This window comes from Chaetodon trifascialis, chromosome 3 (assembly GCF_039877785.1).
Source record: "Chaetodon trifascialis isolate fChaTrf1 chromosome 3, fChaTrf1.hap1, whole genome shotgun sequence".
In the NCBI taxonomy this organism is placed as follows: domain Eukaryota; kingdom Metazoa; phylum Chordata; class Actinopteri; order Chaetodontiformes; family Chaetodontidae; genus Chaetodon; species Chaetodon trifascialis.
Window position 1 is genome coordinate 13376779 of NC_092058.1, and position 144179 is coordinate 13520957.

Genomic DNA, 144179 nt, shown 5'->3' on the forward strand with positions numbered 1-144179 from the left:
AACTGCATCTTAAGTTTCCGTGAAAAAGCGGCAGTCTGTATGCATACTCGATCTTTGGAAAAACATCTTGAAACTACATTTGCAAGGTGATGCATTGGTGCACGTATTGCAGCATTTCCTGTTGTACAAAACAATTGTGCACATTGATTTTTGTTTGCTTAGTAAGACAGATAGCATGTAGTGTGGAACCGGGACATAAAAACTAGCTCTGACATACCAAAGTTTCAGAAGTCGGTTTTGGAGTATGGTCTTCTTCTCTGCTTCTGCATGTATAGGAAAAAACTTATCACTCAATTAGAGGTTGGCTTAAATTATCAAAATGCAGCCCTAATCACACCGCATTTATTTACAGGAAGTAAAAAATAAATCTGCACACCGTGTACAAATACTAGTTCCATTTTATTTTCAATTTAAAATTTCATACAAGATAAAAGTAGATAATTCAATCTGCCTGAACATTGTTGGTATATGACTGAAATAAAGCCAGTAAAATACTTGATATATAATGTACTGACAAAACATTTGACAGGCATAAATGGCCATATTCTAACAGATTACAAAATGAAAGTGGGTGTTTTGAAAGGATATGAACACACTGATGATTTGACACAAAATAAAAGGACTTTCTGAACAGGAGCTACAAACACTTTGTAATCTACACATGGCAAAGCTCTCAAACTGTAGAGAATGATACATACAGTACAAGATACCTTCTGTAATTCACATACTGAACCAAAAAATGCCATCTATGATCATGTGTCGACAAACACGCTTGTGGCTTGCTTGATATTTCAGTGATAACGGCTGCGTATGTCGGGGTATCCACTTATCTGGAGAAATTCATCGTAAACTTGATCAAAAACGATCAACCCCTCTTAAACTGCAGCAGTTCCTACAATATAGCTTCTCATCATTGGGCTCTGACATATAATTGAAGGGCCTACAAACAGAAAAATTTATTTTTAAGCAAATTGCTTCAATGTTTGCACTGAATGATCTACAGAGTTACTCTGAGGTGGAGAGCAGGAGCAACGCTACTCCATTATTATTTTTTTTTTATTGATGCTCCACAACTGAAACGAGAATCATTTTATGACAGATCAAAGGGAAATTATAGTGATGTTTAATGGTTCAAGAATCAATCATACATTGGGCCTTTAATAATGTGTCAATGTTGGACGAAAAAACAAGAAAATCAATCTACCATACCAAATCTCTAAAAACCAAGGAAATGGGTGGGCACCCAAAACATCTGCATGCAAACACACCTCACATATCTGCAATATCCAGAAAAGTATTACCAGTTGTCCTGTTTGTTCTTGGATATTCTGTGCGACAAACCAAGAGACAGCATTTCCCTGTGTTTATACGTGCTCCCTGCAAAGTAGGGACTGAGACGTCTGGGTCAGTAACAAGGTATAAATAAGACAGATGCTGAGTTGGGAGGCTGGGGACTCGTATGACTAGTTATGAGTCTAGGTGGGCACAGTGATACTGCGGGCTAGTAGTGCCAGCAGAGCTAGCTCCACAACCCCATGGGCTCTTTCCAGTGCCTCTGCAGCCTCCATCGCAGAAAACCCTGCTGCCTGGATTCTCTGGATGTGCTCAGCTGGAAATTGTTCTATAAAGGGATGCGGAGAAGGGAGAGGAGGAGCTGGAGATGTAAGCTGGGGAGCCTGAGCAAGGGGAGGAGAAGAGGGGGACGAGCTGCTCGAGACTTCCTCGGGTGAGCCCACGGCCATGGACAGAGGGCTGAGAAAAGTGTGCTCAGTCTGAAGGCCAACAGTGTCTGGGGTGTTGGTGCCGGAGGCTCGTCCATCTGCAACCCCTCTCCCCTGCTGCCCCTCAGGAGGCTCCCTGAACTCCAGGTCCCCTACAGGATCAGGAGAAACCTCTGGCTCAGGCTGACAAATGCTGATGTTATTGGCTTCATCTTGCCCTCGGCTATCTGCCCTCCTCTCCCTGGAGTCATCTGGATGCTGTGGTGGTCCTTGTCCCTCCACAGTCTCTGCTATGTCTCCGCCCAGATGCTCATCCTGGCCAGAGAGGTCAGGCACAAGACACTTAGATGGTCCCTCATCAGACACAGCAGCAGCATGGTTGGCTTTGGCATCGCTTGATTCTGCACTGGCTGTGATGGCAGTAGAGGGGATACGCTGGGTGTTTTCTGGTGTCGGTGTGCATGGCTCGAGGGCCACTTCGTCTGTTTCCTGTTTAAATGGATGTGAGGGGGAGCAGGAGGTGCTGCGGTTTTGGGACTGGGCCCGGTTGTTGGACACCAGCAGCTCGTGAAGCTCCATCAGAGCGGCCGCCAGCGAGGGGATGCTCTCGGAGCTGGAGCAGTGCTCTCCTTCAGGCTGGTCCCTCTCAGAGGACGCCGCGCCTTGGGAGGCAGTGGGGGACTCCATTTCAACCGAGTCGCATGGGCTAGGATCACTGGGACAGGCTTCTGTGGCATTAGCTGCGTCAGACTCAGTCGCCTCCTGCTCCATGGGTTGAATGGGGGAAAGTTCCTCTGGGTGGGGGAGCACGGAGCTTTTCATCACCTCGTCTGACTCAGCAACCCCCTCTGTGGCTCCAGGCTGTACTTCACCCCCCTGTGATACTGTCGTTGCGTCTGCAGGAGGGGTGCATGTACGGAGGATGTCTGTTGAAGTACTAGATACAGGGGGCACTTCGGAGTTGCTTTGAACAGGCAGAGGGTCGACCTGATGAGGTGTAAAACCAGAATCCTCTACTGGGGATGACGGTAGAGGAGGCTCCTGGAGGCCAGGTAGGTCCTGGCACAGCCCTGGTGTTGAGGTCTGCTCCATGGCGGCCGGGGCAGACTGAGAGCGATCCAGGGCCTGGGGCTGGCCAGAGGAAGGGCTTTGGGAAGGGGAGGTGGATGAGGACATTTGGTGTAAGGTTCTGGGTAATGTAAATGGTGGGGGCTGCCGTGAGGTAGTTTGTCCATCTGCAGTGTCTATTGTAAGAGAAAATATAACTGTGAATTAAACAGCTGGAATTTGCGTGGACCCAGTCTGGAAGCTTTATGCTTTTTAATAACACCTGAGAAAACAACCCAGAACACAAATTTCCTCACTGAAACTTGCTGAATACCCGCTGCACATAATTCATTACTTGTGCTACTTTCCCCTCTTTTCAACACTTATATGTATTCAGAATAAATACATGAATAAGTACAAACAAAAGTACAACATCAATTAACCAATCCAGCAGCAAAAGAACAGCAAAATAAAAGACATAAATAGCAATGGACTTAGCACTGGCAATGGACTTGTGAATTTGCAGTACCTGGTTGGTAGGGCCCTCTCCAGCTGTCTCCAAATGCATCAGTGCTGTCCTGCTCAGGGGTTAGGGCACACACCACACACATCATGCAAAGGGACGGAGAAAGTTAGCAGTCACACACAGAGCATGCACCAACTTATCTGCCTTTTCACACGCACAGATGTGAAAAGTGTCATCCAAAAACAACTTGAACCTATGTGCTGACAGAGAGGTCACAGCATAATCACACACCCTGCCACTGAACGTCAGAAAGCTCAATTGTGGTCACATCAGCAGAACATTCGATAACATCAGTTGACCAAAATTATTTGATTGATGCCTCCTGTAGTGGAGGATTGCCTTATTCCACAACGAGGCTGCTGCGCCGCAACATGAGCCTGAATTCATTGCAACGTTTTGTTCCATTAGCAATGTGCAGCCCTCACTAGACGTGACCGGCCAATGGAAGCAATAACAAAGACTAAATGCATCAATGGCTATAACACGAATGTCAATGTGAGCCTTGAAAAGCATTAAAGGGAAACACTTACATGATTATGGTTCGACGATCACAATGTGGATAATGTAACCAGACAAGAAAGTCTGTGACGTATTAATCCAGTAAATTAAATGCCTGCTTAACTTCATCACGTGGACGCTAACATCATCTAAAAATCCAATCTCGCCATAAAGCAGTCATGCCCATTTACCTGCAGCATTGACCACGACTGGCCAAATACACTCAGAGAAAAGGTGGGATGTAAGGCGTAGCTATATAAACACAATGACTGAATAGCTGACAGATTTGTATTACCTCACTCTATATATCATCATAATACCAAAACACTGATATGACATGACACCATCCAGCTACAATCAACCACAATTAGCAGTTCACCCATGCTAACATTTCTGTCGGAGCAAGCAGTTTGAATGAAAACTGTACAATTCATGATCAAGAGAAAACCCTCGTAATTAAGAGGCTGTCATCCCATAATCATTAGAAAACTATCTCACAAATCAGAGGGAAGAAAATGTGACTATAACAGTGGTGGCCATTTGACTGACATCATCATGCTCACGCTTGCCAATCTATCCTTAACTATTTGGTTTGACACGCTAGAAGTTGTTAATAGTGTTGTTTTCGTAAATGAAAATTATGACTAAATATCGTCGTCAACGAACCTTTATCACGCGACGAAAATGAGACGAGACGCAATGTAAATGCTGGTCATGTGACGATAACTACAATTAAATAAATAATGCAATATTGTTGACGAATAAAAACGAGACTAAATGTGGTTTATAAAATAGAAACTCTGCTAAAATGTCTCTTCATTTTCATTGACTAAAATGTGACGAGACGAAATGTTCTAGCTTGGTAAAATAAATATGTCGTGAATTCAAATCAGAGCGTCTTCGTGTCTGGAATGGATGTATTCTTGAGTCTATAAGGTAACTATATAACAATAAGACCACCTTGTTTGAATTGTGAAATGGGTTTGGCTAAAAGAAAACGTTGGTTTCGTCTTTACTATGAGGTACTTATACTATATTGACTGGGTTAAATAGAATTGCATTACTAAAAAGAGACTAAAATATGATTTCATTGACTAAAACTAGACTAAAGTAGTCAAGGATAATTCTGACTGAAATAAGACTAAAATGCTCAGACTTTTAGTCAACTGAAACTTGACTAGACTAAAAAGAGTATGAACGTAACTAAAACTAATAAAAACACAAAGACTAGACTAAGACTAAAGCTAAAACAGGCCGCCAAAAACAACACTAGTTGTTAAGCTCGTTTAGCCATGGTGATGGTTTTGTTATTAGTATGTGAACACTGTGGAGACATTTTTAGTCATTGTTCAAGTGTGCACATGAAAAGCATGCCATGTCTGAAGTAAAGCTTGGACCCAAGCAGTTTTCTGTCAATACATTAATCCCGTTAAAACAGTGTGTTAATCACCAAAGCATTTCCTCTCATCATTTTCTCATCCATTTGAGATCTTCTGTTTCACAATTACAGGGTGTTTTAATCATGACAACAAGACTCGGGTTCTCTTTGAGAGATGCAACACATTTCTGTAGTGCTGCTCTGATACCTCACTGACTTTTTTTTAAAATTTCATTGTCTGTGTGAGATCCTCTTGCTCAAAAAAATAACCACCTACGTTTCTATTAGCACAACACGTCCCTTCATGGCTTCAAGTGCTGTTCTCACACTCCTTCAGTGATCCATCTGCACTGTAGTCCAACACACAATCTGGAAATGTTTAACAGCCCGTGCTGAACTCACTGCAATAAGACACGATTAGCGCTGGTGGCTCCATTTAGAGCTAATGGAATTTAGTGCCTTTCAGACTCTACATACAGAAAACAAAAAGTGAATCATGTGTGTTTCCTTTTAAGCCTAAAAAGCTTGATCTCAGCCAAAGTCTCAATTATATTCTTTTCTTCTACATATACGTTTATATTCACCTGGCAGACATCTCTCAATTTCCTGACCTCATCTTACTCTAAAGCACAGTAATTTGCTGAGGTGATGACATGAAGGGATCATGTGGCTGAAAATTCAGATGACTGCATAAATGGGGTTGAGTAAGAAGCTTTAAGTAGCACATGCAAATGTGGTTCTACCTGAGCTGAAAAAAGCCCAATCAAAAACAGGCTGGAGCGCAGAGATGGGAGACTGTTACTTACCACTTTCCTGTATGGACCTCTGAAGTGCCTCTGCCAGTTCTCTGTCAGCTATCTCATCTGGACGGGCATCTTCACGGCCCTCTGCTCCGTATGCCAGTCGGGCGCACTCTGGCAGCTCTGCTTCAGACAGGAAGCGGGTTTCAGTGCCGGTGGTGCCTATTAGAAGCACACTCTTCTTCAGGTCGATCGAACACTAGAAGAAAAACGGGACAAGTAATGCTCCCAGATATTCTTCAACTTTCCTGTGCGTTCAGTATACAGAGAACAGAAAATGGAAACCCCTGTATTATCTTATTAATTGCAATCCAATACTGTACTGCACACTATGATCAGATAAAAGGAGCTCACACCTGGTGTCTCTTCAGCATATCCAGGCCAAGCAGCATGTCCATCGGCTGGTCCTCCAAGATGGAGAAAGAACATGGAAGGAAATCCCCCTCTATCTGGACCTGAGCTACATGAGCACAGCAGACAACAGGCAACTCGCTCAGCTAGTTTGTGGATATCAGCAGGAAGCTCGGAGACTTCATTTCTGCCACTAGCATTGATGAGGTTTCTTGCAAAGCCACACGTCCAGGCAAATTCAAATTCTTATTTTGCAGTACTTATTTTAAAGCCAAAATACAGTTCTGCTCTCAGAAAAGTCTTGAAAAAACGCGACACCCACCCAAATGAACTCTGCCGATGATCTTCTGTGTGCCCACTCCCTTGGCGATCCCGGCCCAGCGACGGTCCACCAGCCGCATGATGTTACAGCGCTCAGCACATGCTTGGCTCATGATGGTCATCTGGGCTCCTAAAAAACAAAGAACATTGGGCTCTACAAAACGCTTAATCCCAACCAAAAATCTGTAACGGCCTGTGTAATGACGATAGGAACACAATGCTGTGTAAATCCAAGTGGGGGGACTACAACGTTAGTGGTCACTGAACTGAATTCAATGTCATGACTGACACCACATTCAAGACCTGCAACGCAGTGTTTGAAGCCATAACTGTGACAGGAAAAGTGGAAAAGATAACCTCCACCCTCAGACCTTGAAAAAATCGGAATATCTTATTTCTAACACTGAATGTGTTCCTTCATTGCCTCGTTTTCTGAACACCACAGGATGGTGACTGTAACACACAAGCGACAACAAGCACACTTCCCCTCGAAATTACTGTTATTTTGTATCACATCAGCCATCATCTCACATCCCGTTCCCTGTTAAACTCACCAATTCAGGCTTCAGCCGACAAAACACAACACCCTGTAATTTGTCCCTGAAAATCTTGATAGTGATTCAGGGACAATGGCATGGCTGGAGAGCTGGCTGGTCGTGATGTTAAACATACTGTCAAAATATATACTCTTTATCAACAGTAAGCAATGCTATTGACTTTGAATCTTGCTAGCATAATTTTAGCTTTCTGGCTCATATCTGAGCCAAAGCGTTCTATGAGCTGAGGGGACTAGAGGTACCTCCTGCTGTCAGATCTAAGCTTCCTCTGATTTACTGCAGGATTTAATGATGTTTCCATTGCATAAGAACCTCGTGGGATGGTAGTAATTGTTCCAGGTATCAGTCAAACCCACAGATGTTACCAAGGAAACTGAGTTATGCCTTGTGAAAAACTTCAGATTAAAAGCGGGATAAGCCCTTCAAGGTGTGGACACCTCACTGGGCGTTATCCCTCACATATTTCTGTGCTCCAGGAAGATGTTCCTGTTCCAGATCTTGGCTGATACATACTGGTGTAAAGATCACAAGTACAAGTCTTGGCTCACCCTCAGCGGCAGGGTGAGGAGCTCAGATGTCCGGAAAGAGCTCAGGTTATTGAGGCAGGTCAAGTATCTGATTAGGATGCTTAGCTTTTGACTAGTATGCAGTTTTTTGTAACTGACTTATGGGAAAAAAATGCTAGAGACATGCTCCTCCTTTAGTGTGTGTGAACTCAAGCCAACATAAATATGCTTTTTCATGTCAACTGGTGGATAGAAAAAACAAAGTTTGCAATGAGGAAATTTAAAAAGTAAAAGCATGTTGCGGTGCAATAAACGTCAATGTTTCCTGACCACACGGAAATGAGTGATTAATAATGATGGTTTAAGTCTGAGGCAAAATAATCAAGACTATGATCTTGCAGTTGGTCAGTGATCGTTGTTGGCTATTTTCTGTAAGAATATGCAATCAAGAGACCGCTCAGCTTTCCAACGTGTGTTTTATTGAGTTTCTCGGTACTCTGTAGGTAATCTGTTTCGTAATATCTCACTACAACTGACCTAGTCCTTCAGTGAGTAGCATCCTCCTGTCAGTCCCACACAAAACAAATCCATACACTGACTGCCTACACACAGTGCAAGAGGAGGGGGAGAGAGACCCCGGCACTGCTGGCAGAACAGCAACTGCTGTACCAGTTGCTATAACAAAACAAGAAAAAACAACCGGGCTCGGCCAATATGTAGCACATTTTAGCAGCATTCCCGTTCATGACCAGAAAACTGTAACTACGACAAATGGGATCAGGATTTAATGCTCATTACCTGAGTCAACAAAAGCTTTCACAGGGTGCCCATTGACTTTGCAGTTAATGTACAGCATAACCACCTGTCCAAAGCTTTCTGGGGCCTCCTCCATTGCAATGGTCATGTTTTCTTCCACATTGTGCTGCCTGTAATATGCACAAATCCAAAGGTAAGTGACAAAGAAACGAAAAGATGCTACCTAAGTTTGATGAACTAGTTGCTTAGCCTTGAGGCAGTTCTACTTAGTAAAGTCATGAAAATTACAAATATCATTATGTTAACATCATTCCACCGCAATATCTTCATACCTAATGTCCTCCTCAATCTTTGCTTGAGCTTCTAAATCAAAAGGATCAGCAGTCAGAAGTCTAATCCTCTCTTGCTCTCTCTTGGCTCGATCCTGCTGTTGTTCCAGCAGCACTTTAGTGAAACGCTCTGAGGAAAAACAGAACGTTACACAAACATGACCGATTCATATCTGGTTAACAATAAAAGACCATGAACGCAAATGGTGGCATGTGGAATCATTGGCTCCTTTTTTTTGTTTACCCAAGTCTCCGCTCAGTAGGGCCTCAGCAAGTGGTGGGTTTCGCTCCTTGAGCAGTGAAAGCTCATGTGGATTGGATAATAGCATCTGCTGGAGTAAGGCAGGGTCATCCAGCCCCTGAGGAGAGGAGCCGCGAAAGGCCACCGGCGTGGAAGTTTGTGCGGCACGCGGATGTTGCTGCTGTGGCTGATGCTGTGGCTGCTGACGCTGCGGTGACTGTTGAGCCTGTTGCTGCGGCCTTACGGCACCACGTTGACTGGTTGAAGAAGAGGTGCCAGGGACTGTGATGGAACGAAAATCAATATGGGGCAGACCTAAGGAGCACAAAGGGAAAAGCGTGAACGGTTAGCATTTTGCATGTACAGAAACTTTGCTTAGTAAATACAGTACATGATGCATCCATCTGCAAACTACATCCACTGTTCTCTTCCTGTAAACTGCACGTACTTCCCTCATACTTCTGATGACTCATCTGGTTTTGTCGCAACCAGCCAGCCCCTCCCATGACTTGCTAACTGGGAACCGGTAATACTAGCAATAGTAATAGGTTGAATGAATGATGTAGAACAATGCTGTTAATATAAGCAACAGTCATGAAATAAGCAGTAACTGTTACCTATCAGTGTCCCTTTCATCGTTTTTGTCTTGAGCTCTCAATTCTAGCCTGTTTCAAGTCAAGTCCCAACCCATCACCTTTCTTCTTGTGGAAACACATCAAAACACACAAGAATATTGTGCCCTCAACGCAATTTCCAGGGGCATCTTAACTTGAACTTGGCAACAGATTCGGATCAACAGCTTTCATCAAGCACCTGCGTTACCTGGGAAGGCTGGCTGAGTTGGTGGTGGCCTTCTGTCAGCTTGCCTAAGAACCACCACATCTCCATCCTTAACACCGTAGGTCCCCAAGGCACGAGTGGGGTCTTTTAGGTGCTGTTCTACATAGGTGATCTGTTTACAGAAAACATACACATTTTATACCATCATGCAGAAGATTTGCAGATTCTCGCTTCCTTTGAATGTGATGATGATATTAACATTACAGAAACCACATGACTGGATAAACTGAGCATGCTTAACACAGAGATGGTTTTTCATTAGACCACAAAACGCCACAGTCATTAGGTGGCACTGGCTTTTGCAAACTCTACTAATGTATAGTTTATATATAGTATAGTATACAGTTTCACTAACAAGCTAATTCAGTGATCTACCTGACTGGAGCAGCAAGATCTACAAAGTTATATTACTGCTTACCACTTGGCTGGTGTCATGGTGGCAGGGTAATTTATCACACTCACTTTCTGTTTCTGTACCCACGAACATATTTCATAGCACACAGACCAAACTGTATTAATTATGAATGGAAGGTGAGGGATATTGGAAGCTATTTTTTAATGCGATTGTGATGGACTGCACTGTAGATAAGATGAGATAAGACTTTACTGATCCCACACCAGGAAATTAAGTCATTACAGCCAGCGAGTATTACAAAAAGCAGAAACAGTGGCACAGAAGGGTCAAGATATTGTACATGTACAAACAAAAGCATCAAATCAAAAAAGAGTTTACAAGGTGAAATTAAAGCGCTTTAGCACTTTTTGCTAGAAAAGTGGACAATATGTAAATATTTGACAATTAATTTCCGGTCAATTGACTGATCCTTTCAGCCACTGGCATGCTATTTTGCCCCAATCCAACCTAAACTACTGCCCTTACAGCTAATAGATTCAAATAGAATTGAATGTAAATCTGTCTGTCATACCCCCAATGAAACCCTAATCAGAGGCTCTGCGAGGGCAGTATTTACTGCATGACCGTATTGAATGCATTCAGGTTATTGCGTAACGTACCCGTATTTTTAGACTATAAATCTGATAGCTCGACGATTCTCCAATAAGTTTAAAAACACTTCTCTGTCGTTAACGGTACAGTTATGCTATTCATACACCACGTCATCCATAACAATGCAAACTGTGCAGTTTGTTGAGTTAGCTGAACATGTTTAGTGAAGATTTAATCTCTGTCAAGACACAACGTTTCCCCCCATATCTCCATTTAACATTAGAAATTTGGCTAAATAAAGAGGCAAGTATTTATGGCAACTTTATTAAGTTACTGGGTAAAATGTCATGTACCCGTTAGCCTCAACAATCGCGCTGGCTCGGATAACTAGTGAGCAGTTAGCTTCATTAGTTTTCCATTAGGTTGACTTTCGGTCAGGCTACAGCCACCCACAGATAAAACCGACCTTTTGAAAGCGTTAGTCGTCGTTGGGGGCACAGGTCTACAAATGTGTCTGTTGTTGATATCCGAAGTTTCGCAACACCCCGTCCATCAAAACAGCAAAAGTCCGATTCATGCTAGCAAGTCAGCTAGCTAGCTGGCTATTAGCTACGTTAGCTCTACAGCTAGCCTGATTCTCACCTGAATTTCCCCGGCTGGGATTCCTGATTCCAGTTCGCAAAGTGCTACAAAGTCTCTCAGCTCCAGCTCCGGGGACACATCGAGGGCAAATGTGGTTTCTGGACGATCCCTCGGCGCGCAGAAAACGGTGACCAGCATCGCTTTTTTGGGGCAGAATCACTAGACAAACCCGCTGCAACAGGAATGCGGTTAGTGTATTTAGTTCCTTGTGTTACAGAAGAAAACCAGATTATTCTGTGGATTTTTCCAAGTTTAAAGACGTGTTTCAGCAGGAAAGCGTCAAAGGGGAAACACGGAAAGAGAGTGACTGCTTTGCACTTACTGGGTAAAATCCCGATGTGACAGTTTCTCTTTTATCAACAACTAAACAACATCAAGCAGTGCTCAGTGGTGCCGCATTTCATCCAGCTTGTTTTTCGACATGTCGCATTACAGCATTTGCGTCGTGAATAGTTTCTTCTTCTATTTTTAAAAACACTTCAAGCAAGTGTTCTACTACCGCCACCTACTGGATACCTTGAAAATTACACACGCTCAAGATGAGGCGTAATGAAACTTATGACATTTAGTATACAGACCATCATTTTTAAAAACCTCCAACACTGGCCTTTGAAGAGCAGCTTGCTAAAAGCTGTGTAGCCTGTTCTGGATATAAAACATCATTCTATAAGTTTATATATTTGTATATTTTAAAACAGTTGTTGCTGTAACCTTGAGTTTGCATTTTATCTCACTGACAGCTCATTAAATCAACAAATCAGCAAAACAAGTTTATTAGTGTAGCACATTTATGAAAAATGATTTCCCTAATACACTGAAATAGAAAATATGACATTAAACAACATTAATCATTTAATTCTAGTTGAGAAGGATTGAAACAAATAAAACATCTAAAAAATATTAGCAGTAGGCTGATGACTCTAATGTTTTTTGAATTACACCCCCTTCAATCACCACCATTGTCTCTACTGTGCCGTCTGGGTCCTTGGATTTTTTTCTGTTTTAATTTCTCTTCTGTACTCACACAAAGAAACTGCTGTAAAGCACTACGTTGACTGAAAAACTCCACAAATGGTTGTTGTTCAATACTACAATAATACTTCTTAACAGTATCTAAAGAAAGTGAGATTTAAAAATCAGCGGCACTGAGATTTTCTGTACGAAGCGTGACGTATGAATTCGTTTTTCAGTCACTAGTGCGCAGTTCAGATATGTTTCAGTTCATCGGAACTGAGTGTAAGCCACCATACTTGCAGTATCCATTTATTTGTGCATATTTATCGGAACACCAACCCTGATAGGTAACTCTGCACCAATTACTTTCTATCTGAGGGTTTTTTTCATCTGCACTGCATCTATATTTTACTCACAATGCTGAAACAGAAAATGTTCAGTTTTCATTTCTGTGTTACCTTAGCCTGGGTGTAGTCCCATTATCTACAGGGTTTCAGGCTCATGTAGTACCGTCCATCTGAATTGTTTCTTCAGTAAAAAATTTTAAAATTCAAAGACACAAGATAAAACTCATCATGCATGTGTGTATTTGCTGAGCAGTAAAAAGGAATAAATGATAAAAATACTAATTGTTTTTCATGTGACTGTCACGTCATGCCCTGTCATGTCACGTCATGTCACGTCATGCCACGTCCTGTCACGTCATGCCATGTCCTGTCACGTCATGCCATGTCCTGTCACGTCATGCCGTGTCATGGTCTTGACTTCAGTACTTTTAGGTGTACAAAGTGGTGGACTCAAGCTGTCTGAGGGGCAGAGGCAAAAGATAAAAAGGGCACCAGCTTGATGCACTGCATCACGTTTTCTCCACTGGAAGGACACCCTGGAGGACACTGCATTGTGTTTTCTCTATTTTAAGAGCATCCATTATTGCGCTTTATCACATTTTCTCCATTTGAAGGACACAATAGAGGACACTGCATTGTGTTTCTCCTTTTTAAGTGCATCAATTAGTTCACTTTATCATATATTTTCACTGGAAGAGCATCCTACGGGGCTGCACGGTGGCGCAGCAGGTAGTACGTGTGCCTCACAGCAAGAAGGTTGCCGGTTCGATCCCCGGGTCAGGCGGGGGTCAGGCGTGTGAAGCTTGCATGTTCTTCTCGTGCATGCGTGGGTTCTCTCCGGGTACTCCGGCTTCCTCCCACAGATCAAAAACATGCTCATTAGGTTAATTGATGACTCTAAATTGTCCGTAGGTGTGAATGTGTGTTTGTCCTTACATGTGGCCCTGCAATCGGCTGGCGACCGGTTCAGGGTGTACCCCGCCTCTCGCCCATTGTAACTGGGATAGGCTCCAGCCCCCCGCAACCCCGAAATAGGCGGTATAGATAATGGATGGATGGAGCATCCTACGCCATCATGTTTTTTCTACTGGAAGGGCACTAAAGAGGACATTTTATCACATTTTCTCCACTAGAGGGTGAATGGCAGAAATATGAGATCTTATATGAACTTCTGCTACAATGGAAGTTTTGTTGTGACACTATAAGAACAATATTTGAAGCTCTACTTTCCTGACATGCGGTGAAACTTGTCTCTGAGTCTGTTTGCTTTTGAAGCTTTGTCTCCGGAGCAAATTTTCCTTCCTGCACACTGTTTTTAGTGACACTTTGGTGAAAAAATAAATAAATAAATAAAATCTAATGCAATTAGAAATAGTCGCCTGATTAAAATCTTCTGTGATGTCAGAAAGAGACAAACAATGTTCTTCTCCATTGATAAACATCTTGGCACATTAAGAAATTGTCTTTTTGAGCCCCCTCTTTCAGCTTACTGAATTGGTTCATGTTAATATTGTAGACAGGACTAAAAGCAGTCCCTTGAATTTAAACTTACTAAGAATTTGGTGATTTTTTCTGAATTTCACTGAATGGCATAAGTTGGGCAGGGGCGTTTCAACATCCGTTCAAGGAACAAGCTCTCATGTGTGTGGTTGTATCTTGCAGACTAATCAAGAGCATGTCATTTTTTCTGTCTGTTTTCGGTCTCTTCGAGTCCAAAGGTAAAAGACCACGTTCTTACCAGCAAAACAATACAAAACCCCACAGTTTCCAAAAGCTAACCACAGACTTCTTACCTACTTTTCTATTAGTCCTGAAAGAATAACAATAATAATAATAATAATAATAATAATAATAACAAAAGCCCAGATGAAGGTTGCTAAACATGCTATAGCACAAAAGCTGTATTTCTTTATAGATGATAACATTCTGTTTCCTAAGCTTTTTAATAATAGCTGCTGGACAGATGAAAAATTGTTATCGTTTTCAACAGTTTTGATGTTTGTTTACATAATAAATAAAATGCATCTTAATATAGATACAAAATGTAGATTATTTATTTCATATCATTTAAATGAACTCATGTATTCAATCATTTGCTATAAAGTACCATCATCAAAACCTACATTTTAGTTAAAAGTTGAGTCAGATATATAAAGGTGGTTTGAAGAACTGGATCACCATATAATTAATTAGTGGAGTGTTTAACAGGTGCCTGGTAGAAAGACACATCTTCCCTCCTTCATCATGAACCCCAGTCTGCTCATCATGATGAGATTTTCTTTGTGAGAGGCTTCTTATCTGTTGCATAAAATTGGTATTTTTTTTTTACTTCAAGATCATTTTACAGAGACAAAAACAAGTTTGCAATTTATCGTTTAAAACACTATGGAAAAGAAAACTTAAAAAAAAAAAAATCACAACATAACAGAGATGAATTAAAAATGTTGAATGTGAAAGTTGTTTCTTGACCTTTGGAACAGTAGCAAGAGGAAAAAAAACTGAACTCAAGGTCCCGTTTCTTGCTTTTTTGAAAGGTTTGGAATAACTAAGTAGAGATTTTCTGTTCATTGAAAAAATCCCTTCAAATCCTAAAACAGATAACACATAGAGGGAATAATGTAAGAGTCTTAACACTTATTATCAGCCTCATTATTTTCCTCATATTCCTGTTTTTTCATTGCCTTTGGAAGTATCACAAGTAAGACATGATACGTTTGAACACCTCATATGTAAAAGAAAAAGGAGAAAAATGGGTGATGAGCCACTGTCTTCTCAAGGCGTGGGTTCTCCTTTGTAAAGGTGAATCCCTCACAGTCTGCGGTGTCTCACTCTCCCTCTGCTGTGACAGACTGTAGGAAGCAGCACTGGTCTCCACTCAAGAACTGAACATGGTTCTGCTCAAGCTGCTTCTATTCACTTTAACTTTTTATGGATTCGCTGTTCATTTGGATGCCATCATTTGCCCAAAAGGTAAAGTAAGAGTTTCTTGTACTGCGCTACAGTTTTCCTCCTCGTTCTTTATCGCGGCCTGTATGTAACATAAGGTACTTCCGTCTCTGGCTGTACTGCTTCCTCATGTTCTTCACGTGCGTTGTGTATGCTCTTGAGATTAAAGTGCATTGTTTTTGTTGACACTGAATTAATTGAAGGTCAAAAAGTAAATCGTTATGGCAGTGGCTGTGAGGACTGCCGCAGAGGATCTTACCAGCCTGTAGAAAATGACTCCAAGCAGTGCATGGTATGCAGAAAGTGTGATGCAGGTAAGTGTTGAAGTTACACAAAAAATGCAGGTGCAAAACCAATACATTCCACTCATTTCCTAACATGTTTGACTTTAAAGAGAGCACATGATCTGTTGTAAATGTCTACTAACTTCCACTCTTCTGTCGTTCATTTCTTCTTGCGGTTGTCTCATTTCTCAGCGGCTTAACTGCATCGCGCGTTTTGTCAGGATGCGTTACCTGTGCGCTCCCGGCGCATGCAGGCCGCGCGTAATGCCATCGTTTCCTCTTCTCACAGCAGTAGATTTTATGCAGTTTTTACACATTCACCCCCATCTTGGTGAATATCGTAGTGTCCCCGTGCGCGTTTGTCCACGTATGATGTGCTGTGATGTGCGGTCAGGTGAGCCGTCGTGTGCGTCAACCCGGTCAAGCCATCCGCCGCTTGGATTCTGGAGCGTGGTTATCATTGCTGTTAGGTTACCGGAGCTGAGAGCGTGCACAAGAGGACGAAACCACCATTTATCACATTTTATATACCAAATAAACACATTATAAAACACACGATTTATTAAATAGCTCTCAAACGTCGCCACAACTCCACATTTGATGAAACTGTTTCCATGATACCTTTGCCGAGAATTGCAATGAATCTCTGCTCCATTAATCCCATTTTAAGTAGTATCACTGAACTTTGCTGTACATGAAATATTTGAACTTTCATCCACATTTTCTCTTAAAAGGTTTGCTGAAATTTCCAATGTAATTTCATGATCACCCACACTAAAACCACGTGGAGTTATTTTAATGTGCAGCGTTTGCGAAAATTCAAGGAAAAGGCAGCTCAAATCACATTCTCACACTCATCAGTTCTGAATATTTGAACGGTCACCAAATATATTTCTTAAGAAGTTTAAAACTTTCAGTGGATTCCTGTTCAGGATGCCACTGGCCATGACCGTGTCACATTTGGAGCTATTGTAATGGGCTAAAATTAACAGTAAAGTCAGCTCTTATGACGTTATAACATTTGGAATTTTCTCACATATGAACAGTCACAGAACCAGATCTTAACACGATTCTCTCGACCAACCAAAGGTGTGACTTCATCATTCACATTTTCACATTTATAGTGCTGACCCTCCCTGCTTTGCTAGCCATAAAAGCAGAAATAGCTGATGAGCCCAGGCCTACATGTTACTCTCAGGCTACATACTTCATTAAATTGGTTCATAAAGCATGTGTTTCAATTTGTCCTGAAGAAGAAAGCTTCTTTTTTTCCTAACAAACTGGTTGGTTTTCAAGTCTCAATCTGTCGTTAACGCGGAGATTTATTTATTTATTTTTGTTACAGGATCAGGAAGTGTTGTTAAAGAGAAGTGCACGAAGGAGTCAGACACTAAATGTGAGTGCCGTGGAAGATTTGTTCCAAGCGACAGTGATTTCTCCACTTGCAAATGTGCCATTGGATTTGGACTAACATTGGGAGGTACTGAGATGGATCACACAGCTGCAAGAAATATGTCAAAGCTAAAAACAACCAAAAAAAAAAAGTCTTTTTAATCATTCATTCTTTTTCCTCTCCAGAATCTCCAGAATGTTCAGAATGTCTCGATGGATATTTCAGCGCGTCCATCGACTCGCCCTGTCAGAAATGGAAAGAGTATGTCCAATGTTTTATTGCATTTTTCAAAATATGCATTAGATTAAAAATGCAATCTCAACAATGTCATAAAAAAATATTTGTTATTCACAGCTTAACCTTGTATCCTTCATTCTAGATGCAAATCAGCAGGGGTGCGTGTCAATGGGACCAAGACCTCAGATGTCATCTGTAATGAGGAGTCGAAGAGTAACGCTCATGTCACTACACCCACCACATCAAACAAAGTTGTGTCTCTCATCACACGCTTGATATCCCACCGTCCACATGAGGGGGCCCAAACTCAGAAGATGCACACTACTACCACCACCACGTCTGCTCCAGGACCCACCGTCACCCCAAAAGACAAAGGACAGCCTTTCTACACTTCAAACGCAGGCAACCACATTGGTAAAACATTTGCTGCTTCTGGTGGCACAACCTGAGATTCAAAAGGAATATTAAATAACCTGTAGCTTGCTTGTCTTGTTCAGGTATGGTCCTCCTCATATTTGGAATCGTTGGACTGCTTGTACTGACCGCTGTGACCTGCAGGCTGCACGTGGCTCCCTACATGGAGAGGACACCAGCAGTACCACGTATGTTGCAGGGACTCCAGGACTCAATGCTCCCGGCCAGAATTGGTCTGACACATGTTAAACAAACAAGACCATAACACGTTAATTTGTGAACTTTAGAGGTGCTGGTAGGCTCATTGTATTACCTTTGAACAGAGAGAGGCTAGCTGTCTGTTTCCCATCTTTGGGTGACGCCAAGCTAACCGGCTGCTGGCTGCAGCTTCATATTTCCTGAAAGATATTGCAGCTGCAAATAACCACTTTCTGTGTAACCTTAATACTTATTACAATGATCTTCTAATTTATCTAAATCTCAGCAAGAAAGCAAATAATGCCTTCAGTTAATCCCTTTGACCATTAAACTCCTTCCACATACTAAATTTAAAGGCATTTTTCTTGCATATGAATGTTTTTTTGTTATTTTTTTGGTCTTATTTTTCAGTGGTTCATATGAAATCGCCCTCCTGTGCTCCTTCCCTCTAGGGTCTGTACCAGATGTGCCCAGAAATCAAGGAATATGCATGGTAATTGTGGAGTGTTGTGCATATTCATTTTTCATTAATTATCCTTAAATGTTTGTTTTCAGAAAATGAGTCACTGTGTCGGAGGCCGGTAGAAGAAAGCGGTAATGGTAGTCTGTCCCCTCTCAAGCCGAATCCAGGGGAGCCCTGAGATGAAACTGTCAAGTCTGTCAACTGTGAATTTTTGTATCAGGTAATCATCATATGAATATTTCACTCTGATCAATTACAGTGTTCTTATATTGTTGGTTTTACATTAGAAAATACATCAGACAAAACTATTTACTCTATCTGTGTTATAGCAGGTGTATTCGCAGTCCGCATGTGGTTAATATTTGACGTTTGTTTGTTCTGTTGTGTTGGAATTTTTGGTGAATTATATGAAAGATTTGTGAGTCTCATACTTTTTGTCATCAAGCAGTGAAACGTAGCTTTTACTACTTAAACTGTTCTGCCTTTTTAGTATGATAATGTAATAAATAATTCACTTTCTGTGTAACTTTAATATTTATTACGTATTTGGATATGCAAATTTTTGTATAACAACCTCAGAGGCCACTAAACGCCTTATAGTATTTTCAATACTTATCCTTGTCACTCCTGCTAAAATGCACATATATGCATATTTTTTGTTGCTTTTTAAGCCTTACAATGTTATATACTGTGAAATGGTTTAATGAGGCAAGTGACACCTTTCTGAGAAATATGCAGTATGAACAGTATTGTAGTAATGACAATGACAAACAATACTGTTAATAATAATGATGATAATACAAACTATTGTGAACTACTGGAGAGCCTTAGAAAAACATCCCTTATCACTTTCTTCATGCAGTCTTTCTGTCGCTATTTTTGTCATATGTTGTTTATTCCACTTTGTTCCACTGGTAGCAGGTCTGTTAAACTGAGAACAGTAAAAAAAACAAGCTTTCAGTGGTATGTGGGGTTGGGGGAGGTCCCCACTTGTGGAGTTAAATGTGTCTCATTTTTTTTTCTTCCCACTGAGAGATGTTTCCTCTCATGTTTTCATATCCGCCACTGGAAAGATTAATATTGTAAATGTGAAGACTTTCATGTTGTTTATACCTCATTGGAGACTTTCCCCTGATCAGTACGGTGAGAGGAGTTATGAAAGCGTGCCCTCGTTATTTTATTTTCATGTATGTTTTGCTAATAAATGTGATACACAAGCTGTCAGATCACAGGTGGTTGTATGTGTACCTGGCTGGCACTGCGTGACTAGGAAAAAACTGCTCTTTTGTTCCAGCTGCCGCTGTTATGTTGACAGTGCCCTCAGTAATTTTGACAGTTGGAATACAGAGCGAGAAAAGAAATGACAGGGGAGAAACAGGGGTGGATGAAGTATTTATATCCTTTACTTAAGTAAAAGTACCAGTACAACAATGTAAGAATACTCTGCTAAAAAGAGTTAAGGTCAAGCATTTGACTTGAAAAAAGTACAGGAAGTATTACAATGTACTTAAAGTATCAGCAGTAAAAGTACTTGTTCTGCAGAAAAATGGACAACACAGTATATATATATATATACATATATATACACACACACACACACACACTCACATATATATATATATATATATACACACACACACACACACACACACACACACACACACACACACACACACACACACACATATATACACACACACACATATACATATACATATACACACACACACACACACACACACACACACACACACACACACACACACACACACACACACACATATATATATATATATATATATAGTTAATACTGATGCATCTGTGTGTTATGTGTTGTTTAGTATTTTACTGTTATAGCTGCTCGGAGTGGAGCTAGTTTTTACAGAGGAAATGTGTCTTTGTTGGAACTGCTAATGACTCATAGATATCTGAAATGTGACACTGAGCCCCAAGAAGACACTGCTTTGATGTTAGAGGTCAGAAAAGAAAAAGGTTGGAAACCGCTGGTTTTGACCATTGTATATTTTCATGTAATATATTAATCTGAGAAATATCAGCAACTAGAGTATATCTACAAAAGTAGTAAAAGTTCCAAGTTCCTCAAAATTGTACTTATATATACTATTTGAGTAAATGTACTTTGTCACTTTCCACAACTGTTAGTCACAGCAAACAAACTGTTGTCTGTTTTCAAAGTGCACCTTGATGGCCTGAGAGTATGTGAATAAAGGCTTTCTCAATAAACTCGTCTTTTTGTGCGGCTGAAGTGAGTACGAGCACCTGTTACAGAGCGTGCACATACACTGCAAGCTGTTCCTGCAGATACTTTCAGTAAATGTCGGTGATCCAGGAAGTTAGTGTGTGTGTGGTTTCAAAGAAACATACAAGACATGAACCAAACCCAAAATATCTTCCTTGTAAAGTACAGCAACCTAACTTGTTGAACGACATGAATAAATGCCACTGGCTGATAATAGCTGCGACCTCACTTGATGCAGTTTACTAGATTTCAGGCACCTCCCCCTCCCCGGTGCACCTCAAACCTGTAAGCAGACCGTGATGTATAAAATCAATGGAGTTCCCCTTTCAGCCAAAACATGGCTTCCAAGTAGGCTAAACTCTTTTTATGTGTAATTTGTGTACAAAGCTGTGCTTGGTCTATGGCTGTCACGTTTCACATCAGAGAAAGATCTCTGGACTTCTCATACTTCTGCATTCAGTGCCCTCAAATGTCACAGCTTAACCTTTCGTAAAGTTTTATATTATCATGTTGAAGGATCACCTATAGAGAGACAGAACATGTCTTTCACCCACCCTCATCACAGAGCGCACAGTGTGGGTGGCACTTGCAGTGCATTTCTAAAAGGTAATCCAGCTTTCTGCAGTGTCTGTATTGCCCTTTGTGGCTATACGATGACGTATACACCGACTACTGTGGAGGACTACGTGTGAGTACATCTTTGGTTACGTCACATCCTGAGGGAGGTTTCAAACATGCGACCGTGTGGTTGTGCGTGAGTGTGAGTAACAGAGAGAAGTAAACGTCTGTGACACTCTTGGCGCTACGGTTCTTGAGGGGTGTGAATTCAGCTGCCGGCTGCCCCTGAAACTTTTACCAAAACACATGATTTTGCGTTACTGTGCACTGGGCTGTAGTGTAACGTGGGCACTCACGCAATGCAAATGAGGATGACGCCAAACATGAGCCTCTACTGTCAAAAATTTACAGGACCACAAGCCATGCATCAATATTAATCACTTACTGAAGGCAAGCTATCAGGTTGAGTCAGATGTGAGCTCATCAGCAGAGTTTAAGCCCACAACACCTTTCTAAAGCTTAGCGACAACAGCAGAACCACAATACTTGATTGTTTTTATTATAGAATTCCCTGTTGATTATTTTATGATTATTTAATTAATAGTTTGGTATATAAAATGTCTGAGAATCAACCAACTGTATAAAACCCACAGATATTCAATTCATAATGATGATAAAAAGAGAAAAACTCCTCAAACTGGACAAGTTAGAACCAGCAGTTTACACTGATATTCAGATTTGCTGTTCATTCAGTTTCCACCTATTTCATTAACAAATCATTTCAGCACCACTTAACAGTTTGCTGCCATTCCAAGGAAAGTCCCCAACTCATTCACCAAAATGTCAACAAACCCAGTCACACTTTATCTTCAGTAAGATTACAGCAGTCATACCAGTGGTAGAACAAGGACTCTCCTGCTTTCAAAATCTTGCTTAAGTAAAGATACAAAATTTGCATTAGCATCAAAATATACTTGAAGTACCAAAAGTAGAAGTGCAGAATAGCCAAGTTCTGAATAATATAATACACACTGTGTATTATATTACTGGATTATAATGATAATGCTGCATTAATGTGTTCATTAATGCTACAGCTGGTAAAGGTGGAGCTCATTTTAATTACTCTATATGCTGCTAAGTATCTTAATTTATAAGAATACAGCATAATTGACTAGCTGATTTATATTTTGTATTTATAATCTGTGTCTGCAAAGTAACTAGTAGCTGAAGTCATCAATTAAATGCAGTGGAGTGCAATATAAAGTAGTACGATTACAGTATCACAGCATCATGCATTTCTAACTAGTATTGCTGCATCACATGAGTTACTGTACATGATCTGAAAAACAAACCAGTGCCAGCTTAACCACATGTCACACTTTACATTACTGTAAACGAGGGCTTTCAGTCAGCTCAAGGTAAAAACTCACACTTAAAAAGCTGGAGGCCAGGGTTAACACATTTGTGATACTTACATCACACGACTCTTTAAGATCTCATATGATGATCAATACTTTTCTTTGTTTATAACACTTATTTAAACCAGTGATCTTAGCCCTGTAGTTTTTGGGGTTGCAGGTGAAAAGCTGAGGAAAACTCCATGCAGTGGGCTTTAGTAAGATAACGGGTGGTGTAAAGTTAGAATTTACTGCTTTACTGCTTAGTTGCTTTAGATGAAATTCTGTTGCTTTTATTGCATCTTCACCCTGCATGCTGTGGGTTTTTCCGTTGAGTCATATGCTGAAGATGGTAATTGCTTCAGTTTATTGCCTTCTTATGATATGGGATTTACCAGTTATTGCTGTTCACTGTGTCATTTGAATTAATTTATAGTGTCAAATTTTGCATTATGCTTATGAAGTTTATATACAAAAAGCCCTGAAAAACAGGATCACAGCTCATCTGATGTCTTGTGCAACAAACCACTCCTTAATCATGGTAGCACACCACACTTAGGTATGAGCTGAGCTTATTTTAGTAGAAATGAATAGCAAAAATGATAAAAAAGGACTAAACACTGGGGGAGCATTTGGCAGCACTAAGTCTGTTACTTCAGGTCATCTTCAAGTGGTGTGTTATTTACACATGCATACAAAGGAAACCCACAGTCGAACCCAACCCAGGCACAGTGCTTCTTCAGCATAGCACTCTTGATAGCTTCCTCCTGTCAGGTGTCCGTCAAGCTAAACCTTCGAGAGATTTTCAGGAGTCAGATTACATAGATGTAAAACCTCCAGATTCACTCCTATTTTCAGTCTTGCACTCATGATGAGTTGTTATTTTTGTTGGCTGTCTAGGAAAGGAGCCCTCACAGGCAAAAGGTGGCCAACCCTGGAAATCAGAGACAAGCAGACCATGCATCAATATGTGACCAAACCTGAAACCTGGAAATTATTCTTGTTCCAAAAACAAGAGAGAAGAAAGCATCCTGTATCTTTATCATGTGTATGATCATAAAAACTGCCACTAATCATGGTTTTAAGGGTTTGGTTATGTTTCTGTAGAGCACCATGTGCGTGCAGATGGTGGTTTAACTTCGTCTGCTTTGTCATCACTTTCTGCAGAAGCATCAAAAGCTAAGCCTTTGACAAAACCTGAAACAACACCTCCAACACCAACACACCCTTTATAAGAAATCCACCAGAAGGCAGACCCAGAATAGTGACCACCAGTTGATGCCTCAGTTTTGTCTTTATAAGTCTGTGCCACTTGTTCGCACCGCCTGTGCTCTCTGCTTGGATGCACACACACCTGGCTCCCCTCCTAAAGCCAAGCTGAAAATCCCCTCTTTAGATATATAAGATAAAATATTACAATAAAATAAAGTCACAGGGGACATCTAGTAAATCCATATCTGTAAAAAAGAAAGAAACGAAAAACTAAATACTATGTCAGTCAGTTCAGAGGCTACATGCTGTTAAATCACCAGCTGTTTCCAAAAGTCGAAAGTGGTCTTTCACTTCCTGAACTATTGCACATGCCTCACACAATGTTTCGAGCTAACCACACTCACATCTGACGCTGACGTCAGCAAGCAGACAGGATAAAAGTCTGAAGGCACAAGCAGAGCACTGGTCACAATGATTCCTCAGAGCCTTTCCCTGGCACTTACATGTGCATTGAATATTTGGATTATAGAATACGCTGCAGGCTGTGGCGCTCGACAGACGGACATCAATGGCCGATGCTGTGACCTGTGTCCCCCAGGTAAAACTCATAATTCTTCCTTAAAATTTTAAGATAAAATATGCTTATATAAAATGGTAACATCTTATATCTAATCCTTATTTTGTCTTAATTGCAAATTCGTCTTATGCAAATTCTTAAGAAACTGATTTCTGATTTTGAAGGTACATATATGAAGGAGTTCTGCTCAGATCACCAGCAATCTGTCTGTCACCCCTGTAAGGCAGGAACCTATTTGAATCAATATAGCATCTTTGACAGATGTAAGGAATGCCGATCATGCCATCAAGGTAAGACTGAAAATAAAGAAGAGGGGTTTGATTTAGAAAATATCTCTCTGAGGATCTCGAGTGAAACACCTGGCAGTTATGCTGACACTGCATTTTGGATCAGAGATAAAACACTGTTATCACGTGAAAGTCCTGTGGTTTGATTTCTTGTCTCTCTGCAGTATATGCAGAGAAATGTACACTGACCGCAGATGCTAAGTGTTCGTGCCGCTCTGGTTTCCTGTGCTCCAACAATGTGTGTTCACGCTGTGAGGAAAACAAATGCGTCATAGGGGAGAAACCGAAGAGGACAGGTGAGGATGGGCAATTTTTTTGTAGATGAAAGAAATGCGTTGTGGCAGCGGTGTGTTTCAAAATGAATTGCTGCTTGCACAATATACAGTTTTCCATGGGTATTTGTGGGTGCCATGCCTGTAAATAAATGTGGCTCAGACAGAGCCATGTGCTGGAAATGTAGGTTGGATTAACGTTCCCAAACAGCTTTTTTCATTGAGGCAACAGCACTTTATTTATAATGGACGCAAATAAAAAAAGCTGATGTTTGAAAATGCATGTAAGAATTTGAAATGTCTTCATATCTCAGCTCACACACACAAGGGGTCACATAATCATTCAAATGCTAATGCTTTAAATGAGTAAAAAGAGAGTGGCTCATAACAATGTCAAGGAAGCTCAGCGACAAAAAGTTTTCCAAAGTGTTTGCCAAGTTTTTCATTTCTTAGGCAATGCAAGGAGTGATGACTACCATGTGTTTCCGTTCCGTGATTGGAGACGAAACTCAACAATGATCTTTGGGTGTATTTGATAAGAGGAAGACAAAACATGCTTAACATCACGAGACTGTTAGACTGGAGCCGTGCAGAGAGCAAGCTGTGGTTTGACATGAACAGGACTAAAGGTCTTCAGCCTTCAGCTGCGCTTTGAGTTGAACGTTAATGCTAACATACTAACATGCTCTATCTATCTATCTATCTATCTATCTATCTATCTATCTATCTATCTATCTATCTATCTATCTATCTATCTATCTATCTATCTATCTATCTATCTATCTATCTATCTATCTATCTTGCAGAAAAAACCATGGGTAAAGACTTGATAGAATATTCTTATGAGTGTGAGCCCGCATGCCCCGATACTGCGTATTTTGATGTGAATGAGGATATCTGCAGGCCACGAATACAGTAAGACCCTAAAACTCGAGCCACAATAATAATCCCCCATAAAAGGATGTTAAATGACTGTAACATAAATAAATTCTGGTCAACAGGTGCAGAATGCTTGGACTTGTTGAGCGGTTTCCAGGGAACAAAACCCACAATGCAGTTTGTGATAGAGATGGTATGTAACCATAACTGCAGCATCGTCTGTTTTTGATGGCATTTTGTGGGTGGAAAATAAATGTTTTTGCCAAACTGTACACATACATAACGACAATACAGCTGAACTGTAACTAACTTGACTGTGATTTGATGTTTCACCAGAGACGCCCGGACCTGCTGGAGACTTCATTCAGGTGTTCCTTGGCATTGGCTTTGTTCTGCTTTCTCTCACCCTCCTTGTGCTTCTGTCTCATGCCTGTATAAGGAAACTAATGAAACACAAATCATGTAAGTGAGCAGGTACTAAGATCTGATCTGAGCAGATCTGGAAATAAAGATAAACTGTTTTTCACTTGTGCAGAGCCTTGAAAAAAGTTTTCACCCGGCCCGGCCGAAGTTTTCATGTTTTATTGTTTCACAACTTGGGAAATCAAAGTGGATTTAATCACTCATGTATTGTGCTCATGAGTGAACAGCGTCTTTCATGTCAAGCCACAAAGTCCTAATTGGATTGAGATCTGGACCAACTCTCTACTCAGATTCAGTGTTTTAAGACAATAAAACAAAAGCTTCCAAGGGAAGATGGATACTTTCTGTAAGCGCTGTATTTCACAGTATGTATGCATGGCTGCACATTGTTGTCCTTTCTGATACAAGAAGATTCAAGCTTAGTGTTGGTAAATGAGATTGTTTTCTCTGATCAGATAAATGTGTTTCCAGATAGAAAGTGGAGAGAGAAATGGGTAGAAAACAACATGGTTACTGTGGCTCAGAGTCTCTGAAAGTCTATTTTTGCATCTGCTTTCACTTGGATTTGTGCACTATTTGTTCTTTTGCTACAATATTTAATCATTTTTTAATACAAAATACAAGTAAACTTTCATAGATTAGTTAAGATTAAGTAAGATAACAACAAACACCAAAGGCCTACAGTAAGAATTTACTCATTATACGCACATTTATAACAAGCAGCATGCAGATGAGATACATCAATGGAGAGCAATCAAGAATATGAAGCCTGTGACATGACCACAGTGGGCTTTTCATGACGATGCTGATTTTAAAATACCTGTTTTGTATTCATTCCCTCTGCTTCAGATGATAATCCCACGGGAATGTTAGCAGTCGCTGCCAACACGAGCGACTTTCACCTGTCAAAGGAGGAGAGTGGCTTCCAGCTCATCATCCAGGATGAGTCCAAGGACAGCGACAGTTTGGGCCAAGCGCAGATGGAAAAAGTCGACACTTTCTGACAACAAGTCTGGAACAACGCCACAAGCTCAAGCACTAGAAAAATATGAATGGTCCAAAGAATCAGTAAATGCACACGTTTGAATATTGAGAAGCCTGATAAGCTAAAAGATGTGGGCTTGGGGATGGTTCGATCTCTAGCAGGATAGATCTAGTCATTACCACTATTGAGGTGCCCCTGAGCAAGGCACTTAACCCTCATCTGCTCCAGTGAAGCTGCTCAGTGTTTAGCAGATTTGATGTCCAGGTCTGTGAGTGTAACTCTGAGTGTGAAGCAGAAGTAGAAACAGGAAATAGTAATGTCAAAATAGCCTCCACTCTTAGTTGTTTCTTACAGATGCCCCAGTCAGGGCTGAGGCGTGACTGAAAGGATTGTTTTTGTAAATAAAAAAATGAATAAATGTTTTCAATTTTCAAAAGATTTCCGCTGCTCTTTTTCATCGTCTCACAGTGATTGTTAGGGCCGGCGGCCTGGCTCCTCCTGCCACACACAAAAAACACTGATCCACTTTGGACACCTGCCACATGTAATCCAATACTAGCCGATTAGCGTGTCCAGATTATATTACATATGTCTGTCCTGGAGTGTGATCTGAGTGACCCATCCAGGCATTTAGTGCTTATTATAATGTGTTATCCGGTGGTGACATTATTTTTTTGGGAAAAAAAAGGAGGGAAGAAAGAAAGGAAGATGAAAGATAGACATTGGCTGTAATTTGGATTACTGAATTAGGATGGGCACATATTTATGTATTTATTTAAAAAAATCAATGTTTAAATTAACTTTCAGATCAGAAATGGTCCATTTGATTAATTCGCAGATGTTTTAAGTTTTTTTTTCACATTTTGGAAACTTTAACTTTTAAGCATTTGGAACTTTAAAAACATCCCACCTCTATCTGTTCAAATGTTTCTGTTTATGAGCTCCATAAGAAAAAACTTTTTATGCAGCTTATGTTTGTATTTGTAATGACTTTTTAAAAGTTGCCCTCTTCTCTTTTCACTCCATGACTGTAACAGGAAAAGCTACCCTTCACCCGAGCCTGACACGACCGTGAGAACGGATCTGCTCAGTTTATCTTTCACTATCAATTTCTATAATTGTGGTTATAGCATCACAACAGCTTGCTTTAGTGTTTTCTCTTGAACTTTCTTGGGATTTCTTTTCATCATAATATCATATGAATATCACTGTGATGGGATACCAACAAGTTATGATGAGAAAATTTTGAAAACACGATCAGAAATATGTCATTATCAGGGCCACAACCAGAGATTTCTGAAATATCAGCTTAATGAGTTCTACTTTTTTGGATGATAATTTTTTCTTATTTTTTGCCTGATTTTGTTAAAAAAAACAAACAAAAAAAACATAAAAAATAAAGATGGTTATAGTTACAGTAATGCTATTGATCAATTCTAGACATATTTCTTTAAAAGTGAATGTAAATATTGTAAAATAAGATATGGCAAGATAAGAAGAGATAAGACTTTATTCATTGCGCGCCAGGGAAATTCATTTGTTACAGCAGAAGACCAAAAAAGGACAGGAAGAAAAACATGTATAAAATCGCTAAACCTCTTTGAGGCTCTTTAAAGGATATTTCTAACTCTCTTCTTTCAATGATGACATCGCTGTTCAAACACATTTTTAAGTTGCACAGATGTAATAGATATTAGCATGTGATGCATCTTTCCACCCAAGAACAAAGAAAGAGACAAATGTAGTTATATGTGACCATGTATACCACAGGGCATGACATACTGGACCCCAACCTGTGGTTTGGCCACAGATTATTGTCCTGGCAGGCTGCTTTAAAAGTTATTAACCACCACATTACCCAAAATACTGAGGGCAGGACCTCAGTGTCTTTACTGGAACAGGTAACACTGGTCCCAGTACAATATTCAATGCAGCATTTTTTTAAGTAAAATTTGTTATTCTTCAGTATTTGATTTTTTTTTTTTTTTTTTGTAATCCCCGAAGTTTTAATGTGGTTTTTGAACATGGATGCATTTCCTCCATGCGCCGGTGGGGGCGCTGTGGGGCGCGCCTTGGCCGACTGATCATATGACACCTGACTGCGTCCCACTTCCCTTCCCCGCTGGAAAACGCCACATCTGACAGGGAGGGAGACACAGCTACAACAACAGAGGAGTTTGGACAGCGACCTCAAGATGCTGGCACTAATAAACCGGCTTTTGGACTGGTTCAAGTCTCTGTTTTGGAAGGAGGAGATGGAGCTGACGCTGGTCGGCCTCCAGTACTCGGGAAAAACAACATTTGTAAACGTGATCGCTGTAAGTGTTCAGCTGCTAGCCACCTTGCTAGGGTTGTGCTAATACCATTAGCCGTAATAATGGGATAACAGTTACCAAGCTAGGTCTGTGCTACACTGTCAGGAATTTGGGTCCAAAAACGATGTCCACAAAAACAGACCTGAGACTGACTCAGGTAGCTGCTCCTGAGTCAACAAGTCAGCTGAGCTAACTAGTTTGCAGCTAGTGGATCCAAGCTAGTTGCTTGAGTTAATGTGTAAGGATTGTTTAGCACGCCAAACCCAAACGCAGCATACATACTGCGTTACTTAGTTGTGACTTGAAACTGTGGGGATCGTTTTATACTGAGTTCAGAGCTGTCAGCGTTTTTCAGACACTAGGAAGTTAACTCAAAGACATGTTGACCATTAAGACAAGTCAACATTACAACACAGTGGGTCACTTCAGTCTGCTTCCCTGCAACAAACTGACCTTCAGTCCATAGCAGAAATGTCAAATTACAAAGAGATCAAACTGGAGCTGAGAGAAGAGACACTGGATCAGTAATCTCTAAACTTTTTTTATTTTTAATAATTATTTAGAACAATATTTGCCTCTTAGTTATTGTTGGTGTTGATGCCTGAATGCAGGTGGCCAGTGACCACAAAGTGTCCGATCCCTTCAATGCACCATCAGAAAGTGACTGGATTCGTAGTTTCTAAGCATTGTTCAGTTAAATGTGTAACTTAAACAGCAGTCAGTGCCTTCTGTATCTGGCAGAACATGCAAATTGTGCTGAAGGTACACAGGCACTGTCTTTCGCTGTGACTGAGGCTGGCAGCCGTTTCTCTTGTGCAACTTTTGCAGGGGTTTCTCAAAGCTGTTGTTTCTGGTGGAGCAATTTATCATTGGCTAATTGCTAGACAGCAGCAGAGTTTGTAGCAGCACATTGTGAAAAGTATGCAAAGTTTCATGGCACACATGCCTTTCACTCAGTCAGCGCTCCCTGTTGACCCATCGGGTTTTAATAACAACAACAATAATAAGTTTACTTATACAGTACCTTTCAAGAGCAGACGTCACAAAGTGCTTCACAAGAAAACACATAAGGGACATCATAATCAGACAACCAGCTAAAAATGAGGCAGGAACAAAACTAAATGAATTGAATAAAAGCATCATCCTGTGGCGTGCAGTGGAGAACAAAAATCCTACTTTAAACTTAGTTTTATCAGGGTCTGCAGAGAATGAATGATGTTAGAGGAAGAGATATGAAGGAAATGTTTGCCCCCAAGATATCCATCAAATGTTTCTAGTCCCTCCGTCAAAGCTTTTGAGACTTTGGCAGTCTGCTGTCTGTCCTCTTTCATCCTCTTATTGCCATTGATTTCAACTGGATTTGGAGTTTTAGGTTTGATTATAACCCAGATTTCAAAAACTGTGTGAAACGTACATAATGCGGTCATTTGCAAGCAAACTGACAACAGTTTTACAAAGTGTTTCTCCTTCATGCAGTCATGTGTGGTGAACCTCACTCCATCCTTGCTTGTGAGCGACTGAGCCTTTCCAGGATGCCCCTTTCATACCCAATCATGATACTCTCACCTGTTGCCAATGAACCTGTTTACCTGTGGAATGATCCAAACAGGTGTTTTTGGACTTTCCCAGTCTTTAGTTGCTCTTGTCCCAACTTGTTTGAAACGTGTTTCTGGCATTAAATTCAGAATAAGCGGATATTTATTGATGAGGCCAAACATTAAATATATTGTTTTTGTACTGTTTTCAATTTAGTTTATGTCAGAAAAGATTAGCAAATGATCACATTCTGTTTTATTTATGTTTTACATGGTGTCCCAGCCTTATTGGATTCAGAGTTATAGATATCAGTGGCAACACATCACTGGAGCTGAAACTGTTGATGAGTCAATTGATAGGAAGAATAATTACTGCAAGTATTTTAATTACTTAATTGTGCAATTTCTGTTTTCCTGAATGCAAAAGCTCCCAGAGGATTTAATGCTTTTCTGTGCTTTATGGAGACTGAATGAATGTCTTTATGCTTTGATGTCATCTGGTGTTTTAGGAAACTGTGACAGACATTTTTCACAATTTTTAGACATTTAATAGACCAACACACTAATCAATTAATCAAGAAAATAAGTGATTGAGTAATTAATGAAATACAAAACTCCAGTGGGAATTTGAACACAGCATTAACTATTACTCCCATTGTTGATGTGGAAAGTGTGTTCAGGAGAAATCAAACAACCTGTGCAAATTTTATTCTGCATTTAACGACAGCGTCCACACAGAAAACTTCACAGTTTGTCAGTTTGGACTGTAGTGCACTCTGGGCACCAGCACTGTTGGCTGACATACCAGGGCTGGTGTATGAGGAGGAAGTTGGGTTTGGGGTTGGAGCATAACCCCGATCCTTCCTCCACACTGTAGAGATGAAACATGCCCGACCAGCCTGTGGCACAAAAGAGCGAGTGAATGGGTGCAGTGGGGGTGGTTCCTCCTCCCTCGGTCATAAGACCGCTGCACTCATTTCCACTTAGCTTCATCAGGTGACTCCAGCAAGTCATGTGCTGTGAAATGGGTGTACAGAAGACAGTGCATGCTTGCAGGAAGGCGGGTAGAAGGAATACAAACAGCTTGTGGGTTTTGAAGTTAAAGGGGAATGCCGCTGACTCTGCATGCTGAAGTGCATTTTTCTTTCCACTTCACTTTGCAAAAATGAGAATTCACAGAAGCCTGAACATGTGGAAATGCAATATTCAGCTTGTTTGTCAGTTTGGTGAAAAGTGATGTATTCTGTGGTACAGCCCCAATTCCACAAAATAGTTGTGACACCGTGTGAAACATAAATAAAACAGAATGGGATAATTTGCGAATCCATTTTGACATGTACTCAATTGAAGACAGTGAGAAGACAATACTTTAAGTTTTTGCCTCATCATCATTTATTTTTGTAAATATATTCTGAATTTGATGCACAAACATGTTTCAAACAAGTTGGGACAGGAGCAGCTAAAGACTGGGAAAGATGTGGAATGCTCCAGAGACACCTGTTTGGCTCATTCCACAGGTAAACAGGTTCATTGGTAACAGGTGAAAGTGTCATGATTGGGTATGAAAGGGGCATCCTGGGAAGGCTAACTCTACGTTTATACGTAGCAGGGTATTTTGGAAAATGGATATTTTGGCTCCTCCGTTTTCAAAAATAACATCGTGCACACAACATCGTTTTCAAAAGTGTTGTCGTTAACATGAACCCGGATAAATCCGCCGTCGAGCGCATCATAACTATGCCAAACCTATGGGTGTGAGTAAACATAGGTCGCTCACATGACGTTAAGTATTCAGTCGCATGTTGTGACGTTTCGGAACCTAAAACGCCGTTTTAGTTTTTAAAAATGATTGTTTTCCGTGGAAAAAAAAAAACTGTTTGCGTGTAAACGAGAGGCCAAACCGCATGAAAACATATGCGTTTTCCCTAAGTGTAAACGGGGTCTCAGTCAATCACAAGCGAGGATGGAGCGAGGTTCACCACTTTTTGAACACGTGAGTGTCTAAAGGATATTAATACATGGAGTCAGGAACACTTTGTATTATTTATTTTACTCAGCGTCCCAACTTGTAATGAGAGTTGTTCACTTGTTTTAATTTTGAGAGAACATGTTTGCTTTTCTCACATATCAGTCCCTGTCTTTTCCCTGGTTTGGATATAGTTACACACGAACTTGATTGTCATATTTGCAGCATATTGTTTTTAATGACTAATTTTGACTGTTTAAACCTAAATGACCACTATTAGACTTTGTCTGAAGCAGCTGCACAGCCACTTCATGTGTCAATAAAAGTACGCAAAAGTGTAAAACAGATCTGGTGGAGCATCAAGTACACTGTCACATTTGGCTCTCCGTCCTCTTACCAGCCTGGAACATATGTGTGAGTGAAGTGGCGATACGTTAGTCTCCTTAATTAATTGATGATGTGCATGTGGATGGATGCCCATCTCACCCCACATATACTCTCTGCAGTAAATTGCAGTGGTATTATCAATCAAAGTCACATTAGACGTGACCTACATTTGTGTCTTTCCTTTCAGTCTGGCCATTTCAGTGAAGACATGATCCCTACAGTCGGGTTCAATATGAGGAAGGTCACCAAAGGAAATGTCACCATCAAGGTATTTTTACTTTAACTCATAGTTGGTGAAATGAAAAACGCTCAGTGGTTGTACAAGGAGGACATAATTGCAATTGACATCTTGAAATGTGATGATGTGCCCTTAATTGTGTAGATCTGGGATATAGGAGGGCAGCCACGCTTCAGGAGTATGTGGGAACGCTACTGTCGGGGAGTTAATGCAATCGTGTGAGTATTATTATTTTCAAATTGAATGACAGGAAATTGAACCAGTGCTTGGGGTTGAACTGGACGTGACATATATGTTACGTCAAACACATTTTTCTCATCGTTTCCATGCTGCTCATTTTTAGGTACATGGTTGATGCAGCAGATCGAGAAAAGGTTGAGGCATCCAGAAACGAGCTTCATAATTTATTAGACAAACCTCAGTTGCAAGGAATTCCTGTAAGTGTTTTCGTGAAACCAGTTTTAAGATTTGTATGATTTGTGCACCCGTCATTCAACGCTTTTTTAAAAAATGTGGTTTCTCTCAGTGCTTGCAGCAGTTGCAGATTTCCATTGTAATATGTTTTTTAGGTTTTGGTACTCGGTAACAAAAGGGATCTCCCCACTGCTTTAGATGAAAAGCAGCTCATTGAGAAAATGTAAGTGTGAAAAATGATACAGAAACCTTAATGTATTTAATCTGATAACTGAATGCCTGGATCTGTCATTTTTAGTCATGAGTAACACATTGATGATGTTTCCTGTGAAAATAGCTCTGTTTAATCTTGTTTAGATTTTACTGGTAGAAAATTTGGGGATTTAATATTAGATTATGTTGATATCAGTTTGGTCTCTATATTGAAACCTGCTACTTATTTCTACTTTTACTTATCCTGTTACGCTAATGATAGAAAAATCAGGGTAATTTCCTCTTTCTTTTTTTTTTTTTTTCATTTTGTAAAAACTGGTGCGTGTTAAGATTTGGTTGACTGTAAAGAACTGGCTCCCCCTGCTGGCAAGTTAGAAACGTGCTGAGAGTTGAGCTGAGACCTTAGAGTGTGTCCCACAAGATACAGATCAGTGAGATTGATGATCAGTCATATATATGTAATTATCTGTTCATGCACCTTTGTCCCTTCAAAGGAATCTTGCGGCTATTCAGGACAGAGAGATATGCTGCTACTCGATTTCCTGCAAAGAGAAAGACAACATTGGTGAGTTTCAGCTTGTGGGGTATGATTTTTGTGTTCGCTCCAGATTCGCGTGGGGGATTTTTCAAAAGAAACTGATACTCCGACTGTGTTTCTTTGATTCCAGATATCACGCTTCAGTGGCTCATCCAGCACTCAAAATCCAGGAGGAGCTGAAACTGCAGGAGTTGTTCTCCAGCTTTGTTTGCCATGTTACATTTATGCCACACCCCCATCACTCTGCAATGATGTACAGTCTCTAACTCACATGCTGCACTGTTACGCTCATGTCACCCTTTTCCCCCCTTTTACCTTGTTATTCTTTCACAAACCCTGAGAATGCACTACTAAAAATGCGATCCTGATACCAAATTTAAGGAATGCAGTTGGCATTATACATCATGTAAAGCTGTTTCCTTTAACTTGGAGTGAGAACCTTTTTTCTGATCTGCCTTTCTTCCATTCAGGCATTGCCCAGTTGATCATACCCAGTGGTTTATAACACTAGTCGTGGGTAAACAGCGACACAGATCTTGAAGGAGGGTTGATTCTGTCAAACGGGCCTCTCATAATGAAAAGGTCTTTCTCACACAGTCAGATATAATGCCAGGAGATGGCTGATGTGGACATGCAGGTTTTTCCATTTCTGTCGAGCTCTACTCGGTAAATGTCTTTGACGATCGTCGCTTGATCAGGTTCTCTTCTTTCAAGGAACACGTCTGTCGTTTTAGAGTATTGTGCATTTAAGCGAGTCAATTGAAGCAGGTCTGTACAAATATCAAGCTTTGATTTTTACTGATGTGAGATGTGCGTGTATGAATATATGATTCTATTTAAAGTCTGAATGTACTAAAAGTAAAGCTGTAGGGGATCGTGTGGCTCACATTGGCCTCCGTTTGGAAGCAGCCTCGGTGAAATGATGTCCTTTGTGCTGCCTCGAGGCTGAGACACTGGCAGAATTTAAAGTGCCTTGTGCAATGTCTCTCACCTCTGAAGCAAAGCAGCATGCAAGGTGTGCCTACCTGGGTAGAGTTTAAAAAAACACCACTTCAATATATTCAAGAAATAAAAAGGCATGCTTTTTAATTTACACATCGTCCTGTGATTTGTACTGTTTGAATAGACTGCTCAGTATGGAAATACCACTAGTAGCTAAACCACAATGTAAAAACAAGGACCTCTGCTCAATCTGAAGTTGGTTGGTGCTTTGCAGCCTATTCTTTGACCACAGCTCCATGTGATAACAACAGGTCCAACAAAACTTTTAGGAGAGTCAATCAAGAACACCCACACAGTCCTGATAAGAGGTCTAATCAGGCAAAGTGAAAACAACTGTGCAGGTTACGCCACAAGTATTAAAATACAACATTAAAATCCCTCACATTAATGCAGACGACCATTAAATTGGCCTGATTAGATTAAACATGCACCAACTACTCAATTGACTCCTCTAAGTTATATTTAAATTGAGTTTTGATGGCCCCGTGTGATGCGTTGGCTGTTTCTCACAGTCATGTGTCAGGGCAGGAAAAGCACAGGCTTAATTGATAACATTCGAAACACCTGTGCTCCAGTTAGGCGGCATAATTCCACAGTCCTGGTGTTATCCATGCCGGCTCACTGTCATAGTTCACTGATGGAGCTGAGCCATCTTTAACGACATCATTTGCATCACCTGGTCTTTTCCTGCTATTACAAGTCAAAATGGCTATATTGTTATCTTAGCTGGTAGCCCAGTTCATGACCTATTTAAAGAGCAGATTATGGTCCCAAACAAGAGTCACAGCAATTTGTTAGACTGCAGTTTAATGTTTTCTTTTTATAAAAGTGTGCTCATTTTTGTAGTGCAGCCGTTGTACTCTTTTGACTGATCTAGTAAGTGATTTGTTAGCAATTACCAAAGCAAGCATGTGCAATCTTATCAGAAAAATCTTCCAATATTTATGATTATGCAGCTTAAAAATCTACTGTAGCATGTGTCTAGCTTCTATTTTATTTACATTTGCATTTATTCGACAGCCTTTGTATCTTTTGGGATGCAAGCCTGACCAAATCATGTTTTAAGTTTCAGTGACAACCTGAGCGTTTCACTCTTGTGGCTGTTTTCTATTGGCGCAAGAGTGAAATTTTGACACGTCAGGAATGCCACAAAACGCGACCCAGAGATTGAGAGCTATGCGGCCAATCACCGGTCGAACCCGTTTTGTGACGACACGAAGGAAGACCCAATCACAATGCAGGATCTTGGAGGGGCTGGTCTGTTGACAGGAAGAGTGTCAGGCGGAATAACCACAACCCGTCTGTGCCCGTAGTTTAGCCTTACAAACAGGATTTCACATTCCTTCACCGCTCCGGGGTGTGTGGACTTAAATTATGCGTTTTAAGATCGACCCGGATCAAAGATGCAATGGAGGTCAATAGTAGTTGGTCTGGTCGTACTGAGACTCTCCCTCAGCTGTGTGCTGTGGCTAGCCTTCGGGCTCGGACCTAACGTTAGCTGGGGGTTCAACTTCCCTCTCAGTTTCGGTTTGCACAAATTGGACCTGTTATTCAGGGACGAGAAGGGTACCGACCCGAGGGGCTACTCGTGGTCTCAGCGAATACCCGAGCAGAAATATGAAGAGACGGCGAGCACCTGTGCAAAGGTCGGAGAGGAGTCACTCAAGAGGTCCTACCTGAGCTTCTTCGATGGCAACAAGGACGAGTACGTGCGGAGATACAGCTCCTTCCCGGACAAACTGAAGGCAAAAATGAAGGCCATGGCCAAAGAAATGTTCTATTTCGGATATGACAATTACATGAAATATGCTTTTCCCGAGGACGAGCTGAATCCCATTGACTGTGAGGGGAGGGGCCCCGACGTGCTGAACCCGTGAGTCACTCAAAGCTGTCCTGGCTGTCTGAAGTGGACGGACAGGTCATTTACATCTTAACTGTCCTCTGCAGGCTGCGCTATTTGCATTTCGTGTATGGTCGTAAAAGCTAGCAGCAAGCTAGCTGCAATCCTGCTGCTGATCTCAGTGCTGCCCACTGCTGCTCAGTAACAAGCAGGCTGGGCTTCAGGGACCTCCAAAACTGGCATGCAGGTGTCTCAATGGGCCTCAAACTGGGTGCCACTAGGGCAATTTTGATCTAATGGATGGAGAGAAAAACAATGTTAGGATTGCAGTTAACTGCTGATTTTATTTAATCAGATCTCTGTTTGGTTTATGAAATGCCAGTAAATAGTAGAAAATGCTCATCACATTTTCCCACATCCCTCTGTGACATCTTCACATTGCTTGTTTGGTCCAACCAAAAGTCTAAAAGAAAGACCAAGAAAACCAGCAAGTATTCAAATATGACAACCTGGAGCTAGTAAATATTTGGTATTTTTGTTAAAAAAAAAAAAGCCTAAGAAGTGTTTGTGTACCCAAATCAATCAGGATGTTTTCCTGATTCTAGTCTTTCAGTTTTTTGGGGATGTTTCAACCTCTTTCAGTTTGTAAAAGTTGTAAAAGTGCTGAACACTGAAAATAAAAGACTAGAATATAATAGAATATTAAAATTTAACAAGTCATCCAAAAGCAGGTGTGTATATTCCATATTGGTATCTAGCCATGCATGTAGCTTTGCTTTTTTTGAGCCAAGGTCTTGAGATATCTGCCTCTGTGATCTCTGAGGCCACCCAAATGCAATGGGGGTGACTGGATTTCCTTTGTGGCGCTTAAAGCATTAAAAAAATGACACTGGAAGAGCTTTCTATTCCAGGAAGTGACGCCACATGATGAAACATGCCGTTCCCACTTAAGGCAGGTTATTGTAAAGGTAAAACCGTGTCTCATATAGTAGTCAACATCGTTATCCGTCAACACTCCTTTCAGTCACATGACACAAATAGAGCTTTTCAATAATGATTCATTAATTATTAAAGTCAGTTTTCAATCAAAGACATCAAATGTTAGTTGCACTGGGTGCCTGATAGTGACTATGTAATAAGAGAGAACGATATTATTGGACGATGAAAATGTTTCTGCACTCATGTCTGCTTTGTTTCTGATTTTAAATTTTGCTCCCGGTTTTTGCTGATCATTTCTCCCTCTTTTGCACCAACACCACTCAGTCCATCTCACTGCTTTTATTTCAGGTCGAACATCAACATAAATGACGTCCTGGGGAACTATTCCCTTACACTGATTGACACCTTGGACACCCTGCTGGTAAGTTACGTTCAGTTATCAGTTCAGATGAGATCAGAAAGCAGCTTAATCCATTTCATGAGGTAGAAAATGCGAGGTTTTTTTTTTTTTTTTGTTACGTGGTCTCACTTTTGACCTACATTCAGTAGCACAGTAGCGTTGTGGTTAGCACTTCCTGACTGTGCTGTAAATTGTGCTTTCTGTCACAACTCAAACTTCCCCTCACACGGAGTCAGCTGGATCAGAGGCTCTACTGCCTGCATGACTGTCACTGTGAAAGCCTTAAAATTGACAGTGCAGGGTGTCTCCTTCGCCCCGTGCTTAGCTTAAAACAAATTAGGCACCAAAGTAATTTCTTTGACAGTTACTGGGACTAGAATAGAATTTAAGCAAAATACCCAGAATTCACTGAGTAGTTATGCGACCAAACGAGCTTGTTGATGTAGTATACTGTGGTTATATAATGTGGTGTCTCTCTGCAGGTGCTTGGCAATGTGACAGAGTTCCAGAGAGCTGTCAAGCTGGTTATAGATACTGTGTCGTTTGACAAGGACTCAACTGTGCAGGTTTTTGAGGCAAACATCAGGTACAAATGTTGTTACTATACACAAGAATAAACTGTCTCATCTTGATTGTCGTTGTCATGGTTTCTTCTGTAGCCCTAATGACCTAACTGGAAACAGTGATTTACTATATGTATTCAAATATCATGATAACGATCAGAAAAAAGCATATTGTAATGAGAATCTGTTTCTGTGTGGAACCCTGTTGTCCCTCTTTTCCCTGAAGGATCTTGGGAAGCCTCATCTCATCTCACATCCTGCTGACAGACCCAAAACATCCTTTTGGCAAGGTGGGCTTTGAGGGTTACGACAACGAGCTGCTTCACTTGGCTCATGACTTGGCTGTCCGCTTGCTGCCGGCCTTTGAGAACACCAGCACAGGCATTCCTTACCCCAGGGTGAGCGAGACAGTGGACGAACGTTTCACAAGACACCTGCTGTTATACACTTTATGCTTAAAAGATTGAAATCAGCCTCTTTGCACCTTTTATTGACTTTTATCTTAAATGCAGGTGAACCTGAAGACGGGAGTTCCTCCTGATAGCATCAATGAGACCTGCACTGCTGGAGCTGGGTCCCTGCTGGTGGAGTTTGGGATTTTGAGCCGCTTGATTGGAGACTCCACGTTTGAGTGGGTCGCCAGACGAGCTGTGAGAGCTCTGTGGAGCCTGAGGAGTAACGAGACCGGTCTGTTAGGTAAGTCCAGCTTTTAAATTGAGCCACCACCCAGTTCAGTTAAGGCTACAACATATGCTATGAATATGGAATTACAATGAAATTTAAAGCAACTTTCTCTCTGTAATTTTTTTAGGGAATGTAGTCAATATCCAAACAGGCCAGTGGGTTGGCAGGCAGAGCGGTCTGGGAGCTGGTATGGACTCCTTTTATGAGTATTTGCTCAAATCATACATCCTTTTTGGTGAGAAAGAGGACTACGGGATGTTTCAAGCTGCTTACGAGAGCATTCAGAACCACATGAGGAGAGGGTGAGTCCCACACTGAAGGAATGTGACACTGCAGCTTGTGTGAAAGTAGCTGGGCGTGCTCTCGACATGAGCGAGCTTCACATGAGGTTGCACCTGAAACGGTTGCAGCTACAGTATGTAAATGAGTGTCTGTCTGGGAATGGCCAAAGAGGAAATGAAACTTCTTACGGTTTCCAGTCTTCTTTTTCTCACTGAAGGATGTGGAAAGTTGAATTGTGAGACTTGAGGCTGCCATGAGATGTCTGACATCTGCATGCAGACAGAGTCGCACAGTGATGCTTTCCTCCTCCTCAGACACCAGTGATAACAACGAGGGACAAACCAACACGGTCTGATGGACTGAATGGTGTGACATATTGTGAAACCCACTCTGCCTCTGTGTTTTTCCAGGAGGGAGTCATGTAATGAAGGAGAGGGTGACCCTCCTCTCTATGTTAATGTGAATATGTTCAGCGGTGAGATCATGAACACCTGGATTGACTCCCTTCAGGCCTTCTTTCCTGGACTACAGGTTAGGTTATACACTTGCCGCTTTGACAGATGAGGTGAAATATGTGTTCAACTAAAGAGAGGTGTTTCCACTCTGTGCACCAGGTGCTGAATGGTGATGTAGATAATGCCATTTGCCTGCATGCCTTTTACTATGCCATCTGGAAGCGCTTCGGGGCTTTGCCAGAGAGATACAACTGGCAGCTGCAGGCCCCTGATGTGCTCTTCTACCCATTAAGGCCAGAGCTGGTGGAGTCGACCTATCTGCTGTACCAGGTAGCAGATCTGACCTCACGTAATGCAGCATTGCGTTGGTGGTTTGTTGTGTGTCATGGTTTATATTTGACTCTCTTCACTTCCCCACAGGCGACCAAAAATCCTTTCTATTTGCACGTTGGAATGGATATTCTTCAGAGCCTTGAGAAAAATGCCAAAGTCAGGTGTGGATCATGCAATATTCACCGTTTTTTGGGAGTTTGCTCTGATATGTCTACCTGAAGCCGAGCTGTGTCATTTTGCAGATGTGGGTACGCCACTCTCCACCACGTCGTGGACAAATCCAAAGAGGATCGCATGGAGAGCTTCTTCCTCAGTGAGACATGCAAATACCTTTACCTTGTAAGTTATAGCTTAAGTATGTCAGAGCTAGAGCTATGTTACAGTATATATGATTATGAGAGCATAATATGATATTGGATATGTATTGATCAACGTAATACAATAGATTAAATGTTGTTTTCCTGGAGATGAAGACTGGAGTGCAGTTAAATCCTTATATTTTAAATTGTTGTTGCAATGTGAACAAAGAAATGTCTCTTTTCTGCTGCAGCTGTTTGATGAGGACAACCCCCTTCACAAATCCGATAACAAGTACATCTTCACCACAGAGGGCCATGTTGTGCCTATAGACAAGCGTTTCAGGGAGAAACAGTGGAATGACTTGTTTCCATGTGAAGAGGGAGTGCTGGCAGAAAGAGAGCCAAACAACCGGCCACAGCTTAGCAACATCAGCAACGTAAGGCCCAGCCCATCTCACCATTTTCAGTGTCATATGCAACTAGAACCTTTCTTAAAACCCATGACGTGATGATTGTTTGTCCCTTTTTCTATCATTCTGCAGTGCAACAGAATCCCAGAGGAGCGACGCTACGCTCTGCCGTTGAAGAGTGTCTACATGAGGCAGATCGATCACATGGTGGGACTTTTCTGAGCAGGATGGATGGATGTGGTGACGCTGGCACTAACAGACCTTCAGCACACCCCCTCAGGTGCAGGTGCGGTGAGATTAAAAAGGATCCACGGTTGGTCAAAGTCCTCGTCCCGTCTGCTCTGCGTCCCAGGATCCAGACACTAAAGCAAACCTGAGAAAGCAGCTGGATCACTTGCTGTATTAAGTAAAAGGTGAACAACGTCTCTCATGGAAAATGAGAAGACTGTGCAAGTGATTTTCAACTTTGTGGAGCAAAAAAAAAAAAATGTGTGAGGTTTTGGTTCAGGTGTGAGTGTGTTACATTGTGTGTGTGTATGTGTATGAGTGTGTATTTGAAATTACAGCTGAGCTGTGAATCACAATATCATGTGTATGGGAACAGTGCCATCTAGCCACACATACGTAAAATGCATAGCCTATAAAAACACTCACCTCTAAAAGTATCTTTGAACATGATGATTAGTGCCTCTGCGGTGAAATCACTTGACTACATCAGTGCTTTTATGTAAGGGCTGCACATTAATAGATGACAACAGTGGGAGTGGTTTAGTCAACTCTTGCTGTTTTAAAGTGCCTTCAGTTTTTCGTGGTCTTTCTGGATGCTGTACAGTGCATATTAGTTGTGCACAACACTGTCAAGTGCATCTGGAGGCCACTGTCGATATTGCACAATAGCTGTCATTCCATGTGTGTACAGCTTTACACCGATTATGACGTCAGTGTAAAGCTGCTTTTTTAGACGTGACGAAACAAGCCATAAAGTGTATTTTTTAAGGTTAACGAGTGAAAACGTGTTTGTTCGCCATCATTTTTCTGTCACACGTACACAAAGTTTATTCGTGTTTAGAGTAGATGAAAGTTGTCATTTGCTGTTTCTGTTTCTCTTAATTGCACATCATCATACCTTAATTGTCATGCAGTGAGAACTCAGGGTTTAAAGGACAAACAAAAATCAATGAATGCTTACATAAGAAATAGTGCTCTTGAAATGTTATCGCCTACAATGTCGTAGGATAGTCTTAGGTATTTATATTGCAAATCTTGGTTATCTGAGGTCAAAGAATAACTGCACTGAACTGAAGTACAGTTGTACTGTGAATATTCATCGTTGTTCCACGCAGACAGAACAAGTGTATGGTGTCTCCTTAACTGATGTTGAGATATATTTTCCGGGCTGGTTCATCTCTTACCAGACATCACGAGTATGTAAAGCTCAGCAGAGCTGCAGGCTGCATGGCTCGATTACTTCACAGCATCGGCATCGTCTTCGGCCTTGGGAGACAGCTGTTCATTTCTCAAGTGTTATCTAAACTGCTCCAGGCCATGGGAATGATATTTATGAGTTTTTCAATTGGCTGACATCACCCCAGTCCACTCAGATTATCTTTAAAGGAATAGTTTGACATTTTGGGAAATAGACTTATTCATTTTCCTGCTGAAATGTAGATGGAAAAAATTAATACCACTTGATCCCACTGTGGGGCCTGTTTCACTGACAGTGATTTGTGAGTACAGCTATGCCAATTGTAGATAACTTTCCAAGTCCTGCCGGACTCTCACATGCTCATGCTGGGTCAGAAGTATGATGTTAGCTTTGATTAGTAGTAATTGATTAGAGCTTATCGAAATAAATTGTATAGGAATTCATCTCATTGTGTAAGTTTGATGAAAGGGGCCTCTGTGTGTTAAATATGACGCTACCACCAGCAGCTGGTTAGCGTAGGTAAGCACAAAGAAATGGTTGGTAGGCTCTGTCCAAAGGTAACAAAATCCACCTACCAGCACATCTAAAGCCCATTAACACTTTATAAATTAACAAGATATAACATGTTTATTACTGAACTTAAAAGGCGCTTGTAAGATGATTTTGGTATTTGGACAGATCTGGGCTAGCTGTTTACCCCTGTTACCAGCCTTTGTGCTAAGCTAAGCTACAGCTGTAACCGGCTGCTGGCAGTAGCTTGAAGTGTACAAGCGAACAAGTGTATTTCCCAAAAAAATGTCAAACGGTTCTTTTAATCTGGTTGAAATTAAAGATTAAAGGTGTTCAATCCTAGTAAACATGAACAGTTTCAGAATTCTAGAAAAAGAACCTGAAACACTCTGTGAAACTAATAAATGACAGATTATGAACAAGACATTGCTGTGTTGGTTTTTATTAGTGAAAAATGGAAAACTACTCAGTTTTCTACAGAAGCTTTAATAGATTTAGTCAAGGTTTACAATTATTGGTTTCTGTACAGGATAGTCGGCTCAAAGGCCCGTAGTTTCACTTTGAGACAAGGGTTTTTAAGTTGAAGTATATTACATCTACCATTCAGCAGTGTTATAGATCCACATGGTATCACCACACTTCATGAACTGTCCAATAGAAAACAGTTTAATTATATACACCGGCCCTTTTCAACTATTGCAAAGAGTTACACTTTCTAACACATTTTTTTTAATTGTTTGAATTATATCTCAAACCGTACTGTAGAATTTCTGTATGTAAAAGCAATTTCTACTGATGAGTTCTTCTTAAATCTCTAACAAAAGTTGAAGTGCGTCTGCAGGTGGTGAGGTCCTCTCGTTTGCTTTTTGGCTGAATACTGACCAGTTACTGGAGCGTAGAGATGATGCATAAGCCTGACATCTATTCACATTAGCACATGTGAGAAGAAACCACTTCATGCCGACAGAAGCTCTTGATGTCTTACCTACTGATTGCATAGCCCTTCAAAGTTCAAGAGACTCGAGAGAAAAGTTAGTTTGACTAAAACTCAACTCATCTGAAATCTGCACAGGATTTTAAGAGCTGTCTTCTGGTCTCAGGTGACCCGAAGTCTTTGGTCAAAGCTACAACTCATTAGATTTAAATTCTTTAGCGTTCGCCGGTTTGAGGATGGCTGTTTGAAGGGATGGTTTTCATCTTCATTCATCCCCAGTTTGTTGAATCGAGAAGGGATTTGTGGAATGTGACAGGGCTACAACATCACCCTGTGGAGGAGAAAGAAAATCGCACTGCTTAATTACAGTAGCTGGTGCAACAGTTTTAAATCTAGATCATCATTATGATACCGAGCAGACTTCTCTCACCTCGGTCGGGTGTCTTAGCGTGGCTCTTAGAAGAGACCACAATCTTTCAGGTTTTCTTTGATGATGATGTCGGTTACGGCGTCAAACACAAACTTGACGTTCTCTGTGTCTGTGGCGCAGGTCATGTGAGAGTAGATTTCTTTGATGTCTCGGCGCATGTTCAGGTCCAAGAACTGCAATTTGATGTAGTTACCAGCATCCTCATAAGTGTTGGGGCCTTAAGGAAAAGATGACAAGACAGAGAGGCACGTTTGATTAGTTAGTCACTTTTTAATATCCTTGAATGTGCTGCAAGTTCTGTGACCTCACCATCGTATTCAGGGAAGCACATGCTGAGATGAGCTTTCTTGATCTTCTCAACGAACACATCTTTCTTGTTGAGGAAGAGTACAATGGAGGTGGTGGCGAAGTAGCGGTGGTTGCAGATACTGTTGAACAAGTGCAGACTTTCGTGCATTCGATTCTGAAAGAGAAATGTGTGTGTTCCCAATGAAGAGCCTGTCCAATGAACCAAGTGTTGGATAAGACACAAATAGTGTGGAATATCAAGTGTGGGATCTGTTATCGTACCACTTCATCGTCCTCCACCAGCACCATGTCGTAGGCGCTCAGAGCAGCGATGAAGATGATACAGGTCACACCTTCGAAACAATGGATCCACTTCTTCCTCTCTGACCTCTGGCCACCCACATCAAACATTCTGCATGGGAATAGAAGCGTGTTATCGGAATGACTGCAGTCCAGCAGAGTAGAAGCACTAATGTTGGGTCATTGGTGCTCTCCTCCTGAGAAACCTCAGGCTGATTCACCTGAAATGGAGATCTTTGAAGGAGAACTGGGTCTCGATGATACCAGTGGTCTTCACTCTTGATCGCAGCACATCCTGCTCAGTGGGCACGTAGCCTGGTTGGATCAGTCGCTCCAAGTCATTCAGGTAGCTGAGGGAAAACGCAATTCAATCAGTGACAAGCACTCATATGGGACCTTGTGACAACCTTAAATCCGAACTTGGGTGATTTCTTACTATCCAGCGGAGTCGTTGAGCTGGTACTCTGAGGCCCTGTCAAAGCATGCTTGTATGCCAGTGTCCTTCCACAGGCGCAAAATGATTTCTGCCAGCTCTTTAGGCATGGTGCCTTCCTCAATGGTGTCTGCAAGATGCATGAGTTTCCTGGCATCATCCTGCAGGGGCAAGAGGACAGAGGCGCATGCAAGTTATGTTGAGTGGTCTAACCTGAAATCAATTAACGTGACACACACTGAAGTCTTCTTCAGCTGTCGTCACCTGCTGATCGGCGTGGCCGTAGCCAATATTGAGTGTGTTCATGGCCTTCACAATGGCCATGATGGACTGCAGGGTGTTGCTGTAGATGATGGTAATGAACTCCAAGCATTCTTCAAGCGAGTAACCATCTTTGTGGATAATTCTGGTGTGAAAATACAGAATTAGTATGTGATTTACAGCTAAAGAAGAAATGGGACATTCGGATGTAAAGTCAAATGATCTCACTTCATCTGTTTGACGATAGTGCTTTTTCCTGATTCTCCAGCACCTGTATGAATGAAGAAAAACGTATTAAATGTAATTATAATTTCAGAGTAATTCAATTTTAAGGATTTTCTATAAATCCGACTTCTTCTTAACTGCTGTTTTGTACTTTTATTTATGTTTGGGATCTCATTAATGTGAGAGGAGAATGATAATAACTGCAGGTGACCTCGTGGCATTAATCAGAGCTGATGTCTGTCTCTGACCTGCATTGTCATGAGGAGATGATGAAGCTGAGTAGGAAACAATATCTGTAACAACCTGACAGACATTACAGATTATCCCCAACAATAATGTGCTTTTAAGTCCAACACACAGATATTTTGGTGTACAGAGCTCGTTGGTGCTTAAATGAAAAAAGAAAACCAAACCTAATTTAAAGTTTTTACTAATTTCCCCATCACTCTAGTGCCTGTGATGCATTTATCTTATTGTATTTGAATGCTCCAGCCACAGGCACTGTTTGGGATGGGCGGTAAGGTATCTGTGTCCTTCAGGGTTAAGCCCTTTGTGTTGCAAGACCTGTTGTTTCAGGATTAACAAGGGATTGGGTTGAGTGATTATCAAAGTGTCTAAGCAACTCAATGACACAGGTTATTAAGCCTTTCTCTTGACTGAAACATGTTGCTTGTTTTCATCACATTTGATATTAGTAAGTGTTTTTCAGACTGTAACAAACTTCAGCCAAGATCTATTTGTGTTGATAACTTCGAAATAAAGTTCATGAAAGATTAAGCAAAACTTCTTACACACAGCAGCAGCAACAATTATACCCTATAGCGAGATAAGATAACTATTTCTCCTGTAGGACGTTGTGTAAAAATAGCCTCACCAAGGGGCCTTATGGGGCCCTTAAATATGTGTCACCGTGATGATGAGGCTTCCTCTCATTGCATCCAGCTCTGTCTTTACCTAGCAGCAGCAGCTTGACAGTTCTTGCATCCTTGTCGGCATCCTCCTTCAGCTTCTTCTCCAGCTCTCTGGAGCGCTTCTCCTCGGCGCTCGCTCCAGCCCCCATCCTACTTTTCCCGGCTTGGGGCCCCTCTGCTCAAAAGCCAAGTGTCAGGAAAAATGGAAGTAGGCCCTACTTTCTGACCGGTGCCGTCAACTGTGCAGCTGATGCGTCAACTGCCTGCAGCGAGCACTGGAGAATGTTTGAGCATTTTCCTGACTTAGGAGAGGATTTTGGGCATTCCCTGCCCACCTGACTGAGGAGGGCCAATGGAGCGCAAGGACAGGGGTGTTTTAGGGCAGAGCGAAAGGTGTGAGGAGAAGCAGACATACACCAGTGTAGGAGTGATCTAACCTTTAGGGGAACTTTGCTGTGCTCAGCGGAAGATGAACATCGGCTCAAGTGCTTATCTCTCAATGCTGTTCTTAGGTGCCTTTAAAAGAGGAGCATGTAAAGCTAAATAACTTTATGCTGAGTGTTTGTGCCCATAGCTGGCAACTTAGTTAACCAAACTGGAGTCATCTCACATCAGGGAAAATAGAAATTAAATCAGATGTTGGATATAGTGTGGTTTTGAATGCATGGTGTTTGCAAAGAGGTCTGTCAGAGGGATTAAAACAAAAGAACCAGCCTCTACTCCGCACAGTACAACAAAGAATAGAGCCACTGAACTAAATACTGCATGCAGACCCCTCAGCTCCCAGCCCAAACCTGAAGAAAGACAAACTGACATTTCTTGCAGGATAGTGCAGACTGAAGGGTGAGCTCTGAAGTGCTTAAAGAGCTTTGCGGTTTCACCTGACAGATCTCATTGACCTCAATCTGAGGCTGCTTCAGGATCTTAATCTGCTCACTTTCAATTATGTGCTGTATACATGCATGCACAGTGTGTGTGTGTGTGTGTGTGTGTGTGTGTGTGTGCGTGTGTGTGTGGATGGACATTTTCCTACACCTACAGTAACTTGTAACTTTTTGCCTCTTGTGCTGTTTGGCTGTTTTAGAGCACTGTTTAGAAAAATGATCTGTAAATAAAGTTTATCATTATAACTTTATTTTTTTTGTAAGTGTCAGTGTTGGTTATGTTCCTGAGTCACTCCTGCTAATGAAATCACTGCTGCAGATCAGCAGTGGTGCAGTGTATCTAAGTATATTTACTGGAGTACTCAAGTACAATTTTGAGGTACTTTTCTTTGTACTTTGTACTTTTACTCCACAACATTTCAAAAGGTAAATATAGAAGAAGAAATCCTTTATTAGTCACATTTTGAAACACAACATGCAAAGTTAGGGAGGGGAAACTGCACACGCCATGCATATGTGAAATTAATTCTCCGCCTTTAACCCATACTTGGTCCATCCTTCCTCCGCGGCAGACCAGGAGTGGTGGGCTGCCATCCGACTGGCGCCCGGGGACCCAATTTCTTCTGTCACCATTGGTCAGGTGGTGATCTTCATGCATGTCTTTAGTGGGGGCATTTTTATGGAGGATACCCAAGGTGAGCAAACTCCACACAGAAAGGCCCCTTTCCTTGAGCAGCAGGCACTGAAGGCACGCCACCAGCACCCACAGTGGGATTCGAACCGGGACCCTCTAGCTGTGAGGCAACAGTGTTACCACCTGTATTCATTTCACAGCTGTAATTACTAGTCATATACAAATAGAAAACATGAGCCTATAAAATATGATCAAATGTTACAGATTAAGCCGCTGAACAGTGTATAAAGTTATTACTTTGATCAGAAATTTACGCATTAAAAATAATAATCTAATCATATCATGTTTAATAGTATATCACATTTTCCTCTATTTTTCTGCATTGTTTTAGCTTTCACAGTAAAATACATTTTGCTTATAATACTTTCATGCTTTTACTTATAGCCACTAACATTTTCACTGCTGGACTTTTACTTGTAATGGAGAATCTCATGGTGTAGTATTATGTCTTTTACGTAAGTAAATGATCCGAATACTTACCCGCAGACCATGTGTCGCAAACAGAACAGACCTCTGTTATTATAAAATATAGAGCTTTAATTTATTAGTCAGCAACATGGATGAGGAAGAAAAAGATAGTAATTTTTTACAAGTCATTACAATAACATCAACTGTGCATTATATCATACATTACTTAACCTCTATGACCCAGAGCAAAGTCTGCCAGACAGAGAAAATAAAATAGATGCATGTGTTTGAAATATATGCAAACATTTGTTTTGCAAAGTTTTGAGAACGAGAGAGAGAGAGAGAGAGAGAGAGAGAGAGAGAGAGAGAGAGAGAGAGAGAGAGCATTTAAAATCACAATCTGACCTTTTCGTACTTTCCGCATGTTCCACCATAAAAAAAGGTTTGAGCACATCTTTCTTGCACTGATAGTATTTCCATATTCCCACAACAAGAAAGACATTCACTGACATCCACGGCAACGTAGCATTTTAGACAAATACCATATACATACACTGTACATGCCATGCACAATGAAAAGCCACCTTCTGAAGATTTTGGTACATGTTTCTCTTCAGGTTTGGTGGTGATCAGCTTGTTAGTGGTTGTGACATTTTGTTTTTCACTGTATGGAAGCTGCTCGGTACAAAAAGTTTTACATGAAGTCTGTGGCACGTATGACAGCAGGATGGCACTGCGCTGGACTGACATTAAAAAAAAGTGGCTATGAAAGTCTCTGTTGTTAACAGGCTGATACAGTAAATACAGCACCAACCAAAGTCAATTCCCAATCACTGCAAATGAGCACATTTGTCGCTGTAATCTAATAGAAGTGTAGACTGATTAATATTCACTTAGTGAAACCAATATTTAGCATGAAACCGGCAGGAATGCAAATGTTGAATTCACTGAGAGGCTAAAAACAAACCTTTGAGCATGCGAGCTGCACGCTCTGCCTTAGAAGAATATAATGCAAATGCTACAGATACATGTGAAGTAATAACCGTTTCTCAAGATTACCAATTTGGCGACAGAAGGTGCTTTGTCTCTAATATGTTTTATGTATCACAAACTGTCACAAACTCACACGTAGCTGCCTGCTGGAATTTCTTATCTCAAAAGAGAAAAGAGAAGGCAATGTCATATTTTTAGCTTTTGTGTCGTTAAAAGACTCCCACCCCCAAACCCCCCCCTCCCCTCCAAAGAAACCCCCAGCTTATCACAAAGATCACGTTTAAGGATACAACATTGAGATGTGATATTGACATAGAAACAAAACAAACACTTGGCAGCAACTGATTTTGGAAGATTTTGGGCGGGTGATGCAACATCTTTTCTCGAGGCCAGGCTGGACCACAACATGAAATGAGACGTCCCACCTGCCGCCGAGGGGCCGTTCATCAGCGTGTGACCGTATGAGCGTGACGTGTTGTCACAGCTGCAGTCTGCGGGCATTTCTTTTTATCCTCGCATGTCCCAAGAAATGCCATCGTCATTCTGGCAACAGCTTGCAGTAAAAAATAAAATAAAATGAAAAAAACAAAACAAACAACTGCCTGCTTTACAGTAGAGTTCTGGTGAAGAAGTTTAGAGGAGTTCGAGAATTTCACTGAACCAGCGACTCGACCTCCAGCTTAGACACTGAATACTGCCAGCAGTCAAGTGATCCAACACGGTCGCCTTTAACAGTTTCTGAACACATGTTCATCGGTCCTTGTCCATGTGTGGATAACTCCCAATGTCCTGGGTTATTGTTGCTGTTTCTCAAAAACACCAAACATAAAGATATTCTCAACATAATAACACATTGTAATAAACAATAACACTAACAATAATATTATAATAACAACAATATTTGCACAGATTTACCTATTCACAAAAAACATGGTTTCTAGATAGGTACAAAGAATTACTTTTTACAACCTACAATAAATATTGTGTGTTTTTTTCCAACAGTTACATAGAAACTGTTTGATGCTGTTGCTTTGGGTTGCAGTATCTGTCTTGTCCGTTACGATCGTTTCATTTTTCTAACTGGAGTCATTCCCCTAAATGGAGGGTTGCAGTGTTTAGGAGGTGGAGATGTGAAAGGTAGACTGAGGGGGTGGGGGCGGGGGGGTGAGTATGATAAGGTGTGCATCCAGCTCCTCATGTCTCAGCTGGAGTCGTTTGCTCATCGTGATGCCGACGGTTACGAGGCTTCTTCTGTTCTTTCAGCTCCTTCAGGCTTTTGGCTTTGTTGTCCCCGAGGCCGCCCTCTCCGAGCTGCCAGTAATCCTGGCAGTACTGGTTGATCAGGCCCATCTCTGGTTGGCTTAGGATGGTCAGCAGGTCTTTATACTGCCCGGCGCTCGGAGTCCAGGCGCTGGACTGCAGCGGAGGGAGGGCCGGGCTGCCTGTCTCCACCAACACGTTGTTGACCGTGCGGCTGGAAAGAACCACGAGCTGCAGTTTGACGAGCGTGTGTTTGAAGTTTTTCTCCGTGGATGTGCACTGGTAGATGCCGCTGTCAGACGACTGCAGCGAGCGAATCAGAAGACCTTGATCTGTTTTTAGGGTGCGGCCCTCTGAGCGAATCTGGAAGGCGGGAGAGTGAAGACGATGTTAGACGTGAAATTTAAACACTGCGTTCATTCGTTCGTCTCCTGGCTCAAAAAGATTCACACACCAGACCCGCAGCATGGAAACAGTCTGAAATGGCCGTGGAAACATAACTGTGGCTGCTTTACACTGAAAGCTTTGCTCACCTCTTTTCTCCTGTCGCTGTTTTCCTTCTGCAGGTGCCACTTGAGAGACACATGAGGAGACCTGGCCTGGCACTCCAGGAACGTAGTGCTGCCCTCCACCCCATACTGCACTGTCTCCAGAGTGTTCTTATTGGCTGTAAAATAATATGGAGAATATATTGATGCATCAGTCCTGAGAAAATACATAAAATACACAACCTAGCTAGACAGATGTTATGCTGATACTTACTGTTAGAGTTGTAGCCTCTGCACTGACGGATTGGGTTGCCGTACTTCACATCCTGCCGACGGCTCCGTCTAGTGGGGTCAGATCAACAAACGAAAATAAAAAGCTTAACTTCGACGTATTTAGAAAAGCTTGTGTGCTGAAGTAAGAAGGAAAAAGCTGCTAAAACACACACAAACAAACAAGCCCTGTATGCCATGCATGGCCTGTCTGCACCATCCATATGCTCACCTCTTCTGTGAGGATGAGTATCTGGAGCAGGACTTGCCGTCCCAGGCGCAGTACGGGTCTCTGGCCAGACAGCAGTCAGCGCAGGCCTCCCCGTACACATCACAGCGATGGAGAGCCAGGTGGGTCACACCCAAGACTGATCCCACATACAGTTGTTGCTATTCATATATATAAATAAAGAGAGGTAAAGATCAGAAAGTAAAATAATCAGACATAAACATTTTGTAATTTGGGAGTGTTTCAAAGAAAACACAATTAGTTAATTGAAGCCAAAACATGGTCATCTTCTTATTTGAATGACTGAATTAATATATATAAGCTTTCACAGAAGTCCAACTACTGTGCTACTGTTTACTCAATTATTTAACTATTAAGTCTAAGCCAACTCAAAGTAACGTACCCGTTTTGATGAAATCTTCATGGTGGTAATTGCTGTGGGAACCTGCAGGGATACAGTTAACAACAGCCTTTTAATGAAGAGACAACAAATATTCAGTGTGCTATTTCTTTCTCACAGATCAGATCAGAATCAGGAATGTCTTTATTGTACGTACAGTAAGTATGAGTGCAACTACAAGGAATTAAATTATAGCTTTCAATGTACTAACACGAGGATAGACATACAGCTTAGCACGAGGACAACAAATACCAGACAAATGAAGGTAAAGAATGCTAGAGAATGAAGTGAGAGTACGGTCAGACCTTGAAGACCTCCACTTCCTCCAGTACCAGCTCTTCTGTCTGTAGGTCATCTCTGGGTAGGACAATCACTTTTTGGACTGATCCCCGATCTGTAAAACACAAGAGACAAACAGTTTAACCATCCCTGTTGACGCTTTGAGGCACGACCCTCTGACCTTATCTTCATACGCACATTCATACATGAATTTTAGGCCTCAGAGCACTGACCTGTGCCCAGGAAGAGCACCTCGTAGCTCCCGTCAGCGGCTGCGACTTGGTCCACTGCAATTGTGGTGAACTCATAGTCCACGTTGGTTCTGACCACCAGGGGGCGCTTGTGCACTGGGTATACGGCATTGTACATGGTGGGGTGGTTTCTCATGAAGTTGATAACCTCATCCGGGTAATCCTTCGTGGATTTCATGTTGGGGGTGAAAGTGCCTCCAGGACACTGTTGACAAAAGAAATCTGACTGTCAAACCTGCAATTTATCAAATTCCTCTTGCAGTAAAAACATGTTCTCATAGAAAGGCTGACAGATTTTTCTTTGGTTAGAACTCACAGTGCCAGGTCGTGGGTAGGGGATCTTCCCAGTGTACGCCACCCACTGGTAGTTGGGTCCCTCCTTGTGGGCAAAAGGCCCATTGAAGACCATACGGATGTCGGCCATGGAGTAGACGCACACTGCTGAGCCTTTAAACACAGATCTGGAGGAGTGCAGGAGAAAAGCGGTGAACACATAGAGATGGCAGCTAGAGGATACAGATTAACTCACTCTCTGAGATAATTACTACGGGTGTTCTCTGCGGCTGGTACAATCTCCTTCCTTCCCACGTACTCAGCCGGCCTCTTACAGGAACGCACTGAAACATTATGACGCACAAACACACTCTCAAACCGACTCAACCAGAGTCAAGCTGTCTGACACACTGACATACAAACACCCACGTACTGCAGAGAATCGCCAGAGCTCGGGCTCTCGCTGCCGTGTGGTGGGTGTACTATGTTTGTAACTCCTGTCACGGCCTCTATCATTAGCACCGCATGTGTTTTTATCAGCTGGGTTTAAATGTGCCTGATGCCTAAGGAGAGGATGGAAACAATAACAGTATTTGTTTCTCAACTACATTAATCAAGACATGTTTATGCACCTCTCCCTGCTTGCGTGCAGTCTGAATCTCAATCTACATCTCTGGCTGGTTCCCTTGAATTTTAATGCTGTGTGTTGAATGACAACTTGCTATCAAACCTGACCTATAAGGAACTATAGGCTCAGTCAGCCTCTCAGAGGAGCGCGGCTCCCTCTGGGCTCCTGATTTGGAGCCTTTGTAGCCTGAATCTGACAGGCCATACACAACACAGCATTTCAATATCAGAGAGAGCTGACACCTTCAGGCTGAGTGAAAATGAACACAAACTGCAGGAGGAAACCAAAATACACCTTCCCTCCAAACTACATGAAAGTTAGAGAGTTTGAGAAAGCTGTCAGTCACTCACCCGGAAACTGAGAAGACTCCGTAGATGACGGGATTCTTGGTGTCTTGAGTTGGCTGGATATACACATCCCCTAATAAACAAGTAATTTGAGTAATTTATTCACAGTAATTAACCATGAGAAGCAGTGGAGGAACAAATACACAGATCCTGAAGTATAAACACATGGGCAGCAGTTAGAAAATACTGCATTACAAGTAAATGTATTTAAAATTTTACTCAAGTAAATGTTTAGAACTATTATCAGCAAAATGTACTTAAAGTAGCAACAGTAAACAGTAACTGTGTCTCTTCCAGCAGGTTTACTGTTCAGTCTATATACGCTGCCACTTGGTTCCAGCATACAGAAGCACACTATATCTTACCATTTGTATGCTGATATGCTTTTACCACCTAAAAAATATTTAAAAAATTAAATCCATTTAGTCTCAGATGCTGAAAGACTGGTTCATGCACTGTAATGAGCCTTTTCTTCTCAAAAAGACTGTGGGGTGACTCCAGCTCATTCTAAATACTGCAGCCAGAGTACTCACTGGGACAAAAACCGAACTGACTCCTATAGTGAGATCACGTCACTGCCTTCTGAGAAAATACAGAATTCATTTGAAAATATTGCTCACAGTCCACAAATCGCTAAACGTTCCCGTGATCTCAAGCAAACGTGGTGAAGGTGCACTCAGTTACTATGGGCCCACTCTCTGTAGAGACTCAGCTACAAATCAACGTGCTGCAACAGCACAAGTACATGTGTACTGTACTTAAGTTTTAATCACTTTACATAGTTAGCTAGCTACGTCCAGCGGTTCCCAGCCTCGGGGTCAGGCTCCCTCTTAAATCTGAAGTGTCAGATGAGATGATTAATGAATTCTGCAGCACAGATGTGTTCACAATTTGTTATTTTTGTAAAAGACTGGACACTTTAACCTATTCGTGCCTCAATTATTCAAATAAGTTTAGCGGGGAAATCACTGTCTCAACCTGTGACAAGGAGTCCCAACTACACACAGCTTTGTTGTAAGGTATCCCGACCTAAACAGGATGGGAGCCACTGATTTAATCTTTAACTATACATTGTATTTTGTTTTTCGGATGTTTTTGCATGTAAAATGTTACTCTGCAAAGTAACTAGTAACCAAGAAAGGTAGTGGAATAATCACTACATTTCTCTGTAAAATGTAGTGGGTAGAAGTACTCAGTGGCAGAACATGGACATAAATTTGAGTAACTCAAAATTATATTTAAGTTAATCCACCACTGATGAGAAAAAGGAAGCACAATAACCGTCATGATGAACGGTCAGACAAGAAAACACAGTACATTAAAAAAAAATTATTGCCTGTATCAAATTATCCCAAATCTTTATAACTTCCCAGATTCCACCTGGTTCTACCCCAAAGTCATTTTGTAATTATGACATATGGAGATTTTTTTGGTTTCCTCAGAGGGGGAGTTTTTGGGAGAGTTCCTCATGAATTGTGGTTACCAGAGCCTCAATGAGATCCTGAATCCAAACTCTTCCAATGCTGAAACTTCAGTTCCTGAGTGTCAACAGGGAATATGAGTGAAACAGAGATCTCTGCTGAAACATGACTTTAATAGGAGCCATATGCATCCAGTGACTGTGGGGTTGAGGCCGTTGTGAACCCTGCGTATCCTCTGATGGCTTAATGAGAGAAAAGTGCAAGGAAAAACAATAAGGAAGAAAACTGAAATAAATTTAAAGTTGACAGGTTGAGTAGAATAACACTTCATCCAAAACACGCAGAACACACAGGTCCATCTAATGCTGTGCATCAATGGGAAACTAGTGAAAAGGGCACAGAGGGCTTGTTTTAAATGGCCTTGAAAAGACAAGGGCAACAATTATCTATCGTCAAATGTCTTTAAATAACACCAATTACAATAAAGAGGCACAAAATACCAGCCTCTCTTTTATAACCTGGGGATCTTTTTCATCTGTGAAATTAGAAGCAAGACATAAATCTGGCACAAAGGTAAGAATGCAGCCGTCCGCTCAGATTTATCTCTCAAATATCACCTGAATGAACGTGCGAAGCAGCGTGTAAGAGAACAAAATGTTAAACCACAATTATCCACGCGCGATTGAGGTTGAGATGTAATAACACACGATTTGATCCCCGTGCCCTCGGCGTTATCTTGCTGTGCACAAAATAAACACGAGGAGGCTTGAATTCACACGGCTCGTATGAAAACATCGTTTCTGCTCTGCAGAGTTGCAAAAATCGACAAACTCTGCTGTGATCGTGAGTTTGAAATCATTTCAGAAAAAGACCTCTTTACATGCCAAGGTATGAAAATGTCAGGTAATGGCTGCGCACTAAAGCAAAAATTTACTTTTGGCAAACAAAGGAAAAATTCCTAACCCATCTGACGCCAGTTTGACAGGCCTCCTGGCTACACAACAGCGCAGCAAAAGAGAAAAGAAATAAATCAGCAGAGAACTGGAGCGAGTTGCATCAGTGCAACTTTTGTTTCTGATGTGTCAGATCAGACGGTCTTTGAGGCACTCTCAGCGTCACATTAGTGGAGAAGCATCTCTGATTGCCGTAAGCGTGGAAAGAGCACAAAGAGAGGGGATAAATAAAGTGTTTTTGAAAAGTAACGACAAGAGAAAGTGAGTGATGCATTCAGTGAATAGTCACTGGCTGTCAGACGACTACAGATAGCATATCATCAGCTCCCTGATACCTGCTCTTAAGCATGTGCACCTAAAATGTGTTGTTGAAATGTCCACTTGAAAAAATTGAAAAGCAAACAAAAAGCAACAACAAAAAGGACCTGTGTCTTCATATGCAGTAAAGAGGTTTTTAGATTTGTCGTCTACGGCATCATAAAAAATAACTCAATGAAAAACATTGTTTCACTCCATAATTACATTTCAGAAAAGGCAATAAAACTTTATCGCCCGCACATTCGTTCTCATTTTTGTCTGGCAGACGTTTTCGGCTCTCCTGCGTCTGCTTGTCTCTTTCACTCTCTCTTTACATTCCTCCTCCTCCTCCACAACCCTGAACGCTTTCTCTTCTGTTAGCCCCTGCCTCACCATCTGAATCTACTCCACTCTCTCCCCCGAGTCCTCACACGGCCACTCTGATGCCTCTGCCGGGCTCCGGCGGGACCGGCAGGGACGGAGACAGAATACATTTTGACCAGACTGTCTGTGGTTGTGGGAAGGACGACCACAGAGCTGTGGGATGTTCCACTGCACCTCAGGACTCACAATGACCTCACCACGAGTGCTCATCTGCACTGAAGTTACAACTGACCTGCTGCGCTGTGGGTAGACTGCTAAAAGTGCAGCAATGCTGACAGAGGAGCGCTCCTCTGCCACTGACAGAGTGCTCTTAATGCATTACATACATTTGCAACCTGCAGCAGGAAGAGGCTCATGGCAAAGCTGTGCTTGATGCACGGTTACTGGGTAAATTATTCAACAGTCACGGTACATCTGAATGAAAACAATTATGGCCAAGAGATAAGTGCATGTGCATGTTGCTGGCCTTCACATCTAGCTTATGCAGTGTGTTCAAGTGCAAATTTTAACACAAAGCACTCAATAGGTCACAAGCTGCATTTCAGTATTCTCATTCAGGATCATTTTTAGATAATTACAATATAGTAATTACATTAGTTCCTAGCACTTTGAATAAAATGCAATTACAATTCGTTCCAAAATTACATTATATGCATCAAGGAGAATGACATTTGCATAAGATTCATGTTTAATGACATAAAGGTCTCAGAAAAGTGCATTACACCGTAATTATTCCGAATTATTATTTTTTCATGATGTGGCATGAAAAGCCACTAAAAGTGACTGTTGCCCCCAAAAGTGACACACACGGTACTCCACATTATTTTGTGAATTCATTTTATGATATTTCTTTAAAAAGCTGCCTTGCAGTTGAAATCACACAGAATTTTTTAGTCTTTCACAAAATTTTTGTGTGAAATTAGGTTTTTGTTTCCAGTGACAGCATGTTTTTCTACTAAAATGGAACAAAAACCAGTGAAAAGAAGTGAAAGATTTGCTGCTTATACCTGTAATTTCAAGGTTACTACAAATCCCTCTTTAATACTGACAGTCATGTGAATGACAGACAGGCCGGGATGATCCACAGGGGGTCGGACTGATCCCGGCTCCTCATTACTTTCATTACTCTGTGTGTATGTTTGTTTTTCTATCTCTTGCTTTTTTAAGTACAAATCCTCTGCGAAAGCATGTTGATGGTCCTACAGTAAAGGATGTTACCTGCAGGAGCCATGTTGATGTTCAAAGGAAGACACGTCAAGCTTAACATGCATGATTCAGTGACACCTTAATCTTAAGCTGCAGCCTCCTTCTGCACATGAGCAGACACATGCTGCTGTAAATGCTGCTTTTCTGTATACGTGTGCCCCTCTAGTACAGCGAGCTGCTGGCTCACGCACTGCAGCAAAATCAGAGTAGATGTTAACGCTGAAGGCCTTAAAACTGTAACATCATGGCGAAAGTATGCAAAGCAAACGGAGGTCAAAATGTGAGAAGTCTACAATGAGAAAGTTGTTGATACTGAATCTGTCAACGAGAAGTCCATCTGGAGACCTCTGTTATGAGTTGGTATTACACGGTCATGTAAGAATTCTCACTTTCCATCTGCCAGTTTTTCTGTCAGCTCACGGACGGACTCATTATGAGCTTCTAACTAAGCGCTTTAAGCAGACGCATTATATGTTCCCCCGGTGGTGGAATACGATCTGTAAAAAATGCCACACTGGGTATTTTAGATATTTGGTTTTGAAGTTAACTTTTAGATCACAAACACCGACTGGGAGAGTCCAAATGGTCAACAGGTGGTGGGTACGGGCCTGGTGAGGGGATGCGGGTGTATAATGACCAGAGATGAAAGAAGAGTGCGCAGAGATGTTCTGAAAATCTTAAAAAGGGAAATAATAATTCAAACTCACTCAGTTCGTCAAAGTGCGTCTCGATGCCGTCAGCTCCGGGCACGGAGCAGATGAGTCGAGCTTTCAGAAACGTGCTCCACTTGTTGACCAGACAGCAGTGTCCGCCGTCATCGTTCTGTGGGGGGAAGATGCACAGTAGTCATCCGTCCAGCTCCACCACAAGAGTGTGACCAACGTCTGACGAACAGCTGTTTGAAACAACCGTCCAAACTAACTGCCCTGGGCCTGTTGTTATTAGGCCCGTATGAATAAAGATCAGCTCTGTGTTTCAGCTTGGCCCATCTGCACAGGAGGTCAGCCAACTTCTACTGCTGAGGTAAAGATTCAAGCCTTAGGAAATGATTCATGCACTGCAACTCAACACCTTTTATGGAGGCCAAGTGATTTGCAGAGCTGGAAGACACACATTTGGTATCTATCTTTATGTACTGTAACATCATGTAGGGAAGAAGTCTGTTTCTTGTGGTCTTTGGTAAAAGAGTGACATGTTTAATGTAATATCTTCCAGAAACAGATAGAAATGTTTTATATCTTTTTTATTAGCCATGCCAGGGACACGGCTGTAGGAACGGTCAGTAGCTCCAACACTTTGGTCCAAACTGAAATATCTCAGTGTTTTTTCGATGGATTGCCATGAAATTTTCTACAAACATTCATGGTTCCCTGATGATGAAAAATACTGATTTTAATGATGCCCTGACCTTTGTTTTAGCCACCTGCAGATTAACATGTGTCATTCAGAGTTAAATATCTTGACATGTTAGATCAAATCGCCATAAAAATTGCAAAAATATTCAACTTCGAGAGAGGATGCATTTCAAAAACTTTGGATCTGCCTCATCGCATCTGGAGGTAGTCTGGCTCGCATGGTGCTTGGACCTCAGTTAGGTATAAATCCAATCCATACAATGTGCTGTCGCGTATGCTACACAACATATAGCTATTATTCTTTTGCTAGCATATAAATATGAGTTGTAAAGGCTGACGAGAGACTCCTCTTAAAAACACTGTGTGTGCAACAGCGTGCATTGAGCTCATCTGTGCAGCTGATCTGCTGTTAACAAGACATAAGATTTACTCCATGATTTTTTTTGGGCAGTCTAGCACTGACTCTGCTCTGGAGGACAGAGATCTGATCTCGATGTGCATCACGAAAATGCATAAAAAAATGCCACGTGAAATCACAGAGGCCAGATCAGATTGTTTATCATCTGGATAACGCATCCGGATATAGATCTCTTTTTAATACCAGGGGTACATGGGGGTGTTCTTTAATATATTTCCTGTAAATTACATACTTCAGGAATGCATCTCGCAAACACAGGCGCGTGTTGAGAGACATTTTTCTGAAGTCCATGTGCAGATGGTTTGAAAGTTTTGAACTCTGTGTCATTTGTCTGTCTTCAGTAGAAAACAACACTACCGGCCACAGCACTACATCGCTGAGTAAACACAGCTCTGGCTTTGTATGGATGTCTATGCATGTATACAGATGTGGACTAAAGTAAACTCTGCTGCTCAAACATTTCATCCAGAGGAACAAAAATAACAGAATGCTTTCCAAACTTAGCTGTTGAGGCAAACAGCAGAGATTTTGTTTTCTGACTGGTAATTGGTGTGCGTTGCTGTTTCGTGCTCAGCAATTACTGATGATCATGGGGAACTTCCTTTCTGGCCTCTAAGAGACTAAGAAACAGGCAACAGACTATAACCATTATGGAGACATATAAACCTTTCAGCTGTGATGATCAACATGAGGTTTGCTGACTGGTGTGATAACTCACCAGGCAGATCCGCCCTATCCTGGACTGGGTCATGGGACTCTGGCCCATCTCAGAGGCTTTCTCGCGGAAGAAGAAGTAGAGCTTGTCATCATTCTTCTCAGCGCTGTCTGGGATGAGGTGTGCGTGGACGAATGTGGGATCTGTGAAGTAGAAAGAAGGGAAGGAGAGAGCTTTAGCAGCTTTTCAGTTCAAAATGTCAACTGCACTGCACTTAAAGGGCGTGTATACAGGAAAGACAGTAAGCGCCAAAGCCTGTTTAAATCCGCAAATCATCAAATCAAACCTCAAGTGGACTTTTTTTGGATCTCCAGAAAGTCGACTTGTGGTACAGATTTCACTGGACTTCACTCCAAATGTTAATGATATGTTCATTTAAAACAATACTCATATGCTCAATGTACACTGAAACAGTTTTGGTGGCTGCAATCATTCCTCCTGTGCAGCAATTGATCAGTTCAAAAAGTTCACTCTAAAGTTCAGCTGAAGCTACAGCACTATGAGTCTGCAGCAACATGTCAAATGGATATAATCCAAATTTTTTGTTTGAATTTCCATGGATAGTGTTTCTTTGCTCAGCTCTGGTGGAGGGACAGTGGCAGAAACTGAACTTTTTGCTAAAATTACTGTGAATTTGGGAGAAACTCGCTTAATGTGGCTAATTCAGACTGCTGAAGCCTCACATCTTGCTTTTGCTAAAGTCTAATTATGCATTCTTGTATAGAGCTTGGCCGGTGGATTTTGTCCCGCATCACTGACACTAAAGCCCAGTATGAACAGGAGAAATGCTTATAGTCAGCAAAGAGTGCTTAAATATTCATATGGGCACCTTAAGACAGACATGAAAAAATGTGAAGCTATTCTTTAACTGTCCCTGACAGCAGTAGACCCTGAAGAAAAATACTCAGAGATGGGTTACATGGTCGAGAACTTTCATATCCATGGGAACCAGTGGGGTCTTTAGCTCTGTTTCATAGCACTTTTAAGCCTCTTGGGGCCGAACACCCTCACTAACTTGATGTGATGACTTTGAACATGTCACTGTACGTAGGACTGTAAGTCTGCAGGTCTAAAGGGTGAAGATTTGCATTCAGTCACAGACATCACTTAAAGTGTGACAGAGAAACTGGGGGCAGAGGTCTATTGAGAATGATTATTGCTGTAACATAAATAATGGCAGCCTGGGGCACAGAGCAGCACTTTAACTAACCCACCCATTTATTTCTTCCTAGTGACAATGCTCAATATGGCATCACAGCGAGCTCCCACTGGCTGACTTACTGGGTCACCGCTGGGCATGCAACACAGGGCTCCCCCTCCCTGTTGTGATCAACCAAGGTCCAAAACGAGGACAAACCAAAATCAGGAAGGGGGGGGGGGGGGGGGGGGGGGGTAACCAGGAGCCATGTAATGGGGGAGGGGAAATATCCGAGGGATTCCACATGGCTGATTAGCAGGACTCAGGTGTCCCGATTCAGTGTACCACTACCAGGGGACTGTTGTCAGGGCAACAGGGTCAGAGGAAAATCCGGGAGCCAGCAACACTCGGGGAGGCCGTGATTGGTTTGGCAAGATCAACCGAAAGCACCCGACCAGCATTTATAATGCTGTGACAATCATGGTTCATTAGAGAGCGGAGGCCACTCTGAGTCATTATTGACATTCAGTCATTTCTCCCTGCTACTACACTACTGACCTTGCGGTCAGGCTCCGCATGCATGCATGCAGTCAACAATTAGCGTAGTGTACTTTATTCTTTGAGTCAAATAATTATGTGGTCATGTTTAGCAGACTGGAAAGATCAACTATGCCATTCCGAGATGACACGACTCCAGGAATGGACGACGTGCAGGCTGGTGTTGAAGCAACATATGGGAAGCTGCACGAAACATTATAGCAGTGTACTTCAGGAGCTGAGGAATAAATTAAAAACAGTCTGGAAAGAGATGAGTGGAAGAAATAATGCTGGCTGTAGAACGAGCGGTGAGTTGAGACATTACCGTTTAACCATCTGGAGTTGTACTGATCAGTCCTCATGGCTGTCTGCTTCCCCAGCGTGCGGAAGATAGCAGAGTCTGTTCCCATGAAATCAATGTAGACTCCTGCATACAGCTCTCCATCTGCCAGTCACAGAGAGGGAAGGAGGTGAAGTCTTTGAGGGTGAAATATTTTCAGGTTCAAGTAAAGAACACGTCATCTAACAAATCTGATTGAAACTTCATTAAAAAACTGGATTATCCCTCCAGGTTTCATCAAAATCAGACCAGTAGCACGCACGGCAGCTGTGGTCATGAGTTTCTACTCGCATGAGGATTATCATGTAAATTGTAATTTGTAAATCATACTTTCAAAATGTCATCAAACCAGTAAAAATGTCACGTTTGGGTTAAACCTCCCAACCTCCCAATTATATTGCAACCATACATACACACTCCGCAGGCCAATCAGTGTAATTTAAATGGACAGCTGGAGTTACACAATTCCAATGGACAGCTGGATTCGTGATGTCGAGGTCAGGGGTCAATCAGAGCTTGATGTTGAAGCCCTTCATTAATGTCTCCCCATCAGGCCTGTTGGTGCGATGTTTTTATAAAAGCGTAACTCAGAATTTTGACGAAATTAGACCCCAACACATCGTGCCTGAGGTCATTTTCCGTGCATGAAAAAAAGGCAAAACTTCACTGGCTATCCACTGTAGGGATATTTTAAGGACGGTCAATGAGAATTGACAAGATGTAGGAAGTGTAATGAAATAACTCCTGACAGCCAAACCAGGGGAATTCCAGCTTCCTCTGTTGTCCTCATGTGGTATGTCTCTGCCCAGCCAGCTATGCAAGACGACCTGTAGCTGATTTTCTTGGTGTTAGTTTTGCTCGGGTCAGCTGGAATTTAGCTGACATAGCAGAGGAGAGGGTCTTTGTCTTTCTCTCTCTCTCACACACACACACAAACACTTGCATGCAGGGCAGCAGGTCACTGATGATCAGCAGCCATGTCTGACCACCTGTAAGCTGCTGACAACAAAAGACCACCCACAGACCCGAGAGCATCTGACAAAACAGGTGAACACATTGATGAAAGTGCAACTGAACTAGAGCTGAAATGATCAGCAAACAATGCCAAAAAAATTTCTCTGGTTGCAGCTTCTCAAATGAAAGGATTGGCTCATATGATTCTCTTTGGGTTTTGGATTATTGATTGGAAAAAACAAGCAATTTAAAAACTCTTTTTGACTGACAATGAAAATAATAATTAGTGGCAGCCCCAGACTGCACATAATCAGAGTAGCTATTGTAAGAACCAGCTAAGATTTTGTTTAAACACTATCAGCAATGGAAAGAAAATATTCAATTCAATAATGTGGAGTTTCACAGAATTAATGCGGTTGCAAACCATCCTTTGGAGGCACGCACAGAAACTGAACAGACTCAAACGAAAGCTGCGTGTAGATGTTGTACGAGGGAGGAAAAAAAGCAGGGACTTACTGATCAAAGCAGAGACGCTGTTAAGTTTGGGGTCAAAAGGACATTTTCCTTTGCCAGAATCCACTTTACCAGGTTCAAGCCGGAAAATGTATTCCTATAACGGCAAAGAATTAGGAAAAACATCATTAATAATTTTCTTGTTATGGTTTCTCATTTGTTAACAGATTTATTGTGTTTAAGGAATCGTTTTTGTGTGTGGGGGATGGTTATGCTTTGAATGCAGCATGTAAGTGTAAGGCACTTTGAGTATGCTTGGATGTTAAAAGCAGCGGCATCAAACTAATAACGTGATCAGTTTAGAGAGACGGTAACAGTGACGAGCTGTGACCCTACAGGAGCTCTCACAGCACTATTGGATCTGCTGAGGGGAACAAAAAGCAGACAAAGCCAGTTATCTGTGAGATGGAGAGGTGGAGGAAAATGCTGAGAGCAATTCAAAACTCATCCACCATGCTTCTGATGTTAGTGCTCAGACAAGAATTCATTATTCCACAGTGCAAGAGGACATCTTGAACATCTGTGTCAACACTGGGTATGCGTCTACATGGAGTTTTGTCGGGTACTTCAAAGCTGGCTGATGATGTCTGACAGGTAGGAAATATGTAAGTGAAAGCAGAATAATGGCAGAGCTGTGTTTGTAACCTGTTCTAGGACATTTTCTTCAGTAACAACATAAAGTACGACTCAAAAATATGCGTGTGGATTGAAAATCAACCGTTAGGGTGATGACAACTACAAGAGCAACTTTGCATGTTTGACTTTTATACTGTGTGTGGAGAAATAACAGTTTTCAAATTATAATAGTCACTATGTGCAGCATTAAAGCCCCCAAATGCCAAATTACCTTTTTGGCAACTAAGCTCCAGACACCTTAAACCAGTGAGAAAGGCACAAACACAAATACAGAAAAACATTTCATGGGAAAGAAAACAAAATTGCTCTGACTCAGGGAGAAAATCTCGTGTTCATGTTGGATCACTCATAATAAGAATCTGATGTTTTTCAGGGCGTTTAAAGGCTCCGCTGGCATGAGAACAGTACATTTACAAAGCATTCTTTTTTGTTGTTGTAAGAGCGAAGCGTGTTTTCTACATTTTCAAAAAACCTCCCAAAACACAGATTTCACAGTTAACATTTTGACAGAAGAGGTTTTGTGGAGATTCTGCAGTTCAGCAAGCTGTTTTGCCACTCTGAGATTTGTGGAAACCTGAGACTGAAAAAGTTCTCCAGGTGGGCACCAAACTTTACAAAACTCCCTTCAGCCCACCTTCGCCTCCAAAGGCTCTGATGCAGTGCTGTAGTCTGCTGCCCGACTTGTTCTCCCTCCAGACTGGGGTGCCTGTAGGTAGTGGGAACCCTATAACAGAGACATGGCACAGTGGGCCATCTCATTACCACATTGGACAGCGCAGAACAAAGTGAACTTAACCTGATGGCGACCACGACAAAAACTGACGAGAAAAATAGAAAAGTGCAAAAATGAAGGACCGAAAAAAACAAAATAAAACAAAACAAGCAGACTTGGCGAAGAGGAACAATTCTGAAAGATGAAAAGAAACATGTCATAGTGGAGGTCGAAGTCGAGTGAAGAGAGCCCGTGGGGCGACATTCATCATTTAGTAACCATGTTGGATTAGACTCAGTGTCATGCAAACACAGCTGCAAACTCCATGCATAAACCATGCAGTGCCAGCACAGAAAACAGAAAAGGAAATGCAACAAAATGAGATGAAGCAGCAGTTGAAAAAATGCATCGCAGTAGAGCATAGAACATCTTAAAACAGCCCAGTCGTTTTCCAGAAAGGTGCAGGTTTTTTATGTAGAGCTCGACAGGTTGAAAGGAGCTCAAAAAGCAGGAGAAGTGATGCAAGTAAAGGAAAAAGTTTGCAGTGAGAGGAAAAAGTAAAAAAAAAACATGAAGCCATCTGTGTACCACCATTTTTCTGAACAATTGGTTTCTGTTTACATCAGAGGAAAATCTTTACAGTGTGAAGTAACATAGCATTTGGACCTTAGGGGAGAAGCTGAATGACAAGAGGCCGACTGACCTTTCCGATGAAATCTGAGCCCGCCATTTCAACAGTGAGACTAAACAGGCAGCGTGGTGAATGTAAGTGTGTGGACTACAGCCGGGCCGGCAGCTGCTGCAGCTCTGCGTGGCCGTCGTGCTAAAGCGAGGGAGGGATGGAGGAAGGGATGGAGGGAGGGGTGAGCTACAAGGCTGATGATGGATGAGAGGCTCCATCAGTAATGATGGCCTTTCAGAGGCTCTCAGCCAGAGAGGAAGACAGGCCACAGGCTCTGCTGTGTATAAACAGGTGGGGGGTGGGGGGGCACTACTAGGTATTTCTATAGATATACTGTCAACGTGCTATTCCCGGTGGTCAGAGAAAATTGGTGCCTCAACGATCTCTAAGCGGTGGCAGTTAGGTACCTCACCAACAGCAATTGTGCAATAATAATAGAGATCTAGCTCCGACTGGCCGTGAGCTTTTTTCTTTGAGTCTCCCAGACCGTGAAACCGTACAAATCGATGAAAAGTAAGCAGCAGAAAATGATGGGAGAGAAGCAGAGCCCATGAAACTGAGGAGCGAGAGCAGAAGGAGACTCTCTGACCCGAGATTGATTGACAGATACGGCTCTGAAAAGAAGCGGAGAGCGAAGGTCAAAATGTCTACATGGCTGCCCGGCCGCGTCTTTGGTTACCTGTGACCTGCGTCCCCGGTCCACGTAGGTGCAGATGGGGTTGTACGCGCCCGTTCCGCACACATACAGGTGGGTCCGGTTCCACGGCTCAATCAGGCGGATGAAGTTTCCACATTCCCCCTGAGGGAAACAAAACCCAACAGCATTAGAGACTTTACAAAAAAATAAAATGGAAAGAAAAGGGTTACATAACACATAATGCCCCACTGATGGTTAATAACCCCTCTGCCTGGCTCAGAACCATCATATCTATCATTTCCGCTGTTGGCTGGCTTGTGTTTGGCAGCTCAGTTCCCTGGCGCTGTGTGTCAGCCTGGCCCGGGCTTCACATCAGACCACACTGTCAGAGGGAAAAATGTTTCCAAACACCATATAACTGTGTGGCAGAAACCAAGAAAAGCAGTGCATCTGAGCTGTGAAGTGTGTTTGCTATTGGGATTGAGGGTAAAACCAATTCAATGTTCTGTCAGGCTTGACAACTGAAAAGCATTTTGGTTAGACCAAACAAGCCTGTTGAGTGAACATTTGGGTTTTTGGAGAAGAGAGATTTTAAATTCCAATTAGGGCTTTTCAGAAGAGGACACAAAGAAATGCTTGCTGCTGGGCTTTTTTAAATCTTACCATTGATGTGGTTTATTTAGACTTTTAATCATTTAAGTGGTAACAATTCAGACGAGGACAACATCTTTCTTTCTGGAAGTGCAGACAAAGAGGTGCTGCTGGTGAAAACAGCTCTCTGCTTTCGAGGTCTGCAGCTTTCTAATCTCTATGTTTTTTTTATTTCTGACCAGCTGTCCACCTTCCTGGTCTCAGTCCACCCAAAATCAAAACTCCAACTACAGAAACATACAGGCTGATGATATCTGTTCTGATTTGTCCTGCTAGTGACAGCTGGCGAAAAAGAAAGGATGTACCAAGCACAAAAAAAAGACTGTATGCAGGATGGGGGATGAGCCATTTTGGCAGATCTTAGCAACGCGACAGATGCACAAGTCAGAGGTTTGAGAGGATGTGTTTTTTTGTGTGTGTGTGTTTACGCATGTGGGCCTTGTGTATTATTCGGCACACAGTTGTGCTCCCCCACAGAGAGCACAGTGGGGATGATTGCCTTTGACCTCCCGCCTGAACCGACATCCCCTCTGAATTGCTTTTGAATTGTCATCATCTGTCATTCCCTAAAGAGTGGCCACGGTTGCCAAGACGTCTCCCGCTAGCCAATTTTATTTCTTATTTTAGTGATGAAATTTCAAACCCACCTCTGACACATACATGCACACACACAGCGGCTCATACATGCGCACCCGGAGAACGTACAGAGGCGAATACGATGTAGCCAGAGGCGGTGAGAGGCGCGGGTCACCAAACACGCATAAATGAACATTCCAGTTGGATAAACAGCAGCCTGCACTCTCTACCAGCAGGGGAGAGCAGGGTTATTAGCCAGAGTCTCATCACCGGCTCCTGCCAGCGCTCAATCCTAACATGGAAGAGATGAGAGTGAGTGTGTGTGTGTGTGTGTGTGTGTGTGTGTGTGTGTGTGTGTGTGTTTCGAGGGGGTCAGAATGTGTGAACGAAATCAAAAGCGAAGGATCTGGTTTTTAGATGAATTTCAATGATGAGTTTCTTTGTGGGGGCTGTGCTGGCGGTGGCTGCGTTTGAATGTCTGAATCGTATTAACACTTCAGACAGGCCTGAAGCTTCCAGCGGCTAATTCATTTTGTCTGCCTGCCCGGACAACAAAGGGCAAAATAATTATGGTGCAAAAACAGAAAATTAGATCACGCTCAGAAATTAAGTCGAAATATCTGTGATGTGTATGAGATCTGTAGGCTAATGTGTTTTCCGCTCTCACTGAAGGCGACTGAATGCTACACGTTCCAAGTTCCCGCTGGAGCTTAATTGGTGGCAGCTGTATGCAATCAGCAATCAGGGACGCGCAGACAGTAAATAAGAGCTTCACAGCAAGTCACACATTGGAAGGAGCTTTCAAATGTCCTCCACTGACCCCAGAGCCCTATTCAAATCAACAACCTCGCCAGAAGGACACACTGAAAACACACTTGTGAAAGGGTATCACCAGATAACAGGTAAAAGGGATCAAGGTGCACAACTGTGCTAACTATCAGCTGCACATTAGGGGTCCTGTTAATATATGTTAATCAACATATATTCAGGAACTTTAAATTAGGGCTGTAACTCGTGATTGCTTTAATTATTGATTAGTCTGTCCATTATTATTTATTTTTTTTTATCTGATTAATAGTTTAGTCCATAAAATGATAGAAAATAGTGGAAAAAAAACACAGTCTCTGAAGTCCAATGTGACATCTGACATCTAATCAACAGTCTAAAACTAAAATATAATCAATTTACGCTTGTATAAAACAGAGGGAAACAGTAAATCCTTTTATTTGAGAGGCAAGAACCAGGACTTACATTGGTGTCTTTCCCTGACAGAACACATTCAGTCTTCCTCTGGGGGGCAACGGGCCAGTGGATCTGACAGGGAGAGATCAACAAGGTGGTTAGATGTGAACCTTTGTGGAGCTCAATTCGGATTACTGTTTGTGTGTGACATTTCTCACAATGAGCGGCTCCTTGTTGATGTCATGCAGATCCAGGGAGAGGATGTAGTCTTTGCTGCCCACATACATGCGGTCGTGGTCCTCATCCATCCGAAGGATCCGATAGTCGGTGGAGTTCAGCAAGAAGGAGAAGTGGTGAGCCGTGCCGGTAGACTTTAGCTCTATAAAGAGGCAAAAAACAGTGGAAAAATAAATGGTTTTCTTCAAGCTGTGCGTGTAATGCTGTAGTAGAAAAACACACAATACAATTGGGAAACACAAACCACAGACATGGTCGCAAGAGATGTGTGTAGGCTGCTTGTTTCTGGCAGGGAGATGCCCTTTGGTTTGCCAAAGTTATTTCATTCTTTCTGCACTAGAGGTGATCTTCTTATTTTCTTTACAAATCTAAACCACATACAGTAGACACACACACACACACACACACGTGCACACACACAGACAGTATGCTTATGTGGACCTCATGATAGTATGCTAATGAGAAGCCAGATCTTTCCTCAGACTCCTAGAATTCATTTACAGAAGCCGTTTGGTCTTTTTTTATCTTCAGCACTACCAATTACATCCTGACATTATGGGGTTCTGGACAGGCTAAATCTGGATATGACAGGTTTGACAAAAGCAAGGAAGTCTCCACTAAATCTCACAAGAGTCAGAAGTGGACAGCAACAGACAAGCAATAGATCGGTCACAGCTGTGACAGGAAGGTGTCAAGAAAACCAGTCGTTTTGGCCTCTTTCACGCTGCCTCGTGGTTGGTATCCTGAGCTGCAGTCGCATATCCTGGCTTCCATTACAAAAAGCCAAATAGCAGATTATGTTCAGGACCTGGCAGCCTGACCCTGGCTTCCCTTCACCTTTTTTGAATTCTCTCAAGCTCTGGTGGAGATGACGGCCTTCACTCTGATCTCCTCTTGTGAATTCCCCATTTCAGCAGCAGCGGAGGAGATGCCGACCACTCCCAGGCTTAGTCTCCCACCGTATCACACATAACATGGCCACATCCTTCCCTCCACATGGCTGTTGAAGCTATTCTACTATAAAACTTCTCTCAAATGGCTCACATACTGCTCGGGGCAGATCGCTGGTGTGCGAGTGTGAGTTTAAGTTACACTCTGGGTGTGAGGGGAGATAAGTGGAGATCTGGTGTACGGAAAGCAGCTTTTTCTCCCGGTCCTCCCATTACCTCCCAAGCTGTTAGAGAATCTGATAGGAGGTCTCTCTCTTCCTCTTGCTCTCTTTCAAACTACGCTTGGGAAAGTTGAGCCTGCACTTGTGCTGTTCTATTTGCAGAGAAAACTAGAGGACCAGATAGAGGACCTGTTCATGTTCCACTTCAATGAGACCAGACAAACGGCCCTACTGTTGTCCCCCTCCAAGTCTGAGACTCACTGAAGATGAGACAGACTCCCTAACACAGCTTTTCTTTACCAGGAGGAAGCAGAATGTCTTGTTACTTTACTGGGAATAAAAGACATTATGATGTTTTCCACCTGCGCAGGACATCTTGAAATACTGACACGAATCCTCTGCCAGAAAGCTTCTCAGCTGCTGGTGAGCTGAGCTCCTTCAGGAACTGTGAAATACTGTCGTCACGGTGCAGCATCTCGCCACACAGTGAGGTGGGTAAGGTAGCAAATAGGAATAGACATGGCTGTCACCCGTGTAATTCTCATAAATTGCCTCCAAACATATATGCTTTACTATGTGTTCTCACTCCCAAGGACAGATAATTATAGTTGGCCTGGACATCTGTGGACCTTCAGTGGGATCATTTTTGACTAACGAGATCTTAGTTGACAGAATTCTGTATTAAAATGAATTGTTGAAAATCAGTTAAATACTAAGAAAATCAGTTCCTGAAGTTTGTTTGCATTTAATTGAAACAATTAAATAAATTTTGTTAAAAGGTCTCATCCTTAAGATTTTTGGTGCTATTTTTGGCATCATTGTTTCAGTGATTCAATGTGCTTAAATTATTTACCTCTCTGAATAGTCCATAACAAAGGCTGTTGCCAAATCAACTAGAACTGAAAGTTTAAAGATTTGAATTGATATTGATTTCCACTACAATTAATTTCATTATAGACAACTATGATGGGCGGCACGGTGGACAGCAGGTAGTGTGCGTGCCTCACAGCAAGAAGGTCGCTGGTTCGATCCCCGGGTCTGGCCTTTCTGTGTGAAGTTTGCATGTTAATAGGTTAATTAGTGATTTAAAATTGTCCTTAGGTGTGAGTGTGAGCGTGAGTGGTTGTTTGTCTGTATATATCCCCTGCAGTCGGCTGGCGACCAGTTCAGTGTGTACCCCGCCTCTCGCCCGCTGCCAGCTGGGATAGGCTCCAGCCCCCCCCCCCAACCCCGAAAGGGATAGTCGGGGTATAGAAGATGGATGGATGGGCAACTATGATAAAATATGTTCATCAACAGCCTTTTGTTTTCATGAACAACACTAGATGATGATGAGATGGTGATGGTCATTAAACACCAACTGTCATGAGAATAAAATGTAGTTTAAGAAATAAAACCATCTCTCTGTTTTCAGTGACAAAAGAAAAAAGAGCAATCAACATATACACCTGCAGCACGCAGTAAGCACAGTCAGGACTCGGAGTAACTTGAACCATTTAAGTTTAAGTTAAGACACTGTGACATTTGGGCCAATTGTCATAACAATGACGCTGAGAAAAAGAAAAAAAATGCATTGCTTTGTCAGAAAGGAAGGAAATGTGGCCAAAAAATTGCTGGTAAGAATCCCACAAACCTGGAGAGGCAGACTGAGGCTCACCACAAAGAAACTGAGGTAGGTTCACTAAACATGAGGTTGGTTTTTCTAAGGTATATTAAACAAACTGGTTAGGCAGTGGTGTTACATTATGTAGGCTGTGTTGTGGATCATTCAACCTGTGTTTTTCATCACAGAATGATAAGATAAAATATCTTAAAATAAGTTACAAAGGATTATTGGTTTTGGCTCGACTAGATGTTGAAATGTTTTACAATGTGATGACTGACAAACACTAAAATATCAACAGTTAAAATGTCCAGACTCTTTGTCAACTAAAACTTCAAATAAACAAGAAAAATAACTGATAAAATTAACACTGATTCCCACCCGATCACTCAGCACTCGAGCCGAGCACATGCATGAGCACAGTAAAGTAGGACACGGGTGCAGGTGGTGACAGCAGCATGATGATGAATCACAGCCCCACTGGATGCCCTATGTTAAGCGTCTATGCCTCGTACACACACATAGAGAACATCCCAAAACTCCAGCCTTTCTCCACAATCATCACGTCTCGTTTTCTGTCCTTGTCTGCTTGTCATCCACGCGCTCAGTCAGCCAGCTGCTCTGGCAGGCGCAGCGGTCGAACGATACTGGAGCTTCGGGGACACCAGACGTCACAGATGACATCCCACATTTATCACCTCTGCACTCAGATTCACACTCAGAGGCATCTGAACGGAAGCCTGTCACAGGTCCGACAGCGGTTATAGGTCACTGAAAAGTTCACTGAGAGCCCACAGACAGACAGACGAAGCAGGCAGACGGACAACCTACTAAGTTACGAATTAACATTCATCAAAACAGATTATCAGTTGACACCAACTGGTTCTGATTGTCTGACAGCCCGTCATCTTTCTCCCTCTCTTTAGTCTCGCTCTGTGATTCAGGGTCACTGGATCAATATCTACCACTTTCATGGCAGACCTAATTTCATCCTGATGAAAATGACCTGAATGACCCACATATCATGAAAAGAAAAAAAGAAAACTAGCAGCATGTGAGATCCAAAGTGAGCTCTATAAAAACTGAACGCTTAAAAACACATAATACAAGAGAATTGCATTACTGATCAAAACTTTCTTGGCAAAATAGAATATAATAATTATCTTATTTCTGAAAATTCACAGGCTGCAAATTATATCCATTTGTGGTTTGGACAACTTCCTTCAACAGCCATATTAAAACACACTGTTCTCGCCTCATTTTTCCAAAGATAACTGATACTGAGAGACCACTGACACATGATGGAAAGGATGTCTGGCTGTGTTTATTGAATCTTTTCATGGAGGTCTGCATATTTCTGATAACTAAGTGTACTGTACCGGTAATCTAAGAAGCAAGGACTGGTAAAAGTGTCAAAACAGTCATGGGGCAATGCATGTACAGTATGCACATGCTTAGCGTCATCACAGCACTCTCTTGTATGCAGCACTGTAGTATATAAAATTGCAGGAGATCATGCATGCGACATAATGGGAATCATGTGTTTACCAGTGCTGCTCGTCACTTACTGTACAAGAATTCCTAACATCTACAGCACCAGGGACTCATTCCAAAGCACATTTGAAAGCCTGCATAAAGACTACATTTCCCTTCAGCTAAAATCCAATGGCTCTATTATAGTTATACTGCACATTAACCCTATTCATCTTGCCATTTTAATCTGTGAAAATGAAGTGGCAATCTTGCACTCAGGAGAAATATTGCATCTTTGCGAGACGAGACATGCTAAAGCACATTTTCTTTGAAATAATGCCCGTGGCGTGGTGAGATAAGGAGTTAGGTATGATAACAGTCCACCTCCGAGCGCTCATACGCTCTATTGTCAGCACAAATTCATTTTCTCAGAAACATTCCTGTGTGTTGCAGCTCAGCCTAAATTGGCTCTGCCCCAGACGCCAAGAAAAATGTCACAAAACAAAACACAGCCCTTGACGTTGTGTTAAATGGTTGACTTTATAACGACTTGGTAAATTCAGCAATGATAGGGCACAAGTGTCTCTCTCTCTCTATAAAAACCACAGGATTTGGTGTTTGTCACAGAGTTTCCCAGCAAGGTCTTTGCAATCACCACCAGACACATGGACAAACAGAGCTAAATTGCCTTTTTCTTTTCAGCATGTGGAATTGTTGTCAGTTTGTTGAAGATTTTTTGCTGGTGGATAAAACCCAATCTGTTCCAACTACTGCTCCAGAATGTGAATGACATCTGCCGGTAAACTGAGCCTGTAGTCTGTCCACCTGTTGACGCCACCCCTCTGCGCTGTGGTCACTCTCTGATCTGCTCTGCAGCCAAAGTACGCAGGCTTTTGGCAAAGCTCCATAGCCTGGTGTGGTTTTCCTGGGTCATCCTCAAAGGGACATAAGGGACCTCTGTTTTGTATCTGTGAGGAGATGACAAGAAAGACGCAGCTCCCAGACACCGCTGCCACTTCTATTCATGCCACTATCTGCCTTGCAGATCTCCCCTTCTTTCCCGTCAGAGTGTGTGTGTGTGTGTGTGTGTGTGTGTGTGTGTGTGTGTGTGTGTTAAGGGTGAAAGAGAAGGGGGGTCTGAGGAATCAGGCTGCAGAAAATCCCACATACCTGCCCAGGCATCCCCAGCATGTTGTCTGAATTCCCCAATCTACTCATGTTCACATTCTCATAAAGCAGAGGTGTGGCCCCATCTTGCTGCAGCTTGTCTGCAGCCATGCATGCACGGATGTGTCCCGGTGTGGATCTTCTTTATCGAGTGATGGACACACGCAGCTTATATATAAGGACTGTCCTCAGCAGAATTAAGACAACACTGGTCAGGTCGGGTTTTATAGTTGCAAGCGCACAACTTTAAGTTGTAGCTATACCATCACAAAGTCACAAAGAACTTGCAGCACACAACTCCTCATAAAAACATGTGACTTTTACATTTCTGCTTGTGCAACAAATAAGGAGCAACTTGTTAATTAGTGAGGTTTAGAGGTACCGATAGGCAAATTTCACACTGCTTATGCTAAGCTAATAGCTTTCAGACTTCCAGCGCCATACTTCAGGCACTGACATAAGAGTGATATTGATCTTCTTATCCAAGAAGCTACAGTTGTCTAAACCCAAGCAGACCTGAGAGGTGAGCGATGGGCCATTCTGGAAGACACCGAAAATCCTCCTCAGTTGTTCAGATATAAGATCTTCTGTAAATGCATGTAAAATGTGTCTGTTCAGTGCAAATCCCAAGTGCATACTGAATGTCTGAGTGCAGTGCATCTTCTAAGTGTTAACACACGGGATGGAGAGGTCATTGCAGATATCAGAGGGGCTGAAAAGCAGTGAGAAGCCTTATCAGCCCAAACTGTCGCAGCTTTGTGTTTGCCTCCGTTCAGAATCTCATAATCAGCCTCTCACCACCCACTGGGGCCAGGACTATTGACTCAGAACACATGTCAGTGCAGCTGATTGCTGCTTACCTGTGCCTGTCAAGGACAAATAATTGGCACCAGATTACGTCTTATCTCTGAGCTTCCGGATGCTGTCACTCAGATGCTCTTCACGCTTGTCTGCCACTGATACACTGTGTGTGTGTGTGTGTGTGTGTGTGTGTGTGTGTGTGTGTGTGTGTGTGTGTACATAGAAATAGAAGTAGAGATCTCTGATCCTCACATCAAATCAGGGACACCTGTCTCCCACTGCACAAATCAAGAGCGGAGAAGGATTGATTTAAGTACCGAGTTCACTTCCTGCGTGGAAACGAGAGATTATAACAAATCTACTTCTGCTGTTTCGGATGACAGGAAAGGTTAATTAAAGCATGAGGGAGCAGAGAAGTATCTCTGGTCAAACTGACAGGAAAGGTCATTTAGTTTCTTTATCCTACTGTGTCTGCAAATCCAACCTTCATTAAGTTATACTGTATATATACTCATCAGGAGGATCGGGTGGGAATACATGCAGAGAGGGGAGATGTGTACAACCTTTGATTTGCTTTTAAAATGTAATTCCAACTCTTTCTCCTATTACACAAATGGACTGTAATAAATAATGACTCTTTGAAATAAATAAGGCTAATGCAGTGTGACAACTAAAACCCTGAAGTGTCTCATGTGAATACTACCAATGCTTTCCCTCAACACTCTCTGCCACAGACAGCTGCCCTCAGCAGCCCCGAAGGGCCGCAGGTGAAAGGTTAAAGGACACAAGGGGTCTGAGGTGAAAGCTCATCCCTGGCCTCCCCACACACTTCAGCATAATCAGGATTATCTTTGGGGGGTGTCAGGCGGGGTGCCTGCTCCATGCACAGTCTGGAGATAGCAGGGTGGTCATGGGGACACTGGGGTGGGATGTTTGGAGGACAAGGAGAGAACTCCTAAGAAATGCCTGAGAGAGGGTTGAAGAGCACTGCTGTAGCAAGTATAATCTATTTAGATAAATTGTCATGATGCATTTACTTTTGCCTCTTTGTAAAGTGGCAACAAAAGCTTTTTATCTAGTTGTTCTAATCATATTTTCCACTTGGTTACACAGAAATAAGTATAGTGGGATACATTCAAGTGGCGTAAAATTTCTGCGTCTTAAGCATACCTCCACATTTCACAGAAGATAACACTTGAGTTGCCAAGAAAAATGAGAAATCCATATTCACGCTGTAAGTACTATAAACCTTTCAGGAAATCAGTGGGCAGGTCTGCCTGACTCTCTCCCTTGACAACGCTAATCTCTGGATTTTGGAGAACATGAAAACCACAGGTTGGTTCCTTGCTTTGTTTACAAAATGCTTTATCCTGGGGTGCTGTCTGGGCCCGTGGCTGGCCGCTGTATGCACAAGTGTTTGCGTGTGTGGGATCGGGGTCGTGCAGATGCTGCAAGCCGCTGTAATGATGACGAAGCTGTGTTTGTTGTTGTAGCTGTGCCGTCGCTTGCAGCACGCTGGTCGGGGTGGCGGCAGTGGTCAGTGGTCACAACACAGGTTAGAGGGATTATGGAAAGGGCTGAATAATGAGACAGAGCTGCTGCGAATGAGTGAAAAATCCTCCTCTCCCTGGCTGACCTCTGACCCCGCACTCAGAACAAATACTCTCTCTCTTTCTCTCTGTGTCAGCTGCACTAACACACATGCAGATGCACAATGCTTTCTCAGAGGAGTCTGTTCATTCTTATTTATGGATCTCTCCTAATCCTCTATTCAGTAGGGAGTGTTAAAATTTGCATAGTTCCTGAGCCAAGGTGTCGATAAATCAGTTCTCTTGCCTCTGATTTTTACCAGAACTGAACAAAGCATAATATTGCGCATGCCCTCTTGCTTCCTTGTGCATCAAGGTCATGGCCAGTGTGTTGCTTGCTGGGGGCAATAAGAGGGGGGTAATTAGGAGGTAAATTTAGAGGGACCATTAGCTGCAAGTGTTGACTCACAGTCCACTGGGGACAGCAGCCACCTCTACCCTCTCTGGGTGTTCCACTCTCCAGTCCAGCACTGAGAATCCACTATATTCCCTGTGGTCATTTTTCACCCACAACAGCAAATGGTGTGGTAGAGGAGTGAGAATGGAAGGAGGGGTCCCGAGGGGAGAGGAGCCTGACAGCGAGCCTAAGAACTTCCATTTATCAAAGCAGGCAGGAGAGAGCCATGGAAACTCTGAGTCGAACTCTGGGAGAGCTGCTTCATACAGCCGACAAGGAGAGGCTGAGATCTCCTCTACTGCTGCTGGAGGGGCAAAAACCACAGCTCACAAAGGCACACACAGGCTCTCCAATGTGTATTCTAATCATGAGTTGGACGGTGGACAAAACACCCCGATTGTGGGCCCAAATACACAAAAACACTGATTGAGATCTCAGATGCCAGGTTAGGTAGAGAGCAGAAGTGGAAAGAGAGGAGAGAGAAGTTCTCAAAAGTGTTGTTCACCCCTGAAAAGAAAAGGAAAGAAGTAATGACAAAGTTTGTAGAACAGTTTGACTACATATATAGGTCAAATGAGCAAACAAGCACTGTTTTATAAGACCCACAGGGTGCTCTCTATTGGCTTTTGTGAGTTTCCCTTTCTGCTTTTGATGCATTGACCAAATTTTTAACAGATTTTTGACCAAGTACTTAATACCATAGATGCACAAGGTGACATGTGCTAGTAGGCCTGTTATGGTCAAGTTCAAATGACGATGGAGGTGAGTGTTGGGAACTAATTTGGGAAGGATCTGTAATGTGTGGCACTGGTTCAGAAGCTGTAGGCAAACCGTGTTAGCTGTGCTAACGCAATGCTGATATAGCTTTTATGGTATACACCCTGGACAGAATGTCCTCCCAGCAAATGCCCAAAAACCAGTCATGGGAATTATGACTAGTCCCTCTGAAGAGGAAACAGTCTTATAAGATGCTGTTAAAAAAAACCACAAAGTCTGCAGAGGGAGGCAGTTGAGGTGGATGGATGGGTCAACAAATCGCTGGGCCTGTGGCTGGACAAGGGAGAATACGGTTCTTTTCCTGTTTCCTACCGACAGTCAACATGGTTTCTTTTTAACCGTGACCAAGATGTTCACCGAACACTAACAAAGTCTATTCTGTGTCTAAACCTAACTAAAACTGCACCATAGCAGGGTCAGATCACACAAATGTTTTATTTTTGAAACAATAATTGGTAACAATTTTCAAAGGCATATTCAGGAAATGTGGTGTGTCGTTCGGTGTGAAGACAAACTATGTCTGTTTTCTTTTAATCTGGAGGACTTGCTTCTTTGGACGAGTTGCAGTCTGAGGCAGCGCACTTCTTCTTCCAGACAGTGATGCATTTGATCAGGATAATCTCTACAGCTCCAACATGGTGGAAATGGACCAGGGAAAGTAATGTGTTTTGATATATAAGGGTTCAGTCCTCCAAGCACTACTTGTCCAGATAAGAATGAACACCATCGGATACTGAGAAGTGACTGCAGTTAAGACCAAAGCTCTCATATTAAAAAGGCCAAATCATTTTCTTCCTATCATTTGGGTGATTTTCACTTTACAGCAGGCGATGGCTAAAGTCAGATAACCAAAACCCTGCTTCCTCTATTTTACAAAATAAAACCAAATTATCTCTCACTGAGGAGTGATGAGGAAACAAACATCTCACCATTTATCACCTTCCCATCCTGCATCAACCTCCTCAGATTGTTTAGGCATTTCCGTCAGCCTTGCACACCATCCAGGACATCCAGATTCTTTACAGAGGTTCTCATGCATGCAGCTTGACCAAAAAATTATAGCATCCCCATCTATCTTAAATCTCCTTCTCTATGCCTGGTTAATGCTATTTTGATTTATCACCCAGCTTCCTCTGACACCTTCCTTTTCCTCGGCTTGTCTGATCCTGCCAGGATCCACTAGCCCCTGTCTGCATACCAACCCTTTGAGATAACACAAGCTCCTTTCTTTAACACCCAGCATGCCGCAGGTGAAAGAAGCAGGGCGATGGGGGAAATGCGTGCATGCTGAGTGCAGTGATGATGTATTTTTCTATGAATGTCAGGCTTGTGCTTCACCCATTAAAAGTATTTAACTCAAGCATGAAGAAAGAGTTAGACATGTCTCTCAACAAGAGTCATTAAGGAACATGTCTAATGAGATTTAACCGATATGACTCCATCCAAATGTTATGCAAGTTGCAGGCAAATTTCTCAAAAGTTGGCGAAATAAAATGCTTGTGGTTATGTGGTTCCATCAGCTAATGTTGTGCAAAATCACTCAAGATGATGCGATATCGAGACAAGGAAGAATAACTCTGACACATCATGGCATTTCACTGCTGCTTCCCAGCTAAGATGGCATTTATGTTATTTTAATGAATGACTTTGTCTCTGTCCACCCACACCATGTGGCGTTTTTGTCAGCTACCCTGGAGACAGAAACAGGATGACAAGCAACAAAGGCTGCTCACTGGAGCTGAGCTGGGGATGTTTTGTAGCGTGTGTCTTCCACTACCAGGCCACCTAGAGAGACGGGACAACTTTTTTTGACCCTGAGCCAAGAGGCTTTTGGCTTGTCTCTACTAATTTTTTAAAGTACAAATTCAATACACGCATTAAAACAGTTGGGCGGAAATGCCCTCAATAAGCTCAGCTGGAGTCTTTCGATTGAATGTGCGAACGGAACATGTGGTATCCTTTGCTAAATGCATAGCATTGCTCAGGTCATGCACTGCATGTGCCTTGTTCTACATTGGGTGTGAAACAAGATGGTCAATTAGAGGTTTGTGATGTGAATATGAATGTGCCCTCTGTCCCAAATGGCCAGCCAGGGGTCACCAGCATCTGTGGAGTTATCAGACTACAAGCCACAAATGGGCGAGTGCCAGAAGCCCATCTGCCCCTGCACTCGGCATAATACCTCATGCACCGCTGCTGCGTACGCCCACTTGACCTCACGTCGCTGCTAGACAAAGGCAGGGTCACCCCCGACCAGGTACGTGTCAGCACAGATCCCAGGTCGAGCCTTGTGCACTAATGCCATATGACAGGCAGGGGACAACCAGATAATGCTCAACAATCAGGCGGCTGGTTGTTGAGCAGCATGGCATGGTCCTCAGATGGTGTGTTGGAGTCCTGGCCTGCAGTGAGGACTTGCTCATTTGTCTGACAGGCTTTGTGCTCAGTTAACAGCGAGTGGGAGTTTTGCCACAAAGACTGAGACAGGCATGCATAACCATAAGACATCAATGTCCTTTGCAAACCAGCTGAAATTACCTCCTAAATGTAAAATCCTTCCAACAGCTCTTCCAACAGTATACTGTCACACTTTTGACTCTTCAGATGATAGACCTTTGATACAATTTTTTACCATTTAAGCAGCATGACTTTTGGGAAGGCAATATTGGTCTGTTTGTCGGCCTGCAACTTTAATCGAGACAACAAATATTGAAAAGATTTCCATGAAATTCAGCACAGATATTCATGATCTCCAGATGATAAATCCTAGTGACTTAAATGAACCCCTGACTTTTGCTTTAGCACCACCACCACCATTACAACTATACAAACAACTATTAGATGGGTTCAGATTGAAATGTAGTAATTTTGATGATCTCTTAACTTTCCTTCTAGCGCAGTCATCAGGTGAAAATGTTAATTACTCTGGGGTATGACCAAAAACCTGCAAAACTAATGGCATTTCATCAGCCTATGCTGTACATCGTGTTCAGTGCTACTTGGAAAACATTTGCATGCTAACATGGTTAACGAAGATGGTGAACATGGTAAACATTATACACGCTAAACATCAGAATGTTAGCACTGTCGCTGTGACTGTGTTAGCATGGCTGTAGACTTTAGTCTTGTTTCTCAAAACAGTACATAAATTCTGGCTAAACTCATTTGCCTACCATCTTTGACAAGAACTATAGACATATCCTATAAAATATTAATATTTGGTTCAATAGCTGCTACTGCAAGTCCTGGTTGATTGACACTTCAATGAAGGTAGAAAGTGAGGATTTTTCAAAACACGCTCCCTAAAGAGAAGGTCTTTGCAAACAGATCAAACATAACATTCCTCTAGTAATCCATTCCATTAGTGGCTGACTGCGCACCAGTGAACCAACAGATCAATATGGCATTGACCTCAGAAGATGATTCTGAAGGTAATTACACTCGGAGCACAAACTCTGCCTTTCCAGTCTCTTAAGCTCTGCAACCACAAGCTGATATAAGAAAAACAAATTAACCAGCAACATACTCTGACGATTTTTGAGTATATTCTCATACAAAAACTTACTCGCTGGCAAGATATTACAGGTTAACTCCTGAGCTGTTATTACTGAGGAGCAGCCCAGGAACAATATTATGTTTTCTTCTCAAGGCCTGGGTGAGAGAAGCTTGAGCCCCACAAATGTGAGAGGTTATTTGCTAGTGTGTCCCTTCTTGGGTTTGGGCCCAACACTGGCTCTGCTATCACTGCATGTTTTCCATACCATTGCCTTGAAATTGAATATCTGCAGTTCTTATAGGTTAATTTGGTTGAAATTCATGTACATTATTTTAACTGCTTGAAAATCCAATCATCACTAAAGCATATGTCATGCAAAGGAGCCAATAAATACAAAAGACATGGTCAAAGTTATCATATTAACATTCAAAGCATGTTGATTGATTCACATTAACTCAACATTCCACCTTAAAAGTTACCAGAAACTGGCGGTCACCTTTGAGCTGCACAGTTAATTAACAGTTCCTGCAGTCTATACCTAGCCAATATTAAATCGTAAAGATGAAATGACAGCAAAACATCCTTTCATTCATTATTTACTCTTCTGATGATTTCATCATTTGTGATGGAGAAACATTATAAAGCCAGTCTGTTAAACTCGCTACATCCACAATGTCTGCAGGAAATGAAAGCTTGCGTCGTTATGTTTTCATAGCCTATCAGATGAGCTTCACCTCTGCCTGCGCGGAAACCTATTCCTCAGGATGGATGCTTAAATGTGAGCTACATTTGCTCAGCACAAAACACAAGCTAGTCAACGGTGGGGAAACACTGTACTGCTGAATCCTTCCCAGAACAAGCAGCAGCTCTATCTGTATGTCTTTGAGTTTGTCCCTTTGTGTGTAAGAAGTCCAGTAGCCTTCTCTTCAGTGATTCTTTGGTGGCATGGTAAGTTTCATGGTCAAGTGTTCAAGAGTGCAAACAGATTTTCTGACCAGACTGCAGCTGACAGCATCCCACTGCCTCTTTTCATCACAGCCATCTTTTGTATGTGCCTCCTTCAAGCATTTTTATTTTGGTACATTTACGGGCATGACTGGGGCAGTTAATACAGCTTGCTCTCACAAAAAAACTGACCCCAACCAATGCACACAGAGAGACTTGATCCAAACAGTCAATGAAACACAGCAGGAAAGTTTGGTGAAAGCTGTGGGAAGAAAAGAAAGCGAGGAGACCAACTGGTGAGAATAAGCTGACTGTGACAGATCATCCATGTAAACGTGTCCATTTGCTGTCTGTCTGTCTGTCTGTCTGTCTGTGTGGCATAAATGGGAGCAGAGGAGTGGAGGGAACAAAGTGTGGGATGATGACCGTCAGTCAAGGGCATTCATCTTTTCTAAGTGGAAGAGTGGCTACATGGTGGAGATGATGGTAGTAGGAATGGAGGGAGTTAGAGCAAAGGGAGAAAGGGCTGAAGTGGGGGAAGAGGTGGCAGAAAGGAATGCAGACAGTGGGAATGCTACAGAAAATCAGTTTGGAAATAGTTGCCTTTGTAACATATTCAGGCTGTAGTAAAAAGAGAATATGAAGGCACATTCTTGTTGCAATGATGCATGAATATTTGGTATCCTGTTAATGTTTAAAGATTTGTGCATTCGTGCATCCCATCTTGTTTCAGTGTCAAAGGGTCTCTATGTAGATGATCATTTGACAGGTGGGAGCTAGACTTAGGTGTGAAGGAAAATGTACATCACACAGTTGCAGAAAACAGCAAACAGGTGCGGTATTGAAGTGTAACCTCACAGGGCAGCAACCAGCTTAGACCAACTTAGTGCCATGAGCTTTGGAGTCATGATTTTAAACAGGAATGTTGCACGTGATGATCTTTCCCAGCATGACGGAACTGAATCGCTTCAAGAAGCTGGGGCCTTCCTCACAGAAAATAATTACAGGCTAAAACGACCATTTACATTCCAATAGGTTAAATGTGCGCTTTGAAAGAAAAAAAAAAAAAAAATGTCATTCAAGATGAAACATGTTGGCAGCCATTACAACTTTAATGGATAATGTGAATTGTCTGCTGAAGGCGGGCCCCACTCTCTCATCCTAGCCTGCAATTAAAGCAAAGCTACACAAGGTCAGGCTGAGTGACAGGCTGACAGACCTATAGATTACTGTCTGTCTGTGTAATCCACGGCCTTTTTTACTCCCCCCGCTGACTGACGCACTCACCCCTCCCATTTTAAACACCAGTGCCTGTTGATTTGGAGGCTTTCATGTTTGATGGACAGATGGGACATCCTACCCTGTGACACTGTGACCTTCTTCTCACCCGTGACCATAAGGGTCAGTGTGCAGAGTGCGGCTGCTGAGGGGCAGCAGGGAGAGGATATGTGAATGGCTCTAGTTAGCGATATATTGTTGCTAATAAGAATAAGTTTCCCAAATGGAATTACCAGGTTGAACTGTGAGGTTTTGCGTCAAAGGAGGCACAAGTAGCAAATCTTGCGCTGAAGGGTAAAAGATGGATAAAATCATAAAAACACAACACAAGATGCCATGTCTGCCCTACAACAATCATGGCCCCTGGTTCACATAAACCCTTCATATCAATACTACAGCAATTACTGCACATCAGGCATGAAATGGGCAAATAAGATTGCCCACTGTTCAGATTACAGGCCATGCACCCAAATACCGATGGGAAAAAAAAAAAAAATCAGAAAATGGCTCTCTGGCATGTTACTGTTGGCAGTTCTGCTCAGTGGGATTTAGCATGCACATAAATGGAGGTAGATAAGAAATGTTGAAATGATCTTCCCAACCGTTAAACACTAATGGCGCAATGCATTCAAAACCATAGAGGTAGTGTCTCATAAGGAGTCTGTTCTGATCTGTAGGATCCAGGAATTCATAGCCATTTGGCTTCAGGCTTACACTTACTGAAAGCAACACGTCCGTACTTAAACATCCGAGTTGGAGATGCACAGACAGTTTTGACAAAAGAAAGTATTACCTGGAAGTGCATGTTTTGATTGGAGAATGGGAGAGAGATAGCAAGATATAAATATAAAGTGGAAAAAACTGAGAGGAAGGCAAGAGTCTTATCGGTTGGGAGGCAACATGCGTGACAGTGGGAAATCTTAGTCACAGTCCCTCCATCCGTCCTCACATGGGGTGTTGAAGGAGGCCAGCGATTGCACAGACACAGGAGGCTAAAAACCTTCTTATCTTACACTGTCATACCTTCTCATAAATCTGTGCTTTGCCATCCGCTCTGCACTGATAAGGTAACCAAACACAGACTGATCCACACCAGGAATGGAGAGAGACTTTCCTCTTTTATGAGTGGCCTCTCTCGCTCTCTCACACTCCCTTCTCCTATCTTCGTTATCTGTTTTTCATTCATCAGATCTGAACAGCAGACAAGTTATTTTTTTTCTGCTTAGGGCTTGTTTGTTTGCAGCGTGCCATATTTTCTCTTGTAGCTTTTCCAGCAGTCTGGTTATGATCATCTGAGGAACTAGTGAATCATTTGCACAGGAATGAGCTGGGAGAGCTGAGAAATGATCTTTCGATCGTCACTGCAATGAAAAAAAACTGTGTAGAGAAAAGGCTTTTATTGAAACTGGATCTGGCCAGCGGATGTCACTGCCACAGGACTACGGTGATACCGTAAGTGTGTCAAGGACAGTCCATCTCATGATACATAACAGCAGTCTAAATGATGACATTTCTATGGTTGGCAAACCCAGAGGTTATCTCCACAGCTGTTTCCTTATCTTATAGTTTAATAGTTTATGTCGTTTTGTTGATAAATGATCTCTGCTGTGTTTAATACAAAATTTATAACATTAAACATTGAGATAACCTTTAAAATAGAAATCATCCAATTTTTGGAGAAACATATAGTCTGCCTTGCCATATGATGGACCAATGTAACTCACACACAGCAACGTGGGACTTATTGGCCCATCTTCACTCAAAAACTGGATGCAGCATAAAGGAGCTAATGTAACATCCTTAAAAGTGCCAAATATAATAGATGAATAATCTGAATATTAGCAGCTGCAAAGCACCAAGTGAGCAAGGGAAAGTCACATAGTTCAGCTCTTTGAGGCAAATTCAAAGTCTCTTGAATTGTTTGGTGAAGCCAACACCAAACACTCACAGGCAAACAAAGAATAATGAAATGCAGGGCAAGACTTGTGGTCACGGACAGAAAGCTAAGATATTTAGTGGGGAACAGGAGAAGTCAGAAACAGCCAAGTTCATCAATGGGAAGATCAGTCCATCTGAAATGGCTGGAGAGTCTTGGAAGCAATGGCAGTCTGGCAAAGAGTGAGTGTGGAAAAGCAGCTTAAATACTGCATTGATTGCTATGAGCCTCAGGTGTGTGATCAGGTGAGCAGGCAGGTAGGCGTTGCTGTGTGTGGAAAAGTACTGATGGCACAGGTGAGGAGGAGGAGGAGAAGACAATGGCAGCTGGTAAGAGACCTGAATATACTGTGATACAAGCAAGGGTGAAGCAAGATTCACCACATTGTGAACACATGATTGTTAGATGTTCAGAAGTACAGTATTTAACTCTTTCATCAACAAAAACAATTAACTCCACACCTGATGTAGCTTGACATGCTGCACAGTGTTTGGGTACATTAATATATTGATAGTTTATCAAGAAAGTACAACAGCATAAGTGCAATTCGTGAAAAGCTGGTCTGACTAAGAGGGGTAGACTGTTGCTATAAGCCTGGCATTGACTGACGACTTCAGTCGTATTCTTCTCCCCTTCTACTATTTGCATGTTACCGTGCCGAGTCTCCGTCTCTATGTGAAACACCAGCAACAGCCTCCCAGCTAGCAACCTGCATGCTGAAAACGGAAAGTTCTGACAAACATTTGGACTGTGCAATAAGGCAGGTCTGCTTGGTTCTTTTGGAGTTTTTTTTTTTTTTTCATTTTAATGCCAGGGCTCTCCTCCTTGTGTGCAAATGTTCCACCAAAACAACTTCTCCCAACACTATTTTGCAAGGGTGCTGTCATTGCATCCTGGGCTGTCCAAGATGATTATGATTGGTTTTAAGAAACGCAAGCAAGCCAGAGCATTATTTTCCCAAACATCTGAATGATAATGTGTTCAGCCAGACCTTTCTCCAGCACTGGAACACTAAAATTAAGTGTGGCAATTGGTCTGGCTATGCGTGTGCTAGTAAAAAGCTAATGCTGTGCTAATCAGTGGAACTTTGCATATAATAATATCTTTGCAACTACAAAAACAATATGTCTTTCAGACACACCACAGCATGCAGTGTGCTGTAGCTCCTGTTGTTTTTATGGTTCAGTTCGCTCATAATGCATTGCAAAGGTTTGTGACCAATTAATCATGCATAGATTGTTTAGTAGGGCAGTGTAATCCAGCCATGGCAGTGAAAAGGTAAATTTCACGCTGTGCACCAATCCTTTACGCGAGTGACATCAGTTTAATCAAAAGCCATAGACTAATGAATTCCAAGCTTTTTATACTTTCTAAATGCGATTACACTTGAACAAAGCATCATTTAGGTTGGAGATCTTCCCAGTGTCAAAAGACATTTTGTTGCTTCCTGTGTGTGACTTTCAACTGAGTCGACCGCATTAAAACTAGATCTGTCAGCCGTGGAAAGAAAGTTTTGTATCTGTGTGTTTGTGCCAGGAGGTGCTGCTTCCTATGAGCTCTCTGAGGGGCTGTCTGTGGTCTTCCATCATTGTAGCGCGGCGAAACACACGGTCCAGAGGAACACATCAATTCATCTAACATGAAATCCTACAGAACATGAAAGCCCAGGACCATAGCCAAGCTTTGAGTGATGACTGTTTCAACGTTTGTGCCAAGAGGAGGAAAAGTGAGAGACCAGAATGATGAGAGACCAGAATGATGAGAGACAGCGAGCAGAGGGAGGAAAAGGACAGACAGAGATGCTTTGAGCGTTAATGCTGTGCCAGTGTTGTATGCCACTCCCCCTCCGCTTCCCCAGGGACATGAATGAAGTAAATGAATGATGGACCCGGCCCACACAGACGCCCCTCTTCTATTGAGACCAAGCAGTCCATTCACGGGGATGAGTGAGGCGTCAACACCAACAACAACAATAACAACAGCAACATAGGAGGCCCATACTCCTATTTCTCATTCATACATATGTATGCAGTCACACAGGCGCACACATATGGCACAGATACTTTGGACAACACTGCCAACATACCATTAGGGACACCTAGAGAGGGTTCCTGAGAACAGGGCCAACTAACAAAGCGTAGAGGCAGAGGGGCGTGAGCGGGGCAGGCATGGAAAAAAATCTTGGCATCATGTCAATGCAACCGCCACAATGATCAGGGATGAGAGGCCATCTCCTCCCCTCCACAATCAACACATTATCAGGAAGCCCATCAGTGCATGAACCCAGAAAACAAGGCCTGGAAACCTCATGTTCCACTGCATTCTGCCTTTCCTCCTCCACTCGGTTCTCCTCTGTTGTTCTTCCAGGACGAGATGGGTTCAGGGGGTTCTCACCCACACGGGGGTGATCTCACTCAGAGGTCTGACCTTCAAACTCAGGCATTATGCTTGCCCGAAACCACAGCAGCTAATGGAACATGGGGAATACAAATCCGATTGGAGCCAGATCAATCTGACAAGGAAGGCTTTGCTATTTACCAAGCATTTACATCTCAAACCTTGGAGGTGGGCTTTGTAATGATGTTAGCATCTGACCGGGGCTCAGTTTTCACAGATTATGCATCCTGCAGAGCGAATGTATGTCGAGCGTATGAGAGTAGGAGAAGGCTGAAGCTAAAAGATGAAATACAGCTCTGACAAGAGCAGGAGGAGAAGGAGGAATGTTCCGGCTTTTTTAATCCAATAGTGAGACACCACTACTGCAACCTCCCACAGGATTATGGTCAGGCTCAACCACAGGCCTTATTACTCCCATAATCACATAGACAGCTACTTGGTCTTAATCCAGCATATACTGTACACACAGAGGTCTGACGAACTATTAGTCTGAATCTCCCACACCTGAAAAACTTCATGAGGTCGTGGGTGTTTGAGGTTGCCCAGCTTCTGCCTAAAAAACATCTTTGACCTTTCATTTATGAAAGGAAGCACTCCCCATTAAACCCTGCCAAACTGGCACAGCACAAGCTACTTTGACCGCATAAACACTCAGCAAAAAGAAATATTTGTACTTTGGCTTCACATCATTTTGTATCGTTGATGAATAGATGTGTGTTTCAGAATGCAGTTTGGGCTTTAGTCCAATATTTCCCGCTGCCAAATAACTTACAACACTTCTTCTAAGACAATCTGTATGACAATATGTAAGTGTGAATGAAGTCAGCACTTTTCATTGACTCAAACACGGAACCCTGCAGTGCGAGGTTATTGCCGGGGCATTGGCACGGAGCTGAACAGTCCGAGCAGTCACCAGCTGAGGTAAACCATCTCAGCCGACACCGCTAATGCGAAGCAGACACACAATTTGTCCTGAGCATGCCTTTTTTCTGCACACACTCTCCTCTCCTCCTTTTCAAATCCCTCCATCTATCCACGCTCTGGCTGAGATAGCAAACCTGACACTGATGCCCTGTAGTCCATTAGCACTCTCAGAGTCTGCTCTCTTGCCCCCTTCACATTTTCTTCCACTCAGCCTGTCTTCCTCACAGTCTTCGATTTGACTCTCGAGCTCCTTATCTGACTATCTGTCTTTCTGTCTCTCTGTCTGCTTCCCTTCCTCCTTCCTCCTAGATGAAGTCTGGAGCTGGAACAAGATGACGTCCTCAAGTTCAACATGTCAGTCTCTGTTCACGGGAAGAAGAGCAAGTCTGTAGTCACTCATGTCAAATTCAGATAACATGACAATGATAGGGCAGCAAAAGTTCCCCTTAGACACGTGATACCAACAATACCTCCTCAGATAGCTCTCCTCCAGCTTGTCGCCTCTAATGTAACGTCACTCTCCCTCAGACGCACCTGTTTTCCAACAGTATGAGCTCTCTACCTCCAAAAATAACTCCCTGTCCAGCAGAAGCTGCACCAAACTATTACTTCATCGTCAATAAATGTGTTGATTATATCTTAAAATTCATCAGTTAATTGGTGAGTTTATAAAATGTTAAAAAAGTTGAGAAAAATGCTTCAAAATCATAAAATAGCTTCTTATTTCAGCAAAGTGTCCACAAAAAATGGTGTCAAATTTGCAATGGAATAAAACAGTTTAAATCAACTTTGAGAAATAATTAATCCAATAATAAAATAACTGACTTATCAACCTACCAACTGATTATGAAAGTGCTGCCAAAGAACCAGTGACCTTATTCACACAGTAACCAGCACTGAGTATACACTTCACACATCACAGGGACCCTTTGAAAACACTACATACAAAATGAGGATTGACTCTGGAGATTTAAATTCCCATTAAATGTATTAGAAGTACAACTAATGACTATTTCCAATATCAATTAATCTTTTTTAGCGATAAATCATCAGATAACAATGAAAAATGCCTTTCCAGAACTCAACATGATGTCTTCCAACTGCTTATTTTGTGGACCAGCAGTCCAAAACCCCAAAGTATTTAACTTATAGGCAAGAAACACAACAAATCCTCACATTTGAGAAGCCTCAAACAACAAATGCTTTGTTTTACTGCTTGATCAGTCGGTTGTCTGTGAAGGTTCATCTCAATCATGCATGTGATTCAAAGTCTAGAGAAAGCTGAAACAGAATCACTGGACCTGAGTTTTGTATAGTTTATATATATGACAGAGTGTCTATCCCAAGTAAGTTTCCAACCCCAAGTGTTCCCAATGGCCACCATACGAATGAGGTCAATAGCACTGCAGTAACAGGATCTCAACACTGACAGACAAATGATAATGAATGATAGTTGTCTGAGTAAACAAGAGGAGAGGTGCCCTTGACCTGCTGTCTCCTCAATTTCAGCGACCCCGCCCCCCGCCAAGAACTCCCACAACCCGGCCACATCTGGAGAGCACGTCCATTCGGGTGGAGCCTCCACCCAGAGAAACCAATCTTTCACTTATTTGCTCACTTAACTCTCACTTTCAACACCAGCACACCACAGCCTTATCAAAATCTGTTGTTTTCTCTCGTTTGCCTCAACCAAAGCCTCAAAGCCTTGACGCTGCTTCACTTCAGGATTTCCTGAGAGCAGCGTCGACAGCAGACATCAGGGGAAATAAACACAACGCTGTGATTACATCCCACCTCTCCTCTGTGACAGAGAGTCATATGAACCCGATTCGGTTTGTGAGGAGTGACAGGTAGACGCTGCTATGGCAACCAAACTAAAACACCGTCACATATAGCTCTTTACAGAGACACACACACACACACACACACACACACACACACACACACACACACACACACACACACACACACACACACACACACAAACAACGCAGACATAACCACATGGACTTGACATGAATATTAATGACTCTCTCCCATTCCTCTCTGTCACTTTGAATCTTAAGAAATCCACCTCTTGTAAAAGCCATTACCATCTCACCCTCCAACTCTCTAACCACCACAACCGTCGTCCCCTTCGACTCCCCTGCCCTCCTGCTCTCCTTCTGCAGGTGGTGAGGTTGATCACAGCCTGCAGTAATCTCCCTCTGATAACAATTAAAATCGCACCTCAAGAATTATGTAAAGTTCTGCAAAGTGCTCGCAGGCCCGACGGAAAACAACAGCAAAGGCTATGCTAACCACGCCATCCAATCAAGTTCCTCAAACATGAGGGAAAAAATGACATCGGTCTGATGTACCACTGTGATTTCCACCTATTTTTATCCTGTCTGCCACATTTCGATCTAAAAAATTGGCTGCGGTGGGGACTAAGAGATACAGACACACCCCAGGATGTACACTGTTTGTCGCACACTCACCTACACACACACACTGATCACAGTGTGGCTGTCTATAACCCCCTGCTGAGTGTTGCCCCCCTTTGCACGGCAGGCAGAGAACTAGAAGGGCTATTTATTGAGCCTGCGAGCCTGTGAATGGTAGCTTACTGCACGCATGGGGTGCATTATCCCATACATGCAGTACATGACCATCACATACAGGAGATCTCTGACAAAAAACAGTTAACACAAAATGTTTTTAAAACTCATGGACACCTATAAAAGGTACAGAGTTGCAAAAAGGTGTGAGCTGTAGAAAGAACTGTTTAAAAGTCCTGATCTTTTTTTCACATATACAACGTCAGGTGACCAGTTAGTTGGAGCATTTGCAAGGCTTGAACTGGCATTAAAGTCTCAATCATTACATGAGTAAGTTCATTTGAACATTTCTGGATATTTCCCAAGAAGTCAAAGATCACAATCACAAGCTTAAAATTTGTTTGCGGGCAACCAGCAAGCGAGAGCTTAAGATTATGGGTCACTGAAACCTGAAGAAACATTTTATATCAGCTTGGTTTCAGATTCTGTGTCAGTGTTGGATGCATACAGTCACTATGGCGAAGTGTTTCTGCTGCTTCTTTTCCTTCGCAATGGTGACCGATGCTTATGGGTACTGTAGTATTTAGAGCATTTGCCATTGAATTGATGAGAGGAACATGACTTCTCAGAAACAAAGTTGAAGAACTTAAACTGACAGCTGTATGATAAACATTTAGCGTTTTCTTATTCATGAGACTTCTCTGCATCTAGTTGAGCAAGAATGAGGATGTTATTTAAAGAAAAACAAATGCAAAATGGTAAAAAAATAAAAATAAAAAATTCAGACAAAAGGTTTCAGCTCTACTCTTGAACCAAACTTCTGCAGTGTAGTCAAGCTACCTTGAGCATTACTCAACCCAAAAATACACAGGGTTGTGCTTCCTCTGTTTGTTTGGAGCTTCACCGTGTCATTCCAAGGCTGGGTGAGTTGATCTGCTCCTCCCCCAGAACAAATAATTAAATCTATGATTAAAATGCCTAAAAGCTAAAGACTGGAATAATAAATAGCAGAGTGATTACGGTTTCATTTAGATGCTGTGCATTTTATCACCACAGGGGGAGATTCCAGCATTAATAAGTGCTTAGGGAAGGGCTCTGCTTGCCAGCTCAGACGAGATCGCAGCAAACTGTTTTCAATCTGGAGCTCTTCACTGGGAGCAATGATTTGTATGTGCATTTCTCTCTGTGACATCATTAAAGGGTGGGGAACCAGCAATTTATTGAGTGAAAATGACTAAAAAAGGGCCACACAATGGAGACATGTTATTTCCTTTGGAGCCTGCGATCTCAGTTAGCAGTGTATTTAGTGCACATTAGCTGAGCTGGTATGCAAAACCTTTTTGTGTCCTCACACTGTATGTTCACCCACTCCTCCCTTATACATTCCCCTGCTCCCTCACCGATGTGCCTTTCTCTCAAGGAAAGTCTGGGCACTTTGGAGACACCCCCCCCCCCCCCCCCCCCTCCTCTTTCGCCTTTTGAGCGTGCTAAAACAGTGCATGCTCCTGCTGTGGGCAGCGCACTGGGTGCTCTCCTGCCTCACCTCCCGCTGCCAACCTCTTATCAACAAGCAAATACAGAGGGTGTGAGTGTGGAGTAAAGGCAGAGGAGGAGGAGGAGGACGAGGCAGAGGAGGCGAGGGAGATAAAAAGAGAAAGAAACAGACAGGAAGGACACTATATTTAGCACTGAGGCTGTCGCCTTCTGTTTTTCTCTCCTGAATAATCATAGTTTGACAGCATGTATCCTGCAGAGCAGAGGTTGCTGGGATGCACTACCCCCCTTCCCTCCTCCACCAGCAGTATCTCCGGGGAGAAAGTAGCAAAGTATTGTAATAATTGCTGCAGGCTTGCGTGCCACAGCCACCACACATTACTCTGTGGAAACATTTTTCAGCGCCCTGACATTCTCTAATGCAGATAATAGGGAAGGGAGTGACTTTTAGACTTCAGACGCTTGCCAACAGGTACAATATTGCATGTGTGATGCATACCAACACAGCAAACCGCATCCAAGTACTGTATGTACGAATGAGCAGCAACATGACCAAAAGACATTTATAAAGGTATTCTTAAATGATTTCTCAGAATCTGAATGAATGTAGGGCAGGGACAGTGAGAGGCAGTGACAGACTTATAACCCCCATCTACCAATGATGATTATTTGCTGGGAAAAAGGTAAAAAAGTACAGCTGATCTGTAGAATGGCACAGAGGATGTGAATTAGATAATATTTGTCTACGTGAGTGGTTCAAATGGTGCATAGTGGACTTCAGCTGGTGCAAAAAGCTTATTTGTTTTAATGGAAACGCTAACAAACCAGTGTTACTGCTGGTTTCTGCTTATTTCTCAAAAATAAACATGTCACTCATTTGGTTTAGATGAAATGTTGCTCAGAAAAAAACTCCTTAAAAACAAACAATAGCAGCACAAGTTAATAACATTTCATAAGAAAAGTTTCTTAGTCCTCCTGTGGATTGTTACTGAAGAAAAAGGCAATGAAAAATCCTGATTAAACAATTAAAATGAATCCAAGAACTTCTGTCAGAGCAACAATCTGCCTCCATTCCCTGCATGTCTAGTTTAATATCTATATCTATTACAATACAAAGGATTGTATTATGTCATTATGTTTAACACCTCTGATGATGCATGTAGCATAATACACTATAATGCATAATGTGGTCCAATGATATTAATGACATTACTTTTATAGCTGAAGAGCAGGAGGGTTTCTGGGTTAGGAGAACAACGTGCTCGCAGACTGAATGCATTCGCCATCTCCCTGGTGATTAACCAATCACAGCGGCTGGTTACATCCAGCCTGTTCACCTTTGTTTGAAGGAGACAGATCAAGACAATCACAGCAGCTAGACGACGCGTGCCTACATGAATTGTGGTGACCTTTTTACGTCTGCGGGATTGTTGCAAGCAACCACCTTGTCTGTTGTCTAGACTGCACTGGCTAGACTAAAGATCCACCCAAGGTAGCAAGGGGTCATGTGCTAGCAGACGACTGTGGATAAGCTTTCAGCAGCTCATTGATTGCTAAGACTTGATTGCAACAAGTCTTGGCTGGGGTGCTTTGCTCCATCTCTAGAGTCATAATTATATATATGCTGTATTGAAAAAGTGAGCAGGCTGGGCGAGGTGCACAGAGATAAAGCTTGCTTTGGTATCCCTTTAGCAATCTGGAAAAAGGTGTAATATCTCATGGCAACACGAGATGAATATAATACTTTCTGTTCCACCAGAGAAGTCAAAAGGACACCAGCAGTTCAGGACCAGCTACACACTGTAGAGGAGTGTCACACTAGGTTCCTCCCAGGGACTATATATATATATATACACATAAATCTGCCTATAGAACATAATCTGTGGAAGATGAGGTCTATTGTTGGAGAATCAGAAATAGAACAAGCAGTAGCGTTAGACTCAGTGCCAGCTCCTAATTACTCAAAGAATAAGGAGGTGGAGGACATCTCGCCTTTTCTGATCTTAACCCTGAAAACTGTCAGGAGAGATGAACCGATAGGGAAGTCTTTGTTCAGGCGTGACAATCAGCGAACCATTACGTGGGACAAAAAGACTGTCGGTGGGGGCGGGGGGGAAAGTGCAAAGGCTGGAGTAACTTTAAGATTGTCCCTGAGAATTGGTCCAATTACAGGACCGCCCGGCTTCGTCTGGCTTTCTTCCCAGAGCTAACCTTGTACCCAGGTGTTCCACCGAGGACTAAAGAGGCCGAAGAAAAACAAAGTTAAACACTTTCAAATGTGCCTGAGGATTAGCCTAACAAGCTATTACTTGTTAATATGGTGCCATTCTCCCACAGTTTGAGGGCAGTTAACCTCGGGTGTGACTGGCTTCTGTTTGAAGGGTCACAACCTCGCAGAGCCCCACGCACTAAAATAGCACGTGATTACAGACCTTGTTTAAGAGTAAATATAGGAGTCCTCAGCAGCTGATCTAAGCCTGCCTCGTCCAGTGTTTTATGAGAGCGAAAACACCTACATAACTGTGACCTTTTGTTTCAGTGCAATTAAAACGGACAACCTCATTTGAAAAAAGTGATTTTCATCACCTCGCTTTTCAATTACTGTATTGCAGAAAAAGTGAATAATATTGCCGGTGTGTTAAATTCTTCCTTTTTTGGAAAACACACAATGTTTAGTTTGAGAGATGCATTGCAGCCTGCTGTTTGGTAAGTGTGTGTGCATGTACTGTTTGACTCTTTTGAAGTCCCGGTTGATGATCTATCCCTGCGAGCTTTGAATGGACATTCCTTTGGTCTTAGCCTCTGTTTGCTCTCTTGGTCCTTATCTCAGTTAATAACTCAGCTTGCACTAACACACTCAGTAGCTGCTTTAAGCCTCAAAAAGACAAAATTATGAGCTTAGGTTGCTTATGGCTGTTAACATTGTAAACACTGGTTTTAAGAGATGAAACTGACTTGCTGGATTGTTCTTCTTTTTTTTTTGAGGATTTTGCAGATATGAGCTCAAAGGTTGAAGAAGAATTAACATACTAGGTAACATAATACAAAAAAAAGATTAAACAAGTCATATCTATCGAAATATGTACCAGAATTGAAAAAGAATGACTGGTTCAAGTAAAAAAAATCAGAGCCAAATACCAAAGTGCAGGATTTTCTTTGAATATGCACCAGAAATTAGACTTGTCCCATCAACGTGATGTTACATGTGATCTGATTTGGGTTTTTATGCATGAAAATCCTTAAGCTTTTAGTTATGTGTTTCAGGAAAACTGCCATATAATATAAATATCTCAGTACAAAACAAACACAGCTGAAAAGCAGTGATTAAAACATAGCGGTTTACGTAGAATGGAATTTCAAGAAGGGTGTTTATAGAAGATGGTCTCACTGAATGCACACTGTATATATTCTATACAATGTATTATATTTTTTCTTCAGAGGAATGTGTACGTGTGTGAATCTGTGTACAGTATATATAACCCATTGCTTTGATAGAGGGCAAATATTTGAAGAGCAAAAACAAAGCGCTAGTCCTCTTGTGCCAGAGTGTTGGATTTCAGCCAAAAACAACAAAATCATCTCTTCCAGCTTCATAAAATGCAAATAATCGGTGGAAAGTGATACTGTGTAACCTTTACAGATAAACATGTGAGGCTGGGTCACAGACAGAAGCAAATTCAACAACACAGTGAAAACAAACAAGCAGCTACAGCTACATGTGAAGCTTGTCTCCTGGTTGTATTTTATCATCAAAATTGAAATGCTCATCAAAAATTAGCTAGATTATGTCATCAGAAAGCACTTATTACAACAAATCTGTATGCCAGTACTAGACAGATATCATGCAACCACGAGCCAGTTATTTGGTTAAGTACACTGGCACATAAAGAATTAATAAAGGCACATTACTGAGCTATTCCCAGCAGAACGGTGCAAAACCAATACAATTAGGGTTGCACAGTTTAGCTGCATTTCTAGTCTCCAGTTATCTGAAGTTGCTCTGTGAGGCATAAAGTAACCTCCAAAACTAATTAAAAACAAAAAGGAACTCAATTAAAAGAAGTAGAAAATAAATGAACTCTCTTCTAGCCAGCGAATGTGAGAGCAGCAGAGTGTGAAATCCAACTCGATTAGAGACAGAGAGGAAGAGATGGGATGCGAAGGGATGAAGAGAGAGAAAATAAACAGGTGAGCGAAATATGGGAGCAAGAGGGAGAAACTGAGGAATCTGCATTGACAAAAGCCTTCAGTTTAAAGTTTTCAGCAGCTTCGCAAAGACCACGACATGAAGAAACAGCAAACGAATCAAAGCAACTAACTTATTTCTGCTATTCCAGGCCTGACGCTAGGAAGATTTTCGACATGATCTGATTCAAACTCAACACATCTGATGCGATGTGACCATATGACAAGAACGCGTCGGATGCTTATTAAAGCCTCCTTCAAAGGCAGGTACTATAAAACCTTGAGAGCTTTACATGGACATGATGGCTACGCCGGCGCTGGAATGACAAAGCACCGGTCACTGCACCGCTGAGACCTATTTTAACAGGACAGTTCAACACACACAAGGTCTCATGTGGCACTGGCAAACATTCATAACATGCTGGATCTGCGCCCTGAGCGTGTGCCCAGCCAAGTGTTAAATCTGACTTGATTTCAGAAGGGAGCCGAGGTCACACAAAGGCCTGTTTAGGGAACTAATAGCGGCCGGGAGATTAAATGAAGACATATTCTCTGGCCCTGAATACTCAGGACAATCAGCAGCACATCTCCTCGTCCCTCTCATCACGCCTCTCTCACACCCACACACAATCAAACTCTGTTAGGCAGTGAAGGACTAAATGCCAGGCTTGCCAAGCCCTGAATTCAGCTAGTGCCAATAGTTTACCCATTCCAGTTATTGAACAAGACCAAGAGATAAAAGGCTGTTGACAGAAGTGACTGTTACACCAGTGATCACATCTACATGTCTGTGGAGAAACACAGAACTGAACAAACTGGGTCACAGACACAGCAGTATTTTGTGTGCCTTACCTTTGAAGGACAAGAAGATCCTGGGAGCAGAGAGGGGCTCGTTGGAGGGGGGCAGCCCACCAGATGATAGGGCCAGCAGGGCCAGTAGCCAGCACAGTTTGTCCCACAACATTGTCCCTCTGTTTGTTAACAGAAGAGAAAGAGAGTCCAGGAGCTGAGGGGCAGAGAGGGATGAGCGTCAGACAATAAGCCTGCACTTCCACCTCACAAACCAACTGCAGCAACCAATTCTCAGTCACTGAGCTGCAATAATAAACAGGTTTGTGAGCTTACTGTCAGTGCTATATAGTGTAGTCTTTGTCAAGATAGAAAATCAACAGGCACAAACTTAAAAACTGGATCTGTTTTTCTGTCACCTTCTATATCTGTTGTACATATGGTTTGATACCTTATGAAAATCAAAATGCTTAAAATCCTGACCGGGTAACGTTCACTTGGGTGAGCAATACAGACCGAGTACCTTAACCTGAGTCGTAAACCCAAAGCTTGTAGTCTGGAGACAAACTGTACTGCTTCAGAACTGACTTTTCATCATTGCTACTGGATTTCCTCATGAATGTGCTTCTCCAAACCGCCCACAGTTATTCTAGCCTGCGTCTGCGTCCAGCTGGGAGAGCCAGAAGGAGCCACCGCTGCTGCCCGCGCCTCGCCTCTCTCTGCTGATCCTCACTTTGCACACATACGGACACAAAACGTGTTTTGCAAATACCTGATGGATAAATATTATTAGCAATATACCGCACGAGCTAAATTTTACACGGAGGTGCGCGTAAAGGCAGGCGCGCACTGGCCGTGCTCGCAGATAATCACAAAGCGCATCAACACGCTGTTATCCGCCACAAAAGGGAAGTTAATAATATCTCCATAAGAGAGATCTAATGACTCAAGTTATCAGTGTGCGGACGAGAAAAAAATCCCAACATGTGGACAGAAATGACTGTGCCGCGTTTTGAAGACAATAAAACCATTTTAGCGAGCGTGTTTGGCTGTAATTATCCATGCATGGCACTGATCTGCTCGTAAACGTGGATCTGAGTCTGAGGTCAAACTGTCAGTCAGGGTTTAAGATCAAGTTCCACACTGCGGCCCTGAAGGCAGAACTCCAAAGCAGATAGGTTAACCAAAATAAAGCGTGACTGGGCTTTGAGTTATGAGGGCATGAACACGAACCACGTGTCATTTATAAGAGTGCCTGGGATTTTATATTGTGAGAAGTAGCACTGAGGTCTAGTTGCCGTGCAGTCAATCGCAGGGAATAATCTGTGTGAACATACAGCATCACATGCAGCAGAAACTTTCAGTGGCTCAAAACTCACCGAACACACACACACACACACACACACACACACACACACACACACACACACACACACACACACACACACACACACACACACACACTGCTGTTGGCTCTTGCAGTATTTGAAATTTGTATTTGAGTACAGCTCATTTTAAACTGCATGCCATGCGCAAGAAAATCCCCCAAAAATAAACAGAGGCGAAATAAATGCTGTTCATTAAAACAAACTATTTCACATTTTCAAAATTGTAAAAAAAATATTAGATAGAACTTTTAAAACACATTTTGTATTTGAGAGCCTTCTGTCTTGGACATGTAGCGAAGGCATCAGTCCTTTCTGATCGACTCCACCAAATGTGGCTTCCTATCAGCACATCAGTCTCAAAACAAATAATTACTCGTCATGTATAAAAACAGAATCTGCATTATGACCTACCTTCTAGTTGCGTCCAGTGAATACTGTGATAAAGCTGGTGAACATTTAAAACCATCCACCCAGATCCTTTGAGCTCCTCTGCCCGCACGCAGGAGTATCCGCGTATCCACCGCAGATCCTGCACGATTATCCCAGAGCCAAACAAAGCTTGGATTTAAATTAACTTGACGCGGCCGCCTTAACTTGAGGTGATCTCTAAATCGCATCAACGGACTCTGTATTTCCACAGACGCAGGTTAGAAACAAAGAGTTGTTCCTGGAGATGAGTGTCGGAGCGGAGCTTCAGCCGTGCGCGGCGGCGCTCAAATCAGTAGTGCAAAGAAGCGGCTTCTGCAGGTGGATAGACGGAGGTCTCCCGGCAGTGGACACACCCATGGGGGAGGGAACCTACCTTAGCATCCCTGAGCTCCGTCCCGCCCCGAAATTTAGCACAAAATAAGTGTGGCCTGCGTCTTCTTCAACTCCAGAGGGGCGAGGAAGGTAAAATGCTGAAGAACAAGCTGTAAGTGAGGTGCAGGACACGATGGAGGAGGTGTAAAGATGCCGAGTTTCTTTCTACATTAGGAGGAGTTGTCCGACATTTTCTGCTAAAATCAGCAAATGAATTTATTAATGCCTTAAAAAAAATGAAACATTTACCTTTTAGGTCTCCCTTTAATTACTTTAAAAGCGTCTGGCAACATTGGCGCATGCGTCCTCTGCGTCTTATTTCCTACTGACAAGTAACTGTTACGTCACATTTCCCATGAACTTCTTGGAATTTGGGTTTTTATATTTACTATGAAGCGTGAAAACACAGTTGCAGTTGATTCACAGTGTTGAAAGGAGAGTATTCAGCAGACCAGGATTATGATATTTGTTTTAATTTCCATTAACATTCTTTGTCACCAAAAAGTCCACATACTGAGATAAAGGATGAAGGCAGCTCAAACAGTGAGACATTTCCAGTTCAGATATCCCCATGATGACTTTCTTGCAGAATAAACATTACTTAGTGTAATACAGGAGCACATGAGGACTTAATGTGAAGCTTTATTTTGCACAGCCGAGCAGCCCGTGTCCAAACTGCATGTAACAGTAAGGTCTTAACACAGATGCTTCTTTTCAGTTTTAGAGGGAGAGCTAGTCTTTTTAATGTCCAGGGTAGGCTTTTTTAAATATAAAAATACGACTGAGGTCATTTCACAACTCGATTAGCCTTTGTGACTGCCAGCTACTGATTTTTATTTGCTGACAGGAGCCAACATGGAGCAGTGCTGAGAAGCTTTCGGATGCCAGGTCTGAGCCGAACAATTGTTCACTATCTGCTGCGACTGGCAGTCTCATGGTATGGAACAGTGTTGGCTTTTTGGATGAAATATGAATAACTTGCTATATTTTGACTTGCAAGCAGAGAAGAAAGAGCAAACCAAGCCGGCATTGACTTAAGATGAGACGAACAGTTTTCATTTGACGCAAACAGCTGCTGCATAACGCTTTGGCACATCAGGAATGTGGCCACACATTCACACAAGAAACTGTTGAAAAGTGGCCAGATGCAGATAAGGTAGATTTCCTCCGACACCTCCACGACCTGACAGAGGATCACTGGCTCTCGCCTCAGACAGGCATCAGATATTCATGGGCAAATGGAGCCTTAAATCTTTTAATCTCACTCGATCCCTCCCCTGATCACGCTGGCTTATTTCACTTCTTATCCAGTCAACGCACAACGCAGCTGACGCCCAGTGTGCATGCTTATTATTCTATAAATGATAAATACAGTAGCAGCGGTTTCATGCAGCCGAAGGGATTTTACTATGACGGTAACATAAAATCAGAGAAGAATTTGGAGGATACAAGGACGTTCTGTGATTGAATCACAGCTATAGACATGATTTACTGTTTCATTTGTGTTTCTTAGTTCGCAGGAAAGATCATGTTCCATGTGATAAACCATAAAACCTACACCAAGACTGTAATTTGACTGAAACTTGTAACCAAATTGGTCATGTATGACTTTCACGCATGCTTATTTTGTCATTTACTTCGTCTTCTTTGTGTTGAGGGGACAATAAATTGGATTCATCTGTTAAGCACCTTTATCCTAAATGTAAACACGAAGATACTGGATCTCTGGCTGCGACTTTGAGTTTTCTGTCCTTTGAAAGATGTCTCGGAGAGACAATTACTACATTAGTCTATGCAAAAGAGGCTTCACAGTGTGACTCCAGGCTTTGATGCTCAGAGCAGAGAAAGGAAGAGAGCTCAGCATCAGCATTTGCCATTAAAAAGTGCTAAATTTCCCTTGATACCAGCAAAGAGCTTTGGGAAACAATTGCCCCCACACTTACACTACAAGCTCACACACTCATGCACAAGGCAGATGATACTGACAATGTTTCAGTCCATCTAAATCCTGGACGATCTTGAAAAATCATCGGACTCAGTTTTTTTTTCCTCACACACGAACACAAAGAGGCACACAGCTGAACATATGCAGGTGGGCGTTCATGTTTGAAGGGTGGTCTGAGCACCAGACTGCACAGAGCCAAATAAATAACAACTTTCATAAATATCTGGAACACAACTCCAAATCCCCCAGGACTCACCCAGAATACATCAGTCGAACAATAAAATCTCTTTCCCCAAACTTCACATATCAGCAGTTCAAACAGCCTCCAATCCAAACGTGTGTGGACCGGCCAAGTTTAATTGTGTCATTACTGATACTCTTTTTGTTTCCGAGCTCCATATATTCCTATTTTCTCTCTTTTCTCTTGCTTTCTTGTCTTCCCTCCTCTGTCTTGTCGCCAACAGCTGCATGTTGTTTCCTATATTTCTTTTTAATCAACAATATTATTCCCATCTTCAGGCCTCTGGTGGCCTCACCATCTGTCACTTGCGTGAGACAAGAGGAAAGCAATTATTGAATCCTGGCTTTGAGGAGCGCCCGCCTTCATAAAAGTCCCTCATGCTTTCCAGTTTTCTCCTCTAGCGTTGCTTTCTCTAGCATCTATCTGAGAAATACAATGTGAACGATAATGTTGAAACCAAAGATCAGCGTTGGGTGCCAGACCACAGAGGCAACACATTTAGAGGAATTCTGCGAAAAGTGATGTTTGAGCCTTTTGTTTTGCAGAGGAGATGCCAGGTTTATAAATCTGAGTTTGAACACTGCTGCTGGGACACTTTTTCGTCTTTCTCTTGAGAGGTTTTATGTTTGTTACAGATATTTATTACACCACTTCAAATGCTGCACTTCTATCAGCCAGACTAAACCTGCCAGTTCTGACAATGTGAGTTTGACTCAGAGTTCAACGTATCTATTTAAAAATGTTGTCATTTTCCTGGAGGACATGAAGGCAACGCTGCATAGATTATTGTTATCTGAATTCTCTGAGGATCGTTCTGCATTAACATTTTCTCACTGTAGAAGACACTGGTGGTTTTCATGGAAACAGGTGGCAGCGGGGAATACAAATCCAGGCAGTAGAGGAGCAGAGGTCACTCTCTCATATGAGTTTCATTACATTCAATGAATTTTCCTCTAACCTCTTGCCACCAATGACTCCACCAGCCATGGAAAGTAATTATTAACAGGCTGTGACAACCTTAACCTCTGTCTGCTGGCTCCACCACATGATGGGGAGGCAATTAACAGCTGTTCATTACCAATGAGGTGAAGAAACAAGTGCACTCGCACTCTGCTGTGCACATCTGCATGTCTGCACACATCTAAATGACACGGACAGATGTGAGCGCACACACACACTCACACGATTGACCACAATTGACTAACAACGCACACACAGAGCGGAGGATTCACACAGAATGGCCCTCAGCGCTCTTCGAGGGACACATCGTTTGTGTAGAATTTAATGAGGGAACATGTACTCATCCCTCCACCTCACCGGGAGAGCTGTTACCTTTTGGTGTGATAAGATATTAAAAATTCACACTGTCTCCGCAGCGCTTTGACTAGTACGGCAGCACGCTCATTAGCATTTAAATGGGAAAAAGATAACGCCGCACTTGGCAGAGTCATACCTCCATCACAAAGCTGGCAGACAGAGAAGAAAACTTGAATGAGGCCCTGAAAACTTTGGCTGTTTTTAGACACCTGAGAGCAGAAATAGTTACATCTTATTACTAATGTTTTGTCATTGTATGTTTTATTTTGCTTTCATACCTCATATATACAAAATCTGCCATGGAATCTAACTGTAGACGCAAAGACTGTTATATTTAAGGGAAGGCTAAATTGGTGCCACTAAAGAAGATTTAAAATTTGTTTCCTTTAAGCTCTCAGTAACAAAACAATAAAAAAAAGAAGTTAATTGAATATAAAATCTCAAATAAAATGCAAACTCTGAGGTCTCTTATTGTTGGAGCTGTTCTAGTTATTGTCTCCTATAATAGCAGAGCCACAATTCTGTGTTTTCTCTAATAGCAATAACTAAAGCAACATTTGTCTATTATTCTTCAAGAACAGTCTTGCCTGTAGGAGGGACATTGCCTCCCTGTTTCAGACCACATACTATTCATTAGTGAGTGAACCTGAGCTAGAAAAATACTTTGGATTTTTGCTATTTTTGTTGGCCTGGCATGATGCGAGCCATGTTGACTTTAACAATGAAATAGTCCACTGTAAAGCTTAAACAATAGCCTCTTTATAATGCTAATAAATGTAGATGGAAACGTTATTTCTTGCTGGTAAATCTGTAACATTTATGCTGAGATGTAAATTCTGTTTAGCATGTACTTCTCTTCCTTTGATTGCTCACACATGACATGCCTTTTGAGCGGCACTCTTAAGATTAATGGCACCCTTCTCTCCATGCATGTTTTTCTCATCCACATCTCGCTGCGTTTGGCTGATTGTCATTTTTCGGCTTGTATTTGTTCCTCAGTCTTTTGTCACAGAAGCTGACTATGACTCAGCTGGAGCTTTGCGAAGCTAAAAATGGGACAGCTGCCTTTTTTAAATGACACAAGTTTGTCTCATTGTATCTGGCTCACATGTCTCCTGCCTGGGAACAGAGGGAAGGCGGGCAGCTGTGGTGGGATGATTTGGTATGAATTAAAGCTGTTTCCTAACAGGCTCCACAGGGTCTGATCCTGTCCCCTGCTTGTCTGGTGGATTCTCTCCCCCAGTACCAACCGGAGGAGAGTATGTATCACATTACATCAGCTCTTTTTCCCCCTTGTCTTTTTGCTCTTCACAGTCAAATGTATTGCAAACAATAACAATGGTTATATATTTAGCATGACTTTGTGGTTGAAGGTGCCCCGGCCATGCTACCTGTGGTCGGTTGAGGGGCTTTGTGTAATAGTTTTCCCATGCATCGTTGTATGGCGTGGGCCTCCTGAGGGGCCAGTCAGTGTCATTCTTCATCGGCATCCAGCCGCAGGTCTCTGGCCAGAGGGAGAGACTGAAGAGGAAATGACTATGCGTTTTGTTTTACGCTGCACTCAAAAGTGGTCAGCTTTTGGAGTGGAACTCAATCTAATGTAATCTGTGGTCTGATAGGGGAATACATGGGACTTTTTGCCATAGCCCTATAATTATTAAAATACCCTCTCAATATGTACACATTTCTCAGTTTCCTACTTATTTTCCTGCATGAGGTTTGTTTTCAGCTGATGAAAATACAGCATTTTGCTGTTCTAAGGAAATACACTGCATCCCAGACATCCTTCTTTCCCTTCTTCTTCTTCCTCTCTTATCTTTGTATGGAAAGACACAAATGATAAATATAACTAAGGACAAGAACAATTAAGAAGGTTTGTTGGGTCATGCAGAATTAGCTGGTGTAATCTCTGTACTAGGTCACTCCTTATTAGCCCATGGCTCCAGGGATGGCGATGTCAGTCTGCCGATCCACCGCTTTAGTCCAGATTGAAATATCTCAACAACCACTGGATGCATTGACGTGGGATTTTGCACAACAGCAAACATTAGCATGCTAACACACTAAACTAAGACGAACGTGGTAAACAAATACCAGCATTGTCAGTGTGAGCATGTTAGCATGTTGATATAGCCTCACCGAGCTGCTAGCATGTCTCTAGAAACTCGTCTTCATTCTACAACCGACAAGGACAGGAGAGGGTGTGTTCACGTGGGGGTTGAGAGTTTTGAGTGTAAAGTGTTTAAAATATATATTTACGTTGCCTGCTTTTCAGAATCAGAATCAGAATCAGCATTCCTTTAATTTGCCGTCCTTTTGCAAACCGGACTGTGCCGAGTCCCTTGTCCTTCACCCTTCCCCTCGCTCCTCCTCCCCCACTCTCCCTGTCTCATCCTCCTGTCATCACTCGCTCTGATGAGGCCGTGAAACAGGTGGCCCGAGAATTCGAAATGACATAGGAGAGATGGCAACCAAACAGTTGTGTGTGTGAGGGAGAAACAGGGAATGACTTTGCGTGTGTGTGCATGAAAGAGAGAGGAAGAAAGGAAGGGGGCCACCCAAAAACAACAATAACAAACAACACACAAATTTGTTTACTTGCTGTTTTCGCTGGTAATTTCTGCAGAACCCACTACCACATTTCTTTTGGTTCTCTCGCTGAGTGATTTCAGATCCTCCTCTCTGCCCAGACTGTCAGCCTGTTGCCAGAATACACCTAAATTAAATTAAAGCTAATGAAATCCATCTTGATTCAAACGCTGGGCTCTAAACAGATGAAGAGCTGGAAGCAGTAAGCGTTCATGACTGCGGTATTGTACTGTTCAGCTGAAACAGATATAGTGACATGCAATGATAAGAGGAAATACTTTCTACGTTTAAACACATCTAACAGTGGCCTGAAAGAAGAGTTTTCTCAGCTCTGCAGAAATTGAGAAGATCTGCCTTGACGTCTGTTCCCAGATTTTCCAACAGCACTTGTGTTGTGAAAGATCCTGTAGTAAGTTGTCTGGAGACAGTGTGGCACATCAAGCACATATTCTAAACTATGTCTTTCTCTGTGGCTTAGTTCCCAATTTAATTAACTGTGAAAATGTTGGAGGGATGTCACAACTGTTGGTGGCTTTCTAGTCAATCCCAGAAGAAAGTCCCTCAGTCTTATCACCGTCTGCTTTCCCATCAGCACTCCCAACGCTCGAGTTACCAATCGATCTCATGCGCTTCACATTTCATTTGGCTTTGTTTTCATGTTAGCGGTGAGTAAGAGAAAATAAATGTTGTCAAAGCACTCTGTGTCTTAAAAGTTGCTTCAAATTGTTAATAGAATCAGAAGTTGAGTCAACTTTGGTGAAAAATGCTGAAGCTTTTAATATCATACCAGTAGCTTTACTGACATTACACTCTGGTGTGACCATATGTTGACAGTTTTATGGTCACTCAATGGGGACAATGTGCAGACTCAGACTGGCAAATTGGCACATTTGGCTCCTAAGTCTGCAGTAACAAGCAGAGCCCTTGGTCGAGCTAGATGTGCCAGCAGTTGCCAGCCAAGGCAAGCTAACCTCATCTTGTTCTCTGTGTGAAGCTGACGGAGAGATAATTTGCCTGTGCATTTTCAGATCTGCTGCAGTTGTCTGCTGTAATGAAGTGGAGTGAGAATCTGTGAAAATTCCTTCACTCTGTAGTGTGAAACTCATGCAGAGCAGGCAGATAGAGTATTTTGTTCTCCACATGGATACAGTTGTGTAAGAATCACTGAAAAAAAAAAAGAGCAATCCCTCGAGGAGCCAGAATCCCAGATCATGTCTCTCCTCTGTTAGCTTGAAGATATGTAGTATTTCATTGGTTTTGTCCCAGTCTCTCCAAATCTGAGGTATTTTTTAAGATGTGAGGCAGAGGTTGCACAACCACCCAGCAAGATGTGTTTCTGATACAAACCAACAGGCCAAGTCAGTTCAGCCAAGGCTTAGATGCTCTAGCAGTTTTCTTCTGGGCGTATGATGGATGTTAGCTTGCGCACATAAATTCCACATTAGCACATGCACTCTAAAGAGAAGTTGACAGATTCAACTGTTGAATAAATATTCTCGCCTCCACAAACGTAGGGCGCATTTTTTGCTGTTACACAATGTAAACTGTTCTGTATCTCCAGTCTGTGAGTGAGTTTTGTACTCGCTGTAAAGACATGAAAATGTGCTGTTATACAAAGTTGACAAGCTCATTTTCAAAGTTAAATGAGCTGTTACCGAAAACAATATTGTACTCAACTGACAGAAGCAGCTGACAGGCTGGTGCTGAGTTTGACATGTTCATTCAGTTTTTGTCGGAGGTTTAAAACATGACTTCCTTTTATGAGTCGTTTCAACGGACACACTGAGTACCCTCAAGACACACACATTGTACTCATACACAGACACACAGTCCCACTCACTCTGTACGTTAAAGCAGCAACACATGTAGTCAGCAGTCTGATTGGAACAGAGGAGGCGATTAGACAGACAGCCCAGGGAGAGGTGGCGCCTGTCATGTGGAATGGATCTCATTAAAAGTATGCCCCGGGTCACACTTTGATGGACAGGGAGACGTCAGTCATCTGCCAGCTAGATTAGTAGAGACCGAAGCCCCCGTCCTTCCTCTTTGCCCCTTGAGAGCCCACAGCATACCAAGTGGGTCCAGGCAGACTCTTATGCGTGCCCCGCAGCCTCCGTCAAACCTCTCACCTCTGGCTTGCCAATCACTGAAACAAACCAGCACATCCACCTCAGATATGAAGGAAAAAAACCCACCTGCTATGTCAAAAGGCAGGTGGTAGTAGATCATTTCTTTTCCACATTTTCCCTGGTGTATGAGGTTGTTTTGCAGTCTCAAAAGGCCAAATCCTCGCTGGCCTGTTCTGGTGTATTTGTATGAAAACGAGTCTGAACAATCCACACCATCTGCTGAGAGTTAAAACATGCTTCTGTCAAAACCTGATATCATAATTCACATACTGCACTGCAGATATTTAGTTTTCCTTCCCACAGGCTCGCTGAATTAAGGTAACAGAAACATTTTTGTTTATGTTCAAACAGTATAACTTATTCAACACATGCACAGTTTGATACATTTTGGTCAGGCCGTCACTGCAAAGCATGCTCTGCACACAGGAAGTGATGCATTTTACATTTCCAGCGCGACCAACAGCTGCTTATTTCGAACAAATAGAACAATAACTCTGTAGGCCTGACCAGAAAAACATGAAACACATCATGAATGTGGTGACACTTAGCAAAGACGTTTCAAAAAGAGAGAGAGAAAGTCACAGTCAAAGGCAAAGTTGGGAAATACGTTCATTGGCCTTCGCTGAGAGTTAAGTGAGAGCTGAAGTGAAACCAGAACTTCCAGGTTCTGTTCCAAAAGCAAGACAACCTCACTCAAAATCCCACTGTCATTTGAAACTATGCTAAAATAAAAATACAGTCTTCGAAAAAATTCTGAACTGTATGTTGTGTGAAAAATGCGGCTTGCTCACAGCTTGAAGGATGCCTGACAACCTTATGATGACAACAGGGCTCCAGGAAGTCACTGCACACAGACAAGAAACACAACTTAACCCCACGTAAAACCACAAATTGTTTCTGAAATAGTTATAAATTGAAATATTACAGTTAATGAGCTTTACACTTTGGATTGTGTTACCTGTGACTAGCTGTTTCCCTTTTTCTAGTCCTTATGTTAAGAGCAAACTGGCTGCTGGCTGCATCCTCATACCAGCATAAAGACATGATCGTGATATTGATCCTCCCATCTAACCCTCAGCTGGAAGACAAATAAGCACATTTCTCACAATGTCAAACAAAAATTCTTTAAAGAGGTCTGGAATTCATCACCATGCAGATTCATGGCAATACAAATTTGCAAATCAATGCTGAGCAGTTAATTAAAACAGACATATTTTGCTCATAACTTGTAGGTTTTGTAAGCTGTGATTGTCTTTTTTACTGCTTTTGGAAAATGAATGGATTTCAGGCAAACACTGAACAATTACACCATACTATAAGATATAAATACTTGATCTGAATGCTATTCATATGCAGTATAGAGTATTTCTGCTGCCTTTCTCCTTGTTTAGTCTCTTCCTCTTTTTGGTATGGTGGTCTTACAAGATGGAAGAACATGCACTGTAATCATACAGTGACCTACTGTTTATCCCGACATTCCCAAGAGTTCATGTCTCCAGCAATAGACCTGTGGCATGATGCCCAGGACAGGGGCCGTGAATGGCTCAGTTTGGCAAGCATGCTAGTCAAGGCTGTACTAGCTTCACTCAAAGCAGATCAGGACTCCCAACAATCTCTGACATGCTGGCTGACGTAATACAAAGTCCTTTTGAATTACGTCTAAATCTGGGGATGGTAAAATTGGGAAATAGTTTTGGCAAAAGATGGAAATAATTTGGGCTATTTACAGAACTGAGGATGGGCGCTAGCAAATGTGTCAGTGTTTAATAACCCTCATCAGCATTTCGATTTGTGACAACCCATGCAGATATATGAAGTATCCCACATTTAATCCATGCTGGACACTGACCAGCATGCGGTGTGTCATGCTTCATCCATCTGTGGTGATAAAGGCCAAAGGTGGTCAAGACAGATATGAGGCGATGGCGGCTCCATCCTCTGTGCCCAGCAGCTTCTGTAGAGAGCTCCACTCTCAGAAGTGAGCTCACAAATCTTCTGTGCTGGGAGCTTTTTGACTTCAGTACGTATCAGGTTTGCACTTGTACATGCTGCTTCCAGGAAGTAGCCACAGCCTGTGAGTCCGACATGACAAAAGCTCTTCTTCCTCCTACTCTTCCTTTTACCAACTGCCATGGATCGAAATGGAAGCATCACCACCCTAAACAGTGTTTAGTGTGTTAAATCACTGTTGTTTGCTTTGACTGACACATGCGTCCCCCTCACAGGAGTCTGTACCTGTATTCACTTGTAGTTGAGCTCAGTCAGCACAACAAACTCATATACTCAACTTAACCTAACTTGCTACTGGTGATACTTGCTCCTGAACATACCAAACTACTGCCAGTATGCCAAAGACAAATACCGAAGACACTGTTTGAACTCATGTGCCAGAGTCATACACGAGGCTCAGCGCTTGTTAGTGGACACTCTTCCTGGCTGCCAGCAGAGTTTGACTTGTTGCTGCTGTTTGGTTGATAATTAGACTTCTTTTAGTACCTGTTTGAGTTAATAATTGGCTCCAGGTCATGACACAACATACATATGAGTTAAAAGATTTTGGTTTATTTGCTGGAAAAATAACACACTAGTAGCATCAAAACGATGTTCACAGTAAGTGAAACACGGGTTTATGATGCCTACAAGTTAATAAGTATTAGCAATACCTAATACTCAAACATCCAAAAAAAAAACAAAAAACCCTCAAATGTTTGATGTATTTAAAGGTCCAGCCTTTGGGACCATGAGGCAAAATAACATTTGAACTTGCCAGCAATGTAAAGGCCTTGAAGTCTTTGCGACATTGACTGAGGGGTCAGAGGGGCCCAGCGGTAGATGTGATATTAGCCTTCTATTCCTGCAGGATTGTGACTTTTCGACATCTTTGCAATATGAGCTACCCAAGAACGTCACGGTGGGACTTCCCTCCTGAGATACTCAGGACCTGGGTCACTGGGCTCTGACACGACCCCTCACCTCTCCAGTACTTACTTGCCTAACCAATGTTATGTAAACTGATATGTATGGGAAATGTTAAGTGGCATGCATGCTTTGTTGTTTTCCTTTGAAATGACATGAACCGAAGCTTAAGTATGTTAATCTGTGTAAAACGTGGTAATCAATTAGTTGAGGTTATTTGTATAATGTGCATTGAATTCAAATGGGAGCCATGAGGGGACGGGATGCCTGAGGAATGGTAGACCTTGGTGGTTTCTGTACAACAAGAGCTGATGAGGAGAGGTTGAACACAATGCAGCAGTAATCACAATACATCAACTAATCCCTTCCTGAAAACAGCAGGGGAAACCCCACATGCAGCTCTCCCTGAGGCACCAAGACCATCAGCAGCCACATTTCTTTGGTCTCTTCTGTACTGGCATGCCAGCAATAAGGTTGGGGGTTGGTGGAAACCCCTTATTATCCAAACAGCGATTATCTGACTTTTAAATGTCTAGAAACAGTGTTGTGACTGACTGAAAGAACGAAGGATGAGAGGATGCTTTTAGCAAACCAACAAATAAGCTGACCCCACAGCACACTCAGTTTAGGAGTGTGTTAACTCGCAACCATCTGTGCAAGGCAACTGTGGAACAAAAAACAAGGAAGATTGAGTACTTAGAAGCAATAATGTGATGATATCCTCATAGAAATAAGCCAACTTAGACAGTGATGTTTATGTAGTTTGAGTTAAGGCAATTTATTGTTCATTTTTATACTATATGCTGTTGTTAAATGTCTATAAAAGACTAAAAGTCTATAAATGGCACAGTCTTCTGATTCCTGTGAGGTGTTAAGTGCTGTTTTCTTCACTGCATAGATAATAACACATTTTAGGTATAGCAGTGAATTAAACAGCATGATACTGCCAAATTCATTCAATGTGTAAATTTTTTTCTAACGCTAATAGATACTCGGCTGGGCAATCTACATCTGCATCTTTTTCTCATTAAAAATTGCTGGGGAGCCTGCACGCATTCACAGCAGCCATGAGAGAGGGAGCGATGGAGTAATCAAGCTCCTGCCTCTCGCAGGTTGTTGCCTTACTTGCGTTTCCCTCATTTGACTGTCACTCAGCGAGATACCACTTTCTGCCTCCCTCCTTTAATCATCTGTCATCCCTGCTAATGCAAAGCGACTGCCAGGGCCATGTAGGAAATCAGCCACATCTTTAGTGTCACTTCTCATTAACATAGAAAGTCAGGTAAGAGAGGAGGGCACTCGTTAACTGTATATCCAGACAGTCCTGGCTCTACCTCTGACAGTAAATGTCTTTACTTCCAAAAAAAACTGCAGTTTAAAGTTATGGGTGTTTCCTGTGGCATGGATTTTTTATTTTTATTTTTTTAATAAGCCTGAAGTGATGTCCTATATGTGACAGTTGGTGCCTTTGGCTGTTCTGTAATTGGATCATCTTCTTGACACTTCATAGCTCCACAGAGAGATCGTTCCTGCACCATCACCAGTTCTTTGCTGTCCCCAGCTCTCACAGTCTCTTTGCAGATCTTCCCCTCCATTCGCACAGCTGGAGGAGCTCTCTGCCTCACCCACACTGAGTTCTCAGGCACAGCTGTGCTTGCTGCCTGCTGGTGGGTTCAATTTTTAATATTAATGAAGCTCTAGAAGATTCAGGCCTGACACTCACCTGCAGTGCACTGTGGCGAGGCCTCGTTCATGTCTGACAGCCCACTGTGGGGAGAGAGCTGCTGACATGCTGATGTTTTAAGTCTCTCCTCTGTCCTCTCTACATGTTTGTCATCCCTCAGCGCAACAGCCGAAAGCCTTGCACGTCAGAGCAGCAGAGCCCATGTGAGGGGATGTTCACCTGTAGCAGCGGTTGAATCTACTGTATGTGCCTTCTTCCTCCCTCCAGTCCCAACTGAGTTTTGTTACCATGGCAACATCAACTGTACAACACTCTCTGGGATGCCTCTCTTGCAGCAAGTTGACAGGCGCAGCGGGATCTGGGCTTTAAGGGTGTATTGAGAGAGCATGCCTCCAAAGGGGATTCATGTTAAAGGCCGAATATGGAACATTTCCTCATCAATATGTCCAAAGAGGACCTGACCTATGTTATACTGATTTGTTGTTGTTGTAATCATTTTCATCTCAAGTAGTGGCTGAAGACAACAACTCCCATGATTCCACGCTACTTCACAACATCGTCAAACTCCATCTTTTGTTATTGTTTTGACTGATAGAGCCTTAGCAGCAGAAATGACGTACTGAGCGTTGAACTTGCTGCAGAAACCTATAAGATCCTACTGGCTTCTTTTCATCAAAGACATTTTGACATGTCCTGTCATTAAGAAAAGCACAGGTGTACATAATAAATCTAATGATGGCTGAATTCCATTTAGCTGCTTCGGCTTGTGTTGTGCATGCTGGCTCACTGTCACATTGTCCCGGCTTAGTGGGATGCTTTAATAGAACAGAGCAATCGTTAATGTTATTAATAACATCTGTGCTTGTCCTGCTATGACATGTTAAAATGTCTTCTGTCAGGAATGCATATAAGTCAGCCAAGAAGTTTAAATTAAACGTCAAAATACGTAATCTGTGACCCGAATGGTCATGTTTTAAAAAAAGCCACATCGACTGTCAGTAGGAGATGGGAAACAAACCAGTCTCCTGTGTTAAACTCCACGTTTTGTTGACTCATGCATCCACCCCGAACTCCTCCCTCTGTGGACCATCATCATCTTGCTTCCTCTTTTCTCCCGACGGACAAGAGTCATAATTCCTACAGCTATTAGAGAGCTTGGTCATTTTGAAGCATTTGCTGAGATTTTTCTTGGGCGGACAGTTTCCAGTTAGCCAGTCGCCGTCTCAGTCTAACCTTTGCCTCACTTCTTCGTGTGAAGAGTTCTCCTAACCCAAGAAACACGATGAACTCTAACCCTGCACCCCCACATGAAATCTGTCAGTGTGCCATGCTGTTTTACCTCCAACCCGCGGGCATGACATTAAGCCTGCCCTACATATTAAACTGGTCATGCTTTGAATTGGGGTTATCCCTGCACCCACTCCACCAGACCACCCTCTGGTTGCTTCTCCATATGTGCACAAACAATCCTATCTGTTGTGGTAACAAGGCTATTTACAAAGAGGTCGGCTAATCCGCTGTGAATTCAACCCTGCTGTTAAGGCATAAAGGGGAAATGCCTCATTGCTGCTAGCATTTCTTTATACCTTACTATCTTTTTGACTGATTAAAGTAACTGCTAACTGCCACTTCCTTGACTTTCACCCACTGGCATTAGCTGGTGTCACCAGTCCACCTCACGGGAGCATGTGAGTATGTTTATCATCATATTCTGATTATCCTGTTGTAATCTGACCCAAATACTACATTAAATCTTCATCTGCAGAAATGATGATTAGTTTAGTGTGTATAGCCATGTATAATCATCTTACATGCCTAAAATGAAAGAAGCTGTGACCTTAGCTTTTTGATTGATTCCAAAGCTTTTTATTAATTTATTTACTGATTTTCATAATTATATTTCAAGTGTTTTATCTCTCTCTGCAAAGCACCTTGGTGAACATCTGTTGTTTTTAAATGTGCTCTATAAATAACTTGATTTGACTCGACTATATTTATAATAATAATGGCAGGCTGGCAGAATTAATTGATTATCATTAAGAGTTCATCCTACACTAGTTGTACATAATCTCTTTCTCCTCTGGCATCTCCAGAGATATAATTTCTGATAGAACCGTACAGGATAATAGATAATGCAGCCACATTCTTGTGTGTCTTTCTGTGTGTTGAATTATTCAGAGGTGTGTGTGGATACGGTTCTGTCAAGGACTGAGCTACCTACAGTATGAGTCTGAAGCACGAGGACGTCACTGGCCAGAGGCAGCTGACACGTCCTGTCACTGCAGCCTGGCACCGTCCTGTCTTTCCAGACACAGCTAAGCCTGAGCGCAATCACAGCCAAAGTCCTACGCTTCACAGCCAACACAGGAAGCACAGCTCACACACACACACACACACACACACACACACACACACACACACACACACACACACACACACACACACACACACACACACACACACACACACACACACACACACACACACGCACGTTCCAAGATACACATGCAGGATGGTAGCCTGTCAGTTCCCCAAACCTTCCCCCTTTGGAATACTGTCACCTGTTTAGTGTTTCCATGGAGACCAATCACACTAATGAGGTAGGGTGTGTGTTTTTGTGCATGAATGTGTGTGTGTGTGTGTGTGTGTGTGTGTGTGTGTGTGTGTGTGTGTGTGTGTGTGTGTGTGTGTGTGTCTACTCATGGGGAGGGGGGCAGGTGTCATTAGGTAGGGGCAGGTGATGGGAAGCAGCATGGGCTATTATGGCTGAGGTTGGCTTCATCTGCAGCAGAGAGGATGAGAGTCTAAACCCCTGCTTATGGAAAAAAACATGCACCAAAGTGTTCATATTGCATATACTGGTTAGTTGGTTCACTAACAGGTGAACTTTGCAGATATCTGTTCATAAACAGAAAGTAAATGACATTTCTTACCTCGATTTGTGATGTCAGACCTAATGAATCATGAAGCCGTATGGCCAGAGAGGCGGGATAAAGGGAGGAAACTCTGCGCAAAACATGTCAACCTGCAGCCAATTAACAGTGGAGATGAAGCAGATGGCTCGTTTGGCTGCTAAAACAGGATTTTCACTGACTCCCATGACCTTGAAGACTTGCTGTCAACATGCAAACACCTCAAACTTTTGATTGGTCACAAGAGGCGTCTATAAATAAGAATGCAAATTGTGTAAAATGTCACAGAAGATGATGGAATTGGCCAGCAGTATTTTATTATCCATTATACCAGTATATTAACAATTATAATAATCATCCACAGTAGATATTTTTGTGGCATTTAAATGACTTACTGTGGCAAGTAATTTAAATCCCACAGTGTCTTATGTGTATACATGCTCTGACAAGGGCATTGGTTTGTCACCTAGAGGTGTTGACAAAGACATGTGGGAGTGGATTAGTGGAGCGGATCAATGGAGACAGGCAACACATGTGAATCTGGTGGCCTCCAGAGTATATGAGCTGAACAGTGCTAGATTGACGACAAAGTTACTCATCGGGTCTGAGTGTCTGTCTGTTCATACGATCTGATCCGTGTGTTCTTTCAGGATGTGTTATTAAAGAGGTCATTATTTACAGTTAATGTCTCTGTCAGCCTTGTCACCCAGTGCTTAGATAAGGCTGGTTTCATCTTCATTGGGTGACGTCTTCCAAATGATTTTAGGTGATAACGCTCAGAGCAAATTGTGCTTTATATCACTGCAGTGACACCTTTTTAAATTAGCTTCAGAGTTGATTGATTTCTTGTTTTTTAAGCCAGCTGCACATTGTCAGACAGACCGTTTTCCACATTCCACACCTTCCACAAACACTGAAACCAGGTCATATAATCAAAAACCCTACGTGGAAAGCCCACGGCCCACATCAGCGCTGCCATCTGTGAAGTGGAGGCCCTCTTCCAGACCAGGATGACAGACCCCAGGTGCAATGGCCACAACACTAAAAACCATATCTCTCCTGTTTAAGAAGAAACCCTTTGGTTCAGTACAGTGAGTGTGTGTGTGTGTGTGTGTGTGTGTGTAGAATGCACTTTCAGTCATTCAGACACCCACAGGATTTGGGCTCAATAAACTCTGTGCCCTTTGCACCTTAAAGGAAGTCCATCTGCTCTGGAGAGTGTTGAGCAGCCTCCAGGCAGCTCGTGAGATGCGTGCGTACTGTATGGTTCACCACAGATGACTGTGTGGAGATTTCCACTTCCTAAGCAGCGCGTTCTTCCTTTCCAGATCCACTCAGGCTGACATGCTTAGCACTGCCAGTAATTAATGTCTGAGGTGCTGCAACAAGAAGCTTCAGGTAAAGGTCGTAAGACCCCAAGGGGAATAAGCAACAGCTGAGGAAAATGATTGACCTCATCCACATCTGGTAGACTGCTTTAGAGTCTATTTCTGTTTAAAAGTACTATAAAATTCCCACAATTCTTCTATTGTTTGAAATATTCATGCATCATAAATGTTTCCTTTATAACAGTTCACAGTTTCTGTCATGTGTAACAGCTACAGCAGTGTACAGCTCATCCCAGAGTCTTATCTTCCATCACAACAGCATGGAAACTACATATTTGTAGTTACATTTGCTGTTTACTGCACAGGAACCTGCAGGGAATAGATGTGAGCAATTATTGCTTTACATTATTGCTTTGCCCAGCTACAGCTACACAGGAGATGTGGACGGCTTAACATGTCTGTCAACATGATGGCATGTTATTTGGTGAGCCCAGCATCCCATAATCCCCCTGGATCCTTCAACACGCAGCCTGGTAGAGGAAGAGTAGCGGGAGAGGTGGTGTTGGCATACTGAAGCTTGTCAGTGCTCTTTTACTGTGCATTTGATACTAAAACATGTTTAGCATCACTGACTTCAGAACTATCAAATGTGACAAAATGATAATAAATAGTGAAGATATCCTATTTGGAGGCATGACCTGTTCATCTCATGTTCACTTTTTATACATGTTTTAACTAACTCATGAAATTTATCCACTGTTAATAAAAAAAACCTAAAAGAATAAGATAAATCTCAGTCGGCTTTACTTTTTGTACAAAACATTGTTGTTAATTGTTACCAAACTTCACCTCCACTGACCTTCAGCCAAGTTAAAAGTTGACTCTGTCTTCTTTAATTAAAGATATATTATGTGGCAGCAAATACATTGTCAGCTTGCATATATTCACACTCTCAAATGAAGCTGGAATGAGGAGCTACATTTTTCAAAGAGCACTCTCAGGCTGTTGTGATATAAGTGAGCACCTTGACTAATTCAGACTGCCGTCACTGTAGATCTGCTGCTCTCCTCTTCCTCGGTCCCAAAGAGAGCAACACTATAAATCAAAGCCCGATGAGCTGCCTCATGCATTTAAGGAGATCACCAATGGCGTCGTTTCACAATTTACTCTCTTCGGTCTGGATGTCACAGAACAAAACGATAATGGGATTACCCAGGGTCTGTCTCCCCGTGTGCCTTGGGGAACAAAATGGCCTGTCCACACCAACTCCACCTGCAGGATTGGATGTGATCAGCTGACAGAGGGCGGGTAACACACTGCTGAAGCCTGTTAACCTTTTGAACGCTTCTGCAACATAGAGCAGTTTTGACTTTTGCCAGTGGCACTTCATAAACTGTAGTGCAGTTTAAAATATTACTTAAGCCAAAGAATAATTCGTATTTACTGGCTGAAAATGTTCAGGTGGACAGCTTGCACGGACAGAACTGTGCCATCTCTGACTGGACTTCTGCGTCTTTTGTGCATCTTTTTGGTTTCAGCACAAGGAATCAGAGAAACTGTGCCCTCTTTTTGACAGTTTTCCTCAAAGGTGGTGCGTTCATGGTGCTGTACACATGAAACGTGACTGAAGTAGCTGTGTAAAGAATCAAAACAGCCCTCAAGAGACAGACTGTGTGTTTTGGAAAGCATCCAAACAGATCTTCATGTTCTTATCATGACGACAACGCAGTGGAAGCCCTGCTGGGTCTTTGTGGTGATCACATACAGGTGATCTTTGGATACTTGGTGTACTGTGCTTATTCCATCTTGTGAAGGCTCATTGTGTCGGTAGAATATGGATTAAAAACCTAAAATGCCTGTCTCCTTCAAAAATGAAGGCACACTGAAAGATTTGTGTTTCATTTACGTGGCAGTATGTTTGTATTTAAAATGACCCATTACCATGGAAAATAAAGGCATTTTCATTTTGTCTCTCTTTCACTCAGTAAACACAATTATTCAACACTGAAATATTACATATAAAGCAGTACACCTTACGTGCAATATTTGTACAATACTGCAAATACATGATACCATTATTCTGTTGTGGAGGACTCTTCTGCAGCTGCTCATCATTTTATGCAAATTTATTTTGAACAAGTTAGATTTATATTTACTTGTGTTAAGATTAACAAAGATCCATGTTGTTTTGATAGTGGAAAACCACCTTGTTTGTATTCAGTTTAGACTGTTATTATTCCAGATCCTGACTAGACTGTAGTCACACAAGCTGTTTCAGCACCATCATGACATATTAGGAGAGACAGACCTGCTTCACAGCTATCAAGCTAAAGGATACTTTCACGGGGGAAAGGTGACCAGTTTAAATGCTCTCCAGTCCTCTGCATGTGTGGTAGGATATATCACCACTGCAGGAGAACAGTCAACCTGTGTCAGAATTAATCAACCTTTGTGACACGGACCCAGGCGCCCACACACATAAATCTGCACTTGCATGAAATTCAAACAAATACCCTTTCACTCAGTGTTGATGGAACTCCTTGTAGAAACAGGAATTCAAAATGAGAAAACTGCCGAAACAGCAACGGCGCCTGTGTGCATTTAAATCTGAAAATGTATAGCTCGACCAGAGGGGCTGCACTTTACTGTAGCACTTTTAATGCACTGGCAGGAGTCTGAAGGAGGGGGATATTCTTCGGAAGTGTTTACAGCTTTACTGACTTCGCTCCCTGCGCACTCAGGGGCTCTAATTACTGAGTCCTTCGCATACTGTCCGTGCTTACTCCTCACGCTTCAAACATGATGCTCCATTCACGCAGTGTCTGGGAGCTGAAAGAATAGCAGCCACAGCTGTTGCAGTGTCATCAGAGGCTCGTCCAGCAGCATGGGGTCAAAGGTCAAATACGACTGAGTTCATGTTTACGTGGACATGCCAGATATTCAGATTTCTTAAATCATTAAGAAATTTGCTATGAACAGACAGAAAGTATCTGCTTATATGCATTTTAGTAATTTGGTTTGGTGCTGTACATACTGTAGTATGGGAAAGGTAGTGGCCATTAATAGGAAATATTTATGCTACATCACCTCATGATATTTTAGACTAGTGTGCTTCCATCTTTGTGACAACTCTGTGGATGTCCCATTTTCTGTCTCAAGCTTGAAATAGAAATGGTTTCATTTCTGAGTTCACTGTGAAAGAACATGATCGTCCTGCAGAGAGCTGTGGGAATCGTAAGTGTTCAGCTGAATGGGAGCAAATCGCTGCAACCAGGTTCCAAAATCTTGTGGAACTCCATCCTATGACAGCAGCATATTCACGCCATGGTTTTTAAATTAGATATTCAACAGTCATATATGGGCGCTATGTGCTGGTGTCCATTTGTGCTTCATTTGGCTGTCCACATACTTTTGTGATGTGTATTGATGCATCCCAACAATAACGAGTTAAAAGATATGACTGACAATATTCTATTCATTTTGTTACTATCATTAAATCCCATGTCCATCATACTGAAGGAACATGCCTCGTTGACATGTTTTGGGCAAAGATTGAGGTCCACAGCTTATTGCTCTGGCACAGAGCAATAAGCTTTAGTTGGCTTTGCTTCCACAGGTAATACTTCTTTGGATCACTTTAAGAGATTTTTTGACAAAAAAATCTAGAACATCACCGTCTTTTAGCTGATGCAGAAATTAGAGCACAGAGGGTAAAACACAGTGAATAATTTTGGTATGCAGTCACAAAACTATGTGAAGTAGTCAGGTATGTGTGATTGGTTGGGTGGAGTGATAACCTCTCTCTGGGGGAGTCAGAAGGAAAAACATGACCGCTCCATCTGATCAGAGCATTAGCGATGTCGGGTCATGCATTCCAGCTTTTTTTTCCTGACAGAAAGTCTATCCAACAAAGTTGTTCTGAAGACCCTGGAGTATTCTCGCAAAATGAATAACATGTCTCTCTTGAACTCTGACTCTGTCGTGCTGAGTTGTGATTGTTTTGCCCTTGTTGGAGTATGATTACATAAGACCCTTGATTCTAACAGGCCTCCACTTTCTGCTGGGGAAGAGGAGACGCAGTGAGGGAATGTTAATCCTCAGGAGAAAACTACTCTTGCAGCTCCCTTTCTTACCATTGCACTTAGGTCTGTAGAGGCATGACACCAAAACAAGAGTGTTCACAATAATATACTGCAGCCGTCTCATTTGTAATCTGAGGGAGCTGCATGACATTAGATTGTTTTTGCAAAACTGAAGTGCTTCGCTGAATGCAAGTGAAGGGAAAATGCCCGCTGGAACCCTGAAGCTCTGTTTCCCCTTTGGAAAATAAAATTATGGCAATTGGATTAGAACAATAAAGCCAATGGTTATCATAGTGCAGCCTTTTAACTATTCAATTACGGCGTCTTAAAAGGCTGCTGGGATCAAATCCCGCCTTGGGCCAATCCACATGAAATGTCATCTTAACAGAAATGGCTGGGTGCTGCCTCAATTAAATACATGTTCAAAGATTTTTAGCAAGTTGAAATAGAGGTGAGGCGAGGGGAGCTTCTGGTAGGAATTCAGGATCACGAGGGAATTCGTAAAAATAATTGCATTTTGGGAATCCTGACCCCTGACCCAATTTCTACTCAGAACACGTGTGCGTGAATTAGAACATTTAGTATAATAAAAGCAAGAATTTTATGTTGATAATTAAGAAACTCTTCCATCTAATTTAAAGAAGCATGTATTTGTAATGGAAAATCTCGTCTACAAATAGCAGTTATGGCTTTTTAAGTTTTAAGATCTTTAGAGAGACTCATAACTTAAATCTATGTTTCCAGGGTTGTCATGATCCTTGGAAACAATGTTTTTAACTCTTGCAAGAAAATGCAGTGGCCCTCACTACCTCACCGGTAACCTTTATATTGTGTTCGCTTGCACAAATCCATCACTATCTCCAGTTTCCAGACCAGAAGCCGATCATGCCTGTGTCCTTGTCTGTTAAAATGTCTGACCTTTGACCACTGCAGTAAACAGACTTATTGGGTTATGTCTGTTCCTCCAACAAGTAAGAGGGGTCTTGGAGTCCGAGGAGGCCACTGACAAGACGGCATGGGGTCAGGAATTACAGGATAGGACGGTGGGAGGTACTAAAAGCAGGAGAGAGGGTTTTTTTTTGACTGAGATAGGATTTAGGAGGTGGCCTGAGGTGATAAACACATGGATCCCCTCTACTGCAGTGATCAAATCACTGAAAAAACCCAGATTTTTAGATGATTTTCAACTGGCAGAGGCAGGACTGACCAGTTAATGTGGCGCTTTCACTATATTGCAAAGTTTGTAACCAAAAAGTGATCACTTTAGCATCGCACAAGCCAAATTTGTCCAGTCACTCAACAACCTCACGCAATTGTTTGAAAGTTCACATAAGTGTGTGCATGTGTGTGAGTATTTACGGCTTTTTTGAGGGGCTTATGAGTGGGGTCTCCTCCCCATTGAACTCGCATGCTCCTCCAGCTGACGTGGCTGCCATTAAACAAACAGACGATGCGCCACAGCGAGTAGAGAGGCGTTTGTTTGCAGAAGACTATTCAACAGCGGTTCATCAACCTCGGAGAACTTGCGAAATTCTCTTTTGTTTGGAGTATACAGCTGGCCCAGTTTTGGTCATCAAAACAGAGGATTGGATCACATTTCTCCTCCAAATGTCCCAAGATGGACCAAGGTAATGCTGCAGCTGATGTGCTGTCCATATAAGAAAGAATGGAGGTTTTATAGGACACAGAGTAGCTTGGTTGTGGCTTTTATCGTGAGGTCTTTCAGAGCACTAACAAGAGCACCGGTCCTCCCTTGCCATCCCTCCTAGCTTCCCTGCAAGCTTCAAACTTGGCATCCCCAGGGGAGCCTTCAGCCCATGTCTACACTAATTGCTCATTGATACAGATTGTGATTATCTGTGCTTACGGGGTAATTATGTAGTGTCAGAGTCACTAAATCAGGGTTGGAATGAGGCTATCACTGTGTTGGCTCTCTGGGGATTAAGGGGGGTATGTCTGGGCCTCTGCCTTATCTCGATTCCTCTCCTGTCCTTATCTCCAGAGCGTGAGCCTGGAGAGAAACAACAGCCGGGCCACAGCCAAAGCAGACAGATAGTTGGAGTGCCAGGCATGCAATGCAAAGACACAAAGTGAGAGAAGGATCCACACACATGCATGGCTCGTTTTGTTGCCTTTGTGTGCGCCAGTATGAACAAATGCCATTTCACACTGAAAGAAAATTTCCTTGTGAAAGACAACAAGTCCAATTTAACAATTTAATTGAAATTTGGCTGTGAATTCGGCTCCAACATCATGTCAGCCTTAGTCCTTTTTTATATGTTTTACCAAGCTTTTATATGGAGCCTAGAATTTATATGTCCAAAAAATACTTGCTAAACTGGTGGTCGACCATTTTATGGCTGGGTGTTTTGACATCATATCATGTGGTATTATATACAGCCTGTGTGGCCACAAAACTGGGCCACGACTGACGGAGTGCCACAATTGTCTCAGGCCTCATTTGTTAAAGTGAATGACAGCCCAAGGCACAAAACAACACCAGCACAATGACTTCAAGACAAACCATTCTGAAACCTTTCCGAAAAAGTGCACTTTTGTTTATTTAAATGCATCGAGGGAGATATTGAATGACTCATATATTTAAATGCACTACTTAAGGAGTTTTTAATTGGTTACAAAACTCTCAATTTAAAACTGATTTTTCTATACAGTATGACCTACATGAGCAAATGAGATCATCAACAAGAAGACTGGCTCTTTCTATTTATTCATATTTGATGCCACTGTTTCTGATTCCATACGAAATTAGATGTAACAATTTGCTGACCTTTGGAGCGTACATTTACATTTTCCTGGGAAATGTTTCTCAGGGAGTAGTATGTTAGCCAGTTAAGAGGAAGCAGAAGGAGGTTTTTCTCTGGTTAATTGTTGTTTGTTTTTTTTTTTTTTACTATGTATTTTGTGGTTATGGCGGATGCCGGGCAGGATCAGCAAAGAGAAAATTGACCGAAAAACAAAAAAAGCTAAAAGGGACAGTGAGCTAGGTGAAAATATGAGCCAACCTCAGTCGGTCATTGAACAGATGCGGAAACCTGAAAGGATTCAGAACAGATCTTGAGTTGGTCCTCTTTGACAGGTATGTAATATGGGGAATGTTGGTAACTGAGCAGCCAAATCTGGTAGTTGTACACTTTAGGTAAGTTGTAGGTACTTTACTTTGTTTCACCATCATCACATCACAGTAATGAATCTACACAACTAGATACATAACCTTATTGCTGTGCATCCTGCATCCAGCTGTGTTTAAACATATGCTGTCTTTCTTTATTTCCGAAACAAATGCACATGCTAGCAGATCAAGATCTTTACGACACAAGGCGGTGGAAACACTACCCCTTTTGTCCACAGGGGCCGCCAAACTCAACACAAAAGGAAAGTTCCTTGTAGTTGCTTTAAAATGACACAGATTTTACTTTGTGGTGTGTTTTTAAAGGGAACTGTTCATGAAGAATAAACAATACTTACCATCATAATATCCTTTTTGTTTCCATTCCCTCTTCAATGAGTGTGTGTGTTTCTGTTCTATTTGCTCCACCACCTCACTGTCTGCAGGGGGGCTTGTCAGTCAGAGCAGCAATAAGTGAGCCGAGGCCTCTGCACACAAATCACATGACATAAGTATTCCAGGTTAAAGGGTCTGCCTTTAATTGAATTTTGCATCTAACGACAGTCAACATGGATTGTATGAATCAGAGTGTAGATGTGGTAATTCCAAATCTCCATAATATTTTATAAGGTTTTGAGAATGGAGCACTACTGTCAGTGACAACATTTGCTGAGGTTTGCATTATTAAATCTTCACATTTCTTCCTCATCTAGGAATGAAGAAAATCAATGATATGAGAATGTTGATGGATTACAATTCAGTCTATTATTCCACCAGTCTATTTATAGTTCAGATACACATGTTATGGATGTATATGGAGTCCACCTGCCTTGATAAATATTTGTCTACCGTAAAAGAAGTTTCAAATGTGATGTCCAGTGCTGAAAAATGCGATGCAAATATTTCATCTTAAGCTTTTCACAAAAACCTTTCAGGCTATAAATGACAGTGTTTTTAAAATTCTTACTTTCTACACTCTGCATGTGGCAACCACCGTATGGTAAAGGTCAAAGACAAATAGCCAACAGTTTTACAAAGTGTTCTTGAGTCCATGTATTAATATCCTTTATCCAATCATGTGTTCACAGAGTGGTGAACCTCGCTCCATCCTTGCTTGTGATTGACTGAGCCTTTCCAGGATGCCTCTTTCATACCCAATCATGATAACTCTCACCTGTAACCAGTGAGCTTGTTTACCTGTGGAATGATCCAAACAAGTGTTTTTGGAGCATTCGACATCTTTCCCAGTCTTTAGTTGCTCTTGTCCTAACTTGTTTAAAATGTGTTGCTGCATCAAATTCAGAATAAGCAAATATTTACAAAAATCAATGAAGCTGTTGAGGTTAAATATATTGTCTTATTGTCTTATCGGAATAATCCATTGTGGATGTATAAACTGGCCTGGGTTTTGCTGATGACACCATAAAATAAAGAGCTTCAGTATATCTGGCAAGTTGGAAACATACCAAAAAAAGGGGTTAGAGCTATGTGCCCCTGTCATGGTGGAAATGATATAGATTCCATATGTCTTTTAAATGAAGTCAGAATGTTTCTCATCAAAATAGAGAAATGTGGAACGTTTCATAGAAGAATAATATCCAGCTCTGAGAATATTTCTCTGTAAGCCCTTGAACATTTCTGTTTCTACATCTGCACAATGTAACAGCTACATCTTCTCATGACAACTTTCAAGTTCTGAAGGATCTGCCCCGATGACAGAAACTTCCCACGACCCTGCATCCATTCTTCAAATACCCTCTTCCTCTTTCTCCTCTCTGAAGTCTCCTTCCATTTTAGAGCCTTAAGAAAGTGATTTTTTAAAACATTTTTTATCTTGGCTTTTTCTTGTCTCTGGCAACAGTTGTTAAGCTTTAATGGGGATCTTGAGAACTGGATAACATTGTGGAAACCACTTGGAGCACATCCACTTGGCTGGAGACATTGCTTGTATGAAGTTGTAATGTGTTAAGGGAACTGTAGAGAAAGAATTTATACCCCAACCTCCCACAACTGAATGGAATCATCAGTCCATTTAGCCACAGCCTAATATTGGAAATGTAAACAGGAACATAGCACTTAGCTACCACGATACCAATCAAACACAAGTGATGGGCTAGCTCTAGGGGAATACGCTTATCCCTGATAACCTCAGGAGCCAGCAGCCAATCAACTTAACTTAGCATAATGACTGAAAACAGAGGAAAGTAGCTAGCTTGGCTGAGCATGAAGGTAGCGAAATCTGCCTGCCAGCACCCTAAAGCTCGCCAATTACCGTGTTGTATTTCCTTTGTTCAATCCATAAAAAAACATAAAAAGACTTCCTGGACTATCCACTGTTAGCCAGGCAGCTGTTTTTACATTTCGTTTTTTGTGTGAAACAAACAAACAAGACCTAACGTGTAAAATTTTGTATTTTAGGGCTGCAGGTGGAGTTTTTTTTTTTAGCCTTTGGACAAAATCAGGCCAGCTGTTTCCCCCTTTTTCTCCTGCCTTAATGCTTAGCTGAGCTTATCAGTCTCTAACTATTGACCCTACAGTTATGGCAGCGTTATCGATCTTCATGTCTAACTCTGAGCAAGAAAACAACTGGGTGTATTTCCCAAAATGTCGAACTATTCCTTCAAATGTGGAGGCACTGTTTAGCTGTTCATGAGGGAGGACTATGTTTAGTCTGAAATCGGCCTTGCTTGGCAGAATACAAATGAACATGACTTAACCTTTCAATCTTTCACTAGTTTTGTCACCAGTTCCCAAAACATGTCACTAATCAACATATCAGCCTTTATTCAGAGTGACAGTTAGAATGAGGGCCTGCCAACTTCCAGCTCTCCATAGAGCCCCTTGCCATTGAACGACATTTATAGAAAACAAATACCATATATAACCACAATGACTACACCAATAACCCATGCTGAGTATATCTGAAGGTCTCAAATTAGATGCATGTCAGTGTGCCAAGTTCCCTCACAGTGGTGGTAAACAAAGCATTGTATAGGGTCTAAATGTCATATTCCAACAGCTCTCACTGCATTATTTGGATTATGATTATAGCTTTGTCTCATTTAATGTCTAGATTCAACCTCCAAGCACTATGATGACCACACCATTGCTGTTTTTCCTGCTTTGCACGCTATTTGCTTTATGGGTATTCCTGGACTCTCATCCCTTTTTCTTTCAGATCTGCCTTTCTTATCTCCCACTTCAAACAAAAGCCCCCCCCCAACAAACATTGTTTAAGAGCTGCTGAAGATGCTGCTTTTGACTCACTTGTAACTCCCCCCCACCCCTTTCACTGTCAATGCACGGAATACAGATTATCAGCAGAGCATCCCTTTGTTGTTGCATGGAGGGGATGGGGGTATTTGAGTTAGATCTCCTGGATAACATTCGGAGCACCCAGATTTCATTTCACGCAAGGCTCTTTCATGCTGAGAGTTGCTTATGTTTGACAAAGTTTGAGAAGGAAACCTCAAACTCACCAACTTCAATGTGTCACTCTTAAATATGAGTTAAGCTTGTAATATGCTAACAAATCAAACACATGACTGTAGTCCATGTTTTGTCTTTCTCAGGCTCCCAAGCGGTCTGCCCTTTACTGGAAACCCTTTACCGGAGGACAAACTGGGAAAGCAGACAGACAACTCAGTGATGTTGTTGCTTTTTATGGCATGATGGACTGGCCTTATCGGTGGCCATTCTGGCAAAGCTGACAGACTGAAGGGGGAGATCAGATCTGGATTTTTGTTTTGATTTCCTCAGACGTCTTATCTCTGAGTGAGTTGGGCGGAATCCAGCCGCAGACGTAAAGTCCAGAGAGGAGACGACACGCTATGGTTACAGGTTATCATCTGTGCTCAGACACGCGCAGCTCGCCTTGGCACCTGCACGCTAAGGCAGCATCAGAATCAGAATCAGAATCAGAAAAAGCTTTATTGCCAAGTACGATTTTACACATATGAGGAATTTGTTTTGGTGAAGTTGGCGCATGACAAATCTACTAAAAATACTATTAAAAATTAAAAAAATGTAACAATATAAATATATATACATTATAGATTATATATACTGATACATTATAATACATTATACATATTTTGTTTTACCACAAGCACAGTCTGTTTTTTGAGAAACACGGTCAGTTTTTTTCAGAAAGAAATCCAAGCAGAGCGTTAATGTAACGCATAGAGTCATGGCAATGTCAATGTGACAAGTAGAAGCAGAGGTGGAGTGTGAAGAGTGTCGGGGGGGGGTTCTGGGTCTTGTTGATAAGGCTGACAGCAGACGGGAAAAAACTGTTCTTGTGGCATGAGGTTTTGGTCCTGATGGACCGCAGCCTCCTGCCAGATGGGAGAGTCTCGAAGAGTTTGTGTCCGGGGTGAGAGGGATCAGCCACAATCTTTCCTGCAGGCCTCAGGGTCCTGGAGGCGTACAGGTCCTGAAGAGACGGGAGACTGCAGCCAATCACCTTCTCTGCAGACTGAATGACACGCTGCAGTCTGCCCTTGTCCTTGGCGGTGGCAGCAGCATACCAGGTGGTGATGGAGAAGGTGAGGATGGACTCAATGATGGCTGTGTAGAAGTGCACCATCATTGTCTTGTTATTGTCCGTAGGAAGTACATCCTCTGCTGTGCTTTCTTGATGAGGGAGCTGATGTTTGGAAATGGTCGGATGAAAAATATTTTTCATCCAACCATTTCAAGGAATAGCTCAACATTTTGGAAAGCAGACTTCTTTCACTTTCTTGCCGAGAATCAGATGAGCAGATCCATACCACTTCCATGTCTGTACAATAAATATAAAGCTATAGCCAGCAGCCAGTCAGCTCAGCTTAACACAAATACTGGAAAAAGGGGGAAACGGCTAGTCTGGGAATGCCAAAGGTAACAAAATCTACCTACAGGCACTAACTAACACGATGAACACATTAAATCTAATTTGTTTAAGCTATGCAAAACCCAAAGTTTAAAAACAACAAGTTGGACTTTTACAGAGGGGCTTTAGCTTTACAAGGGGGCTATATTTTGGCTGAGTGCAATTACTTCCTGGAGTTTTATTGTCACGTTGAGGCTGCCAGACAACCGTCAGAGAAGTTGTGTTGATATTTGCATTTCTTTATCTTTGGAGAGAGCCAGGCTAGCTGTTCCCAATTTCCAGTCTTTATGCTAAGCTAAGTGGCTGATAAAGGAATCTCATTCTCTTCTAACTCTGCAGCTCTCCCAACACGCCAAACTAATCCTTTCATCAAGCGCGAATCAAATAATTTGGATTGATTAGACAATTCTGACTTTCTTGGTTTCTTTACCCAAAGGGGACTAATGAATTAAAGGCAGTCTGTGTTATTCTCTGTTTTTAGAAAGTTTTGGCAAATTGCAGACTATTTCTGAGTTGCATTAGTCACTCAGGTGGCACAGGCTAACATAAGCCATGTGAACAGAAAGTAAACACAACGAGAAGGTCACTACAGGAAATAAATACATTGGTAGGATAATGTATCACATGCCGAGTGATTGTGAGCTTCTAGCATCTGCTGTATCCAGAGGCCCGGATTACCAGCCTCACACTGCATAAACCAATAACTCTCACCTCCATGTGTAAACCTTTTTAAAGCAATATTTATAACATGCGGACTATATCTCCAAATGAGGATCATTTATTTTGCATTGCTTTAAAGAGTGTTTAGTGGGCTTCCTGTTAGAGATGCTGTCATAGATGAGAAGACTGTTTACAAGAGCTGAGAGGGCTCTTCAGAGCTGTACACGGCATCTGTGAAAGCATTTGTCCTATCATTATTATTAACAGTTCTCAATAATACATCTTCCAAAATTTAGGGCATTAGGGTGCTTTTTGGTGCCTGGTACAGCTGATAAGAGAATACACCCCAATAAAACAGGATGGGACTTAAAAGAAATGTCAGAGTACACTATATCAAGTGTAGTTCGAGGAGTGTCCATATCTTGCATATTTCCAAGGAGAGAATGAAGGTCATTTCTCAAAGTGGAGATTTATTCTCACACTTAAAACAGAGCCCATCCATCTCCTGCCATTAGGACATGCCTCACTGAGGAGCAAAAACAAAACACTTCATAGCAATCGTGAGTGAGCTCACACACAGTGAAGCATCATGGGAATACTCACTTCTTAACGAAACCAGGCTCCGAGAGTGAGGACCAGGCTGACTGTCTCGCCAGACTTCAGAGCTTTTCCTTCATTTCGGGCCACAATGAGCTTCATGGAGAAGTCATCAAACTCAACACAGCAATCCCAATAAAACTGATTTATTCCCATGAGGAGGCTTCCCATGAATTGCTTTTGAGATTTTAAAGCCTACCCTTTATTTTGTAGATGATTGATGTGCCCTGACAAGAGCAATCTGTTTTTTTTTGCATTTATCTTATTTTTATAAAGCCACTGTAAACATAGTTAGTGCTTCTGTTTGTTTATACCAAGTCGCTCACACAGATATGACTCTTCAGGACACCTCTTGTGCCAGTGCCAGATGGCGCCTCCTGTCTCTCCCTCAGGGCAGATTATAGGTCGATTATGAGTTGGAGGGAGAGTATCATTCAGGGAAAGGATGAGTAATTGTCAATTGGATCAAGAGTCAAGTGTTTTCTATTATATTCAGCAGGCATTTTCATCCAACCATAAAATGTAGATATGTTTTATCGTTCCCATTCATCTGGAGAGATAAACCGAGCTTGCTCTGACCTGAGAGACATTGATAGGATGGAGTCATATGGGTGTTGGAGGGAAGCAGTGCAAGTTCAGTCTGAGCAAAAGGAGCCTACTACGCTGCCATAGTGCACCAGGAGAGATTGTGTTTCATGCAGAGATGAGGGGAGCGACAGAAGTAGCGGTGTCCTCCTCTTTTTCTTCAGGGGCATTCCACATACACCGGGTCCAGGGAGCGGCTCACATCAGACGATCCTGTTTCTGCTTCATACAACGCCGACAGGGCTGTCGTCAGAGGGCTTTACCAGCGGTGTCTGTGAAACCCGAGAGTTGCTGGACAGGCTTCACGCTGGGGGCAAGAGGTGAGGGAGGGGTGGTTTAGTACTGTTGAAGAGGTAATGCACACCCCAAGTAGTGGGGAAACCGTGGCTTGGTGGCTAGCCACAGGGCTGCCTGAGTGTGAGGAAAGCCAACCCGCCGCCTCTAAGAGGATCAAAGTTCCTCACAACTTGTTGCCCGATGCTATATAAACTCTGGCATGCGGTGTTGACACCTGATCTGGACTAAAAGGACCGCTGGAGAGATTCACTGCACCCACAGTGTCCCCTGCTCTTTCAAGTCCACTGCCTCCTTCACTTGCCCAGACCAACCCACTGGCATGGTCACCCTCCACAAGGCCCCCAGTGGACCTCCACCACACAGCTCTCACTCAGGCTCAGTCATGACTGCTCTGCTAATGAGGGTCTCAAGGGACAGTCTGCTACAACTGAAGGGACACTGTTGGACCAGGGCGTTCCCTTTAGCTACTGTGAAGAGGGAACCTCCCTTCTCGGCTTTAATGTGTTCAGATGTGTGACAGCTGTCCATCTGTCTGCCAAAACAGGACTGTGGATCAGACATGGAGATTTAAAGGGGCACTCCACCAATTTTACACATCAAAGTCAGTTTACTCATCATGGGGAGTAGAATGCAGCTTGTGAAAATAGTTATTTAATATTTTCTGAGGCTGAGGGTTTCAAAGTCTGCAAAAAACTTATCTCAGCCTGGGCTTGGAGACCGCTTTTCTTTTAATAACAAGCCTGTTACAAACTGTGGATGTGAATTTGGAAAGATGATAACCAGGGAGGGAGATCCTAATGAAAGATGCTATCAAAATGCATTATGGGAAACACAGTCTCCTGAATTTTTGTAGCTTGACCCATACTGGGAACAAAAAGTCAGGATATCTCTGTATTTAATGCACCTATCTCTCACAAGACCCCTCAACATCTGGAAGTGCATTCTAAATCACTGGACCACCCATTTAAGTTGTTCGCTTGACACAATCTCATACTTCAATATATTAATGGTAACGTTTAATAATGTTTGTCTGTTTACATCGACATATTCATATTGCATAATTACCTCAGCCAAAAAGGGTTTTGGTCCGGTTTGCTTTTTGTCTGTCAGCAGGCTTGTGGAAAAACTACTGGGCGACTTTTGGAGTGGATCCGAATCACGAGGCGATACATCAATTACTTTTCAGTTTTGCTGACATTGCGAGGTAGCACAGTTGGCCATGACAGAAAAAAAGCAAAATGTGACTATGGAAATGTGAATACACACATATCATGCAACCAATTATACTCTTACATCCAAATGATAAGTGGCTACAATAAACTCCACCAGAAATATGAATAAAAATGTCCAAACTTTCAAGCACTCAAACTGAAGTTTACTCTTGCATGCCATAGAAGAGTGGATGATTTGCCTTAGAGGAGCTCTGCGCTCCCTTTAGGTCCTTCTAGTTTCATCATTTGATTATTGAATTTTTCAATAGAGTTAAATGTCAAATATTATCTCATCACTTTGTACTTGAACTATAGCTTATAACAGAAAACACCTGATGATGTGATGTTGTCATTGTTCTGGGTAGTTCCACATGAAACGTTTGACAACTCTTATTTATGAAAACAGTGAATGATGGAGGTTATCTTTATCACCTTGCAAATATACAGTAAATATGTGTTAACAAGCAGCAACATTAACCAAAGCTATTAAAAACCTTGACTGCCATTACAGCAATAAACAACTCAAGGTTGGCAATTCTGCGAGCCCTGACTGGGGTAATGAGTGCTATGAGCATCAATTATTCAACTTTATTGAGTAGGATATGAGTTTTCTACCCTTCTTACATTGAAAACCAGACGAGCGGGCAGCCTCCAGAGGTTCACAGTCTGCCATTAATTTATCATAATACACAGAATCTAGCGGTCGATATCATATACTTCTGTGAAGATCAAGCTAATGCACATGGTTGACTGAGTGTAGTCTGCTCGGAAAGGAGAGACTAAGAATGAAGTGGAAATATGGCTTCATCCTGGAATAAATACAGATGTGCGACACATCAGCGATGCCCATCTCTACATACAAAGAAGTCCTTAAATTAATAACAGAGACAACATGTATGTAAATCATTTAATTCTAGTTAAGGTATTCAAAAAGCCGTGAGAATGAAATGTTTTTGAAGACTGATGAGTGCACAGGCTGTAGATGAACTCGTCTGATGTGACATAAAATTTCAAGTGGCTGTCCTCCAATTGTGCATCAACAACTTTAGTTTCGAACCACTCAGGCTGCACAGGCCTCTGGTTGTCGTGTCGGTGTCAGCTTGAACAATCCTGCCTACGACCTCTGAGATGCCTTAAGCTCTTTGGAGAGTCACTTCAGATGAGGATTAGGACCGGGTGTAGAAGAAGAATTCAGCAACAGGAGACAGCTCTTTTGTTTCAACGAGCCGGGGAATGGAAAGCAACCACATATTTCTGCAAAGAAGCAGATCAAGAGGGGAAAAAAAAGAGATTGAAACACCAGAGGGCCCCTCTTTCTTCACTCAGGATGTTGTTTATATTGTTGACAGGCCTTTTAACCTCCCTAAGCTCTTTCCGAAAGGTCTCTTTGGGCGATCACTTTGGGTTTGTTGCCTGTGGAGCCTCCATTCAGCCTGCATCCAGTCAAGCAGTTGCATTATTTATGAGTGCTGCGGCTGTTATTCTGACTCCCTTTTTGAGATTGTTGATACCTCATCATGGAACAAAAATAATGAGGGGACAATAAATCTAAGTGCTGTCAACAGCCACTTGAGGGAACAACATGTCAGGTTTCTCCCCCGCAGATACTGATGACATCAGATTCTGCTCTGTGTGTGATATGTTTTCCTTTTGGACAGGTCCAGTGGATTGGCCTCAAGGCCCATTTCACACCGGATTAGTTTCCATTTCAAGACCCAGCCCAACCCCCACCTCCTATATAGCAGACATGAACTAAGGTTAAATCCTCAGAAAGTCTGTTTCATCTTTTGTCAAGGGTCTAAAAGCAATGTGAAAGAAGTTTGCTTATCGGGTAATGAATTATGTTGGGCTAGGCCAAAAGCAGACTAATCCAATTGTTTGAAATGGATCAAAAAATGGGATTGCAAATCATAGAAAGTGTTGAATGAAAGAATGGAAGATGGAAATTCATGCTAAGCCTTCGCTGCTGCATATAACCCAGTAACAATACTCATAAGACCACCAACATGCAGAACGTTCTTCTCTTCTTGCTCAATGCACTTTCTGCCTCTCGCACAGTATATACACAGGTAAACAAGCTTGCTCAAAGATGCGCAGACATTGCAAACATTCAAGAATATGCACAAGCACACACCTGCCTCACAGACTTAAAGTGTACAGAAAATTTCTTGTGAGGGAAGTGTTTTAAGTAGACAGCTGCACACGTGTAAGCCATGGGCTCCTCATCTCTGAGTGCGCGTCCAGATGTGAACACAAATCAGTCACTCAGAGCAGCCTCACTCTCTGTCTCCGCACACACGAACAGAACAAAATGGGTGTTTGTATCAGGGGAAATCATAACAGGAAAGGACCAAAGAGGAGCGCTATCCCAGCCGAGGGGAAAGTTCCAGCACATCTCAGCCTCTGGACAGACACCTCATTACCAGCTGTCTACGTAGCATCTGTAAATGACTGAGAATCATTACACTCAACCAGTCATCCAACCGCACGTGCTAACATGGCAGTGACGTTTCTGCAATACCAGAAAGGAAGAGAAATTTCAATATATTTTAATATCTTGAAATGTATAAGAGTGTTGGGTTTAATCATAGTGACTTGCTACAAATCTTACATCAACTTCAAATAATCTGATTCTGTTATCAATTAGCTCTTTGTCTGTTGCTGAATCAGTATTAACTCTTGTCCTGTAACACCTCATCACAATAAACTTCCAGTCACACGACATTAGCTGTACCTAAATGAGGCCAGTTTGGGGAGTAAAACCACTCCTGCTCTGACCCTTTGACTCCAGCTCATGCATCCCTCACATTCTCTCACTTTTTTTTTTTTTTTTTTGGCAAAGCATGCTAACAGACCAGAAAGTGACATAAACCACACAACTCTCAGATAGATGAGGCACGTGTCCCTCGCATCACACGTGATTACCTGGATCCATACTAACAAGTTTAAGATGGTGATCATTACGAGTCGAGCCGTGCAGCCAAATAGTGTTCGGACCTATAGATTTGTATTTTAAAATGCCAGTGGAAAACCAACAGTTTCCAATGATGTGAAATAGGTCAGGCTGAGGAAACAACTACAACATGGAGTCTTGGGTTTGATGATCTCATTCAGTGCAAATATGATATATCTTCAATGAAGAGCTGCACCAACTTGATACACAATATACTGCAAATGATACTGTCAGACAGTGTGGGATATGATATTTCTGGCCTTAAAAGTACTTCAGTAGAACCAAACTGGAAATTAAGGGTAAACTGGAAGCCTTTAGCATAAAAGTGACTCAGAAGAAACTACTGCTGTATGTTGATCAACATCAGTTCTTGAGGAAGTAATAATACACTGGCTCATTTCTCACTAACAGTGGTTTTGCTCCGGGGCTGTCCGTGGTGCTGCCTGTGGTGACCTGGTAACAAGCATGAAGCCCCTCTTTGTCCGGCACTCCTGCAGAGTGGCATGTGGATGACTTTGCCACAAAATCCCAAAGGGTCCTGCTGGCCAGCCTGGCTTCATTAGCAGAGTCAACCTTCAAAATGCTCCACTGTCTCCTGCACTGCCCTCGGGTCTGTTATGGCTAAGAGGAAGTTGGAGCAAGACTTGTGTCAAATATACTGTCAACGTGCTAAACAGGAACAGCTTGGACACAACCAAGTGGCAGACAAGAGTCCCGCTGGGAAGAGGAAAGTTTGCTAAATACCACAGGAAGTTAAGTGCCTTTCTTTCAAATAAAACTGCCCCCTGTCAGCAAGAAAATGTCTTAGTTTCAAGCTTGAGCTTATATTTGATAATATGAAATCGGGGAACTAATTGAACGAAGGCACAGCTCACCAGCAGGAGAACTTAGCTGTGGCTATAACGTAGCCTAACCTCACCGCTGAGTGAGCGGTAGTGTTTATGGGCCATCTCTGTAAGGTAATGTACCAGCAGTCTCTGATCATGGTTTCATGATGCAATTTTTGGATTAGCGGTCACCGGATCCGAAGACCATTTGCAGTGTGGCATGGATGATATCACTAGATGAAAGAAGAAAATAGCTGTCTTATATGTATTAAGTATAGCCAGTAATCATGATGCCCCCTTCCATCTTGTACTGGTTTACCTTTCTCTGGAGACCAGACTCTCACTCTGAAATATGGGAAGTATTAAATGACCTGAAACTAACTCAAAGAAGCTGTGGAATTTGTCAAAATGGATATGTATTGATGTCAAGTGATAGGGGCTGGTCTGAATCAGTCTTTTGGAGTCTAAATTCATTAAATACAAAGAAGGCCAGCACTGAGAACAAGTCAGTCTCATCACATAATGCTGTAATGCAAACACTCTAGATCCCTCTTTTATTAATGTCCTCACTGCTTCTATGTCAAAGCCATGTCTGCGCTCATCTGGACAAGCTTGAACAGCAAATGAAGTGAGACCTTAGGTAACGCTGGCTCACCCAGGTGTCACACCTTTGTTTCCTTAATTTCCTCTGCAGAGCGCCCTTGTGCTCTGTGTGAGGCTGTTTCACGCTTCCCCCTCTGCTGGCTGCAGGCCTGATGAGGTCCAGATGTGGTCCAGATGAGGCCCCTGTCTGATGCAGAGACCTGAGAGGAGCTGTAGACTCAGGGGGCTCATCAAACCGCCATAGGTTCTGCTCAGATTGATTTCTGACATGTAGGTGCATGATTCAGTGCTTCTGCGTTATTAAAAAGGGCTTGTTGGGTCGTGCAACAAATGTGATACACAAATACATAGTTTACTTGTTCTTTTTGAAAAGAGTCATACAAACCTTTCATGATCAATTTGAAACCTTTAAGCCATGAATTTTAATTAATAGCTTTAAAATGGTCATTTCTGATCATGTACGGCCATCATGTCTTTACTCATGCTGAGCCAGTGTGAGTTTTGTAGTGATTAATGCTCCAGTTTGTTACTTCACTACAAAAGTAAACCATGCAGTTACTCAATGCCAAATTAGATGTTGCCATCATACTTTTCAGCAAACCATGGATATATTTACATTTCTCCACTATCAAACTTTACGTTGCTGTTCTCAGTTCTATATTATGACAACAGGGTGGTTAGTGTCTGGTCAGGTTTAGGCACAAAAGCTACTTGGTCAGGATGAGGAAAAGGTGGTCTCTTCCTTGGCAGTGGTCTCGCTGAGCTGTCGGCCTCCTCCTGATGAGAAACTCAGCTCAGCTCAGATGTACCAGTAATTTTGTAGAAACATTGATGTGATACGTGTTAAACAGATACATTTAATGTATCCGTGGTTTGAAGAAATGTACATTTGCCAACATTTTTTTTCTGGCATCTAGGCTGTATTAGAGTTGTCTGGCCATGGAGTGATAGATTCAGAGTCAGATTCATTTCAGAACCATTGTTTTTGTAACTAATTATTGTGCAGCATGTTAGGCCTCTAAATTTTTATGGGACTCAAAAATGCAGACCGGAAGTCAGGTTGAACAAACAAAAGTAAATGTATTAAACAAGCTTTCTTGACAAAAAGTGCACTCCCAAAGAGCGGAGGAAAAAAGAACAGCACTGGATGTGGCTGGTAGGCACTGAAAGAAGAAAAGCACACGTGAGTGGCAGTCAAAAAACAAAAGCCAACATCAAAGTTCAAAAGCACACACGAGGAAAAGACTAGCAAAATCGTCTTGGCGATACACATACAGGGAAAACTCTATGGTACAGAGATAAGGATGATCTGGCAGCCAGTAGAGCAGAGAGCCACGCTTAAATACTCCTGGCCTAATCAGCCTGATGTGCCACAGGTGCGCAGATGATTAGGCGGAGCCAGCTGAGTGTGGGAGACCACACCCAGCCTAAGACAGACGGACAGACAGACAGACAGACAGATAACACTAAGGACAAAGGGAAAAAGGAAAACACTAACACAGTATGTAAACTGGACAGCATTCATATTCTTAATACCTCATTAACATTCATGTTTATTTAGGATTGATCAATTAGATCAATTTAACTTGAAAGAAAAGCTTTTGGCTGATATAAGTGCTCCTTGTTTGTGTGGTTATTTGCAAGTAATGTTAGCATTCAGCTACTTAGACACAGACTGACTCATAAACCCACCTGTAACATTTTGCCATTTAATTAATATAATTAAAATTATTAGTATCATCATGCCTGGTGTTTTTCCACTGACCCTTCATGCTATGATGATGGAGAATGTGTGCTTATGTGTGTGTATGTGTGCTTGTATATATGCAGGAGGACTGGATGGTTACGATGCTAGCGTGTGTTAACTGTGACTCTGGTCCAGCGCAGGCAAAGCTCATTCAGAGCTTTCAGGAAGGGCTCCTCATGGCAACAGCTGCCTGATGTCAGATGTTGCGCAGAGATTGGACAGATGTGGTGATTTGAAGTATGCAGGAGGATTAAGCCTGTAGTCCACAGAGAAATCAGAAATGTTAAGCGAGTGTACAGAGGTTGAATTTAGGTGCCTCATTTTTGGGGCTTGATAGGAGGATAAAGGAATAAATTAAAACAGGTTTAGGGGAAATATATAAACTGAACCTCTGTTCAAAGTTTCAGACAATGTGGAATTCAGCTGCTTGACATGTTTGGCAAAGGTTCGATTTGCCTCAATGGCAACTTGAGACATTTGTTATGCTTTTTATCAGTCAGTAAAACTTGCTATAATCGTGTTTCTTTTGCTTGTCATTGGTTGTGTGTGTCGGACATGCTCGAAGTTCATTTCCAGGCCACGTGAACTCTCGCAGGCTCAGGCTTTGGCATCCTTGGGAAGCTCCATGGACAGACTATTGGGCAGGATTAGAGATGGAGAGCGAGAGAGATTCCTAATTGCTCATAATTCCTGTGTGCTGATTATATGTGTCTCAAGCTATTGCATCAGCAATTGGACCCCATGACAAAAAGACATTTTGTGGACCTGAGGATTATCCTGTGCAGCAGGGAGAAATGCAGCCGGATTTATCCAATTATCTTCTCTGTGTAGAAACGTTTCTCATAAGCCTCGGGTTAAAGCAGTGGGACAGAGACTGTATCAGCTTTTATTCAAATTTTTGTCTTTGCAGGAAAATACAAAAACATTTAAAGTCCAGTCTTTTTTTGTTTTACATATTTTCTCACTTGCCTCTGGTGGTGTCTAGCCACACATAATTTTATGTTTTTATTTTGCCCAGGTTTTAATATTGTCTGAATCTGATTTTTGCTGCCAGCCTCAATATGATACAGCTGAATGGAATTCCATTTATGGTGCTTAAACCACTGAAAAAATACACTTGAAAAACTCAACAGCAGTGTGTCTTTACAGAAACAATGCCCCAGTTACTCACCATAAACCACAGCCCACACTGTGAACAGTTTTCATTGGAGCTACTTTCTACAGAATGAAAAGTCCCAATGAAAGCTGTTCACAGTGCTGCGGTTGCTTTGTGAAAATTTAGCCTTGCATTGCAGCAAATATCATTTGTACTTTTGAACTATGAGCATGTTAATATATCAAGACCATCACATACAACAAAACACATGTATCTCATGAGTCTGTGTTAGACACAGTGCTCTATGTGTCACTTCTAGTCAGTTGTGCGCTGATGGTGAAGTGGGATTGTGGCCAGTGAACGATGGGATAGTGAGCTTCCTCACTGGCCCACAAACACACATCCAAAAACAGCATTCTGGCCAAAGTTATAACAAGACTTTGCTTCCAGGTTTCTGGTGTCTTTGTCTGCCTTGTGTTTGACATGATAATAGGTGACCAAGCACAAAAGAATAGCAACGGGACCAAGACAGACGACATAGACGAAGTAGAGGTTGAAGCTAAGCGTGTATTTTAAGAATTTTCTTTTTTGTTTCTCTCCCATTGATGGATAGTTACCCTGCACTGGGTAAGATGGGTGTTCTGTAATTAAGATGTCAGAACTTCTCTACCACGAGCTTCTTTGTGGCAAAGTTTCAGGCAATGACTGAGTGAAAGCAATGAGGCAAATGCTTAATACAGTGTTGAACTTCAAACACCAACGTCCACAAGTCTGCGCAAATTCGTAACTAATAGACATAAGCTGTTGTTTTTCACATGAAATTGTATGGTCCATCATCGTGTATTCCGCCTTCACATGGAGATTAATAAATGCTGTCCAAAGCTTATATTCCTTGTCTTCTTTTAGTACACCAAAGCTTAGCTCACACACAGATGAGGGATTTTATTTTGTGCACATATATGACAAGAAAAAACTCTCCGTAAACCTGTTGCAACCAATGAAATTGTTGCAAAATGCAAATAAAGTAAAATGTAAGGAAAAATAATAATCTCATGTCACAGATTACTGTTTTGAGATTTTTTTTATGACTAGATTCAGAATGAATGAATAATCAATGATTAAAAAAGCAAAATGAGAAGTTAGAAATGAGATGGTTTTAAAACACTGATGTGGATTTACGTATAGTCATAAAGTACTGGCAGCCTGGTAACATATGTCCACGTCATGTGGTCATATGTTTTCTGCTGTGCCGAGGGTTGTGCAGTTTATAAAAAATTAAATAAGTCTGTTCTCAGAGCTTTCACGTTTCCTGCATTCATGATGCGTTTAGTCCATGTTCATGCATGTGGCAACGCTTCTTTGGCTTTACACTGTTGTGCTTGGCACCCGATGCACAGAGAAACTTAATCCTGTGTTGCTCTTTTATTTGACCTAAAAATTACCTGTTTCCTTCAGGGCAAAAAAACTGGGGGAAAATAGTATGAGCCATTGTATTACCAGCTTGCAGCAGCTCAATTTGAGGGAATAATTCATTTGGCCATGCAACTGCTTTATACCATCTCATAGCTTATTATCCAACACCTCAAAGTCAGATAACTGCCATTTTCACTTCTCAGCAAGACGCTCTGAAATCATACCAGCACACATAGCACAGTATGATGCAGTCTGGCCTTATCAGCACCGTCTCCAATGTCAAAGTGTGCATTGTGATTGAACAGAAAATCCAGGTAGATTTCTGAAGCAGAGAAGAGAGAGACAAAAAGTACTGATAATTAATGGCTGTCACAGGATACGGAGTGGATGCAGAACGATTACAGATGACATATAAATTGCTGTGTAATTTCAGATGCTATGGGCGTCTTCTGTCGGAGCAGGTCTCCTCTTGTACCGCCTGACAGATGATATTCAAATGGAAGTCGAGGCCAGAGGGATAACATGCCATTGTTGAACCATTTGATATGCCAAGGACGTATAATGGTCCGGGCCACATGCAGAGCAGCAGATCAAACACCTTCTAGGATTTCAGGAGAAAGCAGTGTAACACAAAACAAGCTCTGAGAAAAGACCCACATCATTATACTCGTGGGTTCACATTGTAGTATCGGGTCTACAGACATTAAGCTATTGACATGTTTCATGTTGATTCTGTGTGTGAGATGTGTAAATTTAAACTTTTATTTAGATTTATGAAAGTAAGCAATGTTGCTCTCCATGGACTGAATTGTTAACAAGCTTGGACACTTGGAATCAACACAATCCAGTTTGAGGGCATTCATGGTCGCTGATTAGTCAGAATAAGCCCACACACTGTCTATTAGAGGGCCTCATAAAGTTTGCTTGTTTGA

General features: G+C 42.2%; 7 protein-coding genes across 9 annotated transcripts; 4 read left to right on the forward strand and 3 right to left on the reverse strand.

Annotated features, from left to right (window-relative positions):
• Positions 1–380: 380 nt before the first annotated feature.
• On the reverse strand, positions 381–11892 carry ddi2 (DNA-damage inducible protein 2). 3 transcript variants are annotated; one of them, XM_070959066.1, is made up of 11 exons: positions 11782–11892; positions 11460–11631; positions 9854–9983; positions 9035–9346; positions 8794–8920; positions 8504–8631; positions 6644–6772; positions 6327–6430; positions 5977–6169; positions 3298–3346; positions 381–2965 (listed from the first exon to the last, which is right to left on the reverse strand). In XM_070959066.1, the coding sequence occupies exons 2-10, from the start codon at positions 11595–11597 to the stop codon at positions 3336–3338; spliced, it is 1272 nt and encodes a 423-aa protein (XP_070815167.1). In that variant the 5' UTR covers positions 11598–11631; positions 11782–11892; the 3' UTR covers positions 381–2965; positions 3298–3335. The 3 variants fall into 3 exon arrangements, with proteins under 3 accessions (XP_070815167.1, XP_070815164.1, XP_070815165.1); XM_070959063.1 differs by lacking the exon at positions 3298–3346; XM_070959064.1 differs by lacking the exons at positions 3298–3346; positions 11782–11892 and having other exon boundaries at positions 11460–11697.
• Positions 11893–15648: 3756 nt separating this feature from the next.
• Positions 15649–18930, forward strand: LOC139329408 (tumor necrosis factor receptor superfamily member 4). The gene is made up of 7 exons (XM_070959719.1): positions 15649–15730; positions 15910–16020; positions 17336–17470; positions 17578–17644; positions 17763–18034; positions 18118–18222; positions 18788–18930. Exons 1-7 carry the CDS (start codon positions 15649–15651, stop codon positions 18871–18873), a joined length of 858 nt encoding a protein of 285 aa, XP_070815820.1. The 3' UTR covers positions 18874–18930.
• A 5663-nt stretch (positions 18931–24593) lies between these two features.
• tnfrsf18 (tumor necrosis factor receptor superfamily, member 18) lies at positions 24594–27926 on the forward strand. Its single transcript, XM_070959821.1, has 7 exons — positions 24594–24720; positions 24864–24989; positions 25151–25282; positions 26065–26173; positions 26260–26330; positions 26474–26599; positions 27410–27926. The coding sequence occupies exons 1-7, from the start codon at positions 24594–24596 to the stop codon at positions 27562–27564; spliced, it is 846 nt and encodes a 281-aa protein (XP_070815922.1). The 3' UTR covers positions 27565–27926.
• A 1739-nt stretch (positions 27927–29665) lies between these two features.
• arl8ba (ADP-ribosylation factor-like 8Ba) lies at positions 29666–36244 on the forward strand. The gene is made up of 7 exons (XM_070959822.1): positions 29666–29863; positions 33936–34016; positions 34131–34204; positions 34330–34423; positions 34556–34623; positions 35108–35178; positions 35282–36244. Exons 1-7 carry the CDS (start codon positions 29741–29743, stop codon positions 35329–35331), a joined length of 561 nt encoding a protein of 186 aa, XP_070815923.1. The 5' UTR covers positions 29666–29740; the 3' UTR covers positions 35332–36244.
• A 1148-nt stretch (positions 36245–37392) lies between these two features.
• On the forward strand, positions 37393–44713 carry edem1 (ER degradation enhancer, mannosidase alpha-like 1). The gene is made up of 12 exons (XM_070994111.1): positions 37393–38026; positions 39281–39353; positions 39815–39918; positions 40122–40293; positions 40408–40591; positions 40707–40881; positions 41272–41392; positions 41476–41646; positions 41737–41810; positions 41892–41988; positions 42200–42385; positions 42491–44713. Exons 1-12 carry the CDS (start codon positions 37557–37559, stop codon positions 42578–42580), a joined length of 1917 nt encoding a protein of 638 aa, XP_070850212.1. The 5' UTR covers positions 37393–37556; the 3' UTR covers positions 42581–44713.
• A 713-nt stretch (positions 44714–45426) lies between these two features.
• On the reverse strand, positions 45427–48361 carry gnat1 (guanine nucleotide binding protein (G protein), alpha transducing activity polypeptide 1). The gene is made up of 9 exons (XM_070994123.1): positions 48120–48361; positions 47169–47211; positions 46944–47085; positions 46683–46840; positions 46468–46596; positions 46229–46358; positions 45968–46121; positions 45659–45875; positions 45427–45559 (listed from the first exon to the last, which is right to left on the reverse strand). The coding sequence occupies exons 1-8, from the start codon at positions 48223–48225 to the stop codon at positions 45685–45687; spliced, it is 1053 nt and encodes a 350-aa protein (XP_070850224.1). The 5' UTR covers positions 48226–48361; the 3' UTR covers positions 45427–45559; positions 45659–45684.
• A 1814-nt stretch (positions 48362–50175) lies between these two features.
• sema3fa (sema domain, immunoglobulin domain (Ig), short basic domain, secreted, (semaphorin) 3Fa) lies at positions 50176–102024 on the reverse strand. Its single transcript, XM_070958727.1, has 19 exons — positions 101726–102024; positions 99990–100143; positions 71006–71166; positions 70857–70919; positions 68421–68540; positions 66982–67071; positions 65715–65808; positions 64230–64349; positions 62233–62372; positions 60449–60563; positions 55484–55553; positions 54549–54693; positions 54215–54437; positions 54008–54096; positions 53706–53747; positions 53306–53463; positions 53078–53145; positions 52849–52982; positions 50176–52678 (listed from the first exon to the last, which is right to left on the reverse strand). The coding sequence occupies exons 2-19, from the start codon at positions 100099–100101 to the stop codon at positions 52250–52252; spliced, it is 2373 nt and encodes a 790-aa protein (XP_070814828.1). The 5' UTR covers positions 100102–100143; positions 101726–102024; the 3' UTR covers positions 50176–52249.
• Positions 102025–144179: the final 42155 nt, after the last annotated feature.

Excerpts from the sequence above, each read along its gene's own strand:
- sema3fa (XM_070958727.1), bottom strand. The coding sequence starts at position 100,101 with ATGTTGTGGGACAAACTGTGCTGGCTACTGGCCCTGCTGGCCCTATCA. Across the intron at positions 68,541-70,856 it reads TGTCAGGGAAAGACACCAAT|GGGGAATGTGGAAACTTCAT; the intron begins GTAAGTCCTGGT and ends TGTTTCCCTCAG. Across the intron at positions 65,809-66,981 it reads CAGAGCCTTTGGAGGCGAAG|GAATACATTTTCCGGCTTGA; the intron begins GTGGGCTGAAGG and ends TTGCCGTTATAG.
- arl8ba (XM_070959822.1), top strand. The coding sequence starts at position 29,741 with ATGCTGGCACTAATAAACCGGCTTTTGGACTGGTTCAAGTCTCTGTTT. Across the intron at positions 34,424-34,555 it reads CTCAGTTGCAAGGAATTCCT|GTTTTGGTACTCGGTAACAA; the intron begins GTAAGTGTTTTC and ends TATGTTTTTTAG. Across the intron at positions 34,624-35,107 it reads AAGCAGCTCATTGAGAAAAT|GAATCTTGCGGCTATTCAGG; the intron begins GTAAGTGTGAAA and ends GTCCCTTCAAAG.
- gnat1 (XM_070994123.1), bottom strand. The coding sequence starts at position 48,225 with ATGGGGGCTGGAGCGAGCGCCGAGGAGAAGCGCTCCAGAGAGCTGGAG. Across the intron at positions 46,841-46,943 it reads ACGGCCACGCCGATCAGCAG|GATGATGCCAGGAAACTCAT; the intron begins GTGACGACAGCT and ends TTGCCCCTGCAG. Across the intron at positions 46,122-46,228 it reads TGGTGGAGGACGATGAAGTG|AATCGAATGCACGAAAGTCT; the intron begins GTACGATAACAG and ends TTTCTCTTTCAG.
- ddi2 (XM_070959063.1), bottom strand. The coding sequence starts at position 11,597 with ATGCTGGTCACCGTTTTCTGCGCGCCGAGGGATCGTCCAGAAACCACA. Across the intron at positions 9,984-11,459 it reads TCCCAGCCGGGGAAATTCAG|ATCACCTATGTAGAACAGCA; the intron begins GTGAGAATCAGG and ends TTCTGTAAACAG. Across the intron at positions 6,431-6,643 it reads CATCGGCAGAGTTCATTTGG|CTCAGGTCCAGATAGAGGGG; the intron begins GTGGGTGTCGCG and ends GTGCTCATGTAG.
- edem1 (XM_070994111.1), top strand. The coding sequence starts at position 37,557 with ATGCAATGGAGGTCAATAGTAGTTGGTCTGGTCGTACTGAGACTCTCC. Across the intron at positions 39,919-40,121 it reads GTTTTTGAGGCAAACATCAG|GATCTTGGGAAGCCTCATCT; the intron begins GTACAAATGTTG and ends TTTTCCCTGAAG. Across the intron at positions 40,592-40,706 it reads TAACGAGACCGGTCTGTTAG|GGAATGTAGTCAATATCCAA; the intron begins GTAAGTCCAGCT and ends TAATTTTTTTAG.
- tnfrsf18 (XM_070959821.1), top strand. The coding sequence starts at position 24,594 with ATGATTCCTCAGAGCCTTTCCCTGGCACTTACATGTGCATTGAATATT. Across the intron at positions 26,331-26,473 it reads TGCAGTTTGTGATAGAGATG|AGACGCCCGGACCTGCTGGA; the intron begins GTATGTAACCAT and ends ATGTTTCACCAG. Across the intron at positions 26,600-27,409 it reads ACTAATGAAACACAAATCAT|ATGATAATCCCACGGGAATG; the intron begins GTAAGTGAGCAG and ends CCTCTGCTTCAG.
- LOC139329408 (XM_070959719.1), top strand. The coding sequence starts at position 15,649 with ATGGTTCTGCTCAAGCTGCTTCTATTCACTTTAACTTTTTATGGATTC. Across the intron at positions 17,471-17,577 it reads ATTTGGACTAACATTGGGAG|AATGTTCAGAATGTCTCGAT; the intron begins GTACTGAGATGG and ends CAGAATCTCCAG. Across the intron at positions 17,645-17,762 it reads CCCTGTCAGAAATGGAAAGA|ATGCAAATCAGCAGGGGTGC; the intron begins GTATGTCCAATG and ends CCTTCATTCTAG.